The sequence below is a fragment of the Plecotus auritus genome (assembly GCF_963455305.1).
Source record: "Plecotus auritus genome assembly, chromosome: 2".
In the NCBI taxonomy this organism is placed as follows: domain Eukaryota; kingdom Metazoa; phylum Chordata; class Mammalia; order Chiroptera; family Vespertilionidae; genus Plecotus; species Plecotus auritus.
In genome coordinates, this window is record NC_137771.1 from 8,882,796 (window position 1) to 9,006,745 (window position 123,950).

The 123,950-nt window shown below is 53.0% G+C and overlaps 1 protein-coding gene across 1 annotated transcript; it reads left to right on the forward strand.

Annotated features, from left to right (window-relative positions):
• The first annotated feature begins 7,066 nt into the window (after positions 1–7,066).
• Positions 7,067–114,719, forward strand: FHAD1 (forkhead associated phosphopeptide binding domain 1). Its single transcript, XM_080654375.1, has 34 exons — positions 7,067–7,186; positions 10,278–10,384; positions 28,446–28,652; positions 33,406–33,673; positions 37,461–37,570; positions 40,913–41,149; positions 45,463–45,586; positions 47,471–47,601; positions 57,396–57,485; positions 58,514–58,618; positions 62,102–62,209; positions 64,665–64,748; positions 65,486–65,638; positions 67,225–67,420; positions 74,314–74,384; positions 75,951–76,103; positions 79,295–79,402; positions 79,651–79,758; positions 80,835–80,939; positions 83,876–83,983; positions 86,673–86,846; positions 88,319–88,544; positions 90,101–90,185; positions 91,131–91,237; positions 92,154–92,313; positions 93,538–93,670; positions 97,541–97,670; positions 98,278–98,402; positions 101,260–101,343; positions 101,764–101,984; positions 102,530–102,695; positions 106,547–106,627; positions 109,395–109,448; positions 114,335–114,719. Exons 2-34 carry the CDS (start codon positions 10,292–10,294, stop codon positions 114,449–114,451), a joined length of 4,422 nt encoding a protein of 1,473 aa, XP_080510501.1. The 5' UTR covers positions 7,067–7,186; positions 10,278–10,291; the 3' UTR covers positions 114,452–114,719.
• The last annotated feature ends 9,231 nt before the right edge of the window (positions 114,720–123,950 follow it).

A 123,950-nucleotide genomic window follows, 5' to 3' on the forward strand; every position in this document is an offset into this window, starting at 1 on the left:
AGCCAGAAATAAGCCTGAAGCAGAAACAGGAGGAGGAGAGTATACGGCTAAGTTCTCTGGGGCTGTTCAAACCAGACCCTGCCGTCACCCTGCTTCCAGGGTATTCTCAGGTGTATACATTTTTCATACATCCTTTAACTGAATAAACATTGAATTTAAAAGAATATGATGTTATCTCTATGGATTGATGTCAGGGTTTCTCATTGGCAATATTGGCATTTGGGGCTGAATAACATTGACACGGGGGGTGGGGCGGGGGGGGTGGGGAAGGGCGGGGGCGCAGGGAGCTGTCCTGTGCATCACCAGGAGTCACACTGCAAAGAATTCCCACAGGTTAATTTCCATCAAAAATGAAACCGCAGCCGAATCACCAAACATCCGAGAAACAAGTCAGTATGCGCCAGAGGAAGCAGAAACAACAAACAATAGATGGAGGCCCTTGCCCAAGGGCTTCAGACGTGGAAGTGATCAGATCAGATTCTAAAATCGCTATGGATTAATTTTTTTTTTTTAAAAAAGGATTTAAACATGAGCAAAGGATGAAGTTATAAAAAATGGCCCGGCATTTGTCCTCAGGAGTTTGTGGGAGCACAGGGAGAAGTGCTGGATCCTTGTACCTTCAGCACTTCTGTTCTGCTGGGAGAAACAGATGTATGTACAGAAGCTCATTAAGCGGGGGGTGGAAGCTCGAGGGCTTCTGGAAGCCGGGGAGGAGATGTGAGCAGCGCAGGGGGCCGGGAGGACAGAGGCTGCCCCTCCTCAGTCCTAGCAGATGGTTGATCCACATGCAAGAGCCGAGCCGGGAATGCTAGGTGCTCCCATTTACCAAGGAAAGGCTTTAATGTAAGTCCAGGTTTTAATGTAAATTAAAATGACCTGTATATGTTGGCTACCGTGGTGGACATCTGACGTTCCTGTTACCCAAATACCAATTCACTTCTCTAAAATATTGTGGGGTTCTGACCACTCTTCATAGACCACATCTTTCTCCCAGTCTCAGCCCAGTCTCTCAGAGATGGTGTTGACTCTCTCTCTCTCTCTCTCTCTCTCTCTCTCTCTCTCTCTCTCTCTCTCTCGCTGCAGGGATGGGCATGTAACTCCAGTTCAGCCCATCAGAGCACAGCAGTCCCCACAATAATTGACTCGGGAATGGGCCTGTGATTTAATCAGAGAAAATGAGAAGCAGCGAGGCCTTTTGGGGGAACTTCAGGGAAAAGATGATCACTGTTGCCCAGGGGATTCAAAACTGAGAAGATGTAAGGGCTGGAGCTATGGCAGCCTTTTTGTGACCATTAGAGATTCTGCCTGAGGCTGGGTGCACATGGTTAAAGCATTGCTGAGAGCTGGAGAGAGGCCTGGTGGCATCGCTTAGGCCTGAACCCAGCAGTTCCTTCCAGTCTTGTCATTTATAATAACCAGTGAGTTTGCTTTCATGCTGAAGTCAGTCAGAATCGGTTTCTCTGTCACTCCACAGAAAGAGGCCTATCCCTTCAGCAGCAAATCAAAAGTCTTGACACCATATGGAAGCCGAACAAACATGCTAAGGCTGACCATGGCCATTCGGTTTGTGTTCTTAGCATGTAGCCTCCCTTCTCCCTCGGTACCACCCCACTTAGCTCCTCCTGGCACCTGTCTTCTAGCCTCAATTCCCACTGTGCCTGTCATCCACCATAGCCTCTCTCCCTGCTCTACCTCCTGAGATCCTACCCATCCTTCACGACTCAGGTCAAATGTCACCTGCTTTCTTTTATTAGAGTATTTCCCGACCACCACCACCCCTGCCCCAAGCCCCACCTCAGGCAGAATGTACCCCTCTCTTCAACCACGGGTTCCTCTGACTCCACACACACACACACACACACACATCCACACACACATCCACACACACACACACATCCACACACACACACACACACATCCACACACACACACACACACACATCCACACACACATCCACACACACACACACACACATCCACACACACACACACACATCCACACACATCCACACACACACACACACATCCACACACACACACACACACACACATCCACACACACACACATCCACACACACATCCACACACACACACACACACACACATCCACACACACACACACACACATCCACACACACCCACACACACACACACATCCACACACATCCACACACACACACACATACACACACACACATACACACACACACACATACACACACACACACACACACACACACACACGCCCCTTGAGCACCCAGTCTTGCCATAGAGGATCCTAATTACCCAGCAACATTCCTGTCTCCCTCGCTTCTTGACAGGGATCCAAATTCAGACTCAGATTAGAAGGGATGATCTTGGCGACTTACGTTTCAAAAAAACAACAACAACAATCCGTTCTTAGGAGAGGTCGGAAAACATGGTGAAAGACGAGGATTTGGGTGAGGGAAGGGAAAGAAAAGGACAGTTGTTCTGGGGAAAAGAGAGGTCTATGTTGAGTACAGTGAGGAAGGAGGAAAAAATGAAATGATTCAGAGGAAACCTGAGAAGAAATGTCTAGAGAGGCAAGAGGTTGGAAAGGAAGACACAAAGCATGTGACGGGAACAACACCCCCCCTCCCACGGCCCCCCCCCCCCCCCGCAAAGAAGCTCAAAATAGGAGCAGTGTTCACCTGAGAAGAGAACGCAGACAGTAAGCAAGGCGGCGAAACCTGCAGGTAACAAGAGAGAAGGTGACAAAGGATGAGGTCATCTCACACCGGATACACAGATACACGGGGAGCTTTCTGTGGCTTCAAAGAGGCTTTCTCAAAAGGCGGGGCTCCTGTTGGCTTGACACTGACCCCACTCAGAGCCACCAAGGACTTCTGGGATTTGCCTTTCAACAGCAGACCTAGGGGAGGGCCCTGAGGCCAGGCCGCCGCTAGACGTGCCTTAAGAGCCAAGTGGGTCAAAGGTCAACACAAGCCAGGTGTCAGCGTATGTGCTGCCCCAGGCAAGCGCTGTCTCTCTTCTCACGGGGCCTTGTGCACAGTTCCCTGCCTCCTTCCCCAGGACTAACTGTTTCTTCAGATGATCAGTAACTAAGCCAGACTGTGTCCCATCACAGCGGCCCCCTAACCTTCGTTGGGGAGAAATCTGGTTAAGGCTCTGGGTCCTCTTCCCAGAAAAATGCACATGGGCTCCGATACATCAAAGTTTCCTCTCAATTTCAGTTCACACCTGAGGCCCATCTCTGGAACAACAGTTCCTAAACCCATTCATTTAACTGGGAAAAAAAATTATCGAGGGCCAGCGACACGCCAGGTACAACACTGGTGAGCAAGACAAGGATCCTTGCCTCCTGGAGTGTAGCTTCCAGTTTATATCATGGCCTTGACACCAGCAGCAGGTCTGGCGACGTGGCTGGGAATCTGGTGATCCTGACGTGGGACCTACGATCTCAAAGAACCCGAGTCGAAGCCCCTCTGTAAGAAGAGAAGGAAGGAGAGATGTAAAAGCACGTGCTCTGACCAGAACGTTCACACGTCTCAGTTCCTGCGTCTCATACAGCCGAGGGAGGTGGGCCGCCCTGGTTTTTGGGGAAAGGGTTGGCAGAATCCCCTCAAGCTGGACCTACGTGTACCCCACTCCTTGGTCTCTGCACCTGAGACATGTGCACACACCGATGCCAAGACTCATCCAATGGCTCCGGAATACGCCTGGTGTCCAATCTTCTCGTAAGCCCCTCCCCCTGAGTGTGGGCGGGACCTGTACCTTCTAACCAACAGCATGCTGCAAAGGTGATGGATGTCCTTTCTGTGATCGCGTTCCATAAAATCCTAACTGCCATCTCGCACAGGATTCCATTGACTCACATCACAGAGAGGCCCACCTGGGAAGAAACCGAGGGGGCCCAGTCTACAACCTCCCAGGAACGGAATCTTTCCAACAACCACGTGGCTTGACAGCAGATCCTTCCCCAGTTGAACCTCAGATGAGACCCCAACCCTGGTCAACTCTGGGTTGCAGCCTATGAGACCCTGAGCGGAGGGCCCCGCTGAGCACTGCGGCGATTCTTCACCCACTGAAACCGAGAGATGACATGTGCATGTTGTTTTGAGTGACTGGGTTCATCATACTTCGTCATGCAGGAAGTGATAACTAATACAATGGAATGCAACACAGGAATGAGAATGAATAAAACATCAAGCAACATGGTTGAATCTCACACACATAAAGTTGAGCGAAAGAAACCAGGCAGAAAACGGAATCTGTGTGATTCCATTTATACGAAGTTGAGAAACAAGCAGAACTAATCACCTAGGACAGTGGTCCGAAAACTGCGGCTCGCGAGCCACATGCGGCTCTTTGGCCCCTGGAGTGTGGCTCTTCCACAAAATACCACGTGCGGGCGCGCACGTACAGTGCGATTGAAACTTCGTGGCCCATGCGCAGAAGTCGGTTTTCGGTGCTCAAAAGAAATTTCAGTCGTAGTACTGTTGATATTTGGCTCTGTTGACTAATGAGTTTGCCCACCACTGCCCTAGGACATTGGAAGTCAGAGTGGTGGGTGGGCAGTGACGAGAAGGGAGCACAGAGGGACTTCGGGGTGGGGGCTGGTGAGGCTCTGCTTCTTGGTCCGGGTTCTGGTTACGTAGGTGTCTACACTTTGTGAAAGTCTTCAAGTGAACACCCCTGATATGCTCACTTTTCAATAGTGTATTCTTTTTTAATAAAAAGTTTACCCCCAAAAGCATACAGCAGTCTGGAGTTAAATAGCCAGGGTCCAAATCCTGAACCCACCGCTTACAAAATTCGTGCCTGGACAAGTTATTGACTTTTATGTGCCTCCGTTTCCCTTTTTATAAAAGGGAATTAACTAAAACTTGCATGGCATGGTAGCAAGCCTTGATCAATATTAGCTGGTTTTGTTAACCACATTCATAAAGGTTCCTTGTTACAAGCAAATAATAGTAATTAATAATAATAACCACAATGAAGGTTTGCGCAGATGCCTGGAAGTAGAATTTATGGGTTTGTCTCACTGAGACCAGCTGGGTTCCCAGAATCCCCTCTGGGGGCTTTCTGGGGCCGGGGCTCAGCCTATCTCTGACATCCGCACCCAGGAAGGTGCCAGAGCAACGGGCAAAGCGCCATGGGACTGTTCAGAGTCAGGTTTGCTCTGGGTGGGGGCTGAGTCTGGAGCACACAGCGTCCCCCCAGGTGTTTGTGACCTGGGCTGAGATTGGGCTGTCTCGCATATCATCAGAAAACAACAGCAGGCAATAATGGCCAACACTCACGAGTGATTCTCCCGCACCATCACAATTTAGTACTTTACACCCATTACATCCTTCCAGTTAATGCTGCTATTATCTCCATTTTACAGGCGAGAGGAGTACGCTCCAGACAGAATAAAACAAACAACAGGCCCCTTAAAGGTGGACTAAGCACACTTCATCTGCAGTTTTCAAACAGAAGGGACAGAGCAACTCCTGTGGCAAAGCCCAGGGAACCAAGGAGAATTGACATTGAAGACTGATCTGCAAGAGAAATGAAGGCCCCCAACCAGTAGTAGAAAGCGCCCCTTTAAGAAAAAGGTGGGTGTGTCCTCATTTTCTGCCAAGGGAGGGGTGAGGAAGGCCTCCGTTACCAGTGTTCCTTCAGAGGTTTCAGTTTATTTGGGGGGGGGGGAAGGGGGATGTGTTTACAAAAATCTGCATTTCCTGGGCCCTTAGTATCCAGTGGGCCCTCTGCTCTCCCACCTGGCCTCCTACCCCACCGCATGGCTACTTCCTGCCGCTCCTGCTCTCTTCTAGCTCCTGCTCTCCCTTGCTCCCGATTTCTCTGGCTCTCTCCTACCCGCTGGAGGCTTGACAAGCCTCCCTGCCTCTCCTAGTGGGTGGGCTGGGGCAACAGGAAAAAAAGCAGGTAGGTCTGGGGAGGGGGGCACAGTGGGTGTGCTTGCCCCAATCCAGGGCACCCAGGGAAGGTGGCTGGGCAGAATAAGATTTCATGGGGGCAGAGGTCCCACAGGAAGGAAGCCCAGTGCTGGCAGGTGAGCTTGGTGGCAGGCCCCAGCTGTCCCCTTGGCCTAAGCCCCCTTTCCCTGCTGGCCTCAAACACTGCCAGGTCTTCAAGACAGACAGGAGCCCAGCCTTTTCAGAGATGAAGGAAAGCACGTGTGTCTTGTGGTTGTGACAACTACCACCTGTAGTTCCGGGGAGGGGGGGGATTTTTCCTTGTCACACTCACCCAGATTCAAATCCTACCATTTCTCCAGCTGTGCAAACCTGAGCACCTTCCTCCGTGCCTTATTTTCCTGCTAAGATAGTGATGTAATGGCAATAATGATCATTGCTGACATTTCTGAGTCGGCCTTCTCTGCAGTGCCCATGGGTGGGGCGTCTTAAGGACAGTGACTGATCCAGGTCAACTCCGGGGCCACCGCCTGACACTTCTAGGGACTCAGGGATAAAGAACAAATGAATGAATAAACGTCCGTCTTGACAGGGAAGTCTAGGAACTGTAAGGTCGTGGGTTTGGAAATATCCTTTTCCCAGCACTTGGAAGAAACCCTCATTCTTTCAAAATTGTTCCTTCCACCCCATCCCTCCCCACCCCCCTATCCCCCCGCCCCTCAGAAGTGTTGGTCCTCCCAGCTCACTCTATTTCCTCATCTGCAACAAGAAGGACCGGGGATGTGGGTAGGGCAGGGGGGACTAACCTCCAAGCTTCTCCTGGCTCAGCTCTGTCACCTCTCACCCCTGCCACCCCCCACCCACCACCCCCACCCCCACCCCCACCCCAACGCAGTCAGCCTAGGAAGAATTCTTGAGTCCTCTCCTTTCTCGCTGTAAAACCTTGGGCCACTTCTGTGAACCCGTCTCCCCATCTGTGAAATGGGGCCCAGGCCCCCTAAGTGGCCGATCAGGGATGCCTGGAGGCGTGGCTGGCAGCCCGTACTCCACGCGGGCATTCCCAGCGCCCGGCGCAGGCCACGCCCCTCGCCCTTCCGCTGGCCCCACGGCGTTACCATGGGGACGCGCGTACACAGGCCAGGCGGGTGCGCGGGGTGCCGGCCTCTGGCTGCAGAATCCGCGGGAGCGTGGCCGAGAGGCCTCGCCCCGGAGCGGGCCTGGCGCCTCGCGAGCCCGCCAGGCTCTCGGCGGAGGACGGAGTGTGGGCATCTTCCTCCGGCCAGGTGAGTGCTGCCAGGAGGAGGCGGTGGGTGGAGACCTGGCGGGCCTGCCCTGTGAGGTCAAAGGCTACGGTGGCTGGGAGGGACCGGGCCCCAACCCAGGCCCTCTCTGATCCAGACTCCTGTCCCCAGGAGCACCCCAGAGGAGGTGCCCCAACGCCAGCCCTTCCTACCTGAGTGCGGTCTCCCACCCTGCCCTCCGAGGTAGCCCCCATGGGAGCTTTAAGGACCCTCTTGGCACCAGCTCTCCGATGTCCTGTGGGGTACAGCTGGGATTAGGAGGGACGGCCCCAGGTTTTCTGGATTTCCTAACAACAACACCCAGTGGTAAGAGATCCCCCTTACCTGACCTCTCCTTTGAGGAACTTGCACACGGCCCAGGCCACGGAAGACCCTGTAGCCCTCAGAAGAAATCTCGTGTTGTCTGGGGCCCATTCTGGACCAGCGAAGTGGTCAGGGGTGCCCGTGCTGGAAGCTCTTTCCTCTTCACTGGGGCTGGTGCTCCGTGGCTCTAAGAACGAATTTACAGAGTTTAACACATTCGATTACTTTCTACCGTGTTTTCAGGCAGGGAGATGGCCGCGCAGGGCAGGACTCAGGTGAAGTGTTGTCCAACCCCAAAGCTAAAGAGATAGAATTTAGGTTTTCCCAAAAGTCATGTAGAATAGATACTCAGCGGCAAATGAGGGTAGTTACTGTTGAAGATTCCTAGCCAGCTGGTCCTCTGATGGCTTTGAGGTGTCATTTTTTGTATTTTCATTCGTTCAGCCAGTGTTTACTGAGCACCTCCCTTGTATCAGGCCTTGCTCCAGGCACTGGATATGGGGTAACAGAACAAAACCGTCAGGAACTGGGAAGGGGCTGAGTTTTCCCCCTGCTTGCAAGCTAACGGGTTAGCCTGCCCAGCTGACAGATGCTGGCAGAAGACAGGAGACACCGGGGCCAGAGACAGAGGACTTGACTACTTACAGCAGAACAGGAACAGGCAACTAGGGTTCCCATTCACGTTGGTTTCCTTGCCCCAAAATCCCTTGGCGTGGTGCAGAACATCAGAGGCGGGTGCTGTGCACGCAGTGAGTGTATACCCCAGCTGAGGAGCTCCAAGCTTAGAAAGCCCCAATCTTTGAAAGGGGCTGCTGGCAAACTTGCCTGGTCATTGCCCCCAAGGGAGGCGGCGTCTTTTATGAGCCTTACCTATATTCCCCCAGGCCGGTGGTCAGCAAACTCATTAGTCCACAGAGCCAAATATCAACAGTACAATGATTGAAATTTCTTTGGAGAGCCAAATTTTTTAAACTTAAACTTCTAACGCCACTTCTTCAAAATAGACTCGCCCAGACCGTGGTATTTTGTGGAAGAGCCACACTCGAGGGGCTAAAGAGCCGCATGTGGCTTGCGAGCCGCGGTTTGCCGACCACTGCCCCAGGCTGTTTGCCCTGCAACAATTATTTGCTTGTAACAAGGTCCTTGGCAAGACCGTTCAGGACAAAATCTGCCAGTGCCTTTGCTCTGAAGACGGTACAAACACACACAACTCATGCAAAATTGTCTCAAGAACAACAACAAAAAAACACGGTTCTGACTCTCCTGGAACACATATCTTAGTGAGAGGGAAACAGACAGCCAACCCAACCAAATGATGGAATAAGAAAATGTCAGCCCAGCCAGAGTGGCTCAGGCTGAGCATCGACCTATGAACCAGGAGGTCATGACACATGCCCGGGTTGCAGGCCAGATCCCCAGCAGGAGGTATGCAGGAGGCAGCCAATCAATGCTTCTCTCTCATCGTTGGTGTTTCTATCTCTCTCTCTCCCTTCCTCTCTGAAATCAATAAAAATATCTTTTCAAAAAAGAGAATCCGTACAAGGAAGGAAACACGGCAGGGAGATGTGCTAGTAACTGCAAAGTGACGGTAACTGGAGGGTGCCTTTAGCCAGGTGGTCAGATGGTCCCCACTAAGGGGTAACATCTGAGCAGAGAGAAAGCACCAGCCTCAGGAGCACCCGGGTGAGAGCTAAAAGCAAATATGGGGCCGAAACCGGTTTGGCTCAGTGGATAGAGCGTCGGCCTGCGGACTGAAAGGTCCCGGGTTCGATTCGGGTGAAGGGCATGTACCTGGGTTGCGGGCACATCCCCAGTAGGGAGTGTGCAGGAGGCAGCTGATCGATGTCTCTCTCTCATCGATGTTTCTGGCTCTCTATCCCTCTCCCTTCCTCTCTGTAAAAAATAAAATATATATTTTTTTAAAAAAGCTCTATAGAAGCTTGGAGTTCCTTGGATCAGAGTTCAAGAAGCCCAAGATTAATAGCAATAATAAAAGTCACAGTACAAATGTGTATGTCTAAATGCTTCACACATATTATTGCATTTAACCCTCACAAAACCCTTTGGGATACAGAGTATTATTAGCCCCATTTTACAGATGAGGAAACTGAGGCATAGAGAAAGAATAAGTAACTCACCTAAGGTCACAGAGCTAGGAAGGGAAGGACTGGGAATATTGAACATGAATACTTGGTATGTCAGACAAGTAACCTCACTCTTAAGTTTAATGGGAGAACAATCACCCGTGGAATTCAGATTTGTTGTTGAGTTGTTGTAGCTATAGTTTGTGCTCTGAGGTAAGTAAAAATGTCTTCTACTTGATGATCAGAACCAAGCTCACCTATATTAGAGATCACAGCTAAAGAGACAGTCTTTAAAGTAAGTAAAATCAGCCCGATGGTGTGGCTCAGTGCTTAAGCATCGACCTATGAACCAGGGGGTCACAGTTCCATTCCCTGTCAGAGCACATGCCCAGTTTGTGCGCTCGATCCCCAGTAGGGGGCATGCAGGAGGCAGCCAATCAATGATTCTCATCATTGATGTTTCTATCTCTCTTCCTCTCCCTTCCTCTCTGAAACCAATAAAAAAAATGTTTTTTAAAAAATAAGCAGCATCCTAATTGTGATCGCGTCAGTCCATCTGTCCACTCGCACCTCTGCTGATTTCTCCTTTGGGCATGACGGTGTGTCTCGTTCATTCTAAATAGGACGTGGGTTGATTGGAGGACTGCATCTTCCTAACCGATGTTTTCCCTGCAAACCTTGAACAGGAAAAGCAGAGAGTATGAAAGCCTATCTAAAGAGCGCAGAAGGCTTTTTTGTCCTGAACAAAAGCACAACGATTGGAAGGCACGAAGACTCAGACCTTGTTTTAAAGGTAAGAACTCGTCCAGCCCGTTCCCCAGCCCCCTCCAAAGCCCCGACTGTTTTGTGGACTCAGATCTCTTTTGAAACATAACCTCTGGCCTTACAGCCACATTTCCCCTCCCTGTGCTGCCAACAACCACTGGCCACACGTGCTGAATTTCCGCAGGAAGCGTAGTGAACACGTGTGGGGCGCGGCTACAGTGTTTGGACAGGTCCAAGCCTTGGACCGACGAGAGGGCACAGTCCTCTCACGGCCACGTGCAAGTCCCAGCGTGGAGAGCAGAGCCCTCCCGGCACAATGATAGCCAACAGCTGTAGTTGTAAGCTTGAGCCTATGGTCCGAACTGGGCACCATATGCCTAAGTCAGCGGTCGGCAAACCGCGACTTGTGAGCCACATGCGGCTCGCGAGCCGCGGTTTGCCGCTCTGTTGACTAATGAGTTTGCCGACCACTGGCCTAAGTGCTATAGGCTGCAAGTAAACAAAGCTTGATCAGGTGCATGTAATTGAGTAGGATCGAAACCCACGAGAATGTTGTAAACATCTTGACCACGCCCTTCCTTTGCCTCGTGGCATCTGGCTATGAAATAAAGACACGGCTTGTAGTCTGTGGCGCTGTCTCTCCATCAGAGAAGCAGCGTCCCACCGAGACTCAGCTTTCATTCTCTTGTCTGTCTTTCCTAAGCCTTTCAGCGGCCCCCACTCAGGATCACTGACCCTGGCTGAGCTGGCGTGGCACATAAGGCGCCCTGGGGCTGAGTATGCCATGGCCATGCCAGCCCCCCACAAAAACAAGCGCCAGGCAAAGTGCCACGTATCCCACATCCTTTGCTGAACTTGTCTGCCGATGTCCCACCCATCGTCCCCTCCCCAGCAGCCTGGTGGGCGGTTTGCAAGGTGGGCATGGAGCTGGTGCTTTGACCTTCCCCTGCTCGGGGTGTGATAGCCGAGCCACCCGGAGTGCCCAGCCTGGGCAGTGGCCTGCCGCCCCTGCCAGAGGTTTTGGAGACTGTGGTGGGCCCCTGGGAACCCACGGATCTCCAAGCAGTGGGTGTGGCCTCAGCATTTCCTCATTTCATTCCATTCTCTGAGTTAGCTGTGGTTTGGTCCAGAGCCTCAGCTCCTTGACATCCAAGGAAGCGGGGAGAAAGAAAGGAGTAATAGAAACAGTGGCTTTGAGCCCAAGAGGGTTAAAATATTGAAGCAGAAAGAGAAATACAACAGAATCCCTTTATAACTGTGAAAGGCAAGTTTCTCTGTGATCTGACTCAACAGATTTTCTTTTAACTTTTTATTTTGAAACTAGAGGCCTGGTGCATGAAAATTCATGCACTGGGTTGGCAGGGGGGGGGCCCTCAGCCCGGCCTGCCCCCTCTCACAGTCCGGGAGCCCTCAGGGGTGGGAGGCGACCCGGTGATTAGGGGAAGGCGATGCCCCCATCACACCTCTGCTGCTGCCACTGCCAGCAGCACAAGCCTTGGCCGGCCCTGGTTACCTGAGCCTCAGGCGGCCCTGGGAAGCTGGGCAGCTGCCATCTGAGGCTTGCCTGCACCACATGCCTGCCACCCTGGCGGGGCTGAGGGGACTGGGCGCTGCCATCTTGTGGCTGTGGGCGCCGCCATCTTTGAGGGTGGGGCAGTCAATTAGCATATTCCCTCCTTATTGGCTGTGAGCGCTGCCATCTTTGCAACAGTGTGAGGGTCAATTAGCATATTTCCTCTTTATTAGATAGGATAATTATAGATTCACAAAAAGTTCCAAAAATTGGAGAGAGAGAGAGAAATCCCAGGTACCATCACCTAGTTCCTCGCAATTGGTTACATATTACCTAGCCATAACCTTATCAAAACCAGGAAATTGACATGGTGCAAAGTGTGTTTTTGGCTCTATGCCATTTTGTCGCATGTGTGGGTTCGTGTGTAGCCATCGGGGTGTAGAACGATCCCAGCCTCAAAGCTCTCCCTTGTGATCGTCCTTCACAGTCACATCACCTCTCCCCCACCAATCCCAACCCCTGGCAACCACAGACAGGTTCTCCCTTCCTGTGCTTTTTATCTTTTGGAGAAGGTGATATAAATGAACCCATATACCATGTGACCTTTGGAGGTTGTTGTTGTTTTTTTCTACCAGGATGTCCTTGAGATCCATTTAGATTAGCCTGTCCCTTTTTATTGCTGAGTATTATTCCATGGGGCAGACGTCCCACTTTTGTTGAACCATTCACCTACAGAAGGGCGTTTTGATTGTTTTCCATCTGGGGCTGTTACAAATGAGACCACTATAAACAGCCGTGTACAGCTTTTTGTACGAACGTAAGTTTTCACTTCTCTGGGATAAATGCTCAGCAGTGTGATTGCTGGATCACGTGTTTGGTTTCTAAAGAAACTGCCAGGCCATTATTGTCCAGGGTGACGGCACCATTTTGCATTCCCCGCAGCGGTATACGAGACACGGTTTCACTGCATCCTCAGCAGCAGGTACCATTATCCTCGTGTTTTATGGGAGCTGTGTTAGTGCGTAGTGAGAGCTGATCGTGGTTGTAATTGCACTTCCCAAACGGCTAGTGATGCTGAGTATCTTCTCCTGTGGTTAATACTCATGTGCCGTCTGCATATTCTCTTTGGTTAAACGCCTCCTCGTGTCTTTTGCCCACTTTCTAATCAGATCATTTGTGGGGTATTTCCCTATTGAGTTTTGAGAGTTCTTTCTGTATTTTAGATATGAGTCCTTTGTCAGAGGTATGGTTTGCAAATATTTTCTCCCACCCGGAGTCTGTCTTTTCATTCTCTCCAGAGAATATTTCACAGAAATATTCACAGAATATTTCACAGAGCAAAAGTTTTAAATGTGGATGAGGTTCAGTTTATCATTTGTATTCTTTTATAGATCCTGGTTACAGTGTCCCCATGCCCTCGATTCTGAGAATTTTCTCTTACGTTTTCTTCTAAAAGTTTTGTAGTTATATGTTTTATATTTAAATATATGAACCTTTTTGAGATCATTTAAAAAATATAATGTGAGGTTTAAGTCAAGTTTTATTTTTATTACATGTGGCTATCCAGTAGCTCCAGAACCATTTGCTGAAAAGACTGTCCTTTCTCCATTGAATGGCTTTTGCAACTTTGCCAAAATCATTTGGCCGTACTGTGCAGAGGCTATTTCTGAAATCCTTATTGCATTTCATTGATCTCTGTGTCTATCGCTCTACCAATATGACGTGGTCTAGATCCGTGGTCGGCAAACTGCGGCTCGCGAGCCACATGCGGCTCTTTGGCCCCTTGAGTGTGGCTCTTCCACAAAATACCACAGCCTGGGTGAGTCTATTTTGAAGAAGTGGCGTTAGAAGAAGTTTACGTTTTAAAAATTTGGCTCTCCAAAGAAATTTTAATCGTTGTACTGTTGATATTTGGCTCGGTTGACTAATGAGTTTGCCGACCACTGGCCTAGATTATGGTAGTCATATAAGTCTTAAATCATATAGAGTGACTCCTTCCACTCTATTCTTCTTTTACAAATTTTTTAAACTATTCTAGTTCTTTTGCCTTTCCATATAAATTTTAGTAACAAGCCTGTACATACAAAATATCTTGCTGGAATTTTTATAGGAATTGTGTTTAAACCTCTATATCAGTGTAAGAATAATTGATACCTTTACTATGTTACCTTCCACCCACAAACATGGTACGTGTCTCCATTCTTCAGGGGGTCTTTTATTTCTTTCATGAGTGTTCTGTAGTTTTCAGCATACCAGTCCTAAACGTTTCTGTTATATATTTACTCTTGTTTCTCTCTCTCTCTTTCTCTCTCTCTCTCTTTCTCTGACTATAAGTGGCATTATATTATTAATTTTGGTGTCCACCTGTCATTGACAGTAAATACAACGGATTTTTTTTAAATATATTTTATTGATATTTTACAGAGAGGAAGGGAGAGGGATAGAGAGCTAGAAACATCGATGAGAGAGAAACATCGATCAGCTGCCTCCTGCACACCTCCCACTGGGGATGTGCCCGCAACCAAGGTACATGCACTTGACCGGAATTGAACCCGGGACCCATCAGTCTGCAGGCCGACGCTCTATCCACTGAGCCAAACCGGTTAGGGCTACAACGGATTTTTTATGCTTAAATGGTACCTTGCAACCTTAACTGAACTTTCTAGAAGGCTTTTTATAGATTTCTTAGGATTTGATACCCAAACAATCACGTCATCTGCAAAAAGGAACAATGTTATTTCTCCTCTGAGAAAAGGAGAGCTGGATGCCTTTAATTTCCCTTTCTTGCTTTATTGCGTGGCCTAGCACTTCCAGTACTCTGCTGGAAAATAGCGATGTGTACAGTAGAAATCTTCATGTTTGCTTGTTCCCGATCTTAGGGGGGAACGCATTCAGTCTTTCTCCATAAGTAGGATGCTCACTGTAGTTTTTTTGTAAATGCTCTTAACAAGTAGAGAAAGTCCCCTCCTTTATTCCTTGTTTTCTGAGAGTGTTTATTATAAACTCAACAGATTTAAAAATAACTCAGTGGGCCTCCCCTTGAGATTCTCATCCATGTGGTAGTCTCCCAACAAGGACACAGAAAATCTGTTGAGTGCCCAAAGTCGGGGGAGAAGAAAAATGAAAAATAATTTCAGTTTCTCCTTGATCACAGCAAGGCACAGGCGGTTTGAGGTAGTCTTATCTCGCGTCTGGCTGTCATGGAGACAGAGAGCTCTGTTTTGAATCTGACAGTGATATTAGAAAACCATTGCAATTTTCAAAAGCACAGGCTTTGGGGATAGACAGACCTGGGTTTGAATCTCATTAGGCCACTTTCTGGCCGTGTGACTTGGAGCGAATTAATCGAGTTAATCACTCTGAGCTCATTCTCCCTGTCTACAAACGACTTACCACATCACAGGGCTGGTGTGCGGATCAAGACAGACACGCAGGTACAGTGCCCGCCGCCCTGCTGCTACATAAACGACACCACGATTGTTATTATTGTCTCAGAAAACAAACGGAGACTGAGAAGAATCCTCAGAGGTGAGATGCGAATCCACTGATATTGAGTTGTTTGGGAAATGGAACTAATAAGGACAGTTGTTACGCAGACAGAAATTGAGTTGCACTCGTTGTATAAAAAATAATTGACTGCGTCCTGCCCCTTGGACGGCGTTTAAGGAGCCACCGCGGCCAGCAGCGGTGATTTACGAAGAAATGAGCTGCATTTGCAGCGGCGCAGGCTCAGCCTGGCTCCCCAGGGAACAGATGATGCATGAGTTGCCAAATGTTTTGTGAGCAAACTTGATGGGCGCGTCTGTCTTCTCTTAGACAAATCCTCTCTTCCCAGAGCCTAAATGGATTTGGGAGAGGAGATCTGATTTAAAAAGGGATGTGGCGACACGGGTCCATTTTGAAGAATTGAAACCTGCAAACATGTCAGCATTTTCCAGTTTTTATAAAACAAGACGGGGTGAACATTGCCCCCGTCTGCTGACTTCACTGGGGCCTTTCTGATTAGAAGACTCACCCTTGACCAGCTGGAGGCCACCCTAAGGTACAATTCCATAGTCAACTTACAGTTGCCAATAAAGATAAAATAAATAAATAAACGAATGAAATTTATAGCTGCCGCTAGAAGCCATGCCACTAACTAAAGTTCAGAAACATTTATTAACAAAAGGTGTCCTTGAAGTTACCCAGAGGTTACATCTGGCAAATAAAATAAAAAAAATAGATTGTTTTATTTACTTGGGTAAATCCCAAAGGACAGGCAGCGATGCTTCTAAAGCTTGATCCTCATTTGTGAGGCGGACACAGTGTTTTGATTGTTGATATAATACAGAGTGGGGGGGGGAAGTAGGTTTACAGTTGTGAGCATGCAAAATAGTGTTTACACTTGTATTATGATTTATCAGTTATTATTTTCCATACAAACAACTGGAAACCTACTTTTCCCTCACTCTGTATTTTGAAATCATTTACCTTTTTCTGATCATGAAAGGTTGTTACATGCTTATTGGTTTTTTAAAAACTTGAGAGAAAGCAAAGTGTAAGGAAGAAAAAGTCCCTTGTAATCACGTGGCTCAGAGAAAATCAGTGTTGGTATTTGTAGGGGTTGCGCTCCAGGCTTTTTCTACATCCTGCAAGGGTTCGGTTCCCCAGCAGCAGTAGGAAACCCGTGTGTGCCAGCTCAGGGATTGCTGCTGTTGTCACTCCTTCATTCCACAAATATTTACCTGGAGCCTCAGCACGGAAGCAGTCCTGGGACATAGCACTGGCCACATCAGCCAGGGTCCCCGCAGTCAGGAAGCGGCGAGGAGGCAGAGATGTGAGTCACAGATCCCACAGAGGCCCGAGTAGCTCCCAGCCAACACCGGGGCTCCCAGGGAAAGCAATGGGGAGGACAAGGAGGGCTTCACCAGACAAGGGAAGAAGGGCAGGGCATGTGCAAAGGCCCTGGGGCTAAAGAGTATGTTGTGCGTCCCAGGGACGGAGAGAAAACCGGTGTGTCCAGAGGAGGAGTGGGAAGGAGGAGGGCTGAGACGAGGAGGTCTCCTTGGTGCCAGCCACCGGAAGCACTTTGATCTCTGTCAGGAGAGGAATGGCAAGAAGGCGCTGAGGGGTCGTAAGCAAAGGGGAGAGCTGCGTTTGGAAATGACTGTCCTGGCTGCCGTGTGCAGGCTGGCCACCGGGCGCTCACTCAGAACCTCCCCTCTCCCGTTTGGCACGGCTGGAAAGCCCCGGCCTTGCTCATGTCAGAGCTAAACATTGTAAGTTATCCTTTCAGGGGTCCTCAAACTTTTTAAACAGGGGGCCAGTTCACTGTCCCTCAGACCGTTGGAGGGCCGGACTACAGTTTAAAAAAAAAAACTATGAACAAATTCCTGTGCGCACTGCGGGCCCGGGACGAGTCGGCTGCTAAGCAGGACAGGCAGCAGCACCCGGCGGGCCAGATCAATGTCCTCGGCGGGCCGCATGTGGCCCGCGGGCCGTAGTTTGAGGACGCCTGCTTTACGTGATCTGATGTGGCGCGTGAACTGTAAGTTTTAGAGTGGGATGCAGCTGTTATTTAAACGCTGCTGAGAGAGGGGCTTAATTCTTCCAGGATGAAGGAACACTGCAAGCCAAGGGTTGTTGAACTTTTAATATGCATAAAAGTGCTTGTTCAACATGAGCACTAGACATGCTGGCCCAGGGGGCTTGGGATGGGACCTAGGAATCCTCACATTATGTGCTCCCCACGTTCAGGTGGTGGCTGAGAACTCACCTGGCCCCGCACCTGGGAGGTTTCAAGATCCCCTGGACCACTGAGCTCTCGGACCACCCCGGTCAGCGCAGTGCTGTGGCCAGGAGGGTGGGGAGGGAGGGAAAACCAAGGGCAGAACATTTCATCCAAGGGATGAAATGCCTCCGTCCTCGGTGGGCAGTCCCGCCGGCGGCTCCTCCCTCGTGGCTGGGACCGCCTCTCTAGCCTGTGTCAGCCCCTTCCCTTCCCGGCTCTGCGGGTCGTGAAGCGAGACTGACCTAGCACACACACTGGAACCCGTACAGCCCAATGACCCTGGCCCTTTGCCGGGCACCTGCCCGTTCTGGCTGCCTCTTGAAAAAGAACCTTCGGAGCCCATGTCGGAATCTTGCTTATTGTTATGAAAAAAGGCCGCTGTGACCGTCCCGTTTTCATCATTTCATGGACGAGGGGGGATGTCCGCTGTGGCCAAGGGCGTGTACACCTGGAGCTCCGATGGGTGCTGCCAGTTACCTCCAGAGGTTTACAGATGTTTTAGGGTCCCGCCAGCGGTGACATCTGCTCTGGCACCCCCTCCTCCCCCAGCCTAGTGTGCTGCCCACCTATTGGGTCTTCACTGGTCTGGGAGGTGAACTATGGCGCCCTGTCACTTTAATTCACATCTCTCTTATTATGAGGGACACCCACCCCTGCATTTGAGACGTAAGGTCTGGATGTGGACTCTCACCCCTCAGTCTCTGTGGGAAACCCACAGAAAGGAGCAGGCCTGGGGGTGCAGCTCCCAGCTCCCTCCTTGCGCTCACAGACTCGCCTCCTGCCAGGGTCCAGCCCCACGCCCACCCCAGGCCCCCCGCCCAGCGTGGTTCCCCTGCGGGTTCTCCCAGGGGACCTCACCAGTCCCCGGGACTGATTCTGCCCGTCGGTCCCAGAACCAGTGGCCGGACACCGGCTGATGTCCGTGGGCCTGCTTCCCGCTGGCCGGCGGGGGTTTCCGAGAGGAAAAGTTCAGAGGAAGGGGCCGGGGTGTAACCATCTTTCTCATTTCTTGTGGTAAAATACACAGAACATGGAATTTGCCATCTTCACCGTGGTTAGCATGTACGCTTCAGTGGCGTTGAGTACATTCACGCTGTTGCGCAACCCCTCCCCATTCTTCTCCAGACCTTGGTCATTTGCAAAACTGAAACTCCGTGAAACGCTGACTCCGCATCCCTCCGCCCCCAGGCCCTGCAGCCGCCGTCCTGCTTCCTGCCTCCATGCACGCACGGGGCTGGTCCAGGCACTTCGCATAAGTGGAATCACCCGGTGTTTGTCCTTTTGTGGCCCTTGCGTCACGCAACGTAGCGTCCTGAAGGTCCATCCGTGCCATAGCATCTGTCACAATGTCCTTCCCTTCTGAGGCTGAGGGCTGTGCTGCTGTGTGTACTGACCCCAGGTCCATACCCATCGGCTGATGGGCTCCTGGGCGTCCCCACCTTTGGGCTGTTGTGAGTGCTGCTCTGAAGCGGGGAGGAGGGGGGTGTGAATCTCTCTCCAAGCCCCCGCTTTCAGTTCTTTGGGGGATATCCAGAAGTGAACTTGCTGGATCATACGATAATCTTATTTTTAATTTTTGAGGAACTTACTCTTCCATAGCAGCTGCACCAATGTACATCTCCACCCCAGGGCGCAGGCCGAGACCACCAGCACTCATTTCCTGGGCTGCTTGGGGTGCGCCTGGGTGTTTGACAGCAGCCATTGCAGGGGACGTTAGGGGCAAGTCCTAATCTTCTGCAAACAGCTACAGCATACACTTATAGACTCCTTGATGTGTCTTGCATGTTTTAACATATATTCTGTGTATGTTCTATATGTGTGTTTTCAGAATTTTACCCTCAAAATAATCCATGGGGTAGGAACTACTATGGTCATTTTTATATGTTCATTTCAAGATGTGGAAATGGGCACAGAAAGGATAGGTAATTTGTCCAAAGACACACAGTTAGTCGGGGGGGGTGGGGTGCAGGGAGGAGATCGAGTTTCAGATTCTAGGCTGACTCAAAACTTCTAAAGAAAGAAGCTCCATTCTTTGGGTGTGAATTCAGCTTTGGGGAACAACTAAAAATCGAAATATCTGAAATTCCATGTGAGTTAACTGAGATCATAAGCTTAAGGACACATGAAAAGTTTCTTATGGTCCTCCTTCACTCAAGGAATGGGCGTGGCGCCATCTAGTGGGGGCCTTGGGTAAGGCGGAAACGTTGGCCGGGTGCCCTCCATGGAAGAGGCGCATTGGGGCGATAGACAGAGGCCCCAACCATAACCCTGTCCCGGGATCTGGAACCGCCAAGCTGACCTGCCCCTGTAAGGAGAAGCCTGGGGATCTGCCGGGCAGAGCAGGCAGGACAGGCCACCCCAGATGCTGAAACCGCAAGTGCTAAGGTCTGGAGGCGTTTGGTGAATAATTGGGACGGGAAGAAAAGGGCTTGATGGCATGTTGGTGACAGCCCGTTGTGGATGGAAAAAAAGGAGGGGGGTGGGACCTATGAAAAGTCACCTCACAGGGTGACCTGATCACAGCTTTCAAACGGGGCAGGTCATGGTGGGTCGTCAGGCCTCAGACCTGTAACTTTTCAGGGAAAGGTCTCAGCCAGCCCCGCCCCTTGTTCTTGGGCATCCAGGCGAGCACGCCTTGGAACCGCCAGGTAGTGCCCCTGAAGGGTACTGACCCCGAGAGAGCACTGAACCTCGACGGGTCTGTCATCAGACCCCCCTTGCTCTTCTCCGCCCTCCCTGTAACCTCCCCGGCGCTCCCCCTTCGCCTCACAAAAAGGAGCTGCAAAGCTGCCCTTCGCTGCAGCACTGGAGGTTTTCGTGTGCTGGGCCGTCAGAGTGCGTGCCAGGAATAAATTCCACGTGCTCGTGCTGCGTAATCCTTTTATTTTCTTTATTTTTATGGAGGTATAATGGACATAGAACATTATATTAGCCTCAGGTTTCCAAAATAATGATTTCATATTATTTATGTATTGCAAAATGACCACCAGAGTAAGTTTAGTTAACATCTGTCACATCTTTTTTCTTGCAATGAGGACTTTGAAGATTTACTCTCTTAGCAACTTTCAAAAACGCAATACAGTATTATTAACCACAGTGCCCAGTTGTACATCACATCCCCACGACTACTTATTTTATAACGGAGGTCTGTGCCTCTTGATCCTCTTCACCCATTTCACCCACTGTCTCCGCCCCCACCGACCCCCCGCCTCTGCCAACCGCCAGTCTGTTCTCTGTATCTCTGAGCTCAGGTGTGTGGTTGTTTTTTTTAAGATTCCAAATATAAGTGACATCATACAGTATTTGTCTTTTGCTGCCTGACTTACTTTCCTTAGTATAATGCCCTCAAGCGCATCCATGCCATTCGCAAGTGGTAAGATTTCCTTCTTTTTTGGCTGAGTAACATTCCACCGTGTGTGTGTGTGCACGCGTGTGCGTGCGTGTGCACGTGTGTGCGTGTGCATGTGCGTGTGTGCGCACGTGTGTGCGTGCGTGCATGTGTGTGCGTGTGTGTGCACGTGTGTGCATGTGTGTGTGTGTGTTTCGATGCTGTTGAGTTCAGTTTGCTAGTATTTTGTTGAGGCTTTTCTGTCAGTGCTCATAAGGGATATTGGTATGTAGCTTTCTTTTCCTGTGGTGTCTTTGTCTGGTTTTGGTATGGGGGTAATGCTATTATTCTCCCATTTCACCTTTGGAGTCTCGGCTTCTTCACCTCTAAGATGGGGATAATAATAGAGCCCTATATAGGGCTGTTGTACAGGTTAAATAAGAGAATACACACAGTGCTTCAGCTGGGCCCGGCTCACAGGAAGTCCTCAAAATACATTAGCCAATAGTAACGATGATGATGATAAAGAAAAAGTTTACCTCCATGGCAGCTCGGCCGGAGGGAGCTTATCCATTCAGCCTGAGTTTGCCATAGGGCTCTGTCCAATGGTGGCCTGTAGCAATTCTCCAAGTAAGGGGAGGAGCGGGGGTATTTACAGGGTGGGTCTAGGAAGCCCCCTCTTGGCCTAACACTGGCAGAGCCTCACCCCATTTGCGGAATCATTCAGAAATTCCTGCCGCGTTGATTTCTTAACGATGGCCTGGCAGCTTTTAAGGAACTGAAAGCAATGAGGCCTGGGAGGAGAAAACGCAAAATGCAACACAGAGAATTTCTCTTTGGTGGGTCATCGTGGGCTCACAGCGCACAAAGGACAGTGGGAGAGGTGATGAAGAAGACGTGGGTGGCACTTCCCAAAACACTAATGAGTTCTAATGTGTTTTAAAATATTTTTTAGAACTGTTTCAGGCTTACAGGAAATTAGCAGACAGTACAGGGAGTTCCCATATATCCCCCGGGCTTTCCCCTGTTAACAGCATCTTGCAAGGGTGTGGTCCGTTTGTTACAACCAACACGGATACAATATTATTAACTAAAGTCCATAGTTCGCTTTAGGGCTCATCTTTGTGTTGTACATTCTGCGGGGTTGGACACATATATAGGGGCATGTATCCAGCATTTCAGCATCAGAGTCCTCTCACTGCCCTGAAATCCTGCGTTTCACCTGTTCATCCTCCTCCATCTCCATCTGAGCCCCCGGCAACCACGATCTTTCCACTGTGTCTCTACTTTTATGCTTCCCAGGACTTCACAGAGTTAAAATCAGACCGTATATAGTCTTTGCAGTATATAGATTGCTGTCTTGCACTAATTAGTATGCATTTAAGATTCTTGCAGGTGTTGATGTGACTTGATAGCACATTTCTTTTTATCGCTGACTACATTCCATTGTGTGGGTGTACCCCGATGTGTACCCCAGGCATTAAAGGAAATCTTGGTTGCTGCCAGTTTGGGGCAATTATGAATAAAGATGCTATAAATACATACCCAAAATAAATGAATCTTAAAACTGAACAATAAAAAACCCCAACTTAAAAATGGGTGAAAGATCTGAACAGACATCTCCCCAAAGCAGATATGCAGATGGCAATTTATATATGCAAATGAGCATGAGAAGATGCCAAATATCAGATATCACTAAGGAATTGAAAATAAAACATGGGCTATCTCTTCATTTATTTAGATCTTTGATTTCTTTCATCAACATTTTGTAGTTTTCTTCAAATAGATCTTGTACATATTTTTGTTAGATTTATACCTCAAGTACTTTATGGTTTTGGTAATAATGTAAATGGTGTTGTGTGTTTTTTGTTAATCCTCACCTGAGTATATTTTTTCCATTAATTTTTAGAGAGTTAAAGGGTGGGAGGGAAGGGTAGACCGGGGCGGGGGAGGGTGGGCAGGGAGAGAACATCAATGTAAGAAAGACACATCAATTGGTTGCCTCCTGCACATGCCCCGACCAGGGCTGGGGATTGAGCCTGTAGCCCAGGCATGTGCCCTTATCTGGGAATCGAACCTGTGACCCTTCAGTGCTCAGCCTGGTTCCCTAACCGCTGAGCATACTGGCCATGGCAATGGTGTTGTGTTTTTAATTTCAAATTCCAGTTGTTCATTGCTGGTATATAGGACAGCAAGTGACTTTTGAATATTAACCTGTATCCTGCAACCTCGCTATAACTGCTTATTAATTCCAGGATTTGTGTTGTTGTTGATTCTTTGGAATTTTCTGCATATGTACATACACATTAAGGATTGTTGTGCCTTCTTGCCCCTCTGTCAGTATGCTAGAGGCCCAGTGCACGGATTCGTGCACCAGTGGGGTCCCTCGGCCTGGCATGCGGGGATTGGGCCAAAACTGGCTCTCTGAACATCCCCTGAGGGGTCCTGGATTGCAAGAGGGTGCAGGCTGAGGGACCCCACCAGTGCACAATCCGGGCCGGGGAGGGACTGTGGGAGGGCTCCAGGGTGTGTCCAGCCCTTCTCGCCTAGTCCTGATCGGCCAAACCCCAGCAGCAAGCTAACCTACTGGTCAGAGTGTCTGCCCCCTGGTGGTCAGTTGGTCAGTGCATGTCATAGCAACTGGTTGAACGGTCGGACACTTAGCATATTAGGCTTTTATATATATAGGCTAGAGGCCCAGTGCACAAAATCCATGTACTCGGGGCCGGGGGGGGGGGGTGGTTCCTCAGCCTGGCCTGCACCCTCTCGCAGTCTGGGAGCCCTCGGGGGATGTCCGACTGACGGCTTAGGCCCGCTCTCTGCAGGGTGTGGGCCTAAGCTGTCAGTCGGACATCCTTAGCATTGCCACGGAGGCAGGTCAGGCTCCCACCACCGTTGCTGCACTTGCCAGCCGTGAGCCCGGCTTCTGGCTGAGCAGCACTCCCCCTATGGAAACACACTGACCACCAAGGGGCAGCTCCTGCTTTGAGTTCTGCCCCCTGATGGTCAGTGTGCATCATAGCGACTGGTCATTCTGCGGTTTGGTCGATTTGCATATTAGCCTTTTATTATCCTACTAGAGGCCCGGTGCACGAAATTTGTGCACGGGGGGGGGGGGTTCCCTCAGCCCAGCCTGCACCCTCTCCAATCTGGGACCCCCCGAGGGATGTCCGACTGCCTGTTTAGACCTGATCCCACGGGGATCAGGCCTAAACGGGCAGTCAGACATACCTATCACAATCCAGGACTGCTGGCTCCCAACTGCTCGCCTGCCTGCCTTCCTGATTGCCCCTAACTGCTTCTACCTGCCAGCCTGATCACCCCCTAACACTCCCCTGCCAGCCTGATTGATGCCTAACTGATCCCCTGCCAGCCTGTTTGCCCCTAACTGCCTTCCCCTGCAGGCCTGGTCACCCCTAACTGCCCTCCCCTGCAGGCCTGGTCACCCCCAACTGCTCTCCCCTGCAGGCCTGGGTCCCCCCCAACTGCTCTCCCTTGGAGGCCTGGGTCCCTCCCGACTGCCTTTCCCTGCAGGCCTGCTCGCCCCCAACTTCCCTCCTCTGCTGGCTTGGTCGCCCCTAACAACCCTCCCCTGCTGGCCTGATCGCCCACAACTACCCTCCCTTGCAGGCCTGGTCCCTCCCAACTGCCCTCCCCTGCTGGCCATCTTGTGGCCATCTTGTGTCCACATGGGGGCAGGATCTTTAACCACATGGGGGCAGCCATCTTGTGTGTTGGAGTGATGGTCAATCTGCATATTACTCTTTTATTAGATAGGATAGAGGCCTGGCGCACAGGTGGGGGCCAGCTGGTTTGCCCTGAAGGGTGTCCCAGATCAGGGTGGGGGTTCCCTTGGGACATGGGGGGGCCTGGGCGAGGGGCCTGTGGTGGTTTGCAGGCCGGCCATGCCCCCTGGCGACCCAAGCGGAGGCCTTGGTATCTGGGGTTTATGTATCTTCTACAATTGAAACTTTGTAGCCTGGAGCGGAGCCAAGCCTTCTGCTTGCCCCAAGGCCAGGCGGCAGCCATTTCTGTTGGAATTTATGTATCTTCTATAATTGAAACTTTGTAGCCTTAAGCAAAGGCCTGGGCCAGCCAAGGCTGCAGAAGCTTGGCTTCCTCCATCACCGCGGGCAATCCTAGCCTCCTGCTCTTTCCAGCTCCATGGCTGCCGCCATTTCTGTTTGGGTTTATGTATCTTCTATCATTGAAACTTTGTAGCCTTGAGTGGAGGCCTAGGCCGGCAAGGGCAGGCAGAAAGCTTGGCTTCCTCCATTGCCAGGGAAACCCAAGCCTCCTGCTCTCTGTGGCCGTAGCCATCTTGGTTGGGTTTATTTGTATATTCACTCCTGATTGGTGGGCGTGGCTGGTGGGTGTTGCAGAGTGATGGTTAATTTGCATATTACTCTTTTATTAGATAGGACTAGAGGCCCGGTGCACAAAATTTGTGCACGGGAGGGGGGGTGACCCTCAGCCCAGCCTGCACCCTCTCCAATCCAGGACTGCTGGCTCCCAACTGCTCACCTGCCTGCCTTCCTGATTGCCCCTAACCGCTTCTGCCTGCCAGCCTGATCACCCCCTAATCACTCCTCTGCCAGCCTGATTGATGGCTAACTGCTCCCCTGCCAGCCTGATTGCCCCTAACTGCCCTCCCTTGCAGGCCTGGTCACCCCTAACTGCCCTCCCCTGCAGGCCTGGGTCCCCCCCCCCCGCCAACTGCCCTTCCCTGCAGGCCCGGTCGCCCCCAACTTCCCTCCTCTGCCGGCCTGGTCACCCCTAACTGCCCTCCCCTGCAGGCTTGATTGCCCCCAACTGCCCTCCCTTGCAGGCCTGGTCCCTTCCAACTGCCCTCCCCTGCTGGCCATCTTGTGGCAGCCATCTTGTGTCCACATGGGGGCAGCCATCTTGTGTGTTGGCGTGATGGTCAATTTGCATATTACTCTTTTATTCGATAGGATATAATAAAAGCCTAATATGCTAAGTGTCCTGTCGTCCATTCAACCAATCAAAGCATAATATGCTAATGATATGCTAAGGCCACTCAACCTCTCACTATGATGTGCACTGACCACCAGGGGGCAGACAGTTGACCAGTCGACCAGTCGACCAGTCGCTATGACGTGCACTGACCACCAGGGGGCAGACGCCCTGACTGGAAGGTTAGCTTGCTGCTGGGGTCTGGCCAATCAGGACTGAGCGAGAGATAGGCTGGACACACCCTGGAGCCCTCCCATGGTGCCTCCCCAGCTGGCCAACCTCCCGCATCCCTCCCCAGCCCCAATCATGCACCAGTGGGATCCCTCAGCCTGGCCTGCACCCTCTCACAATCCGGGACCCCTCGGGGGATATTGGAGAGCTGGTTTTGGCCCAATCCCATAGGCCAGGCTGAGGGACCCCACCAGTCTGCCCCCTGGTGGTCAGTGCACGTCATAGTGAGCGGTTGAGCAGCCTTAGCATATCATTAGCATATTATGCTTTGATTGGTTGAATGGACGACAGGACACTTAGCATATTAGGCTTTTATTATATAGGATATAAGCTATATCATATAAGCTATTATCATATTACTATAAGCTATTGTTTATTATTATATTACTAGTGGCCCGGTGCACGAAATTTGTGCTTGGGGGGGGGGCATTATTTCTCAGCCCGGCCTGCACCCTCTCCCATCTGGGACCCCTTGAAGGATGTCCTACTGCCGGTTTACAGGGATTGGGTCTAAACCGGCAGTCGGACATTCCTCTCACAATCTGGGACTGCTGGCTCCAGCCGCTCACCTGCCTGCCTGCCTGCCTGATTGCCCCTAACCACTCTGCCTGCCGGCCTGCTCGCCCCCAACTGCCCCCCACCGCTGGCCTGCTCGCCCCCAAATGCTCCCCCGCCAGCCAGATCACCCCCAACTGCCCCCCCGTGCCAGCCTGCTCACCCCCAACTGCCCCCCCTGCTGGCCTGCTTGCCCCCACCTTCCCTTCCCACTGTCCTGCTCACCCCCAACTGCCCCCCTGCTGGCCTGCTCACTCCAAACTGCCCCCCCTGCTGTCCTGATCACCTCCAACTGACCCCCACTGATGGCCTGCTCACCCCCAACTGACCCCCCTGCTGGTCTGCTTACCCCCAACGGCCCCTGCCATCCCACCTTGGCCTGGCCAGGGCGGGCGCGAAGCTTGGCTTCCTCCATTGCCGGGGCAACCCAAGCCTCCTGCTTGCTCCAGCTCCGTGGTCAGCCACCATCTTGGTTTGGTTAATTTGCATACTCGCTCCTGATTGGCTGGTAGGCGTGGCTTGTGGGAATAGCAGAGTGATGGTTAATTTGCATGTTTCTCTTTTATTAGTGTAGATGGGACTTTAGTACAGGTTTGTAAGTGCCAGTACTCTTTGTATGAAAGTTAGAGGAGACACTGTGAGAAAATAAACTTAGAAAATAATTGCAAAGTCTTGGGCTAGAGTGGATGCCTCAGAGGCAGTCTTGGGAAGACAGAGACTTCCCAGGTGCCCTGCAGCCCACAGTCCAGGGACCTGGTGCCAGGGAATGTGGTATTTCCTGCTGGGCACTGTGTTTATCTCACTCTTCTTATTAAAGTGAAATTACAGAGGAGCCTTCTGCCCTCGCCTCTAATTCACAGACACGCTGTCTGGGGTCTCTTTCTCCTGGGGAAACGTCGTCACATCAGGACCCATCGTTAGGTAAATTCTGACAGGCTTTTAAGCAGCAATTGATCACATGGGAGAAATTTATTGTATATCAAGGTTTTTTTTTTAAAGGTAGTTATTAAACTCTTTTGTTTGGCATGATGTCAATTTTGTTTAAACTTCTTGAAAAGATTGTAAGCAATTTTTTTTAAAGACTGGAAGGCTGTGAACCAGTGTTACAGTTCCTGCCTCCTGGGGATGGGACCCTAAGCGATTCTGATGTCGTCTGTGCATTGCTCTGGTTCTCGCTTCCTGCAATATTAAGAAAAATGTTATTCTAAAAATGAACAGAACGAACTGGTGAAGGACAGTTCTGACAAAACCTCCCTTGACCTTAACATACCCTGTTCTATGAACTTGGCACTTTCTTTGCAAGAAAATGAACAGTTGTCACTTGCCGACTGACCTTCCTGGTTTGTGTTTGGGCCGGTTCTGCTTCCTGTCCCGCCATTTGCGACAAACAAAGCACACCTGTGTGGAGCTGCGAACTAGAAGGTGGCGGGTTCCCTGGCCACGCGTGTGCCCGCCCATTCACGCTCCCCGAGTTCCCTTTGCCTCTGTGTTGCCTGACTCCCCGCCCGACAAGCGTGGGTACCTGTCTGGGTCTGGAGTGGAGAGAGCACATATCCCAGCTTCCCCTGCACTAGCTGTGTGACCTTGGGCAGGTCACTGAACCTCTCTGACCCTCAGCATCTGCATTTAAGAATGCATATTGTGGTGACCGGCCAGCCAGGCGAGGCCCCCCGAGGGTCTCCTGTTCTCCTGGCCCTGACTGTCCTGCTTTTCAGTCTAAGGACATCGACAACCATCACGCGCTCATTGAATATAATGAGGCCGAGAGCAGCTTCGTTCTCCAGGACTTCAATTCCCGCAACGGCACCTTCGTCAACGATTGCCACATTCAGAATGTGGCGGTGAAGCTGCTGCCCGGAGACCTCCTGAGGTTCGGGTCCGAAGGGCTGACCTACGAACTCGTCATCGAAAACCCACCCCCGGTGAGTCCCGCGGGGTCAGGTGTGTGTTGGGGGGGAGAAGGGGGTGGGCAGAGGGCGAGGCTCAGGTGGAGCCAGTCCTGAGCGCGTTGCTCTGATTCAAGCTGCGCACACAAGCGGCAGCGGGGATGCGAGTGGGTGAAGTTCAGACGCAGCCCCTTGGGTCCCAGGAGGAGGGAGTCCTCGCGCCCTCTTCTGGGCATTGGGTGGAATTACATGCAAGAGGTTCGCAGTGGCCAACACAGAGCTCCTGGAGTTTTCCTGAAAATGCGGAGCTGGTGAGGGGAGGGGGAGAGCACGCGTGTGCTCTTGGAAACTCGGAGAGGGCTGCTTCCGTTCTGAGCAGTTCTGCGCTCTGCAGCTTCCTAGCCTGGTGATCCCGGCCTGGGTGCTCTCAGCGTTCCCAGACTGAGAGATGTTGGTGCACGCATCCTCTGAGCTCTTACTAATGGAGCGGCCTCGGTGGCCTGAGCGAGGGCCGCCTTGTGACAGCAGCACGTTCCTACGAGTTCCATTTCCTGATCGCCCAGACCCTGCACTATTTTATTTTTAAGAAACGGGGAGAAGGGCAATTCCTCCCCCATCAGTCGCCTCTAGATTTGTTTCCCAGCAGCCAGGGTAAAACACATTGGCATTTACCCCTCCTCACTTTAAGCCCATTCATTCAATACATCTTTATCAAACCCAGGGGAGAAGGTTAGGGGGTGATTGAAGCAAGACAGCCCCCAGAGGAGGGCTGGGGAGGGACGGGATGGACAGAGAAGGCAGGGACAGCGTCTGAGAGTGAAGGAGGGAAAAGGGAAACCAAGATGGCGGCATAGGTAAACACCTAAACTGCTGCCTCGCACAACAATTTCAAAACTACAACTAAAAGACAGAACGGACACCATCCAGAACCACAGGGAAGCTGGCTGAGTGAAAATTCTACAACTAGAAGGAAAGAGAAAAGCTCACAGAGAATTGGAGGTACGGCAAAGGGTCTTTGTGCGCGCAGAGAGGAAGGGCGGCTGAGAGCCTGGCTGACTATCTCTGGCGGAAGGGGGAAGGAAGCCCCCGACCGCACTGAACCCCAGTTCTGACTGCACTGAACCCCAGTTCCGGGTGAGCCCCTGGGGACCCACGCTCTTACGGGGGGGAGTCTGGACTCTCGGGCGGAGACTCGGGAGCCGGGAAGGCAGAAGTCTGAAGGCACGGCGTGCCAGTGTGCACAAAGGCTGCGGAGGTTGCCACAGGCTTTCCCTAGCAGAAGGGAGTCAGAGGCTCCTGACCGCACTGAGCCCCAGTTCTGACTGCACTGGACCCCAGTTCCAGGCGAACCCCTGGGGACCCACGCTCTTGTGGGGGGAATCTGGACTCTCGGGCGGAGACTCAGGAGCCGGGAAGGTGGAGGACTGAAGGCGCGTGCATGCCAGTGCGCACAAAGGCTGCGGAGGTTGCCACAGGCTTTCCCTAGTGGAAGGGAGTCGGAGGCTCCTGAACGCACTGGGCTCCAGTTCTGACTGCACTGAACCCCGGTTCCAGGCGAGCCCCTGGGGACCCACGCTCTTGTGGGGGGAGTCTGGACTCTCGGGCGGAGACTCGGGAGCCGGGAAGGCAGAGGTCTGTGCATGCGCACAAGGGCAAGGCTGACGGGAAGCCAAGACTGACGGGAAGCCAAGACTGTCTGCTCCGCCCTGAGACTCCACCCCATCCAAGCCGAGCACAGAGGCTATTGCAATTTGGCAAGTCTAGTCCTATAAGGCTGTCTCCAGCACTGAACTTCTCCCAGCATAGACGCAGCTGATCCTTACAGCCAACTGGCCTGAAGGTCAATTCCTCCCAGTGATACCAACAACAATCAAGATTTAACTACAACAAGGCTGTACACACAGTCCACAAAGGAGTGCACCAAGAGTGTCCACCTCACGTTAACTGGGGAGGCCGACCCACTGGGCCATATAGGAAACCTAGCACACAAATTTACCCTACCAACTCAGGGAAGCAGTGAAAATACGGCGTCAAAGAAACAGATCACAAACGAAAGAAATGGAGGAAAACAAATGACTGGATATAGAATTCAAAACCACGGTTATAAGGCTTTTCAAGAATATCCTAGAAAAGGCCGATAAATATAACGAGACCCTCGAAGATATGAAAAAGGACCAACTAGAAATTAAACATACACTGACTGAAATAAAAAATATTATACAGAGACCCAACAGCAGACTAGAGGAACGCAAGAATCAAGTCAAAGATTTGAAATACAAAGAAGCAAAAAACACTCAACCGAAAAAGCAAAAAGCAAAAAAAAAAATCCAAAAAGTTGAAGATAGTGTAAGAAGACTCTGGGACAACTTCAAGCGTACCGACATCAGAATTATGGGGGTGCCAGAAGAAGAGAGAGAGCAAGATACTGAAAACCTATTTGAAGAAATAATGACCGAAAACTTCCCCCACCTGGTGAAAGAAATAGACTTACAAGTCCAGGAAGCGCACAGAACCCCAAACAAAAGGAATCCAAAGAGGACCACACCAAGACACATCATAATTAAAATGCCAAGAGCAAAAGACAAAGAGAGAATATTAAAAGCAGCAAGAGAAAAACAGTTAGTTACCTACAAGGGAGCACCCATACGACTGTCAGCTGATTTCTCAACAGAAACTATGCAGGCCAGATGGGAGTGGCAAGAAATTTTCAATGTGATGAATAGCAAGAACCTACAACCAAGATTACTCTACCCAGCAAAGCTATCATTCAGAATTGAAGGGCAGATAAAGAGCTTCACAGATAAGAAAAAGCTAAAGGAGTTCATCACCACCAAACCAGTATTATATGAAATGCTGAAAGGTATTCTTAAAGAAGAGGAAGAAGAAAAAAGTAAAGAGAAAAATTATGAACAACAAATACATATCTACCAACAAGTGAACCTAAAAATCAAGTGAATTAAAAACCTGAGGAACAGAATAATCTGGTGAATATAATAGAATCAGGGGCATAGAAAGGGAGTGGACTGATAATTCTCAGGGGGAAAGGGGTATGGGGGGTTCATGATGAGACTGGACAAAAATCATACACCTATGGATGAGGACAGTGGGGGGAAGGTAAGGGCAGAAGGTGGGGTGGTAACTGGGTGGAGGGGAGCTATGGGGGGAAAAAGGAGAAACAATTGTAATAATCTGAATAAAGATTTATTTAAAAAAAAAAAAAAAAGAAAGTGAAGGAGGGAAGGAAGCACAGGGGCGGAGGCCGAGATGCTGGCATGAAGAGAAATCCAAAGCTCCGCGGGAGGGAACCATTCCGGACACGGCCAGGCCCACTCCTGAGACAGGCGCCAAGTGTCGCTGTGAATGCTGGGCCATACGTCCTGGACAACGTGTTCTCCCTCTCTCCCAAAGAGCCTGCAGGGGGACACCCAGGGTCCTTGACTTGCCTGAGAGGCTGTGGCTCCAGGATCGGTTCCGGAGGCCGAGCGAGTGAGAGCCTTCTGGGAAGCCACGGGAAGGCCTGCTGCCAGCGCTCCTGTTTTGGAAGCGCGCTGGCCCGTCTCGTTGTGCGTCTCTGAGCTCACATCCTCTCCGGTCTCCAGAAGGAGAAACGTGACCCCAGGAGAATCCACACGGGGCCCTACGCTGGCAGCAAACCTTGGAACCTAGCTTCTGCCTCGGAAGTGTGTTTTCTCTGCTTAGAGCTGGGTGGGAGAGGAGGGGAGAGACAGAGACCAGAGGGACTGGAGGGGAGAAGAGAGAAAGAGGAGAGAGACCGATTGGAAAGAGAACGAGAGTGAGGAGAGTGAGAGGGGTCATCAGATGTTGACCCCCATCCCCTCTCCAAGCTTCATGGGAAACACAGGGATAAAGAGAACGCTCCCCTGGAGGGCTGCTGTGAGGAACAGAGAGGAAAGTGCCACGAATGGTGACACACGACGGCACACACTGCTGGCCCTGCTTAGCCACGAGGCACGGGGAGCAGCCACCGCTGAGCATTCAACCAGGACGGAGCCAGGGGTCGGCACCTCTGCCTGGCACCGGCTTCTCCCCGGTTAGATGGATGCTGTGCTCTCCACCCCGCGTAGCTACAAACATGTCCCCCCGGTTCGACAAAGAGGTTTCCTGGCGAGATGTCTATGGAGCATCTGCCCAGAATCAGAAGTGGTGGGTGTTGAGGATCAAGGGTTAAGAGATAGTCCGGGTCCCTGCCATCCCAGAGCCCTCGGCTTCCAGGGGGTGGATGGATCAGAGGTGCCGGAGACACACCGTGCGGATGGCGAGAGAGCAGGCCTGGGGTCCTGGCGAGCCGGGCTGGGTCTCAGCGCTCTGCTCGCCATCGTGTGGAGGGCCTGCTCTGTAGGTGGCAGGCGTTTCCTAGATGCTGAGGCTACATGGTGAGCGAGAAAGACCCAAAGCCCTTATCCTCTCAGAGGTGACGTCCCGCCAGCTGGCAGCTCACGCGCAAACCTAGCAGCTGGGGAACGTCCCCAGGTCCTGCTCAGCCTCAGCCTCATCACAGAGGTCGGGTGAATTAAATGGGGTCACATGGGAACCTCTTGGGAAGGTGCCTGGCAGGAAGGCCACGCCCGTAAATAGTGGTACCGTCGTGTGCAGTGTGACACATAGTGGGGACCACTGTCCCAAACTTGGGGAGAGTCAGGGAGGGCTTCCTGGGGGAACGTGACTTACAAGCCGAGACATAGGGCTGCCATGGTGTGGCCGGGACAAAGGGGGGGAGACCGCCCCCGCTCATCATGGCCTCCCCTGACCCTCTTGCCTACCCCCGCAGGTCGCCTTCCCGTGGATGGGGGGCCCGGCACCTTGGCCAAGAGCACAGCCACCTCGGTTCACAGCGCAGCCGGCCCACTCACCTTTGCCGCCACAGATGCCCTTCCAACTGGGCGTCCAGCCAGCGCCAGTGCAGAAGAGCTGGTCCCAGGGGTTCCCCAGGCCGACCACGGCCCCGCCTGCCTGCCACAAGCGGCCCATGAGCGCCTGCGGGAAGATGTTCTCCTTCGTGGTGGAGAGCGCCCCCGAGTCTCCCGTCATCAAGCAAGGTACGCGCGGGCACGCCCCCTGGCGGCTCAGGGTGGGCTTGCAGCCGTGAGGATGGGTCTTGCTTTTTACTTATTTCCTCTGATTCCACAGTAGAACAGTCAGTTGTGAAAAAATTGTAAGAAAACAGTTAGAGATCAGCTGTCTCCCGGTTTCCCCCGTGGACTTTTGGTGTCCATTCCTCCCGACTTTGTGCACTGTCCACATGCACACGTCAGTACCTCTGTGGAGAGTGTGTGTGTGTGTGTGTGTGTGTACATATATATGCGTGAGTGGCAGGATCTAAATGTATACACGTTGACTCAGGTGTGCAGAAATACCCTTGCCTTAGGAGGTTTTTAAATAGTTGATTACCGCCTGGCTGGCGTGGCTCAGTGGTTGAGCATCGACCTATGAACCAGGAGGTCACAGTTCAATTCCTGGTCGGGGCACATGCCCAGGTTGCAGGCTCAATTCACAGTGTGGGGCATGCAGGAGGCAGCCAATCAATGATTCTCTCTCATCATTGATCTCTCTCTCTCTCTCCCTTTCTCTCTGAAATCAATAAAAATATTTTAAATAAATAGCTGATTACCATTTTAAAGGTGAGAGGAGACTGAGCCTTATCAAGGAAAATTACTTCCCCACAGGTGACACTCCAGCTAATCTAATGGTTTTTAGTGAAATTTAAGGCTGGTTATGCTAGTGACAGTCACTCACAGCCCGGTCACTTTGGGGACACATAGCCTTCAAGGTCCCGTCCCCCACCCCCTCCTCCTGGAAGGCCTCATGGCATCTGGGGGAGAAGGGTGGCAGGGAGGGACTTCCTGTCTGTCGCCCTGCTCTTGGCTGCACCGGCCTCACTACAGAGTAGCGGGTTCAGCTTAGTCCCTGGCATGGTTCCCGGGTTCCCATCATGGCCTCTGGGTCACGGTCCCACTCTCTGTCCCAGCCCCAGGCCCTCCGAGTCCCCAGGTCGCTCAGGAACACCCACCCCGTCACACCCCTCAGCCACACAAATAATGGTTATTCTTGTGAAATACAGAGACAAAGGAGTAAATCAAATGTGTCTCTCCACTGACATCACCATCATTGTCATCATCAGGTGAACCCTCAGGCACCTACCACTCAAGTCAGGAAATTACTCAGCCATTTCCCCCCCAATCGTTTAATATGAAAAGTTTCAAACAGACGGCCAAGTAAAAATAATTTTTCAATAACTCCATCTAATTCCACCATTCCCACTTTTCTGTACTCTTCGTTACATGTCCACCTTTCTCTCCATCCTTCTCCTTAGGCATTAATCCACCCTAATTCCCTTACATTTCAAAGTACATTGCACATGTCTGTAGTCTTCTCCCTAGATATTTTAAGATACATGTCATTAATTAGAGTTCAACAGTCTTTGTCTTTTTGATGTAAAATTAACATGCAATGTGTACTAGTTATCAATTATTGCGTTAAAATGCTCTCAAAATGTAGCATCCTAAAGCAAAAAAAAAAAAAAAAAGTGTGATATTGTTTCTTAAGTTCAGCTCGAATACTGTCCCCAGCAATCTGAAGACCTGTGACCACAGACACACACCCTGCATACCCTGATGGCACGGACGTAGCACACCTGCTACGGACGCTCCTCTTGTTCAAAAAGGAGCAAATCAGGAGTCGCACCGGAGTCTGGGCCACAGCAGTGCTGAACTCCAGCCGGGAAGATGGTGGACGTTTCTTGATTCGGCTTCCGGCCTCCTCTGGCCCAGAAATGACTGTCGGTGGCTCTTGGCTCTACACTCTGGTCCCCTGGTTCTGCTCTTGAAGCCACCCCACCTTTCCCACAAGAGGTGTCACCCGGGTGCTGCTAGATAGTGTTCCCAGCTGCTTCCTGCCTGTGGAAGCTTCGCGGGGCGTCCGAACGCTGCTTCTTTGTGAGGGAGGAGACAGTGGGGGCTCGCCCCGGAGACTGACCTCTCTCCGGCCGTGTGAGCGTGGGCAGCGGTTTCCCTCTCTGCGCCCCATTTTGCGCATCTGTCCAAGGGGGTTAGTGATCTCATTTTGAGGGCCACAAACTGAGACATGGTCCCCAACCCCGTAGTCAGGGAGACTGACATTAACAGAACCATCACAGAACGACATCCATAAAGTGACACCTCCAGGCAGGAGCGGCACCGGTGCCCCGAGAGCTCACGGCTGCAGGACCTGACTTAGTTGGGGGATCAGGAAGGTGCCTCAGAGGGATGGGCGAGTGACATCCGCTGAGAGAGTAGGGAAGGAGCAGTGCGGAAGGGACCCTGAGGGCCCTGTTGAGGGAGGGATGGGGCGGGAGCAAGGGGGTGGTCAGTGTGGCTGAAGGCTGTGCTCCCAGAGGGACATGGCTGGAGGCCAGGGAAGCATGAGAAGTGATGGCCAGGGCTGGGCAGGGCGGGGACGTGACCCAGGTCCAGCTGCACCAGGGGGTGTCGGACTTCGGCTGTGTTTGCCACCACCGGGAAAGCACCTTGGGCATAGCTGAGCGGGGCTCTGCTTGTCTGAGACCTGGGGGACGTCACCGGCTCTAAAATGCACAAATGAAAGTGCAGGATCAAAATGAATACATGATTGAATGAATGTCCACAGATGTGACGGTGCGTACTTCATTCATGGTTAGTGTCAACACTCATGAATGTTTCATTACCCTGGAAAAGAATTGGCTCAATTTATCACTTCACAAAACGACAAGAATGCACCCAGAAATCGTAGTCGGTTGGAAATTTAAAATGCAGTGCTCAGAGCCGAGTGAGCTCAAAAGCAGAATTATAGAAAGCCTTTCAAAAGTTTCCACACCCGAAAATGTATTCAGTGTCCATATGAATGCACTTCCCCAGCGTGATACGTTTGATAAAGTGGGGGCCCCCAAACGAAACTATGTCAGAACCCCTCGGAGGCATTTCAGTAGCCCTTGTAATATTGAGGTAAATAAGAAAAAATCAGGAAACCAAAAATCTTATCAAGTGGATTCTAGTTACATATGTTTTGGGACCCTGGTATCAAAGTAGACTACAATGCTGCTATGAAAAGAATGCAGTATACCCATAAATACTGACAGGGGAAGGTGTCCGTGATACATTGTCAGGTGAAAAAAAATCTCTGCGATTGAAACCCACATTTTTTATCTTTTTATGTATGGAATAGAAATAACCAGCATGTAGTGCTCAGTGCTCGCTCCGGGGCAGGGGCTTTCCTGTAAAGAGCCAGATAGTAAATAGTTTAGTCAGAATATTTAGACAGAAGGTCTCCGTTGCTACTACTCAACTCTGCCATTGCAGCTGGGTTCAGCCACAGACAATATGAAAATGAGTGACTGTGGCTGTGTTCCAATAAAACTTTATTTACAAAAACACGTGGAGGGCCAGATTTGTCCCTAGGTCCATAGTTTGCCAACGCCGGCTCTACGGCATTATTTCATGTAATCCTCGGCCCTGTACAACAGAGGCTGTTAGCATCCCTAGATTATGTCTGTGGAAACTAAGGTTTCGAGGGAGTAATGACCCGCCTGAGGTCATCGGCTCTTCTGTGGCCTGGGAAAAAGTCTGGAAAGAGACACATCCACGTGAATGAGCAGTGAATGCCAGGGAAGAGGAATGAGGCGGCCCTTTCTCGTTCTAACACGTCTCTGATGCTTCCCTTGTTTTGCAAGAACGTACACACCACTGTCATTTTCTAACTACCTGAGCTGTAAATCTCAGCGGGAAATGAATGTGAGGGTTAATCTGGAAACATTCTCTAAGACCTTAGGGAAGCTCACAACCTGCCCTGTGCTCTCTGTTGACCTTGTGTTAGTGTGGGCCAACACCGCGGAGCTGCTGGAACAATCGGTGGCCGAGGGCATGCCCGGGGCAGCCCCTCCCGGAGAGATTTATGTGGACCAGGACCTGGCCCAGCAGGACAAGGTGAGGGGTCAAAGGGAAAGGACGGGCCACGGCAGCAAGCAGGACCTCAGAGGGACTGCCCCTGCCTCTTGTCCCAGAGTGCTCTTGTTACTACTCCCAAGAAACCACCTCTTACTCCCCCAGGACGCTCAGCCATAACTTGGGTAACTGCTCCTTTGATCCCAAGGAACATCATCTACAACCACAATGTATTGAGCACCTACTGTGCGCTGGACCGTGTCCTGTGCACGCTACATGCAGTGAGCTTGTACATCTTCACCACCTTCAAAACAGACTTCTTTCACCTTCACTTGACAGATGAGGGAACTGATGCTCAGAGAGGTTAAGTAACCTGCCCAAGGTTGCCCAGTGTGAGGGGCAGAGTTGGAATTCAAACCTAGGTCTGGTTAACCTCTAAGCTGGTCCTTCCAACTCACCCCTAGTAACTGTTTGGTCAACCAGGAGGGATGGACGGTGGGGAAAACATACTTCCTGGCAGGAAGAGGTGAGCACTGGGGTCAGAGAGGATTGAGAGCAAAGAGAGAACCAGAGAGGTTTAGAGTGTGGAACAGGATCCGAGGCCTGAACAGGTGAATTCAAGCTCTCCTGGGGAGGGCCCCGCTTGATTTCTCCCTTAGACACAACTGAACATTATCCTAAAAAAGCAGGTCATAGGGCATCTTGCTTTCCGGAGGCCCAGGGCCTGAGCCAGCAGCCCTTCTCAGAGTCTGTGAGGAGGGGAGCCCCCCAGGTCCTGGTTAGATACTGGAGGTTCTGACACAGGTGTCCCGAGACCAGACTTTGAGAAATGTGGCAGTAAGGGGAGAAGCCAGGCTCGGGCACTGTATCTGTTATCTATTGCCGTGTAACAAGCCACCCAAAACTTAGTGGCTTAAAAGTCATCTATTATTTCCCAGAACCTGTGGGTTGCCCCGGAAGGTTCCCCTGCTGCTGTCCCCTGGCCTCCCTCATGTAACTACAGTCAGCCAGTGGCCTCATAAGAACTTGCATAGAGCCGGCTGGCGTGGCTCAGTGGTTGAGCGTCGACCTATGAACCAGGAGGTCACGGTTTGATTCCCGGTCAGGGCACGTGCCTGGGCTTCAGGCTCAATCCCCAGTGAGGGGTGTGCAGGAAGTAGCCAATCAATGATCCTCATCATTGATGTTTCTATCTCTCTCTCCCTCTCTGAAACAAATAAAAATATTTTTTAAAAAAAGAACTTGCATAGAGATTGCCCAACATCACTTCCACCGTATTCAGTTGGTCAAAGCAGGTGACAGGGCCAGCCTAGGTTGGGAGGGTGGGGAAACAGACTCCACCACTGGATGGCAAAAGCATTTGTCGCCATTTTCCAATCCACCCAGTTGTTAAACTGGAAGTACAGCGTAACCACATTTACCGTTTTTCTGTTTGTGAGTCATTTGTGCCCTGACTTGCCAGGACTCCTTCGAGTACAATAACAATGAACAAATTAGCTTACGCCAAATAGCATCAAGTCACTCTCGGCTCCTCCTACTGGAGATGTAAAGGCCTGCTAGCACCCTAACTGGTTTGGCTCAGTGGATAGAGCGTAGGCCTGCGGACTCAAGGGTCCCGGGTTCGATTCCAGTCAAGGGCATGTACCTTGGTTGCGGGCACATCCCCAGTAGGGAGTGTGCAGGAGGCAGCTGATCGATGTTTCTCTCTCATCGATGTTTCTCTCTCATCGATGTTTCTAACTCTCTGTCCCTCTCCCTTCCTCTCTGTAAAAAATCAATAAAATATATTTTAAAAAGATAAATAAATAAAAAAAATAAAGGCCTGCTAGCTTCAGGCATGGCAGATCCAGGGGCTCCAGTGATGTCCTCAGAACAGTCCCACCGGCAGTCTCTCCCGTTTCCCTCCGAGTGTGGCGCTCGGCCGGCTGCATGTGTTGGAAAAGACAGACTCAAGCAACCGAGCCTCTGACTTTAAAGTGAGGACCCCAAAGGAGTCCAGACCCTTTCCCTCTGCAGTTGACACGTGAAATCTCTGAGAAAACTCTGACTGACCAGCCTGAGTCACATGCATGTGGGGAGGCGGGACAGGAAGAGCGGGGCACGGGATTGCCAGTCTGACCAGGACCCCGTGGAAGGGGGGGCTCTGCCTCTAGGAAGGGACGGGGTCCTCCCCAGGAAGGCAGAACCACAGCGGGGCACCGCACCCTGCAGGCTTCTTTATACTCCAGCGCCCAGCACAGGGCCTAGCACTTAGTAGCTGCTCAGTTAACGTGTGTTGCATGAATAATGGCTGAGCATGGAGGCTTTGGGCCACTTATTGCCGGGAGGTGCCCAGGAGTACGGAACATTTGCTGCTATCCCTTGGCATTTTGCCACAAGCATTTTCAGAGACCCCTTGGCAGCAGTTGGCAGTGCCAGGCAGGCCTCCTCATGACCCTGTCCTTGCCCAGGTCAGGGGAGTGGGAGGTCACGAGGCTGATCGGACAGCTCCCCAGGCCACGAGCTGGCCTGGAAATTGCCCACTTAGCTCCTTCCAACCAACGGGAAATTGTTGCAAGAGCAGGATTTCCTTTCAAGGCAGAAAATCTATAGCTGCATTTGAAAAGGCATCTGGGCTTTTTTTCTTTTTTTTTTCTCAGTCTTTCTGACATTGTAACGATGACTTCTAGTGGCAAGTTTTAGGGATTTTTTTCCTTTCGGGGGGAACCACAAATTACTTGGCTGCGGCACTTTTTCTTTCCGAGAGACGGGGGACGGGGCGATTACACCTGCGGGGAAGTCGGCCAGCAGCTTGTTTTCCGGCCAGAGTGCGCACGAGCCCACACACAGGAATCCTGGTTCCTGCCGCAATTACGTTCCAGGTTCAGTTTCCTGGGAAACATTTTTACGTGAACAACCAAGGGAGGCAGGAAGTAGTACCCGCAGAGTGGAAACATTTCAGAATATATTAACTTTTTAGAAGTTAAAAACGAGCTCTCATTATAAGCAGAATGTGGTCGAATAGAATGGCGTTTCCCTAATTACCTTTCCTGGGTCCCCAGGGTACTGGGCTGCATATGATACAATTTAAAAAACACGATAAACTCTCTAGCAACCAAAGTTCCCAGCAGGGATGGCTGGGCTCGCTGTGAAAGTCTAACTTTAGGGGGACGGAAAGTGTTAGCACCTGGGAGGCACAGCATCCACTTCCCGGAAACTAGACATAAGTGGCTCAGAGCAAGCCTTGCAGGCCTCCCCCCCCCCCCCCCCCGCGCCCGCTGCCCCCCCCCCCCCCGTCCTGCCTGCCCACCCCCCTGCCCTGCCTGCCCTCACCTTCCTAAGCCCTCGCCCCCAGGCCCCCGCCCAGTAACCTGCTCATCTGCCCCCCCCGCCCCCCGCCCCCAGGATGAAATCATCCTGCTGCTGGGAAGAGAAGTCAGCCGCCTCTCGGATTTCGAGCTCGAGTCCAAGTACAAAGACGCCGTGATCGTGAACCTGCAGAACGAGCTGGCCAGCCTGAGTCAGACGCTGCTGTCGGAGACCACCTTCCCCAGGGGCGAGCAGGGGGCCTCGCAGAAGCGCCCCGTTCTGGAAGAGGACATAGACGCCAAGCAGAGAGAGATCCAGAGCTTGAAGAGCCAGGTAGGACTCTGAGAAAGTCCACCGGCGAGGACTGAGTCAGGGCGCAGGGTGACAGCTCTCGGGAGGGCCCGAGGAGGCCTGCGGGAGCCACCCAGACGGCCAGGAAAGGGGTGGTCAGCGCGGGGGGGGGGGGGGGTGCGGTCAGAGCACAAGTCCCAGGGATGAGAGGCTTGGCAGGTTTCTAGCTGGGAAGAACCATACTAACTTGGACTAAGCACCTACTATGTGCAAGAACTGGTGCGAGGCTTTCGCTTTTAGCCTCCCAATCCTCCAACACATTCCATCCTGCAGACGAGGAGACCGAGGCAGGCTCAGAGACACCAGCCACGCGTCACAGCTTGCACAGCAAGGGCGCGAGGGCAGCACAATTTGAACTCTCTGCCGACCCCATGCTCTCACCCCACTGGATATTTCCACCCAACTCTGCCGCTTCCTCTCCCCCCACCTCCCACCCCTTCCCAGCCCCAGAAAGAGCCGTGAGCAGTGAACTGGACGGGAGCACGGAATCCCAGCGTTCCAAACCCTGAGGCCTTGGCCACAGCCCGAAGGTAGCTGCTGGCTCGCTCGTGGAGAATTTCCTCAAACAGAAACCCTCCAGCAGCAGTTCTGGATGTTCCAGTCATGTTCTTTCTTTCCAAACGAGATCCGGTTTTTTTAAGGACTCCTGTAAAGCTGGCCATAGATTGTGTACACAAATTGTATCTCAACAAAGGTGATGAATAAAAGAACCTGGCCACTAACGAGTGCTGGCCCTGGTGCACAAGGCGGCTTAAAACCTGGGTCAGGCGTGGGGCCCCTGCTCTCTGCCCCCCTCACTGCCTTTCCCTCTGTAACCGACTTAAGGTGCACGGTCTCAGGCCCAGATGGGGTGCCTGGAAAAGGACAAGGTTGTGTGGTGGACCCAGGAGATTCTACCAGGAGACTGTAAGCTCCAGGAGGGCGAAGACTAGACCCCGTGACCTTCATTACTCGGATAGGACCATGTCTGTTCATTCACTCATTCATTCATTCATTCATTCATTCATTTGTTCATTCACTCAAATAAATATTTGAGGGGTGCCTGCCTTGTGCCATGCCCTCTCCCAGGCTCTGGGAATCCAGCGAAGAACCAGGCAGACATGACCCTTGCCTCCTCCCGACTGCATTCCAGTGAGGGAGCCAGAAAGCCAAGGGAACACAGACACAGCTCTGACGTCTAACGAACAAATGACTCTCTTCGGACCCGTTTTTGAAAAAAACAATGTCAGGAGCTGGTCCTGCAGGAACGACCGCTGCAAACAGTTGCCTTGCCTGCAGCTGGCTCGTTGCGAGCGGCTCTTTCTTCTCTGAACCCAATTTGGCCATTGGATGGAGAAGCAGCCCTTCAGTCACTGTCTCATTTCCTGAGCAAAAGTGGCATGTCCTGTCCAGGTACGTGGACGAGGATGAATATTCCCCACCGACCTTTCTTTCTCGTTTAAATGTACTTGACATCTAACATTGTGCAATTCCCACAAATCTTTGGCTGTCGGCAGGTCGCAGTTAACTACTGTTTAAAGTGGCTAGTGATATCTGGGAAAGGTTTTTTTTTTTTTAAAAAAAAAGAAATGACCAAGGAAGAATCACACGGACTCATCCTACTGTGCCTGCCTCCCTTCCCTGGTCTTCACTTACAACTGAAGGAGAATATTTCAGAACAAGGCATCTCTGAACAAGAGGCCGCAGCTGGTTTGAACTCCAATCGAGGTTCACCCGCTCATATTTCAGTTCCTTAAATATTCTCCTGCCGGCAGGACCTTCGGCCAGAAGCACACGGCACACGGCACACGGCGGGTTGACCTGTTGGTCTGATCGTTGTGTACGTTCTCCCTGGCCCTCCCAGTATGTGCCTAATGATCTGCCCTCGAAGATCTTCAGTCTGCGATGCCACTGAGAGCGCCTGCTCCGTGCTCCTGCAGCCTCTGCTAACCAGCCGCCGGGCTCTTCCCTCGGAGCCCCCGCTCCACCCGGCCCCGTTGCCGCTCTCGTGGGCCGGTGCCTGCTTCGTTGCACAGCAGGACAGACGCTAAACTGCCTGGTGCTTATGCCAGTTACGGACTACACGGACGTTTATTTCGGTCGTGAAAGAAAAAAAGGGCTTTGAAGACTATTTGGAGTTTTCCCACAATCTGAAACCCTGAAGCTCTGGTGCTCCAGCTGAAATAGTTTATATCTGTTGGAAGCACTGGAGTCTTTGGGGGGAGAGTGTTTTCCCATCCCTTCTGGAAGTTTCTGTTGTGCCTCTGATATCATGCACATAAAAGCATTAAGCTGAGAAGAGCTAGATACTTTTTAAAAAGAAAATTATTCCAAGTGCCCTGTATGGAAAAGTTGCATGTTTCAGATGCCCCAGGGAAAAAGTAAATGTTACTGCCCCAAATGTCACAGATGGTGCAGGAAATGGGTCAGAAAATGAAACGAAACCTTGATGGTTTGGTGAATTCTGAGAAATAGTGACTAGATTTCTGAGTCCAAAAGCAAGAATAATGATCGTGAGCGCCATCTGGTGGCAAGGCTCTCACCACATTATGTGAGCTTACCCACGCCCATCATTTTTTTTTCGCTATGCCTACAGCATAGGACCATTACCAAGGATTCCTGTATTTGCTCTTTTTCTAAAAATATATTTTTATTGACTTCAGAGAGGAAAGGAGAGGGATAGAGAAAGAGAAACATCAATGATAGGGAATCATTGATCAGCTGCCTCCTGCACACCCCCCACTGAGGACGGAGCCCGCAACCTGGGCATGTGCCCTGACCAGGAATTGAAGTGTGACCTCCGGGTTCATAGGTCGACGCTCAACCACTGAGCCACACTGGCCGGGCCCTGTGCTTGCTCTTAACAATAATCGCACTGGTGTTTACGTGAGTCTAGACAAGGCTTACAAATGCACAGAGACATGCTACCAACCTACCTTCCCCCGAGACAGATGAGAGAAGCCAAAGCCAGAACATGCTGTGGGTAGTCAGGTGAGAGGATCGGCACAGCGAACACCCACATGCCATGTGCCAGGCGTGATCCGAGCACACGCACACATACTAACTTATTAAACCATTCTCACAATCCCACCAGCGTGGGGCTCCCATCACCCCACTTGCAGAACGAAAAAGGAAGCAGAGTTGGGTGTCCTCCTTGTGTTCCCACGGCCTGGAAGTGGGGGGGACCGGATTGGAAGGTCGCAGGCCGGCCCCGAGGCCACGCTAGGCTTCATGGCCTCTGGCTTTCCAGCCGGGTTCCTAGAGCCGTGGGACAGGATGGGAAGAACTGGAGCTAAAACCGAGATGCGAATCGCAATTCCACCTCCCACCAGCGGTGTGACCCTGCGCCAGCGACCTCGCCTCTCGGTCTCAGTATGCTCACTTGCAAAATGGGAACCGTAAAGAGGCCGTCAGCCTTCAGTGATGCTGTGACGAGCTGTCAGAAAGTAGCATCTGTGCCCAACCGGTGTGGCTCAGGGGTTGAGCGTCACCCTATGAACCAGGAGGTCACGGTTCCATTCCTGGGCAGAGCATTTGCCCAAGTTGCGGGCTTGATCCCCAGTAGGGGGCGTGCAGGAGGCAGCCGATCAATGGTTCTCTCTCGTCATTGATGTTTCTGTCTCCCTCTCCCTTCCTCTCTGAAATCAATAAAAAAATATTTTTTAAAAAAGAAGAAGTAGCACCTAAGAACGGGCTCAGGAAGCTCTGGAATGCTCTATGACAGTGGTCGGCAAACCGCGGCTCGCAAGCCACATGCGGCTCTTTGGCCCCTTGAGTGTGGCTCTTCCACAAAATACCACGTGCGGGCGCGCACGTTCAGTGCAATGGAAACTTCGTGGCCCATGCGCAGAAGTCGGTTTTCGGCTCTCAACAGAAATTTCAATCGTCGTCCTGTTGATATTTGGCTCTGTTGACTAATGAGTTTGCCGACCACTGGTCTATGACGTACACACCATCGTCACCACCATTGGAGGGAACTAATTTTATAACCTGCTCCCCTCTCTCGAATTTTTCTCCACATCCAGTGGTGCTGGGTGATCTGGAACCAAGGGCTGGTCTATAGGTGGCTGAGAGTTCAAAGGTCGTAGGCAGGCACATTGGGGGATCTGCTGTCCCGGCGGCCGCTGTGCCCGGCCCCCGTGCGTGCACGGAGAGGAGCTCCATGTTTTGATTGCACAGGAAACGGTGGTACTGAAGGAACAGGCCTCCCCCCGTCCTTCAACAGTGAAAAGCAGTGGTTCCCCCACAGCCCCACCCAAGATCAGGTGACCCCTTGACCTGGGCGGCCCCTCTGACTGTACCGCCTCCGCCCGCAGGTCAGCGCCCTGCAGCAAGGCTACAGCCAGGTGCTGTGCCAGACCCTGTCCGAGAGGAACTCGGAAATCACGTCCCTGAAGAACGAGGGCGAGAACTTAAGGAGGGACAACGCCGTCACGTCAGGTGAGCTCTCCCTGGCTCGGGCCCCAGAGCTGCCCCCTCCGCTCCTCCCAGCGCCACAGAGGCCTCCACAGGCACTGCCCCCTCCTGGGGGGCGGGGCGTGGCCTCCGAGATGGGCTCCGCAGCCCCTTCAGCAGGGGGTCCGTGAATTCGTGATTGCCCCTAAGGGAGGCTTATTGCCATCCAGTCCCTGGGGCGGGGCCTGCTAAATATTTGAGTGAATGTGACCTCTCAGCTGGAAGGTCTGCTGAGCCCTGGGCTCCCCACGAGAGCACGGGGCGCCGTGGGGCTGGGGCAGCTCCGGAAGCCACCTTGCCCTGGACACAAACTAGAATGTGGGCCCCGTGGGGCCGCCGCTTTAAAGTGCCGTCGTCTTGCCCGTTTCCCCCTAGTGCACGAGGGCTGAGTAAGGACCTTGTTCTTCGAATGGACTGACAGAGGTGGTCCCACCCCAAAGCCCTGGGATGGAGGAGGGGCAGCCAACGCCTGGGCCAGGGCACAGGACTCTTAGCCCGGACTCCTTCATTCCTTCAACACGTTTATTGAGCACCTACTAGGTGCCAGGACCTGTCCTGGGGCTGGGGAGAGCCCTGAGCAAGAGTCAGGTCCCTGAACTCACGGGGCTCACATTTGGGAGCGGGTGACAGAGGAAAATGAGTAAACGTGAATAAACAAGCCCATTGCAGAGAAAACGGGGCAACGTGGTGGCAAAGTGCTTCAGGGGTGAAGCGGAGGGAGAATAGCTTCATGGGTGGGCAAGGATAGGTCTCGGAAGAGGTGAAGGGAAGAGCGGAGAGCTCCGTGCAAAGGCCACAAGGCTGAGCGAGCCGGCCGTGTGGGAGGAGCGGAAGGCCAGTGGGGCTGGAGTGGTGGGAACGAGGGACCTGGGGCTGGACGGGTCAGGCAGGAGGCAGGGCCTAGCTCTCAGGGAGGAGTCTGGGTCTCATTCTAAGGGCGCTGTGAAGCCATTGGGGTTTTTAAAGCAGAAAATGAGATGTCTAGAGACTGAAGAGGTTGGAGTCAGTAACAGAGAAAAAGGGAGGGAGAGAAGCAGGCGTTGAGTCTGGGTCGGGGCTATTATTCTTTCTTTTAACATTTTTAGTGACTTCAGAGAAGAAGGCAAAGGGAGAGACATAGAAACAACAGTGATGAGAGAAAATCATTGATGGGTTGCCTCCTGCACTCCCCACACTGGGGATCGAAACCACAACCTGGGCCTGTGCCCTGACCAGGAATGGAACCGTGACCTCCTGGTTTATAAGTCGACACTTAACCACTGAGCCACGCCTTGGGGCTATTGTTATCCACGTGCCAACCACAGCATAGGCTGAGTCATGTGTGCGTCACCGTCCCTGTGTGAATCTGTGTGCTGTGCCCCGGGCCAGCCTGACCGCTGGCTTTTCCTCGGCCTCACTCTTTACACACTCACACCCACGTCCTCTACCCCACGCCACCCTGCCTGCCAGGCCTCTGCTTACGCTGCCCTCTAACTGGAATGTCCTAGGAAATTCGCTGAGCACCCTGTACGGGCCAGGCACTGCTCCGAGCGTCAGAAATATAAAGATGAACTCGCCGAGCCCCTGCCTTCCTCCCCAACGTCTGCTCATCCGCCTCATCCGCGCTCCACGCCTCTCTCAGATTCCACTTTGTTTGGTCCCCCCCGACCACCAGCATCGGTCACGCCCTGCGTCTCGGGCCCCAGCCCAGACCTCTTCCTGCACATCAACAGGATCCCAGATGTTCTGTGTGCACATCCAAGACGGAGCCGCAGGGGGCCGGGTTATGCTGCAGTAACAAACAGCACCCCCACCCCCATTCTCAGTGGTCCACGTTGCTGCCTCTTTGACCTTGGTGAGTCTTTCGTGGTTTGTTTGTTTTTTAAACAGGGATGGTGTCCTCTTTGCGAAAAGATGTGATAGCCAAGGATGAGGAAGTGCAACAACTGAAACAGGAGGTGAACCAGCTGAAAAGTGAGAACAAGGAAAAGGACCGCCAGCTGGAAGCCATGAGCTCCAGAGTGAGTGTAGCTCTTGGGCAAAGAGGAGACTGATCTTCTCGCCTCCCCCCCCCCTCCCTCCCCTGGGCCCAAACGTCCCGCCTCCTCTGACACCCTGAGATGAGGCCAGTGCCCGGGGCGGAGGGAGGATGGCTGCGGTGAGTCACCTGGGAGGACTAAAGCTGGGGGCCAAGTTCTTTGCAGCTTTTCAAGAAAACACGTTTTTGTCCCCAGCCCACATAGCTCAGGGGTTGGGCATCAACCTATGAACCAGAAGGTCCTGGTTCGATTCCTGGTCAGGGCACATGCCCAGGTTGCGGGTTCGATCTCCAGTGGGGGCTGATTCTCATCACTGATGTTTCTACCTTTCTCTCCCTCTTCCTTCCTCTTTGAAATCAATAAAAATACATATATATATATATATATATATATATATATATACACTAGAGGCCAGGTGCACGAAATTCGTGCACGGGGGTGTGTGTGTCCCTCAGCCCAGCCTGCACCCTCTCCAATCTGGGACCCCTTGAGGGATGTCCGACTGCCCGTTTAGGCCCGATCGCACTGGGCCTCACAATCCAGGACTGCTGGCTCCCAACTGCTCGCCTGCATACCTTCCTGATTGCTCCTAACTGCTTCTGCCTGCCAGCCTGATCACCCCCTAACTACTCCCCTGCCAGCCTGATTGATGCCTAACTGCTCCCCTGCCAGCCTAATTGATGCCTAACTGCTCCCCTGCCAGCCTGGTCACCCCTAACTGCCCTCCCCTGCAGGCCTGGTCACCCCTAACTGCTCTCCCCTGCAGGCCTGGGTCCCTCCTAACTGCCTTTCCCTGCAGGCTTGATCGCTCCCAACTGCCCTCCCTTGCAGGCCTGGTCCCTCCCAACCACCCCCCCACTGCTGGCCTGATCGCCCACAACTGCCCTCCCTTGCAGGCCATCTTGTGGTGGCCATCTTGTGTCCACATGGGGGCAGTCATCTTTGACCACATGGGGACAGCCATCTTGTGTGTTGGAGTGATGGTCAATCTACATATTACTCTTTTATTAGCTAGGATAGAGGCCTGGTGCACGGGTGGGGCCAGCTGGTTTGCCCTGAAGGATGTCCCGGATCAGGGTGGGGGTTCCCTTGGGGCGTGGTGCGGCCTGGGTGAGGGGCCTGTGGTGGTTTGCAGGCTGGCCACGCCCCCTGGTGACCCAAGCGGAGGCCCTGGTATCTGGGGTTTATTTATCTTCTACAATTGAAACTTTGCAGCCTGGAGCAGAGCCAAGCCTTCTGCTTGCTCCGTGGCGGCAGCCTTTTTTGGGGGAATTTATGTATCTTCTATAATTGAAACTTTGTAGCCTTAAGCGGAGGCCTGGGCCGGCCATGGTGTGCGGAAAGCTTGGCTTCCTCCATCACCAGGGGCAACCCTAGCCTCCTGCTCTTTCCAGCTCTGCCACCATTTCTGTTGGGCTATATTTATCTTCTATCATTGAAACTTTGTAGCCTTGAGTGGAGGCCTAGGCCGGCAGGGGCAGGCAGAAAGCTTGGCTTCCTCCATTGCCAGGGAAACCCAAGCCTCCCTCCTGCTCTCTGTGGCCATAGCCATCTTGGTTGGGTTTGTTTGCATATTCTCTCTGATTGGCTGGTGGGCGTGGCTGGTGGGTGTAGTGGAGTGAGGGTTAATTTGCATATTACTCTTTTATTAGATAGGACTAGAGGCCTGGTGCATGAAATTCGTGCACGGGGGTGTGTGTCCTTCAGCCCAGCCTGCACCCTCTCCAATCTGGGACCCCTCGAGGGATGTCCGACTGCCCGTTTAGGCCCAATCCTACTGGAATCGGGCCTAAACAGGCAGTCGGACATCCCTCTCACAATCCAGGACTGCTGGCTCCCAACTGCTCGCCTGCCTGCCTTCCTGATTGGCCCTAACCACTTCTGCCTGCCAGCCTGATCACCCCCTAACCACTCCCCTGCCAGCCTGATTGATGCCTAACTGCTCCCCTGCCAGCCTGTTTGCCCCTAACTGCCCTCCCCTGCAGGTTGGTCCCCCCCAACTGCTGTCCCCTGCAGGTCTGGGTCCCCCCAACTGCCCTTCCCGGTTGCCCCCAACTTCCCTCCTCTGCTGGCCTGGTCACTCCTAACTGCCCTCCCTTGCAGGCCAGGTCCCTCCCAACTGTCCTCCCCTGCTGGCCTGATCGCCCACAACTGCCCTCCCCTGCTGGCCATCTTGTGGCGGCCATCCTGTGTCCACATGGGGGCAGGATCTTTGACCACATGGGGGCAGCCATCTTGTGTGTTGGAGTGATGGTCAATCTGCATATTACTCTTTTATTACACATACATTTTTGTGACTCAGAATAAACAAGGTATTTACAAATCCAGCATACATTTTCTAACACCTATTATGGGTTAGTTTGTTGAATCCCAACCTGGGTGTCCAACAGCAGGAGACAGCTTTATCGTACTGTACACACCCAGGGAAATACCATGTGGCTTTTAAGACGAATAATAAAAGCTTTTGTTTATGAACATGGGGAAACGGTAAGCATTTACGATTTTCAAACGTGAGCGGCATGACTTCCATGTGAGATGGAATACACAGCATGCCCTGCCGCTGCGAGGCTTCACATTAAAGCCGGCGGGCTCTCTGCGGGCCAGGGGAACCCACAGGCTTCCTCGCGGCCCCGGGCACCCCGGCTTCCACAGCCGCCTTCGCAGCAGTATATCTGAGGGTCCAGATGCAGACGTGTGACCTCACTGCTGCCTTGGACGTCAGTGGGTGAGAACTCCTCTGGGTAAGACGAGCCTGTAGGCAAGCGAAGAGCTTTTAGGTGTAACTGACTGTTTACTGACTTTGCCTTCAAATCCTCATCCGACGGGGTGAGATTTCTCGGTATTTGAATGACTTGTCTGTTTCGATGAGTCAAGGTAAAACCTCATCACTTTCATCTGGGCAGGCAACTCTGATTCAAAGCGGCTGCCTGATCAGCCGAAACTGTCTGCATGGGTGATGTCTGTGTGGGCGCTGTCTTTGTGGGAGCTGTCCGTGTGGGAGCTGTCCGTGTGGGAGCTGTCTGTGTGGGCGCTGTCTGTGTGGGCGCTGTCTGTGTGGGCGCTGTCTGCGTGGGAGCTGTCTGTGTGGGAGCTGTGTGTGTGGGAGCTGTCTGTGTGGGAGCTGTCTGTGTGGGCGCTGTCTGTGTGGGAGCTGTGTGGGTGGGAGCTGTCCGTGTGGGAGCTGTCCGTGTGGGAGCTGTCCGTGTGGGAGCTCTCTGTGTGGGAGCTCTCTGTGTGGGAGCTGTCTGTGTGGGAGCTGTCTGTGTGGGAGCTGTGTGTGTGGGAGCTGTCTGTGTGGGAGCTGTGTGTGTGGGAGCTGTCCGTGTGGGAGCTGTGTGTGTGGGCTCTGTGTGTGTGGGAGCTGTCTGTGTGGGAGCTGTGTGTGTGGGAGCTGTGTGTGTGGGAGCTGTCCGTGTGGGAGCTGTGTGTGTGGGCTCTGTGTGTGTGGGAGCTGTCCGTGTGGGAGCTGTGTGTGTGGGAGCTGTGTGTGTGGGAGCTGTCCGTGTGGGAGCTGTCCGTGTGGGAGCTGTGTGTGTGGGCTCTGTGTGTGTGGGAGCTGTCCGTGTGGGCGCTGTCCGTGTGGGAGCTGTCCGTGTGGGAGCTGTCCGTGTGGGAGCTGTCCGTGTGAGAGCTGTCCGTGTGGGAGCTGTGTGTGTGGGAGCTGTCCGTGTGGGAGCTGTGTGTGTGGGCGCTGTGTGTGTGGGAGCTGTCCGTGTGGGAGCTGTCCGTGTGGGCGCTGTCCGTGTGGGAGCTGTCCGTGTGGGAGCTGTCCGTGTGGGAGCTGTGTGTGTGGGAGCTGTGTGTGTGGGAGCTGTCTGTGTGGGAGCTGTCTGTGTGGGAGCTGTGTGTGTGGGAGCTGTCTGTGTGGGAGCTGTGTGTGTGGGAGCTGTCCGTGTGGGCGCTGTCCGTGTGGGAGCTGTCCGTGTGGGAGCTGTCCGTGTGGGAGCTGTCCGTGTGGGAGCTGTCTGTGTGGGAGCTGTGTGCGTGGGAGCTGTCCGCGTGGGCGCTGTCCGCGTGGGAGCTGTCCGCGTGGGAGCTGTCCGCGTGGGAGCTGTCCGCGTGGGCGCTGTCCGCGTGGGAGCTGTCCGTGTGGGCGCTGTCCGTGTGGGAGCTGTCCGTGTGGGCGCTGTCCGTGTGGGAGCTGTCCGTGTGGGAGCTGTCCGTGTGGGAGCTGTCCGTGTGGGAGCTGTCCGTGTGGGAGCTGTGTGTGTGGGAGCTGTCCGTGTGGGAGCTGTCCGTGTGGGCGCTGTCCGTGTGGGAGCTGTCCGTGTGGGAGCTGTCCGTGTGGGAGCTGTCCGTGTGGGAGCTGTGTGTGTGGGAGCTGTGTGTGTGGGAGCTGTGTGTGTGGGAGCTGTCTGTGTGGGAGCTGTCTGTGTGGGAGCTGTGTGTGTGGGAGCTGTGTGTGTGGGAGCTGTCTGTGTGGGAGCTGTGTGTGTGGGCTCTGTGTGTGTGGGAGCTGTGTGTGTGGGAGCTGTCCGTGTGGGAGCTGTGTGTGTGGGCTCTGTGTGTGTGGGAGCTGTCCGTGTGGGAGCTGTCCGTGTGGGAGCTGTCCGTGTGGGAGCTGTCCGTGTGGGAGCTGTCCGTGTGGGAGCTGTGTGTGTGGGAGCTGTCCGTGTGGGAGCTGTCCGTGTGGGAGCTGTCCGTGTGGGCGCTGTCCGTGTGGGCGCTGTCCGTGTGGGAGCTGTCCGTGTGGGAGCTGTCCGTGTGGGAGCTGTCCGTGTGGGAGCTGTGTGTGTGGGAGCTGTCCGTGTGGGAGCTGTCCGTGTGGGAGCTGTCCGTGTGGGAGCTGTGTGTGTGGGAGCTGTCCGTGTGGGAGCTGTCCGTGTGGGAGCTGTCCGTGTGGGAGCTGTGTGTGTGGGCTCTGTCCGTGTGGGAGCTGTGTGTGTGGGAGCTGTCCGTGTGGGAGCTGTGTGTGTGGGAGCTGTGTGTGTGGGAGCTGTCTGTGTGGGAGCTGTGTGTGTGGGAGCTGTCCGTGTGGGCGCTGTCCGTGTGGGAGCTGTGTGTGTGGGAGCTGTCTGTGTGGGAGCTGTGTGTGTGGGAGCTGTGTGTGTGGGCGCTGTCCGTGTGGGAGCTGTCCGTGTGGGAGCTGTGTGTGTGGGAGCTGTGTGTGTGGGAGCTGTGTGTGTGGGAGCTGTCCGTGTGGGAGCTGTCCGTGTGGGAGCTGTCTGTGTGGGAGCTGTCCGTGTGGGAGCTGTGTGTGTGGGAGCTGTCCGTGTGGGCGCTGTCCGTGTGGGAGCTGTCCGTGTGGGAGCTGTCCGTGTGGGCGCTGTCCGTGTGGGAGCTGTCCGTGTGGGAGCTGTCCGTGTGGGAGCTGTCCGTGTGGGAGCTGTGTGTGTGGGAGCTGTCTGTGTGGGAGCTGTGTGTGTGGGAGCTGTGTGTGTGGGCGCTGTCCGTGTGGGAGCTGTCCGTGTGGGAGCTGTCTGTGTGGGAGCTGTCCGTGTGGGCGCTGTCTTTGTGGGAGCTGTGTGTGTGGGAGCTGTCCGTGTGGGAGCTGTCCGTGTGGGAGCTGTCCGTGTGGGAGCTGTCCGTGTGGGAGCTGTGTGTGTGGGCTCTGTGTGTGTGGGAGCTGTCCGTGTGGGAGCTGTGTGTGTGGGAGCTGTGTGTGTGGGAGCTGTCTGTGTGGGAGCTGTGTGTGTGGGAGCTGTCCGTGTGGGCGCTGTCCGTGTGGGAGCTGTCCGTGTGGGAGCTGTCTGTGTGGGAGCTGTCCGTGTGGGAGCTGTCCGTGTGGGAGCTGTGTGTGTGGGCTCTGTCCGTGTGGGAGCTGTGTGTGTGGGAGCTGTCCGTGTGGGAGCTGTGTGTGTGGGAGCTGTGTGTGTGGGAGCTGTCTGTGTGGGAGCTGTGTGTGTGGGAGCTGTCTGTGTGGGCGCTGTCCGTGTGGGAGCTGTGTGTGTGGGAGCTGTCTGTGTGGGAGCTGTGTGTGTGGGAGCTGTGTGTGTGGGAGCTGTCCGTGTGGGAGCTGTCCGTGTGGGAGCTGTCCGTGTGGGAGCTGTCCGTGTGGGAGCTGTGTGTGTGGGAGCTGTCCGTGTGGGCGCTGTCCGTGTGGGAGCTGTCCGTGTGGGCGCTGTCCGTGTGGGCGCTGTCCGTGTGGGAGCTGTCCGTGTGGGAGCTGTCCGTGTGGGAGCTGTCCGTGTGGGAGCTGTGTGTGTGGGAGCTGTCTGTGTGGGAGCTGTGTGTGTGGGAGCTGTGTGTGTGGGCGCTGTCCGTGTGGGAGCTGTCCGTGTGGGAGCTGTCTGTGTGGGAGCTGTCCGTGTGGGCGCTGTCTTTGTGGGAGCTGTGTGTGTGGGAGCTGTCCGTGTGGGAGCTGTCCGTGTGGGAGCTGTCCGTGTGGGAGCTGTCCGTGTGGGAGCTGTGTGTGTGGGCTCTGTGTGTGTGGGAGCTGTCCGTGTGGGAGCTGTGTGTGTGGGAGCTGTGTGTGTGGGAGCTGTCTGTGTGGGAGCTGTGTGTGTGGGAGCTGTCCGTGTGGGCGCTGTCCGTGTGGGAGCTGTCCGTGTGGGAGCTGTCTGTGTGGGAGCTGTCTGTGTGGGAGCTGTCCGTGTGGGAGCTGTCCGTGTGGGCGCTGTCCGTGTGGGAGCTGTCCGTGTGGGAGCTGTGTGTGTGGGAGCTGTCCGTGTGGGAGCTGTCCGTGTGGGAGCTGTCCGTGTGGGAGCTGTCCGTGTGGGAGCTGTGTGTGTGGGAGCTGTCCGTGTGGGCGATGTCTGTGTGGGAGCTGTCCGTGTGGGAGCTGTCTGTGTGGGAGCTGTCCGTGTGGGAGCTGTCCGTGTGGGAGCTGTCCGTGTGGGAGCTGTCCGTGTGGGAGCTGTGTGTGTGGGAGCTGTCCGTGTGGGAGCTGTCCGTGTGGGAGCTGTCCGTGTGGGAGCTGTCCGTGTGGGCGATGTCTGTGTGGGAGCTGTCCGTGTGGGAGCTGTCCGTGTGGGAGCTGTCCGTGTGGGCGCTGTCCGTGTGGGAGCTGTCCGTGTGGGCGCTGTCCGTGTGGGAGCTGTCCGTGTGGGAGCTGTCCGTGTGGGAGCTGTCCGCGTGGGCGCTGTCCGCGTGGGAGCTGTCCGTGTGGGAGCTGTCCGTGTGGGAGCTGTGTGTGTGGGAGCTGTCTGTGTGGGAGCTGTGTGTGTGGGAGCTGTGTGTGTGGGAGCTGTGTGTGTGGGAGCTGTCCGTGTGGGAGCTGTCCGTGTGGGAGCTGTGTGTGTGGGAGCTGTCTGTGTGGGAACTGTGTGTGTGGGAGCTGTGTGTGTGGGAGCTGTCTGCCTGGGAGCTGTCCGTGTGGGCGCTGTCTGTGTGGGAGCTGTCCATGTGGGAGCTGTCCGTGTGGGCGCTGTCTGTGTGGGAGCTGTCCGTGTGGGAGCTGTCCGTGTGGGAGCTGTCTGCGTGGGAGCTGTCTGCCTGGGAGCTGTCCGCGTGGGAGCTGTCCGTGTGGGAGCTGTGTGTGTGGGAGCTGTGTGTGTGGGAGCTGTCCGTGTGGGAGCTGTCCGTGTGGGAGCTGTCCGTGTGGGAGCTGTCTGTGTGGGCGCTGTCTGTGTGGGAGCTGTCCGTGTGGGAGCTGTCCGTGTGGGAGCTGTCCGTGTGGGAGCTGTCTGTGTGGGAGCTGTCCGTGTGGGAGCTGTACGTGTGGGAGCTGTGTGTGTGGGAGCTGTGTGTGTGGGCGCTGTCTGTGTGGGAGCTGTGTGTGTGGGAGCTGTCTGTGTGGGAGCTGTCTGTGTGGGAGCTGTCTGTGTGGGAGCTGTCCGTGTGGGAGCTGTGTGTGTGGGAGCTGTCCGTGTGGGAGCTGTGTGTGTGGGAGCTGTCCGTGTGGGAGCTGTCTGTGTGGGCGCTGTCTGTGTGGGAGCTGTGTGTGTGGGAGTCTCTGTGTGGGAGCTGTCCGTGTGGGCGCTGTCTGTGTGGGAGCTGTCCGTGTGGGAGCTGTCCGTGTGGGAGCTGTCTGTGTGGGAGCTGTCCGTGTGGGAGCTGTCTGTGTGGGAGCTGTCTGTGTGGGAACTGTGTGTGTGGGAACTGTCTATGTGGGTGCCAGGCGGGAATAGACTGTGACGTCCCAGAAGGCAGACAGGACCTCGGGTGCTTAGCACAAGGCCCAGTTTGGAGCCGGCGAAATGCAGGGCCTGGTCAGGCTTTGGTGTCAGACAGGCCAGGGTCCAACCCCAGAGCTTGTTTTTATTGTGACTCAGCCGGCCCCCACTGCTCCACCTGTGAAATGGGGACAACAAACTTTCTCTGAGGACTGGGAAGCCGGTTTGAACTCTGTCCTCTGCCTGTGACCCCAGTCGGCCGCCCCGCCAAGCTCCTGCCTCTGTTTCCTCCCAGCACATTAATGTGATCAGTTTTGTGTCGTGTGTGTGTGTGTGTGCACACGTGTGTGCACGTGCCTGTGTGTGCTGGGGAGGGGTGCTTGTACCCCGATGCTAAGGAAGAGAAATATGGAAAAACAGAGCCTGTCAGGCTAGTCTATTTCCTGACCCCCATTCCCCTTCCTCCTCGACCTTGGAACGAGGGCTCCTTCTGCTCCAGCCTGTGCCGGCCACCAGCACGTAGGCTCCTCACCGGGGGCGGGGGGGGGGTTGCTCTCATCAACATTGGGGTGCGTATTGCTGTTTAAATTATGTCTGTCGTACTGTTGATTTTAGAAAAATAAGTAGATGGCATTAAAAAGCAAAATTTTATAAAGAAGAAAGGAAATGCTACCCTAAGAAATCAACATTAATATTTTAATGTATACTCTTCTATCTTGTTTATATATATCACCTAGGAGTAAATAAATTATGTATTCCTATCTCACAGTGAATTAATACCAGGCACATTTAAAAATCTTAAATGCTTACTGTTTCCCTATGTTAATAAATAACAGCTTATATCATTGGTCTTAAAAGCTACAACAGTACTTCCCTGGGTGTATACAATACAGTAAAGCGTCTCCTGTTGTTGGACACGCAGGGGGTTTTTGTTTTGTCTTTAATGTTGCTAACCATGCTGGGAGGCACATCCCTGAATCTACAGATTCGCTGATTTCTCTAGTCCTTGTCCTCAGGGCACATCCCTAAGGCCGCGATTTCTGGGTCAAAAAGAAGACATGTCTTTCTGCTCTGAACGCCTGTGGCAGAACTGCCCTCCGGAAAGGCTGCTCCCTTTACCCTCCCCCCCACCCCCCACCCCCCACACACACACACCAGGGCAGTTGTGTCTTTGAGATGAAGCCTGCATAAAGCACCAAGAGCCATCCAAGTTCACTGCCAAGTTCACTAGTGAGCCCCACCCCGTCCATGTGCTCCTGAAAGCTGTGCTCGGCGGGGCACAGAGTGGAAGATTCCCATCCCTCCACCCTACGTGCCCGGACTCTGCTCAGCCTGGTTTCTCCTGTGGCGTAGCTTGCTGGCTCTTGAAAAAGAATTTAGACCAGGGGTGGGCAAACTTTTTGACTCGAGGGCCACAATGGGTTCTTAAACTGGACCGGAGGACCGGAACAAAAGCATGGATGGAGTGTTTGTGTGAACTAATATAAATTCAAAGTAAAGGAGCGGAGGGGAGAGCAAGAGAACCGGATAGAACAGCCGGATCCGGCCCGCAGGCCGTAGTTTGCCCACGGCTGATTTAGACACTTTCTTCCTCAGAACTCATGAGCAGGGTGCCCTGGGAGCTACCGCAGATCCCAGGCATCCACCGGCACCAATGGCCTCGCCCCTGGCAGTGTGGGGTGTGATGGGATTAAGCGGCAGCACGTGCTCTGCGAGGCCGCCGCGGGGACCTGGGACCCCCAGACAACCCACATGGCCTGTTGCCCTTCTTTCTCTCCACAGTGCTCAGTGCTCAGAGAGGCATTAAACAAGGAAGATGCTCAGAAGGAGCAGCGGGAAGCCCAAGAGAAAGAGCTGAAACTCAGCAAATCCGTGAGTTGAACTTCCTCACTCCCAGGCATCCATGAAAAGGCTTTGACCTTCAGGTTTTGGCAAGAGCACACACTCCGGGGTTTTCTGATGGTTATGGTTGAGGCCATCTCCTCACTCTTTGATTTGCTGCCTCTAGGAGGACATGGGTGGGAAGACCCTGGAAAACACACTCTCCCAGCATTCCCTGGGCGTTGGCTCCACCCCCCTCGCCGGTTTCTCTTAGAGCTGGGCTGGGGTGGGGATGGGGACAGGGACAGGAGCCGGCCAGGTGGCCGCCACGTGCTGCCAAAAAGTCACTGTGGCTCCTGCCCCTGGACCTGTGACGCCCAGGCTATTATGTCCCGCTGTCACACTTTTATCAGAGGGATACTTTGATCACGATCACCAACCCAACACTCTTCCTTACGTAACTTTACACCAACTCATAAAAACAACACAAAAAGGCGTCATGTGCCACTGCGGACGGTGACGGTTAAAGATGCGGTGCAAACTGACCACGGAAATGAAAGGGGGCCAGTGGGACCCTCTCCCACCTCAGCAGGCAGTCTCAGTTCGGGGGCCGCACAGCGCCTTCGACACCAAGGGGGAGACGCGCCCTTCCCGCGTCAGGAGCATTCCTGCTCCCTGCCCCAGCGGGAGAAAGAAAACCTGCATTGTTCTGTTCTTCCACACCGCGCCCATTGTGTCTTCCAAACTGCCCTTATTCCAGTCGATCGCAAAAATTTACCCCAAGAGGAATAACTGTAAAGTTATCCGAATGAATTGATGGATGTCTCCTACTGTTCCATCCCAGGGCACAGCTGATTTTCGAACAAAACGAGCCATTTTCAATATATCACTTGACAAAAGGTCTGCTTTGCTCTGCAGATGTAGGATTTCTCCCCAAGGGACAGAACTTAGCTGATCCCCGGTTAGGTTTTCACCTTAACGAACCCGGTGAAACGAGTTCTGGAGATCCAGGCCTTTCCGCCCGGAAGTCAGGTCCAGCGTGCCGTCAGGGAAGCTGACTTTTGTTGAAACTCTTCCAGCAAATCCAAAACATGGAGAGAGAAATGAGGAGGCTCAGGGAGGAGCTGAAGAAGAGTACTTCCGACCAGAGCATGATCTCTAAGACGCTTCGAGAAAAGAGCAAGGTAAGGCCAGCGCAGCCTCGGCCCAGCCACCCCTCTGGGCCAGGCGCTCCACACACATCCTCTCCTTACAGCGACCCTGTGTGGTCTACACTGGTATTGACCCCGCTTTACAGCTGGGAAAACTGAGGCTCACAAGAGCGAAGGGCGTTTTCCAGCTTCACTCAGGGAAAGTAGTTGCGGCAGGACTTGAACCCAGGTCTGTCTGGCTCCAAAGCCCCTGTGTGCACCCGCTGCCCCAGCCCGCCTTCAGGTCTGAATTGTAAAATTATCCCGAATCGGCCCATTAAACCACGTTTGCCAATGATGTTCAGACTGAAATGCTGCTGCTGATCGTTCTGTGTGTGTGTCCCATCAGTCTTTGAGAGAGGCGTGTTTTTAAAAATCTCACCATGACCGTGGATTTGTGTATTTCTTCTTTTAATATTGCTAACTTCTGCTTTGTGTATGTTGAGGCCGTGTTACCAGGTGCATGTAAATTTAGAATGTTAATTCTTCCTGTTGGGAAAGAAAACACCCGTGGATCATCATAGAAATGTCCCTCTTCGTGTCTAGTAGTGTTTCTCCCCGAAAGTCTGCGTTGCCGTTAATGCAGATCCATCAGCTCCACGGCCTTCCTGTTGGTTAGGGTTTTCACAGCGTATCTTCTTCATCATTTTTCTGTCCATCTTTGTATTAAAGTGTTTTTTTTTCTCTCTTCTAAATAGCATGACATTTTATAAAATCCGGTCACAATCTCTGTCTGTTAGCCCATTTATATAAAGTGCGATTGCTGGTGTATTGATTGGGGTTTAACTCTGCCCTCTCGCTCAATGCCAGCTGAGCTGTATTTCCTTTTATCTCCTTTCTCGGGTTCTTGAGTTGATGGTTTTCTATCATTCCATTTTTGTCTCTGTTTGCTTGGAAATGGTTCACTCCTTAATTATACGTTTAGAATAGTGAGACAATGGCGTTTACCCTGGACTTGCCAAAATCCAATATTAATTGAGTTTCTTCGTCTTTTCAGCGCTCGCCCAAAGGCTGTGCTATGCGTTCTTGATGCCGTGTCAGTTGATGACTATGCCCTTGTCCGTGATAATGCTGATGACAGATTCTTTCAGGGGTGTATGTGTGTGTGTGTGTGTGTGTGTGTGCGTGCGTGTGTGTGTGTGCGTGTGTGTGCGTGTGTGTGTGTGTGTGCGTGCGTGTGTGTGTGTGTGTGCGTGCGTGTGTGCGTGTGTGTGTGTCTGAAAAACGGATGCTTAACCTTCGTTTTTGACTGAGTGCTGAATCCCACGTTGGCCATGGTTTTCTTTCAGCGCCTCGTAGGTAGCGTTAGGTTCATCTTTCCAGGGTCTTTTGGTTCCTGGTGTTTCTACGTTGAGGTCGTTGTCGAGCCTAAAATTGCACCTTTGCAAAAGCTCTGATTTTTTCTTGGGCAGCTTTTAAGAGTCTCCATTCCCTTGGTTTCCAGCAGCTTGACGATGCTTTACTGGGGTGTGGGTTTATTTTTTCTACCTTGTGTGGCGTTCACAGGGCTTCCTGAGCCTTTGGCTTGGTGTCCTGATTTGTTCTGCGCTGGGGGCTACATACCACACAGGCAGTGAGGAGCTGCCGAAGGCCCTAAACAGGACACTGGTACTGTTACGTTTGTGATCAGTAATAACGGTGAAAATGACAGCTATAATTTCTCATGTGTTATGCCAAACATTTCATCTTTTTCTTTTTTTAAATATTTTTATTGATTTCAGAGAGGGAGAGACAGATAGAAATATCAGTGATGAGAGAGAATCATTGATTGGCTGCCTCCCGCACAGCCCCCATTGGGGATCGAACCCTCAACCCGAGCATGTGCCCTGACTGGGAATCAAACCGTGACCTCCGGGTTCATAGGTCGACGCTCAACCACTGAGCCACGCCGGCCGGGCTCATCTCTTTTCGTCCTCACAACAACTCTATGACCTAGAAATTATCCTTCCCACTTTACGGATGCGGGCGTCCAGGCTGCTAGTTACTGGTACAGTCAGTACCGCAAAGTCAGTGGCACAGCCAAGGCTGGGAGCCAGTTTTGTCTGATACCAATGGTGGCAGCACAGCCACCAGCCACCAGCCACGTGTGACTGTTCACACTGAAATTTATCAAAATTAAAGAAAATGTAAAATTCAGTTTCTCAGTCACACCAGCCACATCGCAAGTGCTCTGGCCAGGTATGGCTCACAGCTGCCGTGTTAGCCAACGCAAACACGAAGCCGTTCCATCACACAGAGCGGCTCTGCAGCCCGGTAACGCTCAGGACCATGAAGAATGTGCTGGCAGGAAATGAAAATAGAGGCGAGGAGGCCGGTTATCACAGGCCAAGGGCTGTCAGTGTCTGGCGGGGCCTTGCCCAGGGCAGGGCAGGGGTAGGAGCGGAGAAGCAGGGGGACGTGAGAGGGATGGGAGCACCGGGCTTGGAGAACAGTGGGTGTGAGAGATGGAGAGGGGCCAGCGGGAGATGACCCCGAGGCTTGAGGCAGGGGGTGGGGCTGTCCTTTATGGTGGGGACTGCAGAGAAGGGCAGACTCCGGGGTTGGAGTCGGCTTTGTAGTGGGAGGGAAAGTCTGCTGAAATGGAAGTCAGAGCCCCTGTAGACCTGGGAGGGTTGTTTGTGGAGGAAATTAGGCCCAGGGAGGGTGCACGGCTTTTGCAAGTCACATGGCTGGTGGAGGCGCTGCCGCTGGACCCCACGGCTCGGCGTAAGCTGTAAAGGGCTCCTCTGGCTCTTTTATTACATCTGCGTAACCCTCCCCCCCCCCCCCACCCCCCACCCCCCCCGCTCCCGAATAAACAGCTGTGGAGCTTTTCGGTACAAAACCCTCCCTCTCATTGATTTAGGAGAGTTTGCCTCATTTCCTGATAGTGCCAGAGCCCTGGGCTCAGCGCGTGCTCCCAAAATGTTTATTGTTCCGAAATGAATTGAGCAGCTGCAGGGTCCCGTGATGGCCAGCAGAGGGCAGCGCCGAGCACGCCCAAGCTCCCCTCCAGTTGACTGTTAACCCAAACCAGGGGGAGGAAATCTGCTCGCTTCTCTGCTTTAAATGCCTTCTCTCACAGGCTGTGATTCATCGCTTAGCAAGCCTCCCAGAGTGGGGTCCAGAGCCCTCTTAGGAGGTACTGCACTAGGCTAACCACTGCAAGTCCCCGCGATACCTCTGTGAAGCGGTACTAGTATCATCATTCCCATTTGCCAGATGAGAACACTGAGTCACAGAGCAGGGAAGTACCTCTCTCAGGGTCCTAGGGCTCGTTAGGGGCTGAGCTGGGATTGGAGTCTGCGGTTGAAAAAACAGAGATGAGCCCAGGATGCAGAGCTTGGCCCTTTCCCCGAGGAGCCGGGCACGCCCGTGACCCCTGCAGCCGTCCCTCCCCCTCGGGGACTCCCCCGGCCATTAGCCCTCCTAGAGGGATTTCCCAGAGTGCATTGTGATCACATTAGCAGCAAGTGCCTGCTTTCATCGTCCTTTCAGGTTGAAGAGAAGCTTCAGGAGGATTCCAGAAGGAAATTGCTTCAGCTCCAAGAAATGGGGAGCAGAGAGAGCCTCATTAAAGTCAATTTGGAAAGGGCAGTAGGTCAGGTAGGCGTGCGAGCTCCAGGGCCCCTCCATGGCCCCGTTCCCCAGGGATTGTTCGCGCCCAGTGGCTGGTGGGAAGCGTGAGGAGGAAGACGGCTGTGGTTTGCTTCTCCCATTGACCTCATGGGCAGCAGCTTCATGTGGCTCCTGCCTCCGCGTGGACGTCCTGAGGGGCGTTCCCTGCTGGGAGCCACCCACTCCAGGAGTTCACCATCCCGTCGCCCAAGACCCTGGCCACGCAGCCACCCTTCAGCGCCCGCCCCCATTAACCAGCCGCCCACTGTTCCCTCTTGGGAAGGGTCTGAGCCACTTGACCCTCAACAGTGTTTCTAGTACCTTCTCCCTAACATTTTCATCCTAATATTTACCACTCTCCTCCCTTCTCTGGGCCCCCAGCAGAGGTCCCGTCAGTGTCCACGAGGAAGTGCCACTTTTCCTAAGAAAGTAAAGCCCCAGGATGTCCGAGCTCATGCAAGACGGAGATGTCACCGGGCAGGGTGGTGAGCAGGCTGGCCCGGCTGGTCTGGGGTGCATGTTCTGGCCTGGATGGCCCGTGGCCCCTCCCCTTACACGTGGCACAGCGTGAGGGCCAGAACATGCAAATAAGGCTTCATCAAAGGCTAAACGAGAGCCAGTGGGAAGCCGGGAAGGGGCACTGAGCCTCCAGAACACGGCCCACCAAGGGCAGCCCACCGGGGGCTCCTCCTCAGGCCCCTCCTGGCAACCACGCTCGAGGGCATCCAAGAACGTTTAGCGTGCACATGCGTTTGTGCTGCTTTTCCTGGGAGGAAGGGTCCAGCATGCTGCTCCATGGAGTCTCAGAGGGGTCTGTGAACCACCAAAAAAGATGAAGAACCGCGATCCTAAGGGTCCTTCCATCCCACCCAGCCCAGCCCCAACGCCCTCCCCTCGGGCAGCGTCCGAGCCTGACCCGCAGTGTGGCGGGGCTCCGTCAGAGGCACACAGTTCATAATGATGCTGACTACCAGGCAGTAAAGGTCCTTCAACAAACGTCACCACCATCACCCCAGGGTCACGTCTCCTGCAGGGACCGACCCTTAGTGAGGGCAGAGAGCTTGCCCATCTGGGCTTCCCCTGTGCACCTGGGCTGCCCCTCACCTGCATGCTGACGCCTATGTGAGGGCCTCATCTGTGCCACTGGCCCAAGTGCCAGGGTCCTGGTTATGATCTAGGAAGCAGTCACCTTGGAGAGGACCCTGAGAGACACTGAGGTCCCTCCTGGTCTAGACTCAAGCGAGGAGGAGCCCCGCTCTGTCCCCGGACTCTCCCAGCCCAGCCCCTGTCTCCACATCCTGCTCTCTCTCTCTCTCTCAGATCCACCCTCCCCCAGGCAAGTGATCCAGGACGCACCCGTAGCCCAGGAGAACCTGTCCCTCTGCCCTGAGCAGTCCTAAGGGTCCTCAGGGCCTCTCTACATAGCTTCTTCCTTGGGCGAGAGGAGACGCCCCCTTGGCTGTGAAGCCCGAGGCACCCCGGTCGCTGCTGCAGGCCGCCCGCCCGCAGGGATGTCCTCAGGAGAGTCTCACTCCACGCCAGTTCCCAGAGCTCCCTGGTGCGCAGTGCACGCCTGTGTCTCGGGGCCGTTGACCTGCAGGCTGATTCAGTGGCCCTTCCGCCCCTTCAGGACTCTGTCTTAGGGTCCTCAATGACCAAACACCCAGGCCAAGGGCCACCACGCTGGGAAGTTTCCAGATAAACTGGGGCTCCTTTGCCTCTACCTTCTCATGGAACCTGGGACCCCTTGAACGTGCAGTTCCGTGAGCCCTGCTTTAACGTAACTGCGGTTTCATCACCTGTCGTTGGAAAGCGCCGGCCCCAAGGAGGCCCTCGAGGGCGTGTTGGGCTGGAGCAGAGGCCCCTGTCTTTGACAGATGTCTCTGTTCACAGCGTTCAGTGAACCTTTGTGGGGTGTCTACTCTGTGCCAGGCCCTGTACCAGTCGCAGGGGACACTGAGGGGAACACGATACCCAGGGTCTTCGGGGCGCGAAACGGCGGGAGGGAGTGAATTCCTCTGTCCCCAGGCACCCTTGCTGATGACAGTTTCCCGGGGCTGACAGCCTCCATATTTATCTCCCAGTCTGGGGCCGGCTTAGCAATTATGGCAGAGCGCTCCCGGCCCCAGGCTTCCCACTGGATAATTGGCAGCAAGTGGCTCTTCTGAGGGCTTGAGACGTGTGTGTGCTGACCACACGCATCAGCTGGGTCAGGCAGGCAGGCTGAGGAAGTAATTAAAATCTGCTGCCCCCTCCCTTCTGCGGGCTGCTGCCCCCTCCCTCCTGCGGGCACTGCCCCTTGCAGGGAGAGGTGGAGATCTCAGTGACATGGCATGGCCATCCAAGGCACTCAGGCCCTCTTATCTGATTTCTCCTGGCCCCCCAAGGCTAGCCGGCTGCAGCTGCCCCCTCCTGACTCAGTTGCCTCCTCTTTGTGCTGCAGCTGGAGCATTTCAGGAGCCAGGTCATCAGGGCCACCTACGGGCGAGCCAAGCCGTTCCAGGACAAGCCCGTCACCGACCAAGAGGTTCGTCCGCCCTTCGCGCTTCCTTCTCCGGGGCCCTGGGACTGCAGACGCTGGGAGCATATGTTCCCGGGTTTTGTTGGTGGCACACATTCTTCACGCTGCTGCCACACCATAAAGATTTGTTTAGATTTCATGGGATTTCCTGGCTTTCAAAGTAAAAGCCAGGGAAACCCCCTTGAAATGTTTCTGTGAACATCAAACCAAATCACTCAGGGTGATTCTGGTCGCCGGATGCACAGGGGTAACCTTGGTTCGCACCCTCGTTAGTAGCATCATGAGAAAGGGCTGCCTCACCCAGACAACACGTCCCGTCCCGCCTGCTCCTGCTGAAGAGGGAGAGGTGAGGACGGACCTCTGGCTGGCCGGGGGCCTTGTTAGTTCCCAGTGACTTTCCCACGCTCTGTGTTGGCCCGCGGGTAAGGACACGTGGCTCTCCTTGGCCTCAGAACAACCAGGCCCTCAGCATCAGGTTGTGTTATTAGTCGCTCCTAAATGGCAGAAAAATCTAGAACAAATGAATGGCAACAACATGGACCTTGGGATCTTCAAAACCGTCCCGGATCCCGGAAACGAACGTGTCCTGGTGACAGCGCCAACGGCGGCCTCCAGAGCCATCGCCCAAGCCTGGCAGGACGGCCCTCCCCACCTGCAGAGACGGGGTGACGCTCCCAGCACCCTCCTCCCGGGGCCCCCCTGTGTTTTAAATCTTTTTTTTTTTTTTTTTTTTTGGTCACCAGTTAATAGAGAAGATCATCCAGGTCACGGAGGACAACGTCAGCTTTCAGCAGAAAAAGTGGAGCCTGCAGAAGGAGAGCCAGCTCAGCCACTCCAAGCAGGAGGCGCTCGCCGAGAGCATGGAGAGGCTGCGGGCGTCGCTGGACAGCTGCCAGGTGGCCCCTGCTTCCCACCGTCCCCTCTGTCGCGTCCCCTCTGTCGGAACCCGCCCCGCTGGCTGGCGCGGGAGCCTGTCCGGCCTCCGTGGAGCGGGTCGGGCAGGGTGCCCTGCTGCTGTGCCCACCTTTCCTCTCCTGGGAGAGCAGGGAGCAGAGGACCTCAGAGAACGCCCCCGGGCGGCCCAGGGCGGCCCAGGAAGAGGTGCCTGGCACTCTGAGTACCTCCGCGGAGGTCGCGGACCTCAGGTCGGCTTCTTTCACTCAGTCAAGAGCCTCGTGCTGTGTCCAGAGAAATCAGAGCAACAGGCCTGCCCTGTAGCTGCTCTGCCTTTGGGCCCAGCCATGGAGAGGTGGGGCACAGCCAGGGTGGGGCCCTTCTCTGTGCCCAGGGCCATTGGGTTACTATACCATCATTCCCAGCCGTACACAACCATCAGCTTAAAGACCAGCCTGCTGTGTTTCCTCAAACAATTAACTCACCCCTAATGCCTTGGCAGGGCCAGACCAAATGACTTCTCGGGCCTTATAGGACCCGTGGGCCAGACCTTCCCCAGCCCTGCCTTAGCCTGTGGAGGGGGTGGCCCACGGGGCGGGGGGGGCCAGCTCCCAGGGCCCCATGCAGGGAGTAGGCAACTGCTTCCTTGTCTCTGGAAATCAGCTGCTACCATTTGGGGAGTTTGTGCAAATGTTAGCGTGTCAGCTCTTTCAATCAGGAAACTGCACTTTCTGACCAGCTTATGTGTTGATCTCAGCAGGAATTTTGACGAATAAAAATAGCCAAATTCAGTTCTCATTTCAGCCTATTGTCCTTGGCAATTTGGCTTTGAATTTGAATAGACCCAAGTGGGGTCTCTTTGACCACCAAAAGTCCAAGTTAGAGTGCAAACAAAATAATGCTGCCTCTTACATTCCCCATCCTTCCACCCCCAACTCCACCACCTCCCATCCCCCCACCCCACCCCCACCAAAAAAATTAAGCAAATAAAACTGAACGGGGACAGCCCCGGGCGCTGACCTGGGGCCCTGCTGCTTCACAGAAAATTCAAGAACATTCTTCACAGGTGGTGTCGGGTGGGGTTTCTGGCACATGTCTGGTCCCTCACCGTCCTCTCTCTGCAGGCGGGCCCCTCACCATCCTCTCTCTGCAGGCGGGCCCCTCACCCTCCTCTCTCTGCAGGCGGGCCCCTCACCGTCCTCTCTCTGCAGGCGGGCCCCTCACCCTCCTCTCTCTGCAGGCGGGCCCCTCACCGTCCTCTCTCTGCAGGCGGGGTCCTCACCCTCCTCTCTCTGCAGGCGGGCCCCTCACCGTCCTCTCTCTGCAGGCGGGGTCCTCACCCTCCTCTCTCTGCAGGCGGGCCCCTCACCGTCCTCTCTCTGCAGGCGGGGTCCTCACCCTCCTCTCTCTGCAGGTGGGCCCCTCACCGTCCTCTCTCTGCAGGCGGGGTCCTCACCCTCCTCTCTCTGCAGGCGGGCCCCTCACCGTCCTCTCTCTGCAGGCGGGGTCCTCACCCTCCTCTCTCTGCAGGCGGGCCCCTCACCCTCCTCTCTCTGCAGGCGGGGTCCTCACCCTCCTCTCTCTGCAGGCACGCATGAAGATGTCTTGCTGCAGCACCGACCTGAAGAAGGAGGTGGAGCTCCTCCAGTCCCTGCAGGTGAGCCCGCCTGTGTCCGGGCTCCAGAAGGCGGCGCTGGACCTGGTGCGCCTGTCGCAGTCCTGGCTGGAGGACACCGAGGGGCTCCTCCGTGACGTGGGGGTCCAGCTGCCCGGCTCCGACAAAGGTGACTGGGCCTGTGTTTCTCTGAAATGTCGTGTTGAATCCTTATCACGAAGGCACATCTGTTGAGGAAAGCTTCTTGGGCGCGTGGCCAGGTGCCCCCTGCTCCAGACTCGCTTTGCTTCTCCACTTGAGAAGCCATTTGCCTTTAAAAAAGGAAAAAGAAAAAAACATGAGACTTGATTACTGAAGAGAAAATAAGACATGACAAAGGCCAAAGGATAATTAAATCCAAATTGTACTCAATCTTATCTCTCAGCAGTAAGATATATTGTTAAATACATTTTTATGTTTACTGTTAATTATATTTTTAATAGACCTTTTTTCAGTGTAGTTTTGGTTCACAGCAAAACTTAGAGAAAAGTCCCGGGATGTCCCATCTGCCCGCTGCCCCTACCCATGCACGGCCTCCCCGGTTGTCAACGCCCTCCACCAGAGTGGACCATTTACTACCACTGATGGACCTGCGTGACGCATCACCATTGTCCAGCGTCCGTGGTCCTCATGAGGGTTCGCTCTTGGTGCAGTACATTCTGTGGGCTGGGACAGCTTTATAAGGACATGCACCTGCCACTCCATATCGGACAGATATTCTCACTGCCGCGCAAACCCTCTTTGCTCTGCCTGTGTATTCATCCCTCCCCCCAGCCCCCAGCCCCCAGCAGCTGCTGGTCTTCTTATTGTCTCCATAGTTTTGCCTTTTCCAGAAGGTCCTAAAGTTGGAATTATACAGTGTGTATAGCGTTTTCAGGTCGGCTTTTTTTTTTTTTCTTTCCCCCTCCATGTCTTTTCATGACTCCGTGGCTCATGTCTTCTTAGTGCTGAATGGCATTCCATGGTCTGGTGGTACCACAGCTTGTTCATTCTCCTACGGAGGGAGGGACCTCCTGCTTGCGCCCAAGTTTTGGTGGTTGTGAGTGAAGCTGCCCTCAATGTCCATAGACAGGGTTTGGTGTAGAGTAAGTTCTCAACTCCTTGGGATGAAGATCAAGGAGCGGGATTGCTGGATTGTGTGGGAAGAGAGTATTCAGTTTTGAAGGAAACCACCAAACTTGGAGACGGTCATCTTGGCCATGAGTGGAAAATGCACCGGAAGGTGTCAGCACAGAGTAGCCGTGAGGAGGCGGTCACCAGCGATGGCGGCGGCCAGCACTGGAGCGGGGGTGGGGATGGAGAAAGAGAGAGGAGGTATATCCACAGGCCTCCGTGCAGGATGCAAATGGATGGGAGAAAAGTGACAGAGAGAACGGGGTCTACAGACCTCCAGGTTTCTGGCTGTGTGCAAGGACAGATGGGTTCCTTCACTAAAATCCAGAGTGAGGAACGCTGCATGCGGACCAGGTCTGAGGGCGGAGATGAGTGTGGGGTGCCTGTAACTTCCAGGGTGAGGTGTCAAGAATGCAGCTGTCACCCTGAATGTGTAGCCTGGAAATAGATTTTAGTGATGTGTACCCAGAACCCAGAAGAACATGTGCCACATAGTGGGTACTTAATTATATCTCTGGGATGGGTGGATGGATGAAGATGATGGATGGATGGGTGGATGGATGATGGATGAATGGGTGGATGGATGATGGATGGATGGGTGGATGGATGATTAAAGCCATAGGTGAGACTGATATCCCTTAGGAGGAAATTACTGAGTGAGAAGGGGGAGCCCAGGGCCACACCTTGAGTTACTCTAACATTTTGAAGATTGTTGCTACTCCTTGCCACATTGCCCTTCAGTGAGGCTGCATGAACCTGTCATTTTTTACAGCAATGAGTGAGAATAGAGGAGTGATTTTTTTTTTTCAGCTGGCAATTCTACATCCCCAGGCAATTCTACTTCTCTGGGATGGGTGGATGGATGGAGAGATTACTTCAAAGTAATCCAGAAGGTAATGTAAAGTTCTTTAAAACAAAAAAAAAAAAAAAAAAAAAGGAGAAAACAAGATTAACTTTTATATTAGGCCTGCCCCTCACATAGGGAAGAGGGTTTTCTCCCAACCACCCTGTGGCCCTCCAATCTCAGTTTTGCTGTTGTTGCAGCCATGGCAGAGTTTTGAGGGCACAGAAATCAGGTGAAAAGTGACCACGCTTCTAGCTGTTCCCCAAGGTTTGAACTGAAATCGATCTCTAGTAATAGTGAGGCCAAGCTCTGCGTGCACCGTCCCCTCCCCACTCGGTCATTGTAGCCTACAGTACATCTTTATATCTAGTCATATGTCACCATAAAGACTCGTTTTGGACAGCCTTTCTCAGACCCACCACCTTCCTAGTCAGGAGGCCTGAGCAATATTAAACAGGTCTCTGCAGATCCCTTCTCTACTGATGTGCACTGTGGGTCTATAAGGATAGGATAAAGAATGGTGACCCCCAAATAAACTTCTCCTTTCTTGGTGCTCCTACCCCCAACTTAGAATAATGCTCTATGGCACACCTGTTGGCCATTACAACCACTTTGTTCTAAGAAGTCAGAGAAGAAGCATGAAGGGTAATAACAGAAAGGTCAGTGGATAGGGTCCATCCTTCCTCCACTCAGCAGGAGAGGAAGTTGATGGTAAAAGGCATTTATCTTTCAGTACAAGCAATATTATGGCAATGTCCCAAAAGGCTAGAGAGAGAGAGAGAGAGAGAGAGGTGAGCTAGGGTATTCCATATATTCTCTATATTAAGTACTACTGTACCAGACTTCTAGCACAGAGCCCTCTGCAAAAGGAGGAAAAGGAGGAGGAGGAGGAGGAGGAGGAGGAGGAGGAGGAGGAGGAGGAGGAGGAGGAGGGGGAAGAGGAAGAGGAGGAGGAGGAGGAGGAGGAGGAGGAGGAAGAGGTTTGGGAGGAGGATAATGGTAATGATGATAATTGTGATGGTGATGGTGGTGATGATGAAATGATGATCATGGTGATGGTGATAATGATTAGATCAGTGGTCCTCAACCTTTCTAATGCCGCGACCCTTTAATACAGTTCCTCATGTTGTGGTGACCCCCAACCATAAAATTATTTTCGTTGCTACTTCGTAACTGTAATTTTGCAACTGTTATGAATCGTAATGTAAATATCTGTGTTTTCCGATGGTCTTAGGCTCTACAGCAGCGGTTCTCAACCTGTGGGTCGTGAGAACCACTGCTGTAGAGCCTAAGACCATCGGAAAACACAGATATTTACATTACGATTCATAACAGTAGAAACTGTATTAAAGGGTCGCGGCATTAGAAAGGTTGAGAACCACTGGATTAGATGGTGATGATGCTGAGGTTGGCGTTGATGATGACAATAGTAGTTATCACTCATTACTGAGCACTATTATCCTAATTGTTGCTCTAAGCGGTTTTCATACATTACCTCCTTTCATCCTCACCATAACTCTATGAGGCAGGTACTATTATCCTCAGTTTAGAAATGAAGAAACGCTCAAGACATGTTGTATGAGTATGCCACCATAACAAGGTGACTCAAGGCACTTTCCACTACTGAGGCCAGCAGGGGGTGCCCAGTCGTCCACCACCATCCACAGACACGCGTGGGCGCCTTCGTGTGCAGTTTCTGAGAGATGGGCAGGAACCACGGCGACATAGCTCCTCCTGGGAACGTGTCGCTGTGCTGGCTGTTTTGCATGCATCGTGTGCTTTATCCTCCCACAGCCCTCACGGTGAGCTAGGCACTGCCACGGCCTTTATTTTGCAGGCAAGGAAACGGAGTCTCAATGACATTACGAAACTTGCTCGAGGTCACACGGCTGGTACGTGACAGGGTCAGGACTCAAACTGAGGTCGCTGCGATCCTAATGCCCGTGTTTTATCAATGACCCCCCCACTCCCTCCGGGGCCCAGAAGGATAGCAGGGACATGCCCAGTTCCAGATGACAGGCTCGTCATTAACTTGGGCAGGGACAGAGCGACGCATTTTCATTCTCTGAGTGAGCCAGGCCCAGGGAAAGCCCCCTCGCATCGCGGCAGGATGGCTCCGAGTCTGCCCTCTGGAGACCAGCCACGCTTTGGCTCTCCGCTGCGCACTAGCTGGTTGTGTGAGAACGTCACCTGACTTCTCTGCGCCTCCCTTTGCCTGTTTATAAACAGGGATAAAATCTCATACGGTTGCTGTGAGGGTTAAACGATGCGAGGAGCACACACATCGCCAAGCCTGGGTCACGGAGCCTTCATAAAGGTGACCTGCCAGCGCCCGCACCCTCAAATACTTGACTTAATGTGGCCACCAGGTGGGTGGCAGCACAGGCCCAACAGCCTGATTTCCTCACACCGGGGCGACTGCCCGCAACCCCGCCCCATCTCCATTTGGCAGCAGACGAGGTTGGTTTTCTTGCCGTGAGCACTCAGTTGGGCTGAACCCAAAGAGCACTTTCCAGGCCACCTTCCTGGAGAGAGGACAATGGGCCGAGTGTCCCAGTGCCTCTTGGCAAAGCCAGGACTCAATCCGGGTCCCTCTGACCTCAGAGCCCCTGCTCTGCACCACCTGCCTTTTAGAATGTTGTCCGAAGAGACAAAACAGACCTCACATGCTAGGTCTGTAAATCCCGAAATAAATTCCCCAGGAGAGTCCCGGGAGAGGGAAGCCCCTTGCATTGTTGGGCGATGTTGTGAGAGGCCCGGAGGTTGGAGCCGCTACTAAAGATCTGATTGGTGGAGGATTGGCTGTGTGGTCCCGCTGGGGAGATAGGAAACATCTAAGGAGGAACCCTGAAATTTCGTTCCCCGCGCCTCCCACCTGGTTTCTCAGCGCCTCTTGATAAGGGAAGGAACAGACTCGACATTTTTCCTCGCGAGCGCAGTTTATGTGTCTACTTCTGCAAGGCTTTGCCACCAACAAAAGGCTCCCCACGTGTGCAGGAGTCACTCTTTCTCTGATACCCAAGCTATGCAGTATTTTTAAGTGGAAAAAAGCAAGTTGAAACACAATATGCATAGGGTAGTCCCATTTTTGTTTTTTAATGTCAGTATCTGATCAAAAGAAAAATCTGGAGAAAAAGACAGACCTGTGGAGAGTATTATCCCAGCGTTTAGGGCCTTTACTTTCCTTCATTCCACACTCTATTTATTGTGCACCTACTGTGCGCCGGCCACTGAAGACACAGCAGTGCGCTTTCCACAGGCGGATTTCAGTAATGTTTGGATTTTTGTAATAAGCACATGCAACTTTTGTAACCAGAAATATAAGAAAGAATTGCTCCTTCTCCCAAAGAGAGAAACCTCGTTTTGATCACTGTTCATCGTTGAATCTAGAAACATAATCACTCACCCTGTCTTCCCTTCAACATCCTTGACTCCCTCCTATCCCTAACCCTCTCTGGGTCCTACCCAGGATTTGCTCCTTCCCCTTGGGTCCCTGGGTCACAATCCCAGCCCCACCCCAGTGTAGCCACCGTAAACCCAGGCGCGCCTGGTTCTTACAGCCCAAGCCAACGCCACCCAGGCCGCCTCGCCTCTGTGCCATCTTGGTCTCCTCCCAGTACACCTCTCCCCACACGCGCTTCCCGTGAACTAACCCAGCCCTTTACTCTGGAGCCTCCGCCCTCTTTTAAAAGAGAGAGACAGACTTGGGTCTGACTTCTGATCCCACCGCTTACCAGACCGGTAGCCTGGCCTTGCTGAGCTTGTGTGTCTCACCTATAAATTCAAACACATTTCCTTGCTGGGTTGCTCATAATGATGAGAAAATATGTGTAAATTCCTGGCTCGGTGCCTGGCACACAGCAGGTGCTTAATACCTGATAGCTATTACATTATTCTCTCTCTTCCAGGATGGAAGTTCTCAGAAAGTTCCACTGACGGAGATCAGGGCCCCGGCACGAGTGTGTTCAGTCCCATATCCCCCTTCCATCCTGTACCCACCATTTCTCCCTTCCCTCCACCTTCCCCACCGTGTCCTCCTTCCCCGTGTCCCCTTCCTCTCCGTCCCCAGAGAACGGCGCGCACGGTCCTGAATTGTGCGCCTTCAGCCTTTCTTCCTTTCGCTCCTTCTCTTTACCATCAAGCATGCTCTTCAAGGTGGTAATTTTTCGCTGGAACCCGCCGCTTCTTTAGCTGCCTTTCCACTACCCGCACTCCCGTCTCACCGACGACCTTGAAGAAGTGTGGCACACCCTCTGTCTTCATGGCCCACATCCTGCTGTGTCTTTGCCTCTTTGCTTTGCCCCTGCTGAGTAACCGCCATGGAGCCCTCCTGCCCTGGCCGGCCCGCCACCCTTCCCCGGCCCGCGCTCTCTCTGGCCTCCCCAACACGCTCGGTTCTCTATCCCAGAACCCTCTCACCCTGGGCCCTCCCGGGCCTGGCACACCTGCCTGTCTCCTGATGGTCTTGGTTTGTTCTGAGCAGCCCCTTTCTGCAATCCTGTCCCCACCCAGGTGTTTCCCCCAGTGCATCCACTGGTCCTCCCCTCTCACCTCCTTTCTCCCGGAGAAACTCTCCGCTCCGCGTGCTTCATCGGCCACTCCAGGCAGAGAGGGCCAGATGGGGCCCCTGGCCGGGGCCATGCCCACCAGGAGGCCCAGGAAGACCCTCGATGAGCTGGGCTGGTCTTGCCAACTGAGCATGCCCAGCTCTCTGCTGACCACCTCTCCTTAGGGTCCTTCCAGCACCGTGTCCTCCTTCGGGCTCTGGACCTTGTCCCTCAGGCTGAACCGTCAGCTCACGGCTTTGCGCACGGTGGGTCCTTAGCCAATCGGTGTTCCGTTGACGGGTTTTCACCTGCCACCTGCAGAAAGAAACGTGGCTTTGAGCCCATCCAAGCTGACGAACCCTGTTAGAAGCACGAGTTTGGGTGGCGGCTCACGTCTTCTTGATGGGAGGGCAGTGCTGCCCTCGCCCACCTGCCGGCAAGCCCTGCTGAGATGCTGTTCGGAAAGCAAAGGAGGTGAATAGAGTAGATACTTACCTTCTTCTCGCTTCTCTTTTCAAGGGTTGTCTTTGTATCTGAAGCATCTTCTGGAACATTATAAAAAAGTCACGAGCCGGACCCAGGAACTTCAGGTAACCTTCCAGCTTCTGGAAAGTTCAGGCCGGCGCCTCCTCGGCGTTCACACAGGGCTGTGCATGTTAACCCTGTTTACCTGTTAGCGGGTCAGTCCACACCCTCCAACAGGTGAAACCGTATCTCCATCTGCGCATGAAGGGATTCAGGCAGGCTGGCTGGGATGGCCCAGGACGGCAAGGGCAGGGTGCTTGTTTTTCTCTATCAAAACCCAGAAAGGCTTCAAAGCCATCAGATCTTGAAAATTGTGTTTATCAAATGCAGTGGAAGAGATATAGCTGGCCAGAGTCCAGGCAGCAGGATTACCAAAAGCGACATAATGTCAACATTTTGGAGGCAACATGATCCTCAGGGATTGTATCGTCCTGACGGTCATTGCCATAATAATGCCGTGTAATAAACACCCACACAACGTGAGAGGCATTTCACAGTCACTGCCCACTGCCTGCAGGCTGCCGCCAGGTACCCGCTGACCCTGACGGGCTTGCTCCCGGTCTGTGCTGGCCTGCCCTCCGTCGGTCCAGGCTGGCCTCAGCCGGAGGAGCTCTGCTTTGCTCATTGTGTCCTCGCTCCTCCGGCAGGCCGGCCCGAGCACGCTCTCACGGTTGGCAGAGGCAAGAGAGAAGCAGGGCCGGTCATGGAGAGCTTCGCAATCATCCTCCGTGTGTGTTACGACTGTTATATCCCGTTGGCCAAAGCAAGTCACATGGCTGAGTTCAGCGTCACTGGGCAGGACAGAGGTGGACACTGAAAGTCACGTAGCCAAAGACACAGGAGGGCGGAGTGTTGGGACCACCCCTGTGGTCAGTCACGGGCACCATCTAGTCCAGGGGTCCGCAAACTTGTTCAGTCAAAGGCCAGATGGTAAATAGAGCTTTGCACGTCACACAATCTGTCACACCTGTTCGACTCTACTACTGTAGAGCAAAGACACCACAGAAAACACGTCAGTGCATGAGCATGCTGGGCATGGCCCTCTTCCAATAAAACTTTATTTACAAAAACAGGTGGTAGGCCACATTAGGCCTGCAGACAGCAGTTCGTCAACCCCCGAACTAGTCCATTCTCCTTATTTTACAGATGTGGACATCAAAGTCCAGAGGCAGGTGACTGTTTCAGCGTCACACAGTTAGTTGGTGGAAGAATCAAGACAAAAGTTCAGGCCTTCTGGCCTTAGCTCCCTGCTTTTTCTTACACTCGGCAAATAACAATTAATGACTTTAAGCACCTACTATGTGCTTAAAGCTTTCCATCACTACGTCAGTTAATCCTTAAAACACTATTATTGACCTCCTCTTCTACATGAAGGAGCATCTAGAAAAAGCTAGAGCTAAGATTCTATCTAGATTCAGAGTCTGGGCTCCTAACCACTGGACTCTACTGCTTTCCTCCCAGTAACCAGGCTAAGCATAGATTTTCCTTGTGTTTAACAAAGATTCGCATAAAGCTGTGTCACTCCCCACAAAGGTAAACAAACAAGACAAAACAGAAAAACAACCATGGAAAAGACTCCTGCCCTTAGCCCTGTCCCCCATCAGCTTCAGTGTCCTTTCCTCTCTTTTCAGATCAAGATCAGCAGTTCTCAGGAAACTCAGAAGTCTTTGCTGCAGGAGACACTGCGGGAGCATCTGGCAGAGAAGGAGAAGCTGAGCAAAGAGAGGCAACAGCAAGAGGAGAAGCTGAGGGCCAGAGTCAAGTGGCTGACGGAAGAGAAGGCGGTAAGGTCCCTGTCATTTTTTTTTTCCCTATGGAAAACGGAGGCAATGGCCTTTTCTATGACAAATTAAGAGCGTGTCCTTAGATGGAGAAATCTCAGCAAGTCCTTGTTTGGTGTTACGGAACTAAATTACTCAGAGGAGTGAATGATGTTGGAGGAGTTAACATGGAGCTTGAATTCTGAAACTCAGAGCAAAACCACCTTGAAAAGGAAAGGTTATTGAAATTTCTAGAACTGGTAGCTCACCTGTTTAAATGCTGCAGCTGATTTTACCATTGGAGCTGTCACCGCAGGTCCTGGGTGGTTCTAAGTGGTTGAGACCAGCGTCGTGTTATCTCCGTCTTCTGCTTTCTCTTTATACGTATTGATTTCAGTCTTTTGCTCTTCCCTTACACTTATCAGGGAAAACGAACGGCCAAACTAGCTGCTCACGTTTCTAGAAACCAAGCCAAGTACGAGAGGACACTTTACAGGGGCACCTCTCGAGCTCCAAGGTGCCTGAGGGTCACCTGGGGGTCTTGTTAACGCGCAGGTCCTGACTCAGCAGGTCCGGGGAGCGGCTGGGCACCTGCATTTCTAACAAGCTCCCGGCTGATGCGGCCGGCACAGGTCTGCAGACCGCACTTCCAGCAACAGCCTCAGAGGAAGGTTTTCCCCGCCCCCGGGCTGCCTGATGAGAACCACCTGGACACTGGTTAAAGCTACAGGTCCTTGGGCCCCACCCCAGACCCACTGAATTCGAATCCCTGGAGAAGGCCAGGAGATAGCACTCCAGGAGCCCCGCCTCGTCTCTTTTTGATATTTAGGGACCACCTCGATTTTAACCACCTCGTGGCCATCATCTTGGACCAGTGGCTCGGGCCTTTGGCTGCCCCTTTGTCATTCAGATTAAAAAACACGAATGCTCGGCCCCTCTGCCCCACCCCCGGTTCTGATCTAACTGGGGTGAGGGTGTGGCTCCTGCACTAGCATTTGTCAGCGCTCCAGGTGGTTCCATCACAGCCCGCCCCTCCTCCCAGCCCCCCAGCCCCTCCAGACAGCAGCACCAGATCCCCTGGGCCCCAGCCCTTCCCAGCACCTCCTTTCTTCCCCCCCAGGACTGCCCTGCCACTTCCTCTGTCTTTCACGCACCAGAGCTCCGTGACCTCTGGCTTATTCTGTTCTCTGTCACACGCCCCTCTCTCTAGACCCCTCCAAGAGGCAGAGACCTCTGCCTGTTTCATTTCATCCTCCAGTTCGTGCCGTCTCCTCCTCCTTTCTCTTCTTCTCTTTCTCTGTCCTTCTGCCTTTGGTGAAATAAACGATTGAAGAAGGAGAACCATGTGTCCAATATCACACCTGGTCCACATCGAGGCAATATTAGCGATAGACTTACACCAAGGTGGACCACTTGGAAGGACAATTAGATGCAAAAAGCCAGTGTCAGTCAATAGAGAGGAAGCTAAAACCAGAAAAGGGCAAGTCTCCAGCACCTTCACAGGGCCCTCCGCCACTTCCTCCCTCCTCCTGATGAACTCTGCCCTTCCCAAGTGGCTGCTTTCACTTCTACTTTGGGGTTGGCTCTTTCCCTGTGGGTGCACGGCTGACCCCCACCGCGTTCCACGCCGCTGCCAGCACCAGCCGGGGCCTCCCACACGCCCACTTATAACATCGACCCTGACAGAGGCAGGGGTTCAAGGGCCAGCTTCAACCCCCTTTTAAACAAAAGCAATGTCAGGGCCCAGCACCCCCTGCAGAGGGGAAGCAGCCAGGTGCCCACCCAGACAAACAGAGACACTTCCAGGCCACCGCTGTCCCATCCAGGGTCATCGCTCTCCAGACACTTAGTGTTGACAGCCTGACCCCAGGCACTCATCAAAAAGTGCTGTCTCAGCCCTAGCTGGTTTGGCTCAGTGGATAGAGCGTCAGCTTGTGGACTGAAGGGTCCTGGGTTCGATTCCAGTCAAGGACATATACCTTGGTTGGAGGCACATCCCCAGTAGGGGGTGTGCAAGAGGCAGCTGATTGATGTTTCTCTCTCATCAATGTTTCTAACTCTCTATCCCTCTCCCTTCTTCTCTGTAAAAGTCAATAAAATATATTTTTTTTAAAAAGTGCTGTCTCAGACTTCAGCACCAGGCGCCCCAATTTTAAGTGCACCTTTTTCATGCCGCATGACACGGGACGGTGTGTCAGAACTTACTCATTAAACTTCTCATGGACCCTGGCTTGTTTGAGGCTCTGTTTCAATGGTAAGAAATTTAAGGTTCCTTCACTGAGCTGCCATTCTTTTGTGTTGTCATCTGTTCACAACCCTCACCTGGTTTCTGCACGCACTAATGGCTCAGATCCGGGTTGGCAAGCTTTCTCCCCAAAAAGCCAGATGGCATAGACTTTGAGTTTTGCAGGTCATGCGGTCTCTGCTGTGGCTGCTTAGCTCTATTGTTGTACTGTGAAGGCAGTCATAGGCAATCCACAATGAGCAAGGAGGTGTTCCAATAAAACTTTATTTACAAAAAGCAGGCAGAGGGCCAGATCTGGCCCATAGACCATAGTTTGCTAACCGTGGTTTAGAACGCAGGCTCTAGAGCAGGGGTGGGCAAACTTTTTGACTCGAGGGCCACAATGGGTTCTTAAACTGGACCGGAGGGCCGGAACAAAAGCATGGGTGGAGTGTTTGTGTGAACTAATATAAATTCAAAGTAAAGGAGCGGAGGGGAGAGCAAGAGAACCGGAGAGAACAGCCGGATCCGGCCCGCGGGCCGTAGTTTGCCCACGGCTGCTCTAGAGTCAAATGGACCAGTGTTTGAATCCCTGCTCATGTGGTTAACTAGTAAACCAGGCAGATTCCTTCATCTCACTTTCCTATTTCCTCCTCTGCACAGCAGAGATGACAGGAGAAATGACAGCCCTTTTAATGAGTGGCTATCGTGTGCCCAGCGTTTCATGTGTATCATCTCACCTGTTCCTCACATCCACCCAATGCAGGAAGCACCATTGCTATCCCCACTGTACAGACAGGGAAACTGGGGCTTCTGTAGCTTCTCACTTGCCCAAGGTCACACACCCAGGAGGGATGGACCTGGGGCTGGGATCTGAGCTGCCGGTCAGAGCCCCAGGTTCTACCACTTGCTGACGGATGCAGGGCCTGGCACAGAGTCAGATTCCTGCCATAGTAACCAGGACTGTTAAACAATGGTCATTGACTTTCAGGCTTTGGAGGAAAGAATTACTGAAGAGAAAAACAGAGCGAAAGAAGCATTAGAGGAAGAACAGAAGAAAGTCCAAGAGCTGGAGGATCGCTTAAGCCACCAGAGGAAGGTATACAGCTCGGGGAGACAGAGTCTGTCTGGGCCCCAGTCCAGGCCACGCAACGAGCAAGGGCTGGCCCGGGGCCCTGACCGGGGCCCTGACCGGGGCCTGCCCACTCCAGCCTGGGGCTCTCCGCGGCCACCGCCTCCCGTGCGGTGTTGTGAGTTGTGGAGCACTCACCGACGCAGCGCCTGGCACCGAGTCCAGATCCCTGCCATGGTAACCAGGTCTGTTAAACAGCGCCCATTGGCTTTCAGGCTTTGGAGGAAAGCTTTATGCAAGAGAAAAGCAGAGTGAAGGAAGCACTGGAGGAAGAACAGAGGCGAGTCTACGAGCTGGAGAATCGCTTAACCCGCCAGAAGGAGGTAGGCAGCTCAGGGAGACAGCTGCAGCCCTGACCCGGCTCGAGGGTCGTGGAAGTACGCTCAGAACCACAGAGGATGGTGGGTGGGGTGGGGTGCAGCTCTCCCAGAGGAAGTTGTCCTCAGGAGGGCTCAGCTACTTTGGGAAGAGGCCTGGGGGACTCTAGGAGAGAACCATAGAGTCGTAGCCTCGACAACAAGTTGGAAAGTTAGAAACAGCATAAAATACAACCCCCCCTCCCCCATTGTCCATTGTCCTAACCAGTTTGGCTCAGTGGCTAGAGCGTCGGCCTGCGGACTGAAAGGTCCCAGTTCGATTCCGGTCAAGGGCATGTACCTTGGTTGCGGGCACATCCCCAGTGGGGGTGTGCAGGAGGCAGCTGATCAATGTTTCTCTCTCATCGATGTTTCTGACTCTCTATCCTTCTCCCTTCCTCTCTGTAAAAAATCAATAAAATACATTTTTTAAATGAAATAAATAAAATAAAATACAGCCCCAGGTAGGGCTTGGGAGAGAAGTTGGGACTGGGATATGGGCATCTTCTATGTGGAGAATGGACCCAAAGCACAGGGCTGGAGCAGTCACGGAGCTCTGGGACTTCGGGGCTGGGTGGATCCTTCAGCAACTTCCTAACGTCACCCAGCCTCCCTCTCCCGCCACCAGGGAATCTCCCAGCCCAGGGCAGCCCACCAGGATCGGCAAGTTCCATTATGAATGGGATTCTCCTTATCAGGAGGCTGCCTGGCACTGAAATAATTCAGGCCTGGCTCCCTGCCGTCCTGCTGCCTACCGAGGCGTGCATGCAGGTGGCTCTTTCCTCCGCACAGGGTTCCGATCCCCGCCCACCGCCAACAAACTGCATGCGTGGCCCTGGGGCTGTTTGCCCACCCAGACTTCCTGTTCCTCGGTTTCTCATCTAGGAAATGGGGCGCTAACTTCTCTGACAGGGTTGCTGCGAGAGTGGGAGGTGCTGGCCGCGGGCCCTGGCCTGTAAGACCACCCCAGCCCTTGAGCTGGCGTTATTCTCATCATCATCAGCGTGAGTGTCTTTGGCACATTACTGGTCACCGATTTGCAGGTTTTGGAGAGCAGCGTGGCCCGTGAGAGGAAAGTAAAGGAGGCCTTCGAGACCGAAAAGAGGAGAGTGCAGGATCTGGAGAACCACCTCACCCAGCAGAAGGAGGTACGGGGAGCAGGCGTCAGTGGCAGCTGCCGCGGCCGTGGGAGGAGCCCGAAGCCAGGCGCGAGGCCGTGTTTCTGTGCCTGCGAGCATGTGGTGGGCACGTGGGCAGATGCGGGCAGCGCCAGTCCAAGTGGCCAATATCACCTCACCCAGCTTCACAGCCGCATGGCCTGGGGCAGATCACTTAACCGCCTGTGCCTCCGTTTCCTCGTCAGTAAAACAGGAGTGGTGACAGACCTGCCTCATAGGTTCAGTGAGTTAATAGATATAAAGTACTTGGAACCACACGTCACACACGGGTGACTACCCAGGGAAGAGAGAGGATCTCCAGGGGGTGACCCCGGGGTGGAGTCGGGGTCAGGCCCTCAGCCAGCTCCCCCTCCTCATCACCGAAAGGCATTTATGATGCAATCCAGCAGGGATGCCGGAGGAAAACACTCCCTCCTGGCTGCGCCCCACCCCCAGTAAGGAGAGACACAGACTCACAGTCAGATGGACGAGAAAGGAACATAACGAGCTCACGTGGTGGTCACAGCAATGACCGGGGCTCAGTGCCTTCTGGAGTGGATGGGAAGGAGAGGGAGATCTGGGGGAGTGAGGGGATGTCTGAGCTCCTGGCCCAGCAGAGCTGGGGACACCCACACCCAGCCTCCCCCACCAGTCCCCACGAAGACAGGGCACAAGAGCCAACTCTAAGGTGAGGGGCAACCAACCCCCTAAACATGCACAGGATGGCTCCACAGCGGGGTAGAGAGTGGCCTGCAGCAGGGAGGGCCTCTCTGGGGAGGTCACCTGGAGGAGAGAGGGAGCATCTGGGGGAAGAGAATGTCACTGGATAAAGCGGCCAAGTGCAAAGGACAGGGGCCTGAGTTAGCCCGGGGGCAGGGACAGGGACATAAGGAACGGAATTGAGGCTGGAGCAAAATGGAAGCCAAATTAGGGCGTGGGAAGGAAGCGGGAGACAGAGTGTGCGCCAGGAGAGCGTGCTGGGCTGAAAGTGTCGATTCTGGGTCAGATCCCAGCCTGCCCTGCATGCTGTACGACCCTGGGCAAGCCCTTGCCCTCTCTGTGACCTATCTGCGATGTGCGTGTCATGGCAGAACCACCTAGAGGTTTGTTGTGAGGAGTCAGTCAGTGCATTCATTGTGAAGCACCTGCCAGGGGAGGTCAGAGTCTAGGTGGGGTAGGGAGGATGGTGTGCCCAGCAGAGGGGAGAAGGGAGGGGTGGAGGGTGGGGAATGGGGGTGGGGGGGAGGGAAGGGGGCCATCAAACCAAGACCTTGGCAGCAGGACTGTGCCAGTCAACGCAGGGAAGTGAGACCAGAGTCCTGGTGGGTGAGGGAGCACCACCCGAGCAGGCCTTGTTAAGGGGTCGGACCCAGACTCTGGTCAGTGGCTGGCCCCTGAGCTCCCTCATGCAGATGGGCCAGGGGTGGGTCTTGAAGCTCGGGCTCCTGCTGGGCGGGGGGCAAGCTCTGTGCCCGCTTAAGTGCGGACAGAGACGCATGTCTCCTGCCGCCAGGTAGGGTGGGGTTTGAATCAGGACAGGTGAGCAGGGTCCAGAGGCCAGTGTCAGAGTGGGGAGGGCGGGGCACCGGCATCCGAGCTTGAGCCACCGCTTCCTGGCGTGTGACGTGGGCATGTGAGTTGTCCTCTTCCCGCCTCACTGGCAGCCTCCGTGTCCTCACCTGTAAAATGGGGATAACTGGGCAGATTAGATGAACTGATACTTCAGCGCATGGTGCCAGGCACCACATTGCAAGCACTTACTGGTAAAGATGCCTGTTATCACCATTGTTATCTGCACCTGGAATGGCCAGGCAGCACCTCATAAAAGGAGGGACGGAGCCCTCCGGACACGGACTCTTACAGCAGGAAGGACGTAGGCTGGCAGGGTGGGGGTTGGACCTTCGGAGGCGGACTTGACAGTAGGAAAATGCCAAGCCGGCAGGGAGGTGAGGCAGGGCCCTGGTGGGCCCGGGAGGCCTGAGCGCGGAGCAGGGCGGTTGGACGGGGGCCACTGAGGCTGCTGGAACAGCGGGGAAGCTGGTCTTTTCTCCCGGGCCCCGCATCCCAAAGTCTCACCCCACCCCCACCCCCAGCATAGCATCCCCTATAACAATTTCCAGTAGCTTTTTTTTCTTTTTGCTAAATAATGCATGTTCACTAAAGAAAATTTAGAAGATACAGACTAGTGAAAAGAAGAATATGTAAATTGCCATAATCCCAACTCCCCCCAAATTACCATCTTTACATCTTGGCACATACCTCCCCAGTCTTTTGTCTGTGCTTATATGTATATATTTTACGTATTTTTCTTGTGAACTTTATATGGTTATTGGGCATAACTGCAAGAGTCCCACCAGCCAGAACTGGAGTTGTCCAGCCTCGCTCTGCCTGTGTACCTCCCGGGCTTGTGTGGCTGAGGCTGGGCTGCGACCTCCTCCCCATCACCAGACCTTGCCCGGTACATGTTCCCAGTGCCAGACTGTCCTGGGCATCCATTTTTGGACCCAGGCCTTCGTAGGCTGCGTCCAGACCACCAGGCGCCAGGCCTGCTGGGACAGGGGGTGTCTGCCCGGCTCTGTCTCCCGTGCCCCACCTCCCAAGAAGCCGTGTACTTCCAAAGAAGGCCACATTGGGGCCAACACTTGTCCGTTTACTCCGTGGCTCAGTGCCAAACGCCCAGAGCTGAACACTCACCAGCATGTCACTTCCCGAACACCAGCCCCGAATTCCTGAATGACGAAGAGCTCTCCCTTGGATGCACATGACTAACCAAGACGTGACTTCCAGGTTCTCATCTCTCTCCAGTGGGCGTCCTGATCCTGCAGCTCTTGCTCCCAAACCCTGACTCACTGGTTTCCACAATTACCAATCCATTTCCCTCTCGTCCTCGTGCGCACGCCCTCAGACCACTTGTCCTTGACTTCCAGATATCAGAGAGCAGCATCGCCCACGAGAAACAGAAAGCGAGGGAGGCCATGGAGAAGGAGAAGAGAAGGGTGCAAGACCTGGAGAACCGCCTGACCAAGCAGAAAGAGGTACGAGCCCCGGCGAGGAGAGACGCGGAGGAGCAGGCATGGTTAAGAGCAGGCTCGGGAGGCAGGCGGTCAGTCCCACCTCGGCCGCCCTCTGGCTGTGGGACATTAGGCAAGTTGCTCACCGTCTCTGTGCGTTGGTTTCCGCACTTATGAAACACAGGTGATACCCACAGAGCAGCCTCATGGAGCTGTGAGGCTCGATTGTTAACGTGCACACAAAACACACAGAGCAGTCCCTGGCCCTCCGCGAATGCTGGGTGTGCTGCCCGCTTTTATTATTATTACTGTGAGCTCACAGCTGGGAGGCAGCAGAGGGGCAGGATCCAAACGCAGGACCATCTGATGCCAGAGCCCTTCATCGTCACTCCGCCTCTCTCTGCTGGCCTTGGGCTCTGTGTGGCTCTGCCGCCTGGGGTCAGAGAGCGGGTCAGGGTGTGGACGCCTGACCTTCTCATCACCGTGATGTCGTTTCTCCACCACAACTTCTCCTGATTGTCATCATCGCCTTCATGCCAAACCCCATGTAGGAGTGTCACGGGGAGTCGCAGGCGCAGTAGCGGTAGAAGTTGGCACATGGCCCTGCCCTGGGCACCTCCACACTGTGGGATGTAGTTCACTCTTCCTGGGTCCCAACGGTACAAGGACACACACACACACACACACACACACACACACAATGGCCAACATCTCAATGGTCAGAGCAAACAATAAACACACAGCCTGACAATAGAGGTTTAATTTTAAGTAACACTTAAGTTACTTAAATACAGGTAAATACAAATTCAGAAGGTTTTCAAGGCCAGATGGAACTAAAAGTCTATTCACATCAGTCCTGCATGATTTTCTTCCAAGAAAGCTTCCCCAACATCAGCCTGCGTAGAGTCACTGGGCAGTTTATTCCAGGTGCCCCCAGAGCTTCGGACTCACTGTCGGGAGGGTGGGCCTGGGAACCTGCATGTTTAGCAGGCAGTCCAGGGGGTGCTGGCACACCTGGAATGCCGCCGCTCAAGGGGGACGAGAGTCAGGAACCACATCTGGATTGCATGGCGGTCCTGGGTGCTTCTAAGAGTGTGTCCAGAGGAGGCCGACCAGAGCTGGGGAAGTGATGCAAGCCTTGCCCGCTTCCCTCCGGAGGGCTCCTGCGAGCAGGCGCGATGCCGCGGGCTCAGGGAGAGCCCAGGAAAGCAGCCTGGATTCCCCTAAACGACTTAACACGGGATCTTCCATAAAATGCTTTACTTCGGGGTAGGAGAAAAGGAGAAATGAACAATTTTAAGTAGATTACTCGGGGCATAAAATGGATCGGGAATGAGACTAGTGCACAAAAATGTATGTGTATCATGAAATCAGTATGGGCCACAATTTTTATTCTAACAGTTACAGGGAAAAGGGAAGCCCAGTTGTGCAATTCATAGATGAAAATGGAGTGATTGCTCCTGAAATTGGGACCATTCTTGGTACTCGGCCCAGAGAGAACGTCTCCTAAGGCTCATCGCACAGAGAACTCTGTAATGCAACCAACAGTGTCCTCAGCACCTTAGGACATTGATGACACCAGGGGGCGGGGCCTTCTGACAACCTCAGGCAGGCTGGTGGCATCACACCAGACAAGGAGAAACGGAGCTCCGCCCCAGCAACTCCCCACTTACCAGCAAAGGTCAAGGAATTACAAGGTCAAAGACTCAGAATTGCTTACCCACATGCTGTTCGAGCTGTATATGCGAAGAGCAACTGAGAGATGGATTTCATCTGCATGGGCAAAAATAGGGTTTCTATAGAAGAAAGAGGTGAAAGTGGAGAAGGAAAATAAATTGGGACCCGTGGGGACAGCGAGCACTGTTCTCCTGCCCTGCGTAAGCTGCTGAGTAGTCTGCAAGGAGCAAAGATGCCGACCATCGTGTCCTGCCTCTTCCTGGCCCATCAGAGACACCCTCTCAGTTTGTGTGGGTGACAGGCTGCTCTGGGGGATGCCTGCCAGGGTCCCCAGTAAGCATCTCCTCAGGCCAGATCCACACATTGTCCAAACTGGGATTCCTCTCTGTACCTTCCCCTCAATTTTGTTACAAACCTAAAACTGTTCTAACAAAAAAATAAAGTCAAATAAAGAAATGAAGTTCGCCGAGCCCCCAGCACGGTGCCTGCCACGGAGCCCGCAGGGCACACTGTGACTGTTGTTATTGTCAGAGCTGGCCAGAACTTTCACAGGCAATGACAGGACCAACGGAGGTGGGACGGGACACACAAGGCCGTGGCAAGATTGGGCCCCGAGGGGGAGGGGAGGCCATCCGTGCCAAAGCCTCTGAGGAACTGGAGCGTCCTGAAGGCAGGTCCTGCGACGAGGGGCGAAGGAACTGGGCTCATTTATCCTGGAGACATGACAGCCTTCCTCTAGTATTGAAAGGGCTTCTCATAAAAGAGAAATAAAACGTACTCAATGAGCTCCAGGTGACAGACCTGGGCTCAGAGACCGGAAATCACAAGGAGACAAATGTCAGCTGAATGTAAGAGGGAGCTCTGTACTAATTGGAACCTTCCAGAGAAAGCATGGACTTTGGACTTAAAAAGAACCGAGGGAACAGTAACAGGATAGAGTTCACCTCCCTCTGAACGCCGGGGCAGGGGGGAGTGGGGAGGCGGGTGAATATTCGTTCCTGAATTTCTGTTGATTTGATGTTTGTTGCTTGTCTAGGAAATGGATTTGAAAGTGCAAAAGGAAGATGTTCTAAATAATAAATTAAATGACGCACTGGCCATGGTAGAAGAGAGTCAAAGAACAAAGGCATCCGAGAGTCTGAAAGCAGAGAGCCTGGCCATGAAATTAAATGAGGCATTAGCTGAATTGGAAACTGCCAAGACAAAGATGGTAAGAGACAGACTTCTCCTCTCGATGCAAGATCACAGCACCGTGAGCACGCGGGGTTCAGAAATGGGGCAAGGGCGGGGGCCACGGGGGGCGGGGGGTGGGATGGTGCTCGGCCTCCACGCTGCTGCCGAGGCTCTGGGTCCGATAGGCCTTCCCCAGGGGACCCTCCTGTGACTGTAAGATGCCCACCAGATGCCAGCAGCTCCCTCCCCACAGCTGGGACGACCAAAGCTGTCCTCAGACTTTGCCAAATGTATGTGAGTTTCTCAGGCAAAGCATTGACACATGGGGAGGAAATCGAGCCTGGAGGCCCAACAAGTAGCGGGGTGTGGGGAGCAGGAGAACGAGGTCATCAGAGAGAAGAACAGGCTCATCCGAGAAGCGGGATGGGGGTGAGGACAAGGCTCTGGGACAGACGTGCCGAGAAGAGCCCTAGGAAGGAGAAGGCGGTCATGGCAAAGCGTCTGACTCACCATTTGGGGACCATTGGTGGTTTTGGTTTTTAGGAAATACAAAGTCATCCACTTTTTTTTCTTTTTTTTTTTTAAGTGTTTTTATCGATTTCAGAGAGAGGAAGGGAGGAGAAATAGAAACATCAATGATGAGAGAGAATCATTGATTGGCTGCCTCCTGCACTTCCCCTATGAGGGATTGAGCCTACAATCAGGGCATGTGCCCTGACCAAACATCGAACTGTGACCTCCTGGCTCAGAGGTCCACACTCAACCCCTGAGCCACATCGGCCAGGCCATCCACTTTTTTCTTATAAAATCATTCATTGGTTAATTCAATGAGTCTTTACTGAGCATGTGGGTCCCCTGCTGTGGCAGGGATCTAGGCACTGATGGTGCTGGGTGTGTTGGTAAATTTAAAAAGATCAGTACCGCCCTAACCGGTTTGGCTCAGTGGATAGAGCATCGGCCTGTGGACTGAAAGGTCCCAGGTTCGATTCCGGTCAAGGGCATGTACCTTGGTTGTGGGCACATCCCCAGTAGGAGGTGTGCAGGAGGCAGCTGATCGATGTTTCTAACTCTCTATCCCTCTCCCTTCCTCTCTGTAAAAAAATCAATAAAATATATTTAAAAAAAAAAAAAAAGATCAGTACCTGCTGTCATGGAGCTTACATGCTTGTGGGAGTGAGAGGCAAAGACACGGGGTAATTCGGATGGTGATAAGTGCCTCAGAGGAAACAAAACAGGATGATGGAATAGAAAGTGCTTCAGGTTGCTCCTCTGGTTAGGCAATCAGGGAGGGCCTCCCTGAGGAGGTGGCACTGGAGACCTGAAACTCGGGAAGGAATCAGCCACGCAAGGAGCCAGGGAAGCAGTGTACCACGCAGAGGGAACAACACACGTGCAAAAGGCCCTGAGGTGGGACCAGGCTCAGTGGCTGTGGATGCAAAGGGGACGTGTGACTGTTGTTATTGTCAGAGCAGCCGCCTGGGGTCGCATTAACCATTCCTGTTTCCCCAGATCATGATGGAGGGGCGGGTACAGCTGCAACAGCAGACCATCAAGGCCCTCCACGAAGAACAAGAATCACAGAAACGGGGGTTTGAAGAAGAGGTCATGGAGTACAAGGAGCAGATCAAACAGCACTCCCTGACGATAGTGAGTCTAGAAAAAAGACTCAAGAAAGTGACTGAACATCACAAGAAAATAGAAGAAGAGATCGCAACTTTGAAGGACAATGACCTGGGTAGGTCCAAAGAGACCCTGAGAACCCTTCGTGTCGGGGCAGGTTCTGATTGTCCTGCGGGTCCCAAGGGGCCGATGGGTAAGGAACGGGCTTCTGCTCATTGAGAAGCTCGCTTATTCCCTGGCGCCCCTTTCGTCCTTGTGACACAACACGGTTAAGGGCCCTCGAGGCCCAGGTGCGACAGAAGTGACAACGCGGAGTTGGACAGCCTCTGTGCCCGGCCAGTCAGCCAGGGAGGCGCAGGCTGCCAGGCTATTAGGGCTGTCAGAGCGGCATGGCAGCCACCATCTTCTCCACGTGGAACTCCCCCGGGCAGGTGCCTTTCAAAGGCTTCCCTCGGCCGTTGTAATTTGTGACTGTGTCTAATGCACTTTCGTAACCAGTCAGCGTTTGTTCCTTAAAAGCTAAACCCCAAAGAGGCTGAAACGGAACTCGGAGTACTGAGCATGTATTTGCCCTAAATGACCAAGACACCAGCTGCCTGAAGAGGTTCTCTAGCTACTCTAAACGTCAGGGGTCATTAACTTCACTTCTCAGAGGAGAGTTCTGGAAGCAAAGGCCTCAGGGCAGGGTTTCTCGGCCTCAGCGCTGTTGACATTTGGGGCCAGATAATTCTTTGGGGTGGGGGTCGTACTGTGCACTGTAGGGTGTCGAGCAGCATCCCTGGCCTCTACCCACTAGATGCCAGTACCTCCGCCCACCCCAGGGTGACAACTAAAAATGTCTCCAGACATTGACAAGTGTCCCCCGCGGGGAGCAGATTCACCGCTGGTTGGGAATCGTGGTCCCGGTGTCACGCCAGTTGACGAGCTGTCAGGGCTCACCTGGTGCATTCATTCACTCAACACACTTAATTGAGCATCTATTATGTTTCAAGTTCATTCTAGGCGCCGAGGGTTCAGTGATGGGCAAGCAGACAGGGTCCCTGCAGTTAACCAAAATACTGCCCTGACGGGTGACCCAAGATGAGCAGGGCACCATGGCCAGGGCCTGGGTGGGACTCAGTTTCCCAGGCCAGGTCCAGGTCAGAGGGAGGATGCTTAAGCTGGGACCTGAAGGGTGACAGCTTGGTCACCCCACACTTAGACCATAAAGCACTGAACTGTTGAATGAATGAATGAATGAATGAATGAGCATGTGACTGAGTGGTGAGGGTGGAAGCCGAAGGCAGTGGGCTGGGAGGTAAGTGGAAGATGTAGCAAGGACACAAATTTTGTCTGAGTGCAGAGGAGGAAGTAGGGCGGGAGGTGTGACCCAGTGGTTAGGGCTCCACCTCTCACCAGCTTGCTGAGTGGGCACAGGTTCCGTCACTCCTGTGTCCATTTCCTCTTCTGTATGGAGTTAATGATCTGTGCCTTAGAGAGTGGCTGGAAGGATTTCATGAGCTTAGGGGGGAGGGGGAGAGTCCTCAGCCCCCACAGAACTCATGGTGGGTCCCGTTAGGGGGAGAGTGTGTAAGTGGGGGAAGATGCAGGTGCGTTGATGGGTTAATCCACATCGGGGAAAGAAGGCCCAGGTTGCAGGACTGTAATGATGTTCACATGTCCCTGATTCAGCCCAGGAGAAGGGAACGCAGCAAGGCCGACCCCCGGGGCCCCCGCTGGAGAGCCGCACCAAAGACACAGTGTGTGACCACATGATGTGAGTACCCAGAGGCCGTGTCCGCGCCAGAGCACCCGCCCTGGCGTGCACGCCAGCAACGACAAACCCACCAAACTCCCACTTCTGGCCACGTTGTCAGAATCTGAAAAAAGGAGTGGAGTTCAGGGTCTTCTTGCTGTCATTTGAATTTCTTGATTCTTTTAGCAAGTCAGGATGATGTCATGGAAAAGCCTGAGTGGATCAGTGTTCAAATCCCAACTCAGCCCTCTCCAGCTGTGTGACGCTGGACCTCAGCTTCCTCATCTGTGAAACAAGGAGGCTCAGGCCGGGCGCACAGAAGACGCTCGGGAAATGCTGGCTAACACTGTGGTTGCGGCAAGCCGAGAGCAGAGGTTGCCAGCAGTGGAGACCACTTGGTGGAGAGGTCCTAGAGGGGGTTCAAAGTTCAGAGGTTGGACTAAATGACTTTGAAGATCCCTCCCAACCCCAAGGTCATATCTCAGCCTCAGACGGAACCCAACCAGGGCCCTTTGTTCTATCTCGATGTATTTCTCTTTTTTTAAAATATATATTTTTATTGATTTCAGAGAGAGGAAGGAAGAGGGAGAGAGAGATAGAATCATCAATGATGAGAGAGAATCACTGATCAGCTGCCTCCTGCACACCCTACACTAGGGATCGAGCCCACAGCCCAAGCATGTCCCCTTGACTGGAATCGAACCCTGACCTCCTGGTTCATAGGTCGACGCTCACCCACTGAGCCACACCAGCTGGACGTGATGTGTTTATCTTCAGTGATGTACATAAAAATGAATTTTGTTTTGAGAATTTTTAAAGCCCGTGCTTATCCCTTTGCTGGGCCCAGTATCCCATGAACCATCATTGATGGAGCATCACTTGGCATTTGTGCCTGGTCCCTTCCAGGCACTTGAGACACCACAGACACGGGGTTGACCCGGCTTTGCCCGTTTTTGTGAATTGCAGAGAGGACTTACTGACTGCTCAGAAGGAAATCCTGTCGCAGCAGGAGGTCATCATGAACTTAAGGAAAAACCTCACGGAAGCCCATGGCCGAATGTCAGATTTGAGAGGTTCGTATGCTTGCCTGGGTCCCCTGACTTCCCGGCCCACTTTAAGGAAGGAAAGAAATGGGGCTGAAGAGTTGGAAAGCATGGCATTAAAAGCCCGGCTCGATCTGCTTCCTGGGCGGTCACAGCACTTGTAGCGAGATCAGCAAAAGCTGTGTCCTGACTATGGCCCTGACTCCATATCAAGGGGCCACGGGTCACTCCCCAGAGGGCGCTGGACCTCTGCGATGAGGCGCAACTCTCCTTTTCGGGGAGAATTTCCTGTCACCACTGAGAATTTGCCCCCAGGATCAAAGGCTCCCTCCTGGGGCAGGGCAACCTGCACAAGCCCTAACACTCACCAGCTTTGGGACCCAGGGCCAGGTAATTCCTTCTAGGGTCCCCTTCCTCAGATGCAAAATCACCTGCAATACAACTGCTTCCCAGGCTGATGTGCACATCGGGGCCACCTAGAGTGGGGTGGAATACGCAGATCTTTGGGTTGCCCACCTGAGGGTGAGGGAGCTAGCTGCGTGCTCATCTCCACCTGTCATTGGTTGGAGGCTGTTGCACCTGGCGGACACATGAGCGGAGCAAATTCCAGAGGCCTGAGAACACCCTTAGACAAAGAGCTGCAGAAGCAGGCAGCGGAAAGTGGACCGAGTGCCCTAAAGTGCCATAGGTACATGGGCAGGGACAGACAGCACCTGCGGGGTAATACTAGGCTAAGGCAGGAGTACACGGTCCTCATAGAGCCAGCACTCACGTGAGTTGTTTGCTCAGACGCCAGCAGACCTCCTGGCTGTTGCTGAAGCCCCCAGAGAATTCCTGGAGGGCAGGCCCTCCTCGTGGCTCTCAAACCCTGGCAGAGGACCCTGCTGTGGCCCTAGTGGAGACCCCAGGCAGGACACCCCCTCACCAGCTTTCATGTCGCTCCCAGGGGAGCTTAATGAGAAGCAGAAGGTGGAACTGGAGAGGAACGTGGCCCTGGTCCAACAGCAAAACAGAGAGCTGGGTGCGCTCAAGGAAAAGATGGCCCAGGTGACCAGTCTGGTGGAGAAGAAGGACCGGGAGCTGGAGGTCCTCAAGGAGGCACTCAGGTGTGTGAGAAGGTCTGCACGGCGTGCAGAGCCCAGGTACACCTGAGTGCCCCGGGAACCTTGAACGGAGAGGGGGTCAGTAAGTGCTGAGTGAGGAGTGGGATGGATGCATGGGTGGGTGGATGGATGGACGGACGAAGAATGAATGAAGGGATATATGAATGACGTGTTTCATTGCTTCATAGCCTTATCAGGTAGAACAGGCCTTTGCTAAGTCCTGTGCTTCTCAAAGGTTCCCGCCCCATGTTCCAGATGACAGGTCTCAGTTTAAATGCCACTTCCTCCAGGGAGTCCTTTGTCACTCACCCTCCCCGAATATAGACAAGGGCTCCTGCTCTGCCTGGGCCCCTCAGCCCCTCACTTCACCTACCCCAACTTCTCAGTCAGGCTGTGTTTAACTGCCCATTCAATGGCCTGCCTTCCGCCTGAGGACAGACCTTGCCTGGCATTGCCTCCCAGCATTCACGCAGTGCCTAGCACTGAAGGAAATCAATAAGCATTTGTTAAACAAATGTGTAGACTGGGGGTGTCAGAGATCAGCTCAAAATAAATATTAAATATCCCCGTCCCATGGATTTGTCTAAAGAGCACATGTGACTTTGCATTTTCATCCATAGTTTGTCCAAATTTTGACATAGAAATAATGTTTTCCCCAAGAAAGTGTGAGTAAAACTGATGTCTTGTGTAGACTCTGTAGCTTCTCGCGCCTCGGCGCTCACGGCCAAAGCAGAGGCACACAGTGGTTAAAAGAACAGGCTCCAGACCCGTGCTGTCTGGGTTCAAAGCCAGGCATTTCCACTTACAAGCTCGGTGACCACGGGCAAATTGCTGTGTGTCTCTGCTCCTGCCTGTCAGATAGGGCCAGGAGAGTCCCCAGTTCATGGGACTGTTAGGACACCTGGAAGGGCTTACCCATAAGAAAACAGGAAATAGCATGCAAACAATAAATATTCCCATTCGTGGCACAGCAGGTGTCCCGCAGACACAGGTGGGAAGCAAGGGCAGGTGGGTGCCCACCGCCCTGGCCACTCTCCTGCAAGTCCCCTGAGACTAAACTCTCTAGCGATCTGTGGGCAGGAGACTTGAAGGCTGGGAGACTTCAGTTACCTGTAAAAATGGAGCTCCTTTTCTTGTCCTGTGGGGCCGGGGGGCGGGGTGGAGAGGGTGGGAACTCGTGGCTCCCGGAACCTTGTGCAGCCCCGTGACGCATCGCCTCTGCCCCAGAGCCTGCCAAGAGAAACGCAGGCCCCAGCCGCCCAAGGAGAAGCCACCGAAGGCCAGGAGCACGGCCCAGATGTGTGACATCTCAGTGCAGATGGAACCCATCCTCACCGACACTTTCGTGAGCAGCCGGGAGGTGAGTGCCCGCCCCGTCCCGGCACCCAGAAGGACAGGCTGAGGAAGGAGGAGCCCAGTGGTGGCTTTCTTGGCTTTGGAAAACATTCTCATTCTAAGTTCCCAAAACAGCACGTGCTTCTATGCCAGGTACATGCTTCTGTGCCAGGTGCAAGTTAAATAGCAGGAGTCCTGCCCCTTCAATGCCATCACCAGAGGTGCCAGCTCTCAGCAGGTTGGCACGGGCGCCAGCAGCCCCTGCACATCCTTATACAGCGTGACGGGCAGTGGGTGGAGACCAGGCTCAGGTCTGGTCTGCCCAGGTCCTCTTCTCAGAAACTGTGACCTCAGGAGGTCACTGAGCCAATTCCCTCTTCCGGAAAGTGGGAGAAATGACACTCACGAATCACCTTGTGGGGTTGTTGAGAAATACATTTCATTTATAAACTCAACACACACAAACCTATACATATAGGGGTTGGCAAAAGTAGGCTCACAGTTGTTTGTATGGAAAATAATCTATAATAATAAAAGCATAATATGCTAATTAGACCAGACAGCCGAACGACCTTCTGGACATCCTTCTGAACAACCGGACAAAGCCGGGGCTGCGAGGGCCAAGGCAAGCCGCTGCAGCTGCAAGGGCCGAGACCCTTGCACGAATTTCATGCATCGGACCTCTAGTTAATAAATTATAATACAAGAATAAACTGTCTCATGTACTCACAACTGTAAACCTACTTTGCGTCCCACCCTGTACATATATTTACTTTTTTAACTTCTTTTTTAAAAATTTTTTTAATTTTCTTTATTGATTAAGGTATTACATATGTGTCCTTACCTCCCCTTTCCCCCCTCCCCCATACATGTATTTATTTAAGCGATTTTTTGTGTGTGTGTGAAATAATGGTATCAAGCCATATATATTCCACAAATTGGTTTTCCCCACACACAACTATCTAATGGGCATCTTTTCAAGTAAGGTCTACCTCATGCTTTTAAATGGCTGCATAGAATCCACTGTGTCCCTTTTGTCCAAGCAGCCCCCTGTTGATGGAGATTTAAGTGGCTTCTGCGTTCCCACATTACTGTAGTTAATACTGTATCCTGCCCTAGCCAGTTTGGCTCAGTAGATAGAGCATCGGCCTGCGGACCAAAGGGTCCCAGGTTCGATTCCAGTCAATGGCAGGTACCTTGGTTGCAGGCTCCTCCCAGGCCCAGGCCCGGGTAGGGGCGTGTGCAGGAGGCAACCAATCCATGTGTTTCTCTCACATTGATGTTTCTCTCTGTCTTTCCCTCTCTCTGCCACTCTCTCTAAAAACCAGTGGGAAAATATCTTCGGGTGAGGATTAACAACAACAAAAATACTGTATCTAAGTTGTTGGGTCCAGAGGACATCCTAAATTGTGCACAGTAGGGCCACACTGCCTTCCCAAAGAGCAGCGCCATTCATGCTCCGTGGCTGTCCCCTGGCAACTTCTCTCGGGTCCCCACCCAGAAACCTCTGTGGGCCTGAAGTCCCAGCCTCGCAGCAACAGGGAGTGCGTGTGAGAACAGCCTTAATCACGCCGCCCTTGAAGGTGGCACTCACGTTCTGCCCCGTGGCTGGGGCTGTGATGCTCCCATTGCCCGTGGTGGCCTGATGTGGGTCCAGTGCTCCCTGGAGGCGCCGGGTTTCCTGGAGGCCCCGGATGTGACTCCCCGCTTTGCTTTATGAAACTAGAGAGCAGGGCGCTTCAGTCACGGGCTTTGGATTTTCACTTGGAAACGGGGCCAAATGTGTCAGCTTGCCTTCCTGCTTCCTCACAGATGCCTCTCTCCTGCCAAGCAGCAGCGAGCCAGGGCCGCACACAGCTCACCCGAAAGGGCTCGGCGGCCCAGCAGCTGTCCTTGGCACCGACCGCTGTCCAGAGCCCTTGAACAGTGTCTCCTTGCCGCTCAGGGTGGCCTTGAGCTGGGGCTGCAGCGGGTCCATGGCTGAGCTCCGAGGGGCAGAGAGCAGGTCTCACTCCTGCGGGAACCCCAGGCTCTCAGTGCAAGACCTGGCCCATCTTCATTCACTCTTTCAACAACTATTGAGCGCCTGCTGTGTGCCAGGTCCTGTGCTGGGTGCAGAGGAGGACCCACGGGGTTTCTGCCCACACAGGCCCCGGGTTTGTTGGGATGGATTGTTATTAGTTTCCCTTATGGGGTGGGATTGGCAGAGCAAGATAAAAGGGAAAAAGTATTTGTTCCTTCTCAGAACGGTTTCCACCCTCCGGCCGCTTCCTGCTTTCTAAGCCAGAGTGGGTCAGAGGGCTTAAGAGTTGTATGAGAAAGAATCTCCATCTTCTCTAAATAAACAAGTTCCCAGGGGCCGTGAGCTGGGGTCACGTCAGGCTCGGGCGCGCTCTTCATGCGGAGTAGAGGCTGCCCCGGGCCTCGCTGCCGTGCTGCATTGTTTCACATAACAGAACACTGGACGTGGGTAGATTGTAAAAATCCGGAGCCCCTCCCAAACGGACTCTGGCCATGTGACTTGCTTGTCTGAAACACAAGGCAGATAAGTGTTTATGCTTTGGGGCTTGATCTCTCCTGCTGCTCTTGGGAACCTGTGCCCACCACACACGAAAGAGCCTGGTGTAGCCCGGCCGGCGTGGCTCCGTGGTTGAACGTCGACCTGTGAACCAGGAGGTCACGGTTCTATTCCCAGTCGGGGCACGTGCCCCGGTTGCAGGCTCGATCCCCAGTGGGAGGCGTGCAGGAGGCAGCCAATCAATAATTCTCTCTCACCTATCTCTCTCTCCTTCTCTCTTCCTCTCTGAAATCAATAAAAATATATTTAAAATAATAAATAAATAAGTAAAAGAACCAAATTGTCAATTCCTTCCCTTTCTTGCCATTTTGCCTGGGACCTTCCTTAGCAGCTCTATCTACAACTGAAAGCCATTGCTGACATCCCATCCCATTTCCACTCTCTCTCTAACACCTACCACCATCCCCCTCATATCTTCCATGCTTATCTTTCTATCGTCTGTCTCCCACACTGGGCTACGGAATCCAGGACAGTAGGGATTTTGCCAGTTTTGCTCACTGCTGAGTCCCCAGAGCCTAGAATAAGGCTTGGCATGCAGAGGTGAATTGCTTGCCCGAGAGAAGTGTTGCTTAACAACACGTAACATGACTGGTCTTCAGGGGATCCCTGAACCCCCAGAAGTTGTAGGCACCTCATTGTGTGTACATGGATTTTTCTGGAGGAAGGAACCCTGCATTTTGCCGAATCTCAAAGGGGTGCACGGCCCCCACACGATGAGGAAGACCTTCCCTTGTCTGTACCCTTTGTGAACCCGGTTCCAGCTGTGTGGCTGGCGGCTGCCAGGCCCGGCGGTGCAGATACAGAAGGCTCCCTCCATTGCAAAAGTTCCGCTGGACACGCTGTTCTAGGGGCTCCTGGGGGCTCCGGGGAAGCGTTTCCTCTCTCCAGAACAGCCGAGAGCCCATTTACCAAATCCCCCTGGCAAATGTTAGCTCACCATCCTTACTGCCAGTGAAGAAGCAAGCACACACGTCCCTCCAGAGCGCAATGTGAAGTGTTGTTCAGAGATGAGCCCAGAACGACAACATATGGAAACCCAAGCTTAGAAGAAACATAAATAAGGCGTGGGGAGGTGACCTGGAGGGGATCTTTTGTTTACAGCTGTGCTAAGAAGGGAGGAAAGTTGGAAATCTTCCTAGCTGTGAATTTATATTTAAAGTGAAAGATTTAAATTCCTTCTCAGCTGAAGCCCCCTTAACGATATTTTCCAACGTACTCGGTGGCCAGGTTTCTGCTGGCGTGAATTGTTCACGTTTCTCCACATGTAAGAGAGGTTCTCCCCCCTAGTAAAGCCGCCGTCCGTCCCATTCACCGCAGGAACAGTCCTTCTGCGACCTGGGGGCCAAGTGCAAAGGGTCCCGGCACGAGGAAGTCATTCAGCGTCAGAAAAAGGCCTTATCCGAACTCCGGGCACGAATTAAAGAACTCGAGAAGGCAGGCTCATCAAGTAAGTGTCCCCCTTCCTCGTCTGCCTCTCCACATGTGGAGCCGGCGGGGGGTGGGGGGGTGAGGGGGCGGGGGGGTGGGGGGAGGGCAGACTTTCTTGATAAGATCAAACATTCTCGGAGGTTGGGAGTGGAGGGTTCACTTTGGGAACTGACCAATTTGCCAGGACCACCATCTTCTATCCCTGTCATTTCATAACCAAAAGGATGTTCTAATACAAAAAAAAAAAAAAAAGATGGGCAGACATGATCTCAGAGTCAAGGGCAGAACTTGATATTAAATAAGTAGGGTTTCATGAAAAACCCATACATTGTCCTACTTTTTCTCTTTTCACTGTGGCCTGGTGGAAACTTTCGCATGGACCAACACTTACAAGGATCGACCTTGGAGAACCTCCTAGAATTCCTGCCTAGAGGGGATAGGGCTCTCCGGGTGCTGAGCTGGCTACTGGGCTAGAACCCAGAAGGCTGGGTTCAAGTTCCATCCTGTTCCTGTGAGGCAGCCTCCCATTAGCTGTGTGACCTTGGACAAGACCAGTAAAGAGTAGCTGTGCTTATTACATGCAATCACTGAGCCTTTCCTTCGAATCTAAATTATTTCTTTTCTAGATGATAAGGTCCACCAGAATAAATCATTTCAAGACTTAAAGACTCTCAGAATGGAAAAACATGTCCAGAAAATGTTGGACGCAAAACCCGATTGGCCAGCTCTCTCAAGAATGGAGATCCAAGCGGTAACCAAATCAAGTTTGTCTCTGCATGACTGACAGACACGTGGAGGGGGCGGGCATGAGGGCAGACACTAGCTGTGTGCCCTGGCACGGCCGTGCATATTGGTGGTTCGGGGCCAGGCCCTTCCAGATGGGCCATGGTCTGTACCGACTGGTCAGTGCCTCGTGTCCCGGCAGCCCCGTCTTAGAGTAGAAAGGTGGCCTCCGTTCGTGCACTGCGTGATGCATCTTTGCATTGACACGGGGCCAGGTCAGCCTCTGGTGGACCCTGCTTTTCACATCGCATGTTATATTCTGCAGAAAACATTCAACGGGCTAATTTACGGCATTATGCCGTGAGTCTGCCTGAAGTTTGCTTTTTGCTGTAAACTGAAAAACATGAACACATGAAGGGTAGCAGAGGGAGCCGTGATTAAGAGGACGCCATTCTGGAGTAAGAGAGACCTGTGCCGGAATCCCGGTTCTGAAAGCTGTGTGACCTTAGGCGAGGCTGTTAACCTTTCTGGGCCTCCACGGCCCAGTTGTAAATTGATGACGAAAAAAATGAAAGGAGGTAATTATGTAAAGTGCTTATCCCTCTACTTAGCTCACAGTGAACACTTAACAAATGATAGCTGTTATTATTCAATAGTATTTAGACAGTATTATTCAAGAAAGTCTTCTTTTCTTAGGGGCCATAGTTTTATTTGACAGGATTTTCAGACGTAATTCTGTTGTTAAGTTGAAAGTGCCCTGTACCCTACATGGGTATTTGATTGACACATAACAATGGACAGCTCAGGTCAATGTCAATCACAGGAGCCACTGGCGGGGCTTGCTGCCACAGTTGGATGTAAACCATAGTCAGGCTTTTAGGAGAAATAATAGTCATCCTATCTGTACTAACATTCTCCCCAACAGTTTTTCTAGACATGTGCTAGAAATGTGAGTCTTCAAAACTCTGCTGGTTTTCTTGGTAAGATCAAACGTTCTTTCTCCGAGGTGGGGAGCTCAGCCGGATCTCACATCCTGACCCTGCTTCCAAGATTTTCCTTCCCCTTGGCAATGACCCCTGATCCCACCGCTGACACCACAGAGCACGAAATCTCCCAACTCTCTTAGAAGACCTTGGTCCTTCAAGGTTGGCAGTAATTAAAGTCAGAGGACGAGAAGCAGCAGGAGGAAGAATAGCTGACATCTGTTATGTGCTGACTTGTGCCAGGCATTGAGCTAAGCCCTCTACACACATTACCTCATTTAGTCCTCACAGCAGCCTGTGTCCAGTGACGGTTATCATTCCTGGCTTACAAGATAAAAAACCTCAAGGCTTCTGGAGGTCAAGTACCTCACCCAAGGTCACAGAGGGATGAATGATGCAGCCAGGGCTGTGTCCCTGGCCGTCCGCCTCTGGCACCCTGCTAGACTGCAGAGAAGGGGGCCTGAACCCTGGAGCCCCGGCTCTTCCTTAGGTGACCCTCCCTCAGGAGAAGGGGGGTCTGTAGAGGGGTGCCGAGGCCGTAGCTCAGGACACTGAGCGGCATTTCAGGTTCTGTTTGCAGCAGACCTGTCCAGCTTAATGTCATCTTCAAACACTCTATTTTATTCTCCTCCAATAAATATATAAATAAATGTCTCCACTCTTCTCTATCACAGTCACTTTTGGGGCCTCTATGCTTTTATATTTGGGGGGGGGGTTGTTTTTTAATCTCAGGCTTGCAGTATAGTGCCAGCAAAGGCTATGGGCTAAGCACTGATCGACCCGGTTTAGTTTTTGAAGATGTTTTGGCCCTTTGTGGTCCTTCCCTGATCAGCCCGGTGGCTTTTCCACGCCGTCGGTAGGGCCTTCCAGCAGCCAGCTGGCTGACTAGGTCTTAGTGAGTGCACAGCTCTGAGCACCACCCACGTAGTCCCTGGGAAGGGTCCGAAGGGACGCTCACCCGCCAGGCCCCACTAGGAGAAGGCTGGGCCAAATTTTGTGAGGGTGTAGCTTCTGCTGCATAACAAGCAGATTCCTTTAATGAAAGGAGGAGGGCTGTTCTCTATTTAACCTTCATTCATTCTTTTAACAACACACCCACGGAGTGCCCCTCTGCCAGGGGCCATGGCAGCACAGGAAATGGGAGCGGGAGCGAGAGCAGCACCGTTCCCGCTTCCTGGGGGCTTGTCCTCTAGACCAGGGTTTCTCCACATCAGTGCTGCCGATACGTGGGGCCAGGCGATTCTTCTTCTTTCTTTTTAAATATATTTTTATTTATTTCAGAGAGGAAGGGAGAGGGAGAGAGAGACAGTAACATCACTGATGAGAGAGAATCATTGACTGGCTGCCTCCTGCACACCCCCCACTGGGGACCGAGCCTGCAACCCAGGCATGTGCCCTGACCAGGAGTTGAACTATTGACCTCCTGGTTCATAGGTCGATGCTCAACCACTGAGCCATGCCAGCCTGGCAGGCCAGGTGACTCTTCGTCGCGGGCCGCCCTCTGTGCTGCGGGATGTGTAGCAGCATCCCTGCCCCCTTACCCACTGATGCCAGTAGCGTCCGCCACCCCCAGGTTTAACAACCAACAATGTGCCCAGACGTGGCTAAATGTCTGGGGGAGGGGGAACAAGGGTGGCCAGGATCACCTCAGGTTGAGAACTGATGGAAGACAGTGACCAAAGAACAAGATAAGCGACGTATTGTTTCAAAGGGAGTTGCGCTCTGAAGGGGAGGGACACAGTTACCAGAAAGCAGTTGGCAAAGGAATCAGACTAGAAGGTCGGGGACTGAAATCAACATCAGCTCTGCGAGTTGTTCTTGGCAACCACACAGCGCTTCAACTTCTGGATGCAGACATCCATCAGGGAACGCCCAGAGTTTTTAACTCTCTTTTTATTTCAGTCTCAAAATGGCTTTGCCAACCTGGCCACCGAGAAGCCGGGGAAAATGGACGTGACCGAGGCTTTGGATCTCAGTGAAAAGCTGGTATGTACAGACAGCCAGCCTCCTGTCCGAGCCCGGGTCCCCTGCAGTCCGTGTGAACCGCGGGGTAGTGTAAACACCAGCCCTGCGTACCCAGCTGGTGGTTACAGCGGCTCCATAAGACCCGCCCACGACCCCCGCGTGGGCCAGGCGGGGCATAGCCAGCCTCCCTGAAAACCTGCTGAGTAAGAAGGAATGTTTACCACTGCTGTCACTCTCCCCCAGCTCTCACAAAGGCAGAGTGTAAATGCATGTGGAGAAAACGAAAATCGTGCTAACCACCCTAATTGCACTCATTTCCAAAACCTGTTTGCCCCCTGCGATTGCCAACAGCGAGTGAGTGAGAATTAGGCGTCGGCCGCCTCAGCGCGGCCAGCAGCCGTCCCGGCCAGGCCACTCACCTGCACGCCACCTTCCTTGCAGTACATGGACATGAGCAAGACGCTGGGGAGCCTGATGAACATCAAGGACATGGCAGGTCACGTGTCCATGAAACACCTCTCCCCCAAAGAGAGGGAGCGCGTCAACCAGCTGCGACAAAGGGACCTCGACCTGGTGTTCGATAAGATCACCCAGCTCAAGAGCCGGCTGGAGAGGAAGGAGGAGCTGTTGAGAGGTTACGAACAGGACATTGACCAGCTCAGGTACCGCGTGTCCCCGCGGAGGCCCAGGCCTCCATGGCCCTGGCTCAGCCTCAGGCAGGACACCGACCTGGGGTGTGGAACAACTAAAATCTGGGGGGCCCTGAGGGGGCGGGACGATGATTACAGCCTGGAAGTGACAAGTCTCTTGGTGACACAGCGGCCACCGGAGTGGGCAGGGCTCTCCACTCTCGGCTCTCTCTTGATGAGCGAGCTGCACCTGCTGTGAATGAGTCCCATGTTCCAGCATTTGTGGACTTGCCACAGCTCCATCACATCCTCAGGGGCCGCAGGTCTCCCCACCCCCCTGGGAAATTGGGAGGGGCCGCTAACACACCCTTTTCCCCCCTCATGCTTCACTAATTCAGCCGATTCGCTATTTATTCCGCTCTCTACTCCCCCAAAGCTTTGTCATTCTCTCCTGCGTGTAATGAAAACACTGGGATAGCAGTGTCTGGGAGTATTTGGAGAATCCCCCCGGTTGGGGACATGGACGGTGGCTGAGAAAGATGAGGGGAAAAGAGGCTTTGTCTCTCCCATACGCTCAGGCAGAGCAAAGTGTCCATTCAGATGTACCAGTCACAGGTGGCGAAGCTGGAGGACGACATCTACAAGGGGGCCGAGGAGAAGGCGCTGCTGAAGGAGGCCCTGGAGCGCACGGAGCAGCAGCTGCGCCAGGAGAAGAGGGTCAACAGGGCCAGGAGGCAGCAGCAGGTGAGAGGCCCCGCTGGGAGCTGAAGCTCCGAGGCTGCTCCTCCGCCCCGGACAGAGGAAGGTGGCAGAATAGCTTTAGCGTCAGACAGACCTAGGTTTAGACCCGCGATCTGCCACTCACTGTGCGATCTCGGGCCGGTTTCTTAACTTGCCTCTGTGTGTGTGTGTTTTAATAGTGGCTGTTATTGGCATTTTTATTGTTCTGCCACATCCTGGGGATAAATAGATGATTAAACTCTCTGAGAATAGAGATTTGGTTTCACTATTCTGATTGCCCAGAACAGTGGTCGGCAAACTCATGCGTCAACAGAGCCAAATATCAACAGTACAACGATTGAAATTTCTTTTGAGAGCCACATTTTTTAAACTTAAACTTCTTCTAACGCCACGTCTTCAAAATAGACTCCCCCGGGCCGTGGTATTTTGTGGAAGAGCCACACTCAAGGGGCCAAAGAGCCGCATGTGGCTCGCGAGCCGCAATTTTCCAACCACGGGCCCAGAACATAGGAGACGCCCAATAAATATTTGGTGGATGGATGATGGATGGACAGGTGGATGGATGATGGATGGACAGGTGGATGGATGAAGTTTGGACAGGTGGATGGGGATGGATGGACAGGTGGATGGAAGATGGATGGACAGGTGGATGGGGATGGATGGACAGGTGGATGGAAGATGGATGGACAGGTGGATGGGGATGGATGGACAGGTGGATGGATGTCCTTGAAGAACGTGTCCTTTAAGTGCAGAGCAGACAGGTAAAGAGCTGACTCAGATGAGATCCCTGCAGAAGCCTGCCCTCCATCCTGCAAACCTTCCAGACCGCAGGCTCCCTGGCTGCAGCCCCCGAAATGGAAGCGGCTTTGAGGGAGCACCAGATGTGGCACCTGATGTCCGCCTCTCTGAGTTAAGTTAAACATCACAGCCCACTGTCTGCATGTGACATGGGGCTGCCTCAGGCAGAGGACAGTTTCCTTTCACACCGAGCAACGAGCAACGCCAGGGAGAGCTGGGCCGCCAGGGAGAGCTGGGCCGCCAGGGAGAGCTGGGCCTGGCAGAGCTCCGGCTCTTCCTTTGATGTGCCCTCTGGAGAGCTAGCCCCTCCTGAGATGCCCCTCCCCCCAGGGCTTGGCAGGCTCCGTCCCAAAGCACCAACCCACAGAATGGGACAATAAAGAGCCCCAAAAAGGCCATTGTCATGTGCTGGCTAAAAATGTAAGAAAACCCAGGGATTTACATAATCAAGCTTCACATGCATTATTCATGAGCTGCCTCTTCATACACAATGCAGGCACTGGACATCCTTCAGTGGAGAGGGTCTGGGACGGCCAAGTTGAACCTGTGACGGGGCCCCCAGAAGAGCTAGAGCTGGGAACGTTCAGATGTATGGAATTCACAACTTAGGGGAGGATTTGTACGAACCAGAGCCATAAGCATGGCAACGCTGTTGGCATTACTTATCGAGCGCTTACCAAGTGGCAGGCACCTGCTCCACACGACACCTGCTTCCTCTGTCCCATCAGCCCTGCAAGGAATGCTGGCGAGCGCCAGCCCATCTGAGAGAGGGGACACGGGGCTGACAGGGGAATGTTGCCTGGCTACCCAGTGCAGAAGCAGGCTTCCCACATGCACCTGCTGCCCTCCCCAGCCCGGGTTCCCTTTTCCACGCCCATGCCTCGCTATCCCCCTCGCCAGGGCATCCCCCGCCCCCTCGCCCTCCCCTCACCCTTACCCTGGTTTCCTACTGGGCTTGGGTGTACACGTAGGTTGGCTGTTAATATGTTGTCAGAAACACCTGTTTGTCAGGGGGAAAATGATAAATTTTCCAAGTTTTGCTGGATTCTGAAAGGAACTTGTATTCTTCTGTCTCTCATCAGTTCCTTCCAAGGAGTATATATTTGTCTTTAAAAAGGAAGTTAAAGGGAAATGGGATTCCTTTTTGTTTTTTAAGTTTTACACCTAATATTTCCACAAAGAGCCTTATTTTTTTCTTCTAGTCTCCAGTATACAGTTTCACCCGTTCACAGAAACGGCCTGGTTGGAGCCCTAGGGGATGAAATTGCTCACCTGGAGCTTCAGGACTACCGCCCTCTCCCCCCAAAAAATGTAGTTTGTAGTTTTAATGTTTGAACGTCTCTTCGCTAAACGGAACTTTCCAGAATCAAAAATCATGCTTCCATACTAATACCTGTGGCTGTGAAAATGAGACTTGATGTCAAATGCGGAGAAATCCTCAGTGCTGGGCATTCCCAGAGAACCTTGTGGTTACGGGTCACCAGGGGCCCCTGGCATGCCCTGGGTCCGCAGCTCTGTCCACGTGAAGAGGCAGTGACAGTGACCCAGGCTGTGCTTAGTCCGGTCCACTCCCCAGTCACTAGAGGAGACGGCGGTGTCTGTCAGAGTTCGCAGGAGGACTTCAGTCTAACAAACAGGGTTCAAGCCCCACCTCCGCCCCGAGGGCCCCTGAGTCAGCGGCTCAACCTCTGTATCTCAGGGTCCTCAATAAAACCACCAAAAATGGTAGCAATGGGATCTGTGCACGGGGCACTGGGAGGTACAATGGTACGATGCCCGCAGTGCCTGGCACACAGCAAGCTCGCTTACTACCAGGGAGCGAAAGGCAGCTGGCTCCTGGCGGGCAGGGGAGTCCTGCATTCCCAGGGGGCTTGCTGCCCGCTGCCAGGCGCAGCAGACCCAGAGCCACTGTCCGGTCCCTGGCCTCCCAATGCCCGCGGCCCCTCTGCCACCTCTTTCTACTTGGTGAGTGCAGCGAGGGCTCCGGCCCAGAAAAGGCCCAGACACGTTTTGTGAAGAGGTTAAGGCTGGATAGGAAACCCAGGGATTCACATAGGAAATGTGTAAACGCTCAGAAGTTGCCATCTGAGAAGCATGCCAGCCCTTTCTTAGCCCTCTCTCAGGGCCCCAAGTGTGAGAAAGGCTGACGGGCACTGGCTGCCTCTGGCTGGGGAAGCAGCCCCCGCTCGCCTGCCAATCAAATTTCCAGCCAATAGAACCCCGGCCAAGGGGCGTGGCCACAGCTTTGCCAGGTGGTCTCAGGAACCACCTCTCTGCTTAATTAGCTCAGATCCCTCATCTCTTTTTTTTTTTTTTTAGATCCCTCATCTTTAAGATGAGAATAAAAATGGCACGGACCACATAGCATTTAATTCCATGAGAACATGCATACGTGGGACCACTCCACAGATGCTCTTATACCATCATCGTTATCATCACTTCTTTTAACTCACTGTTTTCCCAGATTTTCTTGGGCCCAGGTATCCTCAAGATCCTGGTTCCCTCAGTGCCACTTGTGTGTTTTTGACCACGGAGTAGAAATTGGTAGATGTCCTATTGCCGTGGTTGGCAAACTGTGGCTCGCGAGCCACATGCGGCTCTTTGGCCCCTTGAGTGTGACTCTTCCACAAAATACCATGGCCTGGGTGAGTCTATTTTGAAGAAGTGGCGTTAGAAGAAGTTTAAGTTTAAAAAATGTGGCTCTCCAAAGAAATTTCAATCGTTGTACTGTTGATATTTGGCTCTGTTGACTAATGAGTTTGCCGACCACTGTCCTATAGGATGTGAATGGGATGGGGCAGGGGGTTGGAGGTGGTACCCTCTGGCCCACACAAGGATGAAAAAGTAAAAACGTGGTTAGGATGGCCCAGGATAGGGATAGAAGATGGCTGAAGGAAAAGACCCTCCCCCACACCCTCTTCCCCCACACACACACACACATCTTTTGCCCACCAACTTGAATCCTCACGTCTCCCAGAAGCCTCAGAGGTGTGTCCCAGAATGGGACAGGTCAGGACACACTAAACACTGCCTTGCTCACTGATGTTTTCCCTCAGGAACGTTCAGAGGATCACGAACAGAGAAATGCAAAAGAATCAACATCTTGCAACTGTGCCTTCAAAGAGAAAGAGAGGCAGGTATGGAGAGGGTTTCTGACCTTGCCACCAGATACAAAGCCCATGTAGTATTTTCAAAGAGTAGGAGCTTATGGAGCGTCAGTGCCATGGAGTGCTGCCTGGGGAACAGCCACACACACGTCCTTCCCGCCCCTTCCCCAGCCAGCCCCTGCCCCCTCCCCCCGTGGCCCATCCACTATCCCTCCCCTGCCTGCAATCTAAACAAATGACCTAAGAGACAAGCCTCTAACCCAGTGTCTGGAGGCGAGAGAGAACAGAGGGGAAGTTCAAGTGTAGTTTTGGCTGATGGGGCAACCATCCTAGGTGCTACATGATTTGGGGACTTGGAGACGAGATCATAAGAGAAGATGAGAGGAGTGGGGAGCCCCAGGAACCCCTGCCCCAAGAATGAAACAAGTGGGTAAAAGAGAGGAAAACGTGGGTACAAAATGGAACCAGGAATGAGGATGTAAGTGCCAGTTGTAGCCACCTCCCCCCTACCACAGGGGAGCCTCGTTTGACTTTCTGTGGGTCCCTGGTGCCGTTGGGAAGTGGGGAACCCAGCAGGGTCCAGAGCTCACGGTGTCCATGAGACAAGAAGGATGTGACGCTCAGAAGTGTTCGCAGAACAAAGGCAATGCTGGATTTTCCCTAGCGGGGACACTGTGTGATATAATGAACAGCATCCCTAAGAATAGCAATGCGAGGTTGGCTGGGCCACGTCTGAGAATAGCTTTTGAGGCAGACTGATGTCATCACACATCCCAGTGAGTCCAGGAAAAGCGGGTGTGCGGGGGCCAGGCTCTGCCCTTCAGCGCTCAGCTGTCCACTGATGGGACCTAATCCAGAAAGATATTTTGGAGCAATGTTCAAACTGGGTTTCCCTGGAGCCCATGGGTGCCACGGAAGAGAATGACTCAATACACACACTCACACACACACTCACACACACACACACACACACACACCTCACTTCCACAAGAGAAGCTCTCCATTATGTGTTTTATATGCCAAGTGCTTCCAGGGATTTTGCTTGGGTAAAGGGTTCTCCTACAAAAAAAAAAAAAAAAAAAAAAGGACAGATGTTGGGTTAAAAGCACTGCTTTATAATACCTGGGAATTTGGATGTGACTGTCTTCCTCTCCACCAAGTTTGTGATAAATACTGAGTCGCTGCAGGCTCAAGGCCTTCTCCACAGAAAAGGCCTGGAGGGCAACTGCTGGCTAAACGCGGGCCTAAGCCTGCAGAGACGGGCCCTAAGCCTGCAGAGACGGGCCTAGGCCTGCAGAGACGGGCCCTAAGCCTGCAGAGACTGGCCCTAAGCCTGCAGAGACGGGCCTAGGCCTGCAGAGACGGGCCTAGGCCTGCAGAGACGGGCCCCTGAGACGAGACAGCCGTGGGCAAACTACGGCCCGCGGGCCGGATCCGGCCCGTTCGGCTGTTCTATCCGGCCCACGGAGCCAAAAGAGCGGAGGGTTCTCTTGCTCTCCCCTCCGCTCCTTTACTTTGAATGTATATTAGTTCACACAAACACTCCATCCATGCTTTTGTTCCGGCCCTCCGGTCCAGTTTAAGAACCCATTGTGGCCCTCGAGTCAAAAAGTTTGCCCACCCCTGATAGCACCTTCCGTGACTCACAGCAGCTGTGCCCGTCCCAAAGGCCGGCTTCCTTTCTCCGTGAGTCTTGCGAATGCCCGGTAGGGTTGCCCCCTGAGTTTCAGATAAACAACACACGGTTATTTAGCGTAAGTATGTCTCAAATATTGCACGGGACCTACATCCGCTAAAACATGCTTTGGTTTCATCCTGAAATTCAGACTGAACTGGGCATGCTGTCTTTCAGCTGGCAACCCGCCCGCAAGGATTTACTGAGCGCTGGGTAGGCGCCCGGGGCAGGCTCTGAAGCGGATGCTTCGAGGTGGCAGCCCGCAGATGTTCTCATTTGACTTACGGGATTTTTTTTTAAGTAACATTTCAAAATACGGCACTTTCACGGAATCTGGATTCTTGGCTTCTCTGGGAACCGCAGGCGATATGGTGATGCTAGGCCCACAGTCCCACGGCCGCCACCTCCCAGGCCCCTTAGAGAGATGCTGGGCTTGGGGGGTGCTGGCAGCCCCACCCCCTCGCTTCACTTCTGTTACTTCCCTGGCCCCTGTGGGCGCCAGGTGGGTGGCCCTTAGGGCTCTCTGAGAACAGCCCCTTCCCCAAGCCCCTGCACGTTCACCCCCCGAGTGTCAGCCTGTGAGGGAGACCCCAGCTCGCTTTCTCACAGGGAGACCCCAGCTCGCTCTCTTCAGTGAACTGCCCCTGAGATTTGGGGTCTTGAGGAGACCAGGGTCAGCAACAGTAACCAAACCCCAGGGGAAGCTCCAGATTTGCTGTCCCCGCGGACGTTAGCTGCTGTGGCTGTCATCACGCTTGGGGCCTGGGATACCTGGGGGGAACCCACCGTAGAACCACGTCTACAGCCTCACCCACGGGCCTGGAGGCTCTGCTTCCAGCTCAAACAATTTTCCTCCAAGAGGGATACAGGCTCCTCCCCTCAGGTTCCCCTGGAATGTGGAACAGAGACCCCTAAGGGGCTCAGCAGGGCAGTGTGGTATCGCCTGCCCCAAAGCCAAGTCCCCTCCCGCAGACCCACACTGTCCCCCACCCCCATCCCTAGGAAGGCCCAGCATTCCATCCAGATGGGTAGCATCTGAAGGGTGAGAAAAATCCATTTTTCTTCGATGCAAAAGTCAAAGAAGAATGTAGGCTAAATGTTGTCCCTATTCTTCTGTATTAGAGGCGGGTGTTTGTAGAGACGGTGAAGAACAAGATGCAGAACTCCGGTTTGCAGGTGAGCCAGAGGCAGAAAGAGGACGCAGTAGGAGGTCAGCAGGAAACTCAGCTGTCAGTGGCCCCACGTCTGTTATGTATTTGACATTTAGTATCTGCCAGGCACAGAGCTGAGCATCGTCGCATTTAATCTTCACAACAACCCAATGCGGTGGGTATCGTTATTATCCCGTTAGCAGATGAGGTGGCTACGGCTCAGAGACTTTAAGTAACTTGTCCAGAGCCACACAGCGGTGGGTATCGTTATTATCCCGTTATCAGATGAGGCGGCTACGGCTCAGAGACTTTAAGTAACTTGTCCAGAGCCACACAGCTCGGTAGGAGAGCTGGAACTCAGTGCAGGTCCCACACCCAGGTGAGCACTGCTTGCCTTCCTCAAGAAAATAAACGTCCAGGTAATAACGTTTCGGCTGGCATTTCTCTTGGGTTTCAAGGAAGCATCCTCTAGAATACTCTTCTTAAGAGCTGAGAATCAACACTATGAAATCCTAAACCTGCTGAAACATTGCCGTTCACAGTTCAGCCCAGGAACTGGAACTGACCCAACCCACACTCGCACTTTGCAGAGAATAGAAGCAAGCTCTCAGGAAGCTCGAGAGCAGACACATGTTCACTGGGTAGGAGACAGGAGATATATTTGAGTTTGATAAAAGGCCACAATCGTTCTGAGACAACCAAATTATCATTGGGAAAAACCTAGATGATCCTAGGTAAGGGACATTTTTGGGAAATAGAAGTCTCTTCTCAACCAACACCCTTGGTCTAAGACTAGAGGGTGGGTACTCCCCAGAGCAGGATGTTAGGAGGGCAAAGCACATCCCAGGGCCCCCCCCTAAATCTGAGCCCTTTGCCACCCTGCAAAGTGGGAACGAGTGGGAGCCTTGTCACTTACTCATCTGTACACATGGTCGAGCCCAGGAGCAGGCAGACACCGCCCTACAGCTAGGTTTTGTCTGAGGACCAACTGGGGATGTGAGATGACAGAGGAGATATGTACTTCCCTGGGATGTGAAGCCTCCTGGAATTTCAGGCCGCCTCTGGTCTTGACAGAATGTGGGTCAGTGATGCGGAAGGATGTGAGAAGGCGATGAGGTTGGTGTGAGTAAGCGATGCGGTGGGTGTGAGTAGGAGATGCGGTGGGTGTGAGTAGGAGATGCGGTGGGTGTGAGTAGGAGATGCGGTGGGTGTGAGTAGGAGATGCGGTGGGTGTGAGTAGGAGATGCGGTGGGTGTGAGTAGGAGATGCGGTGGGTGTGAGTAGGCGATGCGGTGGGTGTGAGTAGGAGATGCGGTGGGTGTGAGTAGGAGATGCGGTGGGTGTGAGTAGACGATGCGGTGGTGTGAGTAGGCGATGCGGTGGGTGTGAGTAGGCGATGCGGTGGGTGTGAGTAGGCGATGCGGTGGGTGTGAGCAGGAGATGCGGTGGGTGTGAGCAGGAGATGCGGTGGGTGTGAGCAGGAGATGCGGTGGGTGTGAGTAGGCGATGCGGTGGGTGTGAGTAGGCGATGCGGTGGGTGTGAGCAGGCGATGCGGTGGGTGTGAGCAGGAGATGCGGTGGGTGTGAGTAGGAGATGCGGTGGGTGTGAGTAGGCGATGCGGTGGGTGTGAGTAGGCGACGCGGTGGGTGTGAGTAGGAGACGCGGTGGGTGTGAGTAGGCGACGCGGTGGGTGTGAGTAGGCGACGCGGTGGGTGTGAGTAGACAATGCGGTGGGTGTGAGTGGGCGACGCGGTGGGTGTGAGTGGGCGACGCGGTGGGTGTGAGTGGGCGACGCGGTGGGTGTGAGTGGGCGACGCGGTGGGTGTGAGTGGGCGACGCGGTGGGTGTGAGTGGGCGACGCGGTGGGTGTGAGTGGGAGACGCGGTGGGTGTGAGTGGGCGACGCGGTGGGTGTGAGTGGGCGACGCGGTGGGTGTGAGTGGGAGATGCGGTGGGTGTGAGTGGGAGATGCGGTGGGTGTGAGTGGGAGATGCGGTGGGTGTGAGTAGGAGATGCGGTGGGTGTGAGTAGGAGATGCGGTGGGTGTGAGTGGGAGATGCGGTGGGTGTGAGTAGGAGATGCGGTGGGTGTGAGTAGGCGATGCGGTGGGTGTGAGTAGGAGATGCGAGGGATGGTGGTGCTTCAGCTGAGAGCACAGACTGAGCTCCCCAGCCCTCCAGCCCTCACGTAGAGCTCAGTGTCTAGAGAAACCTCCAGGTTTCCTCCAGGTTCCTTGCGAAGTGTGGCTTGGGGTGTCCTTCCTCCACAGTGTGCCCTGAGTCCTGTGGGCATGGAGCCATCGTGACCACCTTGAGAAGGGACCCGTAGGATTCCATCTTTCCGTCCTGCCCATTCACAAAGGAGTCTCTGCCTCTAGCGAACTTCAGCTGGCAGCTCCTTCCTCTCTGAGGTCCAAGGGCCGGAGGGGGGGGGGGGGGGAGGGGGGTTGTGTCTGTCCTCCAAAACGCCATTCATTGATTTGATTTGATATTCATGGCAGCTAACAGTCTTTTACAATTACTTGTCAGTTGTATGCTAATGAGGAAACTCTTCTCCTTAACAAACGTGTATGAATACCCAGTCTAGGCCACAGGCTGTGCCAGGCGCTGGGGATGGAAAAGTAAACAAAAGGATACTCCCCGGCCCCCATTCATTCAACAGTGTTCACCCAGAGCCTAGATGTGGCAGGTACCGTCCAGGTGCTGGGTTTCAATCACAAATTCTCAGTGGGGGCAGTATCCCTCCGAGAGGGCAAAATTCCTTTTAGAAAATGTGTAAAGCACAGGTGTACAGACAGTGCTGTCTGTAATGTCAACATTTCACGGGTGTGGGAGCGACTAGGAAAAATCTAATGTGATGAGAAACATGTCCCCCTGGGTGTCGCTGTTTCAATGACTGGCTTCTGTCCACACCTTTTCATTCTAAGGGTGAGCCACGTGCTTCCGGACATCCCAGCTGAATGCCTGGCGGTCACCTGCGGTCCCTGGTTCAGGGAAGACCCTGCCACGTTTCCCCTGCCCTTCCTGCCCTCATCTGCATTTTCAGATTTCTCATTCCCCATCTCTTCCTCTTCCCAGGCGCCCATCCTGGCTGCCTTCTGCTGCCCGTGCCCCCCCCCACACACACCCTTCTTGTCACTCAGAAAAGTGGGCCAAACCCCCAAACTTCTGGCAGACCTCGGGGCAGGGGGCCCTGGACTGGGGACGCCTGACTTTTAACAAACTCCCTGGCTCTAATTCCGACGGCCAGCCCCACGCCGGGTCAGGGCACTGGCATTGGGGAACCATCCCCAGCCAGCGCTTTTATTGAAAAATAAAAGAGCATGTAAAGGAAAGGTGGTTTCCAGAGGAAAGTTCTCAACATTTGCTGCCTGTGTTCACTTTCCCGGCATTCAGACCAAGGTACCCTTTGTGGGCTGGTGCAGAGACGTTAGCGCTTCTCACTCTGAGACGATATTGAACGCAGTCGCACAGCACACCCAGGGCGCTGCCAGCCACTGCACAGGCCTCTGGGAGGGATGCTCACACCTGTCTGAAAGTGGAAAGAGCTCAAGGGGTGGTCCAACGGCCCCTTCCATTGAGATCTCCCCAGAACCCCTCTCGGCCAGGCCGCCGCGGAAGACAGGGCGGGTATTCTGGTCCCTGTTTGACAGATGAGGAAACCCAGGGTCACGCAAGTGGCAAAGCTGAAATTCAACCCTCCACAGCCCTCTTGCCCCGGGGCTATTGTGTCCTCACTGCAGAGTCAAAGCCTGCAGGAAGCAGGGCTGGAATTTGAAACCACTTGTAAAGCTTACAGGTTGCAATCTACCTACAGGAGGTGCAGAACACACAGAGAGAATCTTGGGCTGCAATGAATACAAACCTATGCAGGCAGGGGGAAGGGGCTTTTATAAGGATACCAGAGTGAGTATCTCATAAACAGGGAAGAGCTGAGCCCTAGCTGGTTTAGCTCAGTGGATAGGGGGTCAGCCTGCGGACTGAAGGGTCCAGGGTTCGATTCCGGTCATGGGCACATGCCCGGGTTGCAGGCTCCATCCCCAGTGGGGGGCATGTAGGAGGCAGCCAATCAATGATTCTCTTTCATCTTTGATGTTTCTATCTCTCCCTCTCCCTTCCAGTCTGAAATCAATTTTTTAAAACGTTAAAAAAACGAAGAGCTGAAAGGGAGTCTGGCCTCATGTCTCTTACACACACACACACACACACACACACTCACACACACACACACACACACACACACACACACACATCTCTGCTCTGCATCGTCTTTCCGTATCTCTATTGATCTATCTCCAATCATGTGATAGGAAGGGATGACCTCAAGGTCCCCCAGTTCAAAGGCCCAGCCCAGGGAGCGAATAACTTCTCAGAGCCCGTTAACCCCAAATCCTGGGAGTGGTCACCTTAAAAGCCCAGCCTGTGCCAAGTGTCCAATCAACTCTGACCAGGGCCAGGCCCACACCATGGCTTCTGGGAGTCGGGCAGCGCTCGGAAAAGGGCTAAACAGACCCTCCAATATCCTGCGTGGTCCCTCCTATGACATCAGAGACATAAGACACACGCAGTTCGGTGAAAGCTTTTCAGAGAAAGCTGCTCCATCACAGTGAATGTGTTCATCCTACGAAGCTCCTGGTTTGAGAAACATGAATGGTAAAAGGGAGAATGTCACCTGTATACCTGGAAGGGTGGACACCACAAAGCCTTCCTAATGCTCCCCTTGGGCGGTGCGATAATGGCGGGTCATTTTAACTTCCTTTGCTCACATCTGTGTGTGTGTGTGTGTGTGTGTGTGTGTGTGTATAGTATTTTTTTAAGGAAAGATTTGTTTTGAGTGAAAAAAAAAAAACCATGTTTGGGGATCTCGCTGCACTTATAGATTTAGCGCATTTATTTCTCTTGCTGGTTGAAGGCTGGAGCCAGAAAAGACGCCCCAAAGACAGACCAAGAAAGAGAGACGCTGAAGAGAGAGTCCCCCAGCAAGTCCAGCCAGAGTCTGCAGGGCTCCCAGCCTCGTGGAAGGAACTAGAAATGCCATCGGCCGGCCTTGCAAGATCCTCTGTGAGTCGGTGTGGCTCCTCTGTGTCAAAATACTAAGATGCTTTTGCAGGACGTTAAAGCGTGTTCCCCTCGTGTGTTGCTTCCGAGACTGGTATTTTGCACAATGCTATATTTTGTTCTGTTTTTTTTCTTTCTTTTGGTTTCCTTTCTTTTTGTTTTTCTATTTTTCTCTGCACAATGCTGTATTTTGGAGTGCGTGAGGTGAGGCGTTCTTTATTAAAAACACTTAATAATGTATACATATGTAGGCATGTGAAGAATATAAGTTTGAAACCCAGACATATGGGTCTAGTTATATGGTTCCACATTTGAGTCGTGATGCACCCAAACGTCACACCATCAAGGAGCTCCAAGAAACTCACAGTTAAGAAAACTCAAGACTGATACCAGGGCCACAGGCTAGAATGGTAACCTCAGGGCTGTGGTGAGTTTATTACAGTAAATTTAGAATGCCAGTCAGTTTTGTCGCTGCCATAATAGTGACTCACATTGATATGGCACTCTGCAGTTTTCAAAACGCTTCTCATCTAATCCTCCCCCAAGCCCAGGGAGGTAAATACTGTAGTGTTATTTCCCCACTTGACAGCTGAGGAAGCTGAAGGCCAGAGAGGTTAAGTGGCCTGTCTAAAATCACACAGCTGGTAAATTTAAGAGTTGGGTCTGGAATCCGGGTTTCTAGCTCCATTTCATACTACCCATTCTGCTACACCAAGGTGGCCCCGTAATTCAGGACAGACCAAGTACCCAGTCACCAAAGAGCACACACTGGCCAAGTGGACAACACCCCCTTTTCATGGTGTGTGGAGAGACCCCCATTTTTCTTGCTCTGCTCTCTACTTTTCCCACGTTCTATCCCCTCTCCAGCCAGCCATCCTCTTACCGCCTCTCTTGTGTGGCCAGGACCGCCAGACAAAATGGGAGGAAGAGCCACAAGTTATGAATATCATTTATTTTTTTATTTTTCAAAAGCCATCATAAAAATAATTTGATATTTCAAAACCAAATGCATTCTTTATACTGATTAAAACTAGAGAGAAATAGTAGATTTTCTTGGCGTGATATTCCACCGAAGGTCCCCCTAACCCAGGGTTAGGTTCTAAAGTCAGTGAGAAAGGTAGGCATTACCTGATCTTAACAATACTCTTGAAATTTCTGGAACTTTACCATATCCCAGAAGTCCAAGTCAGCAAGTTTTTCTCCAGTGTCTGAAGAGACCACTTGGGTAGGCAGTAGTTCAAGCATCTGGCTTATGTTGGGGACCCAAATTGTATTAGGGAAAAAAAAATGCTTGTTGGTTGAATATTTGAATTTGCCTAAGTTAAATGTAATGCGTACATGACTCCATATATTTTAGGTCTTTCCAAGGATGTGTTCATTTTTATCCTATGAACATTACAACTCATGATGGCAATTTCTTTTCTCCCTTCCCATCCCCCCCCCCAAAAAAAAAAACAAAACAAAACTAACTAGGTAGCTTGTTAGGTGTCTCACCAGCCACACACTCCTTTTTCTGAGAATTTGCACCACACCCTGCCCCAAAAAAGGTTTGCCCTGCCTAATGCTGCTCTCTTGGCCACAGCTGGTTGGCCAAGCCAGACCAATCAGGTTTCTCTTCTAATTCAAGCTGGGCCAATCAGCACCTCTGTTTTTAGTGTTTGGAAGTGGATTCTGGGTTGTCACACAAGTCATTAGTGGTCCTGGAGCTGAGAGTCTGATGCAGTTCCAGGGCTGGGATGGCCATTTCCTACCTTGTGTTTGGAGGAACAAAGCCAGTCTTCAGAGAGAGAAGGCTGGGGTAGATATGCAATCATAGAGACAAGAAACCAAGATCCCAGAGAGACAATGTAGCAGATACTACCAGTCCCTTAGTTATCGCCTCCCTCTGCTGCATAAGCTGAAGGCTAGTCCCCTTTATTTCCCAGCCTCCCTTGCAGCTAGAGTTGGCCATGTTGTTCACTTCTGAGCAATGACATGGCGAAGTGAAGGCCCCTGGGGAGGATTTCTCTTTGGCAATAAAAGGCACACCTTTGCTAGGAGAAAGCTTTTTGCCCTCTTTCCCTTTGCCTTGTCTCCTTTTTGTCTCCTGGAGCTCAGACTTGGAGCTGGAGCAGCCATTTGGGGATCACGAGGCAGCAAGCAAGAGGCTAAAGCCAGCCTCCAAGGACAACGGAATGGAAAGATGAGAAGGGCCTGGGGCTGCATCCCTGTGCTCTGCACCGTGCCTGAACTGCCTACCTCTGTACTTCCTGCTGTGGAAGACAATAAATTTCTCCCTGTTTAAGCCACTGTAGTCGGTGTACTTGTGGGACAAACCACTCAAAACGTAGTGAGTGGAAATAAAGCTATTATCTCACATGATTCCATGAGCCACGGTGAGCACTTGTCCGGGGCTGAGCTGGGTTGGCTGGCACTAGTTTAGGAGGGCCTCATTTACATGCCTTGTCACTGGCAGGCAAGTTGGGTTAGGTCAGTGGTTAAATCACCTCAATCTGGGGTGATTTTGCCCCCCAGGGGACATCTGGCAATTTCTGGACACAATTTTTGTTCTTACAATTGGGGAGGGGGTGCTGAACATCCTACAGTGCACAGTGTTCCCCACAACAAGGACAAATTTGACCCAAAATTAGCAGTAGCGAGAATGAGAAACCACCGTCTAGAGAGGTTACATCTGGCACAGTCTATCTCTGCTTGGGGTGGCCTCCCATGATGCAGCTGGCTAGACCAGGCTCTTTCTTTCTCTTTTTCTTTCTTTTTTTTTTTAATTATATTTTTACTGATTTCGGAGAGGAAGGAAGAAGGAGAGAGAGATAGAAACATCAACGATGAGAGAGAATTATTGATCAGTTGCCTCCTGCATGCCCCTCACTGCATGCAACCTGGGCATGTGCCCTGACCGGGAATCAAACCCATGACCTCCTGGTTCATAGGTCAACGCTCAACCACTGAGCCACGCCAGCCGGGCTACACCAGGCTCTTTCATGTGTGGTGGGCACAGGTTCCCAAGAGCAGCAGGAGAGATCAAGCCCCAAAGCATAAACATTTACCTGCCTTGTGTGTGCTCATATCCCATCAGACAAGCAAGTCACATGGCCAGAGTCCGTTTGGGAGGGGCTCCGGATTTTTACAATCTACCCACGTTCCAGTGTTCTGTTATTTGAAACTGACTGCAGTCCAACTGATACCAATGGAGAAAGTTGCCTTGATTCCTGATAACTTTCTGGTTCCTAATCTTTCTTCTTCAGAAAGCCAGTTCCAATGCCTGCCCCAGGGTTCCACCAGGACCCTTTGTATCACTCAAAATTCTTTGATTGCAAACAACAGAAACCTCCTGTGGCTAACTTAAGCAGAAAGGGAGTTAATTGAAAGGAAATGAGGATCCCTGGCCGGTGTGGCACAGTTGGTGGGGCGTCCTCCCGTGCACCGAAAGGTTAATGATTCAATTCCTAGTCAGGGCACATGCTCAGGTTTCGGGCTGGATCCCTGGTAGGGGGTGTGCAGGAGGGAGCTGATAGGTGTGTTGCTCTCACATTGATGTTTCTCTCTCTCTTTCTCTCTCAAAAAATCTATTAAAATCTTTTTTTTTTTTAAGAAAACAATATTTTAGAGGGGAAAAAAAAGGAAAGGAGGAAAGTTAGAGAATCAAAGGGCAAGCAAATCTGAGGAGTCAGGACTGTCAGGAACTGGCTTTCCTTCCCTTTTTGCTTCAGCTGGTTTGAGTTTCTGTTAGTTGCTACCAAAATGACCTTTACTAAGACACTCTGCTCCACAGACCCCTCTGGGAAGCTACCAGAAACCGTTCCCCGGGGGTTGTATCTGTACAGCAAGGGACCCGCAGTCCCTAAACCCTTCCAATCTCCTGATCCCCCAAGAAGCTAAGACAAACAACTTCCTCCCATCCTTGCCAATGGCAGCCCATGTGGATTCCTGGATTCGTGACTTTGCAGATAAGGTGCCCTTCTCTAGAGACTTGGCAGAGCCGCCGCAGCCTGCTGCTGTGGAAACCAGTCGTGAAGTGTCTGCAGAAAAAAAAACAGCTTCCAGATCGCATTCCAAAGTGCGCTCCTGGTAAGTGGCATGGTTTCCAAGTTGTGGGGGTCTCAGGAATGAAAGCAACCCCCTAACGTTGAGAGGAAACCCAAACCTGCCCATGCTAATGGGTTCCTCTGTTCGGGGCCGAGGCCTCCGAAGCAGGAGTCAGGTCACCGGGGAGGGGAAACTATTTCGGCTTATCAGCTTGGCCTCTTTTCCATCAAGATGTGCCGCTTGCATCCGTCTGCTCAGTGTCCCAAGTTATTTTGGGCCAATTCATGACCTTATGTGCCTGCTTTTGTTTTTAAGCATTTTTTTCTTGGCCTACCTGTTCCCCAGGAATCCATCCCCCTGTCCTGTCCTACAGTGGGAAGTCTCAGCAGCCTCCTGGCCTTGAGTTCCCTCTCGGCTTCAGCATATTGCTTTCATCCTAAGACCCTAAGATATTGGAGGCAGAACGTTTTATCTTCTGACTAATTGTCGTCTTCTCATCGTAGAAGCCAGAGGTGCTCTTTGACTGATAAATCGCTTTTGTAGTTAAACCACCAGCCTTCATTCATTCAGGCAACCAATACTGGGTACCTACTATGCACTCATGGGTACTATGCTAGACCTCGGAGCCTTGACCTTTGCTCCCCTTTCTTTTCCTGTTCTGATCTGCTGCTCTCCTGAAAGGGGATCATTCATTTACTGGGTATGTTGCATGGGAAAGTCTGCCTTTGGCATACACATCCTGTTTTACGGCTTTCTATGGGACCACTGCTGGGTATTCTGTAGCAAGAGCTGCATGCAGCAGTGACCCTATTCTGGAACTTTCTCTCTGCCTTTCAACAGTTGAAGTTCAGTAGCTAATAATAGCAAACCTTTTTTTTCTTTTTAAATATATTTTTACTAGAGGCCCGGTGCACGAAATTCGTGCACGGGCGGGGGGGAGGTGTTCCTCAGCCCGCCTGCACCCTTGCACAATCCGGGACCCCTCAGGGGATGTCTGACTGCCAGTTTCGGACATCCCTCTCGCAATCGGGGACCGCTGGCTCCTAACCGCTTGCCTGCCTGCCTGCCTGATCGCCCGTAACCACTCGCCTGCCTGCCTGCTTGATCGCCCCTAACCACTCGCCTGCATGCCTGATCACCCCTAACCACCTCTGCCTTGGCCCCCACCACCATGGCTTCATTTGGAAGGATGTCCGGAATGACGTCCAGAATGTCATTCGGCTGTCCGGTCTAATTAGCATATTACACTTTTATTATTATAGATTGATTTCAGAGAAAAAGGGAGAGATAGAAACATCAATGATGAGAGAGAAACATTAATCAGCTGCCTCCTGCACAACCCACATTGAGGATGGAGCCCACAATCCAGGCACGTGCCCTGACTGGGAATCAAACCGTAATCTTCTGGTTCATAGGTCGCCACTCAACCACTGATCCACGCCAGTCAGGCAATAGCAAACCTTTTACAGTGCCCTTGGCAAGCCCTCAGACACTGTGCTAAGTATAGTCCAGACTTGGGTCGCACTCACTATGGGTATGACTCCTGTTCTACCTATGAAAACAATGAGTAGGAAGTAACCGGCCCAAGACCAAAAGCGTCAGAACCCAGGCTTCGTACCCTTAACTGCTCCACTGTCTCTCTCTCTTCAGTGAAGTCCAGGACCCAGCAGGCTATCTACTACTCCATGAGGATGGGGTCAGCAAACTTTCCTGTAAAGGGCCAGGCAGTAAAAGCCCTTTTCCTGCAAAGGGCCATTTCGCTTTGAGGACCAGAGAGTCTCTGTCATCACCGCTCAACTCTGCCATCACAACATGAGACCCAAACAAATGAGCATGGCTGTGTTCCAATAAAACTTTATTTATAAACATAGGCAGTGGGCCAGACATGCCGGCCCTATATTAAACTCTCACCCAGACTAGATTATTAATGTCTGCCCAGCTAGAGCCTGCTGCATGGCTACCAGGGAGGCAGATTATCAGCATCTCCACCACGGAGAGCATTTTGAGATTTTACATAAATGTTTTCATTTTAATCCTCTCAAGTGTTCCAGGAGGAGGTAATTATTGCCATTCCATAAACAATGAAAGGTCACCCACTGGGATTTTCAAATTCCTAACCACGACCCCACATCGCCTTTCACCACACCTATGCCTGGACAATTGGGAGTTTGGCCGGTGAGTTTGAACACCTGCTTTCCGCTGGACCCAGCGTGAAAGAGCTGAGTCTTCACCACACACATTCTTCCTCCAGGCCAGCGGTCGCCAACCGGTGGTCCGCAGACCACTGGTGGTCCCTGAGGTCCGAAAGGTTGGCGACCGCTGCTCTAGGCCACCTGGCTCACTAGCCCCCTTCTGAGAGTCACCTGCTCTCCCTAGTTCAGACCTCAGGACAGGTGTCCCTGGCCTAGGCTCGGGGCTCCCTGCCTCTCATCTGACTTCGCCCATCTCTGCGTGGTGCCGATTTTATAATTTCCCTGTCGGTTTCCCAAATTCTCGGGTGCCCCTGCAGCGGCCACATGCGGTGTTTATCTGCACCTTCCACTTATCCCTTCCACCCTGTCTACTGAGCAGAGAGCTCCAGATGACCTCTGGGCCACATTGATGCCCACAGACCAGCAGCCACCGGCCTCAATCTGACGCCGCTGACACTGTCCTCGGAGGAGTAGGGGACGGACACTTGAGAGGCTTGTTTTTTCAGAGCTCCTGTTATCTTTTGTGTTGAGTCATGTGGGTGCATAGAGGTGTCACTTTAGCAGCTTCTCTTTCTTGGCAGTGACCTTGAGACCTGAAAATGGGCCACCGATGCTCTGGAGGGGACACTGAGAAAGCACCCAGTCTGACCCCAACCCCTAGACAGAGCAGACCATCTTGCATTCATTCATCAGTGATTTCTGCCAGGCCAAGCCCCATGCTGGGCACTGAGGAGCCAACGCTGAACCAAAGGGACAGCTCCCTCCCCCAGGAATTTGTGTTGGGCTCAGTGAGGTGGTATCAGATCTGCTTTTTAATCCTCACTGAAGATATGCTTATTGATTTTAGAGAGAGGGGAAGGAGGAGAGAGAGAGAGAGAGAGGGAAAGAGAGAAACAACGATGTGAAAGAGAACATCAATTGGTTGCCTTCCATATATGCCCCCAACTAAGGACCAAACCCACAACCTAGGTATGTGTCCTGACCGGGAATTGAACCCACAACCTATCAGTGTACAGGACTGACACTCTAACCAACTGAGCCACCTGGCCAGGGCAGGGGCAGGGATTTTATCAGCAGCTTCATTGCGGGTGTAATACGTGCTGAGTGCCAGTCCCAGCCACAGGCCATAGCCTCGCCCAGCTCCCCAACATGGGGTCCAACAAATCTCACTCTTCCACTGCCAAGTCCTGCTCCTCCCCTACTCCTGCCCATGACCAGAATTCCAGGACCAGAGCCCGTGCCCAACACACCGAATAAATATGGCTTGATTGCCTGGATGTGGACGCGAACTGCTTTCACGGTGTAATATAACAATCATTATCTGCTGCGCCTATCATTGCCACTTCTGGAAGGGGTCCCCAGGGTACCTCAGGTGCAGCACTGCTGGGTTTTAAGCCACACACACACACACACACACACACACACACACACACCCTTTGAAAGTTTAAAACAGGCTAAAACTCAGGCCATTAAACTTGGACAGTGAACTGCCTAGGATTTAACAGAAGCAGAAAACACTCAGCTTTTCCCCAGCCTGCCCAGCTGAGCATATGCAACTAATTTGAAAGGGGAATCTCAGTTTTCAGGTAGATTCTTCCCTTCCAAGATAACCACAAAAAGAGAGCTCTATAGATAGATGCTCGGTTTCTAATGACCTGCCAATGGGGCCACCGCAGCTGTCCCCAGCACGCCCTTTCCCTCCTGCCCCGCTCAGCGGGCCCCTCAGCGCGAGCCTGACATAGCTCCTTCCCCGTGGCACCCTTCCCATGGCTTCCAGACTCAGCAGGAACTGAGAGAGCCTCTGAGACCCACCAGGCTGTGACCCATTCATTCCCTGTCATCTCCCCTCCAATTGCTCGAGATGCGGACTTGGACTGTCCCTAAATCTTGACCTCTGTGCGTCTTCTCACTCAAGGGTTTCCTGGTGACCATAGAGTGCCTTCGACAATTAATCAGTAAGCTGGTATTTACCAAGTGCGGAGTGTGGGCTGCACTTTGAGCCAACTTTATCTCGGCTGCCTCCCTAATCCCTTCTTGTTTCCCAGCATCTCAGGGTGGAGGGACCACCCAGTTCTGATCGGGCAGATTGGAGTGAATATCTGCCCCATCATCCACCATTTCTCCCCCCTCTATATATATATATATATATATGTGTATATATATATATATATATATATATATGTATATATATATATATATATATATACATATATATATATATATATACACAGATATAGATATGTAGATATAGATATAGAGATAGAGATAGAGATAGAGATAGAGATAGAGATAGAGATAGAGATAGAGATAGAGATAGAGATAGATTTCAGAGAGAAAGAGAGAGGGAGAGAGAGATAAAAACATCAATAATGAGAGAGAATCATTGATCGGCTGCCTCCTGCACGCCCCCTACTGGGGATCGAGCCTGAAACCCAGGCATGTGCCCTTGACTGGAATCAAACCTGGGACCCTTCAGTTCGCAGGCTGACGCTCTATCCACTGAGCCAAACCGGCTAGGATTCTCCCCCTTCTTTTTCAAAGTGCTGTTGTGTTTTTTCATACGACTTTGCCCCTCCCCAAAAGACAGTTACACAAGTGGATGTGGGAGGAAGAAGAGAAACAAGTCGATGATGACTAAGCCAGCCAAGCTGCCTCGCTGCTGGGACGCCGTCAGAATTGGCTCTCGCCGGCCCCGCCTCTGTAAAAATCCTTTGCCGAGGGTGTGATTTTTCCTGAAGATCATTCTTTCCACATGACCAAATGCTGTAACGCGTAAGCAGTCCAGATCGTTTCTCTCTGCCCAAATCCATGCTTGGGGCGCGCCGCCAGGGTCATTCAAAAGCGGTTTCCCTAATGAAGAGGCCACCAAGAGTTCCTGGGAGTTTTACAACCTAGTCAGTGCTCAGCAGTTAGTGTGATTTCTAAATAAATGATTTCAATGAAGTCCAGTAGCCTCAGAATGCTCACAGAAAATGTAGCCCTCCAGCCCCCCACCCTGGCCAGCATGGCTCAGGGGTCAGTGTCGGCCTGCTCACCAGAGGGTCCCGGGTTGGATTCCCAGTCATGGGTACGTACCTGGGTTGCAGGTTCATTCTACCCCAGATCGGGCGGGGTACGTGCAAGAGACAACTAATCGATGGGTCTTTCTCATATTGATGTTTCTCTCCTCTCCCTCTCTCTCCCACCTCTCCCCTCCCTTCCACTCTCTCTAATAATCAGTGGTAAAAAATACCCTCACTCCTTGGGTGAGGA

Excerpts from the sequence above, each read along its gene's own strand:
- FHAD1 (XM_080654375.1), top strand. The coding sequence starts at position 10,292 with ATGAAAGCCTATCTAAAGAGCGCAGAAGGCTTTTTTGTCCTGAACAAA. Across the intron at positions 64,749-65,485 it reads AGCCCGTCACCGACCAAGAG|TTAATAGAGAAGATCATCCA; the intron begins GTTCGTCCGCCC and ends TTTGGTCACCAG. Across the intron at positions 98,403-101,259 it reads CAAGAATGGAGATCCAAGCG|TCTCAAAATGGCTTTGCCAA; the intron begins GTAACCAAATCA and ends TTTTTATTTCAG.